The sequence below is a fragment of the Hypanus sabinus genome, chromosome 9 (assembly GCF_030144855.1).
Source record: "Hypanus sabinus isolate sHypSab1 chromosome 9, sHypSab1.hap1, whole genome shotgun sequence".
Lineage (NCBI taxonomy): Eukaryota > Metazoa > Chordata > Chondrichthyes > Myliobatiformes > Dasyatidae > Hypanus > Hypanus sabinus.
Genome location: NC_082714.1, coordinates 9,827,459 through 9,949,354, shown reverse-complemented (window position 1 = coordinate 9,949,354; position 121,896 = coordinate 9,827,459). Strand labels below are relative to the sequence as shown.

Here is a 121,896-nt window from a genome sequence, read left to right as displayed (position 1 = left end):
ACCCTCCCACATAGCCCTCCTTTATTTCATCCATGTGTCCATATGAGAATCTCAGCTGCTCCCAATGTACCTGACTCTACCACCACCCCCGGGAGCACTTTCCATGCACCCACCACTCTCCGTGTCAAAAAATATACCTGACATCCCCCCCCCCCCCCCGCCACTTTCCTCCAAACACCTTAAAATCATGCCTTCGTATTAGCTTGGAAAGACTGCCTGCCCACTCCATCTCTGCCTGTTATCATCTTGTACACTTCCTCATTGCTGTTCTATGCTCTAGAGCAGGCCGGGGACCCCTGCTCTAGTGTAAAGTGGATACCAGATAATCAGCATAAACTGGCCGCACTGTATGGCTCTACAATTCAGTTTACTGGATTTCTTTTTATGGCAGAAGACAGGATTTGTGTCCATCCTTATTTACATAGATGGATCCAGAAGTTCCAGCCTTGGTGTTCCTTGGAGACAATTATGCTACATTTCATTTGGAGTTTGAGCAGATCTGGTATGTTACCAAAAACTCTTGCAAATTTCTACAGATGGACCGTGGAGAGCGTTCTGACTTGGTTTCAACACCGTCTCATGCGGAAGGGCCACTGCACAGGATCTGAAAAAAACTTCAGAGAGTTGTAAACTCAGCCAGCCCCATCATGGGCACTCGCCTCCCCAGCATCCAGGACATCTTCAAAAGGCAATGCCTCAAGAGGGCTCCATCCACCATGAAGGACCCTTGCCAACCAGGACACAACCTCTTCTCATTACTACCATCAAGGTGGAGGTCCAGAGGCCTGAAGACCAACACCCAGTGATTCAGGAACAGCTTCTTTCCTTCTGCCGTCGGATTTCTGAATGGTGCACGGACATTAGCATGATCACATGATAATTTACAATGGCTGATAAGTCTACCGACCTGTAAGAATTTGGACTGTGCGAGGAAACCAGGATATCTGGAGGAAACCCATTTGGTCACGGGCGGAATGTACAAACTCCTTACAGACAGCAACAGAATTAAACTTTGAACTCTGGAATGCCCTGAGCTGTATTAGCATCCTGCTAGATGTGCTGTGGAGCGCATTCTGACCAGGAGCCAGCAGATTTCCAATCCGCCATTGAAAAGTATCTCAATATTTTTGCAAACACGATGAAATCTACAGATGCTGGAAATTCAAGTCCTGATGAAGGGTCTCGGCCCGAAACGTCAACAGTGCTTCTCCCTATAGATGCTGCCTGGCCTGCTGCATTCCACCAGCATTTTGTGTGTGTAACTTCAATATTTTTGCACTACTTATTTTATTTTACATACACACACACATATATCTTATTGTAATTTGGAGTATATTTTATATATTGCACTGATTGCTGCAGCAAAACAACAAACTTCACAACATGTTTGAGTGATAATGAACCTGGCCCTGATTCTGCATCACCATCTGGTATGGAGACACCAAAGGCACAGGGTTGGGGGAAAAAACCAGAGGGTTGCAAGCTCAGCCAGCTCCATCACGGGCGCTAGCCGCCCCACCATCAAGGGCATCTTCAACGAAAAGCGATGCTTCAAGAAGTTGGAGTCCACCATTAAGAACCCTCATCACCCAAGCCATGTCCTCTTCTCATTACTACTATCAGGGAGGAGGTTCAAGAGCTGATGTTTTAGAAACACTTCCTTCCCCTCTGCCGACAGATTTATTAACGGACAACGAACCAGCCCATGAATACCACCTCACATTTTTGCACAACTTATTTAATTTTTATATAGGTAATTTATAGTTTTTTATGTATTGCACTGCACTACAAATTTCATATGTCAGTGCTAATAAAGCTGATTCCGTTTCAGCTTGAAGCCCAATGTAACAGAAATCAACCCCTGACATTCATTTGTCATCTGGGTCTCACACTAAACCCCTTGTAGAGACTGATACAGATGTCTACAGGCGGGCTTCTCACATTGCTGCAATGCAGTGGCAGATGTGACATGGTTTCAGCCATTTTCAGTTGGCCAGAGAGAGAATCGAATTCAGATCATTCTTCAAATGTTGCATTCTGACCTGCTTCCTGGCACAGGAAACTGATGGATGCTGGATGCAACTGACCTCGCATGTTGCTTAGCAGTTTAAGTATTATAATAACTCCTGTATCATTCTTAACAAATTCCAGTGATGAAACTCCTCAAGGGATTTGGGGAAACAGATTTCTGCGCATTTTAATTCTCAACACTTTCAATGCAGATAAATAACTTCAGCATTGCCAATATGCTGCTGGGTGCGACCAACGGATCATTCCTCCCAGGAAAATTACAGTATAACTGTTGAAATTCTTGGTGACAGGTTCACATGGTGTTTTGGGCCAAATATCCAAATGGCACAAATCTCAGTGGCAAAGACTGAGCCAAAAGCGACTTAGAAAACACATATGGGGGCTGCAGAAAACAGCAAAGATAGGAGGAGGCAGAATTTCTCTTTGCTGTGTTTGCAAATACTTTAGTGGTTGCAGTCTACTTTTTGAAGATAATTTTATGCTGCTGTGGTTTCGGACTGAAGAAAATATGCATTTAAAATAAATTAATACAGGAAAAATGATTAATCTGCCCAATGTGGAAGCGAGAAGGGGGTAAAATAATCCGACTGAGAGTGTGTCCTTTGCACAATTATCCCCGTACCAGGCTCAATGTGCCGGTTATTGGCGCCACACCACGGAATTATGATATAACTTTTTTTATGCACACCTTGCAGAGGGAGCGTGTCTGTCGGGTTTCGTCCAGGAACTGATCGCGTTGCTCCGAGAGGTGCTCAAGACGCGCGGCCGGGTGACAGGCGGCAGCTCCGCGCGCCTCGCTCCCCGGGGCCCGCGCCCCGGCCGGCACGCGGAAACCCCGATCGGGCGGGCGGCTACGTCAGGAGGCCACGTGGGCGCGAGGTGGTCCTGATTGGGCAGAGCTGCCCCTCCGGCCTGGCGGCGGTTAGAGGAACGGGCGGCGAAAATCGCTCGTGGCAACGGGGGCGGGGAATGGAGAGGACGAGGAGGGTGTCTCCCTCCATCCCTCCTCATCTTATCATCCCTTCCATGCCTCATCCTCACAATCCCTCCTCTTTATTTCCTTCGCATCTCCTCATCCCCCTTCTTAACCAGACCACCTCACCCGTCCCGATCGCTTCACCCTCCCAATCCCCCTCTCTCCTCCCCATCCCTCCATATTCCCCCTCTTCTCCTCATCCCTCCCCATTCCCTCTCTCCACTCCCATCCCTCTCTCCACTCCCATCCCTCCCTCTTCACATTCCCCCCTCTCCCCTCCCCATTCCCCTTCTCTCCATCCCATTCACCCCTCTCCCCATTCCTCCTCTCTCCATCCCATTCTCCCCTCTCTCCACTCCCTTCCCCATCTCTCCCGTCCCCTCCCCATCCCACTCACCCCTCTCCCCATTCTCCCCTCTCTCCACTCCCTTCCCCATCTCTCCCGTCCCCTCCCCATCACACTCACTCCTCTCCCCATTCCCCTTCTCTCCATCCCATTCTCCCCTCTCTCCACTCCCCATCCCACTCACCCCTCTCCCCATTCCTCCTCTCTACTTCCCTTCCCATGCCCCTTCTCTCCATCCCATTCTCCCCTCTCTCCACTCCCTTCCCCATCTCTCCCGTCCCCTCCCCATTCCACTCACCCCTCTCCCCATTCCTCCTCTCTACTTCCCTTCCCATGCCGCCCCTCTTCACCCTTTTCCCATTCTCTCTCCCCAATCCCCTCCCTATTCCTTTCTCTCCACCTCCCTCCCAATTCCCATGTGTGTGGGCAAAGGGAGTCTAGGGTTAACGATAACACGTTAAAAACGACCCACTCATTCCCCAGAGCAATGGAACGAAATCAAGACACAACAATCTGCCCACCAGCAGGTTCCCCTAGGCGGACACCGTGTTCTCGATCCCTCTCCCTCCCTTTCTCTTTCTCGGGAGACGTGATGTGAAGCCCAATTTTGCAAGTCGTTTCACTTTGCAGCTTCGCGGGCTTGGGAAGCAAAAAAAACCCTAGACCACTCAATCAGTCTCTGTTCCTTTGTCAGACCACGGTGATCATGGGCTCTCAGCACCGTCTCAACCACCCCCCACCCTCTCCCTGTCTCTCTGTCCGCGCACAGAGGGATTATTCCTCCAACCGGGCCAATTCTGTGGGGTCCAAATGCAAATTACAAGAACCGACACCTCCAGCCGAAGAAAGCTGACATAGATGTACAAAAATAAAACGAAAACTGCAGAGGCAGACGCACATGCCACACCAAAAAAAAAGTTTTAGGGAGTTTAAACTGCATCTAGCAACGCACCCGTCCTTTCATTCGAGAAAAAAAAGGGATCTGAGTTCAGCTTTAGTCACAAGCCTCTTTCCCTTCCCATCCTTGTGAGCAGCACACAGGTGATGGGCGGTATCAAAGCGGTGCACTGTTGACTCATGGGTTTTTTTTCTCTCAGTGTGTTTGGTCTGATCAAAACAAATATGCAGATTTACCGGCTGGCGAGCTCCCGATGCCAGTGAGGGAGTGAGAGAGAGAGAGAGGGAGGGAGAGAGAGCAAGAAGAGAGAGAGAGCAGAGAGGGAGCTCGGCAAGGAAACTTACAAACCTAATGTAACAATAACTGCGCCCGCACTCGTTACTTTTCCCGAGGGATGGTGGAGGATTTGGCTCGTCCAGGGGCACTAACGGAGCTCCTAAAAGATCGGTTCTTTTTCCTGAAAGAAACTATATTCCAGCGAAATGAGACTCACGCTTTACTTTCTGCTTGGACTGTGTTACCTGCCTGGCGTGTACACTGAGGTAAGGGGGTCCTCTCTATATTTCCCCCCCTTTCAGTTCCTACACAGCACGCGTCAATGCATCGCTCGCAGCTGCTTCTGTGACTTTCTCTCTACGTTGTTTAATGGGCGATGATTCTGCATTTCGGTCAAAGAAAGTGACACGGTGCCCGGAGGCTGCTCTGTTTGCTGCCCTGTCGGCGCACACTGGATCGGCGCGCTACCCGCTCGGACATTTGCATGTACGGTCACTTTTCTTCCCCCCCTTCTTCAGCCCAGGCGTCGGAGTGTGTTTTATTGCCTTGGGAAAGGGATATTTTGGCGTTGCAATTTTGGTGCGTGACAGCATTTTTTTCTCTGTGGCAGGTTTCGACTTGCGCTGCCAAGCGCTTCGCTATTTACTTAACAGTTTAAAACTAAAACCACGCGAATGGACCGTGAGGGGAGAGTGGGGACAATCGTTGCTTGAAAAAGACACCGGCCACTCTGAGACTGAGCAGGGGAGGCACGGGGGAGAGGGACAACAAATTATAGTTACCGCTGGAAACCTTTGTGGGCGATCGTCAGTGTGTATGTGTGTGAGGGTCGGGGAGCTTTGTTACACGGGAGCTGTGTGGGTCCTTGTAGGTGTGTGAAGGAGGGGAGCGGCGCTCCCTCTCTCCTCTCCCTTCCTTTCCTAACACCAACACCCTCCCTCTCTCTTTCTCTCTCCCTCTCCCTCTCACTTTCTCTCTCTCCCCTCCCTCCCTGTCTCTCTTTCCTCTCTCTCTCTTCCTCTTTCTCTCTGTTACCCCCCCCCCCCATCCTCACTGCTGTGGGCCTGTCTGGTGGTGTGTGTTTGGGGTGATACATTTGTGTGTCTTGTCCGTCTGTGTCTCTCAATGTATGTTGAGGTGGTGTGTGTGTGTGTGTGTGTGTCTTTATTCAAGTCATTCTAAGTATGTGCTTGTGGGCTGTGTCTCAGTGTGTGTTTAAGCGTGAGTTGTGTGTGTCTATCTTTAGTCACTTAACTCTGAGTAAGCGTGTGAGGGTCTGTGTGTAGGGGCCGGGGTAGTCCTGTGTGGGGTTTTACTCCTTCGGGGGTGTGGAGAATAGGCTCTCCATGTCAGAATCTCTCCCTGAAGTTTGAGGGATCCCCGTTATTATCCGCTGAAAAGTTTGAAGGAAACAAAAGCGCCAAGTGCCGCACCACGAGCCGGGTAGCTTCTTGCTACACTCGTCTGTGGCACTTCGGCTCTTTATTGAACGCCTGGCTGGGAACCAGAGGGAACGAGTTCTGGCCTCTAGTACTGAATTGCAGGCGCGGTTTTCCGTGTCTGTCGGTAACATCAGAGCAGGCGGCAGTACGAAAGATACCAGTCCTGCAAAGAATCGTGCCCAACACCACCCCACTCCCTCGCCCCCCCCCCCCCGCATTCCCCTTTTAGTATCGTGAGTTCCACACTGTGTGATCAGGTCTTGATCTAATAAACCTGACATCTAATTATCTACACATCAAATAAAAAGAAACTTTACAAGTTTGGTAGAAACTGTCAAAACTTTTTCACCGTCAAGGAAAAGTCACGCGCTCTTTCGCAGTACTGCACGCTAATTTGTTATTTTGTTTAAAGGAAACCGAATTTCCCCCAGAACTGTTGGAGAAGTTGGCACACAGCGATATTACCAGTATCCGTGATCTTCAGCGCCTCCTGGAGATTGAATCCGTAGGTAAATTATGTTTAAGTGCATCATATTATATACATATGGATGTGTGAATTTTAATTCCTTCTCTCCGACGTATGGCCGTGTACAGTAGGACGCGCACTTCACAATGGCACTTTCTATTTGTTTCTGCTTGTCTCCAGCCCAGGGTCAGAATCCAGTCGTTAAATTAAGACAGGCAAACAGGCTATTAGCGACCCTGGGGCAAAATGCCGGGTAACTTTGCCGTCCTGGCACATCCAGGCGCAGAATACCCGGTTTTACCTCACAGAAAATATTAGAGCTTTGTAACTGCATTCTTGGGCGCAGTCCACAGTCAAAGACGCATTCCCCATCACACAGTGAGCCAACGCTTGCTGTTTGATAATCTGCGGTGTCTGCATTGCAAACACTGATTAGATTTTGCCTTTCCATAGACGTTTGGTGTGTGTCACAGAGTCAAACTGACAGCAACCCTTCACAACGCCCTCAGAATTAACACGTGGTAAAAATTAACCAGAGAGTGGCTCCATTCAAAATATCCCTTATTTGTACTTGTTAAACACAGAACTCTCATCTCCACCAGTGATTCTGGACAGATGGTATAAGCTGTTAGATAACTTAAAAAGTAACTTGCAGTTAAAGCATCTTATTTAGTTGGTAATAAGGGGCATAGCAGAGTGAAGAAACAATTGGGAAAACTGGAAGTTATTCATTTATTTATTGAGAAATAGCACAGAATGGGCCCTTCTGGCCCATTGAGCCATTCTGCCCAGTAGCCCACAATTTTAATCTAAGCCTAATCGCAGGACAATTTACAACGACCTATTAACCTACTGACCGGTACATTATTGGACTTTGGGAGGAAACCAGGGGACCCAGAGGAAACCCACGTGGTCACGGGGAGAATGTACCAACTCCTGACAGGCAGCAGTGGGTATTGAACCCTTGGTTGCCTGTACTGTGAACTGTGCTAACCACTATGCTACTGTGCCACTCCCAGTGGCAGAGCAGAACAGACTTGATGGACCAAATGGTCTAATTCTGCTCCTTTGTCTCATAGCCTCATTTATTGCACATCTATAGTAATTTATTAAAAGGGGCATTTATTAGAGGTAGTGTCGCAGTTAGCACAATTGATTTTTTCTATCAATTTTATTTATTTGCTTGTTTGTTTATTTGTCTTTTTATTTACTAAGATACAGCACGAAACAGGTCCTTCTGTTCCCTTGAGTCTCACCATCCAGCAACCTCCTCCCCCTGTTTTTACCGTAGCCTAATCACGGAACAATTTACTGTGACTAATTAACCCACCAGCCGGTACGTCTTTGCACCTGGAGGAAACCCACGTTATTACCGCGCCAGAGACCTGGGTTCAGTTTCCGCCTCCGTCTTTAAGAAGTTTGTACCTTCTCCTCGTGACCACCTGGGTTTCCTCCCACATCCCAAAAATGCACCGATTGCTAGGCTAATTGGGTGTAATTGGGTGGTACAGCCTCATTGGGCTGGTTGGGCCTGTTTGTTACTGTACTGTATCTCTAAATAAAATGTGAAAATGCTATAATGTTTTGTGAAATACAGTGCTTGAGTGCGGTGGGACAAGCGTGGGCAGATGGGAACACAGCTGGCATGGATGAGTTGGGCTGAAGGGCTTGGTTCCTAACTGTATAACTTTATGACACTCTTAACTGTGATGGTTCGCTGTGTCCCATACATACAGCTCTATCCATGGCTGGACACGCAGAGTTAAACTACCACAGAACAATTTATTTTATAACCTTAGTCTGTACATAAATGGAACTAACCTCAAAGCCGTACTTAAAGGGCAACTTTTAAATCCTCAGCACAACACATACACACAAAGCTGGAAGAACTCAGTAGGCTTGGTAGCATCCAATGACGTGACAAACAGTCTATGTTTTGGACTCGAAAAATGTTCCTCTCTATGGATGCTGCCTGGCCAGCTGAATTCCTCCAGCATTTCGTGTGTTGCTCTGCATTTCCAGCATCTGCGGAATCTCTGTTTTTAAAATGCTCTGTACAGGTGAAGGTTCTGGACCTGAAATGACGCCTGTCCATTTCCCTCCACAAATGCTGCCCGGCCTACTGAATACCTCCAGCCTTTAGCTCCACATTCCAGCATTTGCAGTCTCTCATGTGTCTACTTTAAACTACTATTGCAAGATGGAGAAAAATGCACCACTTTTTGACAGCATCTTTTGAATGCATTTTTGAGTTTTCAAAGATATTCAAAGTACTTCACAGAAATGAAGTGCTTTTGCCACAGATGTTTGGAAGTGCAGCAGTTCCCACAAACAATATTGAAATAAGCTATCAGTTGGTTTATTTGAATAGAGATTCTTACATAAACGTTGGCCAGCAACTTTATGAGCAGGAAAAATGCTTTCGATGTCATAGGGAAGGAGACTTATTGGGAATCTCTTGAATTGAGCCAGTCTGGAATTAATGGGCTGGCTGGTATTCTCTGTGATGTAGTGTTTCTGTGACTGTCTGATTCCACTGGGCTTCTTTATTGCCTTATTAATGTAATAATTAAAACAAAAGTTCAGGGCTAAATGTTCTTCTTACTCTGTTGTTGAACATTACTGACGATTTAGATCTCAGTATGTTGAGCTTATTTTTTAATAAAATTTAATTTAGAGATACGGCACAGAAACAGGCCCTTCCGGCCCATCAAAACTCTGCCACCCAATAACACATAATGCGACCAATTAATGTACTAACCCGTACGTTTTTGGAATGTGGGAGGAAATGCATGTGATCTCGGGGAGACTCCGTACAGACAGCAGCAGGAATTGAACCTGGGTTGCTGGGACAGTAAGGCATTGTGTTAACCGCTATGCTACCGTGGTGCCCCAACAGTTTTTATACCGTGCGATCGAAACAGAAGATTTACATTTAGATATAGGCTCCTTTAATTTCAGAGAATGTGTACTGTATGCTACCCGAAATTAGTACTCTTCACAGATACAAAACACAATAATTAAAAAACACAATAAATATAAATACCTATGGTAGATTGATTGTGTGTCTATTAAGTGGTGACACTAGGCACAGGCGTATCTATAGATATGATGTAACTAGTAGAGTGGATAGGGGAGAGCCAGTGGATGTGGTATATTTAGATTTTGAAAAGGCTTTTGACAAGGTCCCACACAGGAGATTAGTGTGCAAACTTAAGCACACGGTATTGGGATAGAGAATTGGTTGGCAGACAGGAAGCAAAGAGTGGGAGTAAACGGGACCTTTTCAGAATGGCAGGCAGTGACTAGTGGGGTACTGCAAGGCTCAGTGCTGGGACCCCAGTTGTTTACAATATATATTAATGATTTAGACAAGGGAATTAAATGCAGCATCTCCAAGTTTGCGGATGACACGAAGCTGGGTGGCAGTGTTAGCTGTGAGGAGGTTGCTAAGAGGATGCAGGGTGACTTGGATAGGTTAGGTGAGTGGGCAAATTCATGGCAGATGCAATTTAATGTGTTTAAATGTGAGGTTATCCACTTTGGTTGCAAGAACAGTAAAACAGATTATTATCTGAACAGTGGCCAATTAGGAAAAGGGGAGATGCAACGAGACCTGGGTGTCATTGTACACCAGTCATTGAAGGTGGGCATGCAGGTACAGTAGGCGGTGAAAAAGGCAAATGGTATGTTGGCATTCATAGCAAAAGGATTTGAGTACAAGAGCAGGGTGGTTCTACTGCAGTTGTACAAGGCCTTGGTGAGACCGCACCTAGAATATTGTGTGCAGTTTTGGTTCCCTAATCTGAGGAAAGACATTCTTGCCATAGAGGGAGTACAGAAAAGGTTCACCAGATTGATTCCTGGGATGGCAGGACTTTCATATGAAGAAAGACTGGATCGACTAGGCTTATACTCACTGGAATTTAGAAGATTGAGGGGGGATCTTACTGAAACGTATAAAATTCTAAAGGGATTGGAAAGGCTAGATGCAGGAAGATTGTTTCTGATGTTGGGGAAGAACAGAACGAGGGGTCACAGTTTAAGGATAAAGGGGAAGCCTTTTAGGACCAAGATGAGGAAAAACTTCTTCACACAGAGAGTGGTGAATCTGGAATTCTCTACCACAGGAAACACTTGAGGCTGGTTCATTGACTATATTTAAGAGGAAGTTAGATATGGCCCTTGTGGCTAAAGGGATCAAGGGGTATGGAGAGAAAGCAGATACAGGGTTCTGAGTTGGATGATCAGCCATGATCATACTGAATGGCGGTGCAGGCTCGAAGGACCAAATGCCCTACTCCTGCACCTATTTTCTATGTTTCTATGTCTATAAGGTGACTCTGACAGGAAATGATAAAGTAGTAGTGGTTGGGGGTGTGAAACGGTGAGTTAGTGGGTAGAGGTGTTAATCTCCCCTTACTGCTTGGGGACAAGTAAAGGTCAATTGTTTCGTTATAATTTTGTTCAGATCACTGCAAATGTTAGTAAATAACTTGACAAAGGTCTTGCTTCTATCTTTGTTTTCCCTTTGACATTTGCGCACCTTCAGCCTCAATACAAATAGACCAGACACATGACCAGGACAATAGTGAGCTGTACAGATGTTCAGTTTGGTCAGAGATGACTGTTGTTGAGAAGAGCTGCAACAACTTTTTTTTACAGCAACAAAGAAAATGTTGGAGGAATTCAGCAGGTCAGGCAGCATCTATGGTGAGAATGAGCAGTTGATGATTTGAGTTGAAATCCATCATCAGAGCTGGGAAGGTAGGGGGAAGAAGCCAGAATAAGAAGTGGGGGGGGGGGAAGGAAAGGAATACAAGCTGACAGGTGATAGGTGAGACCAGATGAGGGGGAAGGTGGTTGGGGTATAAAGTGAGAAGGTGGGACGTGATGGATGGAAGAGGTAAAGGGCTGAAGAAGAAGGAACGTGATAGATGAGAGTGGGCCATGGGAGGAAGGGAAGGAGGAGGGGCATTACAGGGAGATGATGGGCAGGTGAGGAGGGAAGGGGTGAGCAGGGAGAAAGAATGAAGATTGGAAAAAAGAGAGAAGGGGAAGGTGGTGGGGGGGGGGGGGGGGGCGCGGAATTACTGGAAGTTAAAACTATTGTTCGTACCATCAGGTTGGAGGTGACCCAGATGGAATATGAGGTGTTGCTCCTCCAACCTGAGAGTCACCTCATTATCGTGACAATAGGGGAGGCCATGGACTAAAAAGTTGGTATTGGAATGGGAAGTAGGATTAAAATGTGTCGCCACCAGGAAATCTCGACTGTTGTGGCAGACAGAGCGAAGGTGCTGGACTTAACGGATACGTGTATATATGCATATGTATACTGTATATTTACATATGTGTGTAATTCATTTCTTTGAAACACGCAATAGTGATGGCAAAAGGACAGTGTTGATGTGACTAAAACTTAATAAGCAGCAGTGAACTAGAACTGACCAGCTAGAAGGCTGGATTCAGTCTGGGGGAAGTAAAGTGAGATAGAAAACCACTTGGTGAAAAGTGATTTACACACCTTCAGGAAAGCATGTTCAAAGTTCAAAGGAAGTTTATTATCAAAATACATATATGTCACCATATACTACCCTGAGATTCATTTTCTTGCAGGCATTCACAGTAGAACAAAAAAATGTGATAGAATCAGTCAAAAACTACACACAGAGACTGACGACCAAAGTGCAAAACAAGACAAAACTGTGCAAATCTGATAAATTAATACATAGCTGTGTAAATACAAAAACAATTAACAAAAATAATAATAGACAGACAAGTAGATAAATAGTACTGAGAGCATGAGCTCTAGAGTCCTTGAAAGTGAGTCTATAGGTTGTTGGAATCAGTTCGGTGTTGAGGTGATGGGGGAAAAGGGATGGAAGAAGTGGGCCCAACGACAGCCTGTTTTCCTAAGTCCTGTGATTTCATATTTCACTGATTGCAGCCTATACTATACTAAGGCCACTGCACTAGTTATAAAGAAAGTAACTAACAGAAATTGCAATAGTAACTGTACTTTAGGGAGATTCATAAACAAAGAAATGAATATCATAGGGAAGTTATGGTAGCATAGTGGTTACTCCACACCAATGACTCCGGTTCAATTCCTGCCACTATCTATAAGGAGTTTGTACATTCTCCCTGTGACCCCCATGGGTTTCCTCCGGGTGCTTTGGTTTCCCACACTCCAAAGAAGTACGGGTTACTAGGTTAATTGGTCACATGGGTGTACTTGTGCAACACAGCCTCATTGGGCCAGAAGGGCCTGTTATACTGTGTTGTATCACTAAATAAAAATATAAAATAAATAGACTGAAATCTTGTATTTGAAAACAGATTTTAAAAAATTGTTGTTGACCTGAGAGTGGAGAAGCAGGTCATGCCACAACATGAATGGAAAGGCTTAGTCTCTGAGGTGGGTGGTGAGGTGGAGATACAGCACGTGTCAAACAAATGAGGTGTAAGGTGCTCCTTCCCTCTGCGAGCCTGCCGGTAATCCCTGGGCAAGGTGTAGCACCTGCTTAGCTCTCCGATCACAGTCACATGAAGCCATGGTAACAGGTGGTGGATGGTCATATTGACCATCACAATTCCTGGTTATGGGACCACTGGTGTCAGGCAGGCAGTCTGTGTTGATAATGGCTGAGGTCACGTGTCTTGTAAAGACACTGCCCAGAAGAAGGCACTGGCAAGCGGCTTCTGTAGAAAAATTTGCCCAGAACGATCATGGTCATGGAAAAACCATTATTGCCTACATGATACGACATAATGATGATGATGAATCTCTGAGGAGCGTTTAATGTCTCTGTGCCTGTACTTGATGGATAAAAGAAGGATGAGGGAATACCTTGTGGAAATGTTCTGGATGCAAGAAGTCTTGGATAGAGTGGGCATGAAAAGGATGTTTATTGTAGTAGGAGAGGTCTGGAATCTGAGGGCACTGCCTCAGAAAAAAGGGTTGGCTTTTGAAAATGGAGATGAGGAGGAATTTCTTCAACCGGTGGGCAGGGGTGGTAAATCTGTGGAATTTGTTGCCACATTCAGCTTTGGAGGCCAAGCCATTGGGTGTATTTAAGGCAGAGATGGTCAGGTTTTTTCATTGCTAATAGGGTTAAAAGTTACGGGAAGAATGGGTTTGAATCTTAACCAGCTGTGATTGAAAGGCAGAACAGACTCGATGGGCCAAATGGCTGAGATTTACTCCTGTATCTTAACAGTTGCTTAAAATAAAATGGGAAAATCCAGAGGAATTATCCATCAGGACAGCCAAAAAGGCATGGTACTGAGAGATATTCCCCCTTTTTTAATCTCAATTTATTGTACCAAAACTTTTCTTGCAGTTTTTTAAATGAGTACAATCCTACAGGATACCAGTCTTTGTTCTGCAGACACTTTAAATGAAGAAGGTGTTTAAAGATGGGGCTGGACAGAACTGAGACTGTTCAATGCAGAAGACAGACTCAACTTGTCCGTGTTTTTCACTGATAAGAGTTTCCTATAAACACTATGTTGAGTTTACTGCAGATTAAAACATAGATGAGTTTAATTTAACAAACTGGCACTCTGATAATGTGATATTTCCAAATATACACATAGTGGCCACTTTATTAGTTGCACCTGTGCATTTTTAATTCAAATATGTAATCAGTCAATCATGTGGCAGCAACTCAATGCATAAAAGCATGCAGATATGGTCAAGAGGTTCAGTTGTTGTTCAGACTAAACATCAGAATGGGGAAGAAATGTGATCTGAGTGATTTGGTGCCAGATTGGATGGTCTGAATGTCCCAGAAACGGTTGATTCTTGGGATTTTCCAACACAACAGTCTCTAGAGCTTACAGAGAAGGAAAAACAAAAAACATCCAGTGAGCAGCAGTACTGTGGGTGAAATGCCTTGTTATGAGAGGGCTCAGAGGAGAATGGCCAGACTGGCTCAAGCTGACATGTAGGGGACAGTAACTCAAGTAACCACACTTTAAAACAGTAGTGTACAGAAGAGCATCTCTGAATGCACAACCATGGTCTTTGGATATGGCAGCAGGAGGTCATGAACATTGGCTCAGTGACCACTTTATTGGGCAAAGGAGGTACGTAGTAAAGTGGCCGTGGAGTATATATGCTGCACAATGGCTCTGTCTTCTTATAATTTAATGTCCTTTAAGTTATATTCAACTGCTTCTAAACAGAAATTTTAACTATTCAACTTTTTAGTAGTGCTGCTTGGATGTGTTATGCACTTAAGGTGAAGCAATGGGCTTTCAGAAAAGCTGTGCTTAGTTTGGTAAATATGATGAGTATACTTCTTGATTATACTCCTCCTGACGTTATGGAGGACTACAGCACAGAAACAGGCCCTTTGGCCCACCTTGTCCTTGCTGAACAATTAATCTGCTGAGTCCCATTGACCTGCACCCAAATCATAGCCCTGCAAAGCCCTCCTATCCATATGTTGTTGTTGAGTGCTGTCGAGTTGCTGTCGACTCATGGTGACCCTGTGGATAGTGTAGTTGTCCGGAGGGTTTTCATGGCAAGATATGGAACTAGATTGCCAGGCCTTTCTTCTGCGCAGATACTGCTGCTGCCGAGGTTGGGACCCAGCTGGATTTGAACACAGGACCATCTGCCTTGAAGTGATGATGCCACTGCACCACCAGCCTGCCCTCCCATCCATATACCTATCCAAATTTCTCTTCAATGTTGAAATCGAACCTGCATCCACCACTTCTACTGGCAGCTGGTTCCATACTCTGTGAGCGAACAAGTTTCTCCTCGTGTCCTACTTAAACATTACAACTTTCACTGTTAACCATGACCTTTACTTCTAGTCTAACTTGCCCTCAGTGGAAAAAGCCTGAGATTACAGAAGTGTAAAAATTCCTCTATTGTTTGAATTCTTTAATGTTATTTTGGTGGCAAAAAAAAATCTATTCCAGACATCCCACCTTTCCCAGAAGTTCCGGGAGTCTCCCGCATATTGGTAGCAGCTCCTTGATGCTCGTAAATTCTATACAAAATCCCGGAAATCAATTTTTTTGAGAGGGAGAGGGAGCATCCTGATTGGTCTCTCTTTGTGCTAAGTGGACCTATCAGTTTTCTCTGTGGGCGGGCTTTACAGTCGACCTCAAAAATAATGACAGTGTTGCTCGCTGCTCTGTTTGCAACAGTGACTCTTCTATTGCCCATGTTGGGTTAAAATGTAAAAGATATGTTGAGGTGAGTTTAACAGGTGTCATTCATTCATTAGCATAGCTAACATTATTTAAACTAGCTGGCGAACTGCGAAGAAGCTACTCTATTGACGTCCTGCGAGATGAGGCCAGACTCCCTATAGACTTGCTTAAGTTGTAATAGAATAATAAACAACTCCATGATAATATAACTACATATTTTAATGTCACATTTTCTGCATATACCCAACTTGGTTTACAGATTAGATCAAATCACTAAACAAAGTATTACATACACCCTTGGAGGTCAACTGGGGGTGGGGCTGCTATCTCCCTGAAGTGAGTTTTTGCAGGGTGTGATGTCTGCTATTCCAAGTTAAATAAAAGGCTAAATTTCCTCTTGTTTCCTTTTGCAGAGTCCTTATTATTGAGATGGTCAAAATTAATGCTTTGTATCCATGACTAATGGTCATAATCCCAGAAGTAGTGGATTGACTTTGTCCATGTGGGGGGACCCCAGCCTCAGAAAAGAAGGACATGCTTTTAGAACAGAGATGAGGAGGAATTTCTTTGGCCAGAGGGTGGTGAATCTATGGAATTCATTGATACAGATGGCTGTGGAGGCCAAGTCATTGGGTTTATTTAAAGGTTGCTAGGTTCGTAATTCGTAAAGGCATCAAAAGTTGTATGAAGAAGGCAGGAAAATGGTGTTGAGAGGGGTAATAAATGACAGAATGGCAGAGCAAACTTGATGGACCAAATGGCCTCACTTTGCTCCTACGTCTTATGGTTTTATTGTATTTTGGGTTCTTGTTCTATATTGGGGTGGGGAGATTGTCAGACACAAGTTCTTTACACAGAAAGTGGCACCAGAACCTGTGTTAGTTGTGTTAGTTGTTAAGGCAAACAACATATTTCACTGTGTCTATTGATGTATGTGTGATATATAAACAAAACTAAATCTGAATATGAATGGCGGAAGGAAATGATAAAGGGTCTCGGCTCATAACATTGACTCTTTTTTCTTTTCCATGGATGCTGGCTGGCCTGCTGAGTTCCTCCAATGTTTTGTGTGTGAATTGGGTCAGACTTCAGAAGCCTAACTAAACAAGTGAACAGATTACTGATTAGTCAATTGGACCTTTAAAGCCCAAAGAAAATAAATTATGAAAATGAAGGTTAAGAAAGAGGGCACTAAGCGAGATTAGGAAAGTCCCTCCCCACCCCACTGTGCTCTGTATATATCAACCACCAGTCAAACCTTGCCCATGCATCTTACTTCTGACGTGACCTTTGACAGTAGTGTTGGCAGGTCACTTGACCATTGTGAAGGTGAATGAGTCTCAACAAAATCTGCTACAGCCTGTGAGTTGTCGCTTTGAAACGTGGAACATAGAACATTACAGCACAGTACAGGCCTTTCAGCCCACAATATTTTGCCAGCCTTTTAACCTACTCAATCTAACCCTTCCCTCCTACATAGTCCTCTATTTCTCTGTCATTCATGTGCCTATCTAGAATTTCTTAAATGTCCCTAATGTATCTGCCTCTACCACATCATTCCGCGCACCCACCACTCTCTGTGTAAAAGATGTCCTCCCATTACACTTTCCTCCAATCACCTTAAATTTACGCCTACTGGTACTATCCACTGCAACATGCACAAAATGCTGGAGGAACTCAGCAGGCCAGGCAGCATTTATGGAAAAGAGTAAACAGTTGATGTTCCAGGCCGAGGCCCTTCATCAAGACTAGGGAGAAAAAGATGAAGAGTCTCAGTCCAAAATGTCAACTGTTTACTCTTTTACATAGATGTTGCCTAGCTTGCTGAGTTCCTCTAGCATTTTTTGTGTGTGTTGCTTGGATTTCCAGCAACTGCAGATTTTCTTTTGTTTGTGATTATCCATTTCTGCCCTGGGAAAACTTCTCTGGCTGTCCACTTGTTCTATGCCTCTTAACATCTCTATCAAGCAACCGCTCACCCTCCTTTCCTATAAAGAGAAAAAAGCTCAGTTCATTCAATCTATCTTCATAAGACATTCTCTCTAATCCAGACAACATCCTGTTAAATCTCCTCTGCATCCCCTCTAAAGCTTCTGCATCCTTCGTAGAATGAAGAAACCAAAAATGAACAAATGTGGTCTGACTAGGGTTTTGTAGAGCAGCAACGTTACCTTGCATCTCCTGAACTCAAAAGTTCAGCGAGGTACTGTTGTCAAGGTTTTGCATTGAAACTCCAATGTTTAGTTTTTTAGCGATGTGTTACAGGGCATTCAGACTTTTTCTTTATACATGTACTTTTAGAAAGTTATTTTTCTTTGTACAAAATGTTTTGCACATTGAAGAATTTCAGTAGGCGTTATCGCAGGCGATAGAAATCGGATTTACTTCACGTTCTCCCTCCTGTGACACTTTATCTCATGTTCTCAACAGGGAAGACTATTTCTGGGAATTTTACACATGAGGATTTGTGGGAAAGAATATTCTGTATTATGTTACGTAGCATAGAGGGAAGTCCCTTTATTTATTTAATTAAATTATTTAGCAGTACATCATGAAGAAGACACACTGCTCCGGAAATCCCCAACAAACCAAATGAACCCAAACCTACTCTCTGGACAATTTACAATGACCATTTAACCTTCCTGCCACACCTTTTGATCATGGGAGGAAAAGGGACACCTAAAGACAGACAGACTCCCTACAGTCAGTGTCAGAATTGAATTCTGAACTCCGGAACGCCCCGAGCTGTAATAGGGTCGCACTAACTGCGACACTACCGTGGTAGGGTTTATCTTTAGAACAGAGATGAGGAGGAATTTCTTCAGCCGGAGGGTGGTGAATCTGTGGAATTCATTGCCACCGATGGCTGTGGAGACAAAGTCATTGGGTATATTTGAAGTGGAGGTTGAAAGGTTCTTGATTAATCAGAGTGTCAAAGGTTACGGGGAAAAGGCAGGAGAATGGGGTTGAGAGGGATAATAAATCAGCCATGATGGAATGACAGAATAGACTCAATGGGCTGAATGGCCTAATTCCATTCCTGTATGTTATAGTCTTAAAAATTTGTTATTGTATTAGTTATAATAGATTGCATTGTTTAATTTAACCTCAGTAAAAGCTGAAGTATTGTTTACCTCTGATGTAATCTTGTAGGTCGTTGTTAGTTCAGTATAACACCTGGTGAATAAGTCACATTGCAGCTGTTTTAAGTGCTGGTTAGGCCACATTAGGAATATTGTGTGTATTTGTGATCACCTCATATCAGGAAGGGTGCGGAGGCCTTGGAGAGAGTGCAAAAGAGGTTCTCTAGGACATGGCCTGGACTAGAGAGTATTTGCTGTAGGGAGGTTGGACAAACTAGGATTGTTTTTCCTCATTGAGGGATCAGAAGTGGAAAGGGTGAGCGGTTTCAAGTTCCTGGGTGTCAACATCTCTGATGATCGATCCTGGGCTCAACATGTTGATGCAATTACAAAATGGCTATACTTCATCAGGAGTTTGAGGAGATTTGGTATGTCACCAAAGACACTCGCATATTTTTACACATTTACCCTGGAGAGCAATCTAACAGACTACATCACCATATGGTATGGGCGGGGGGAGGGGGAGGTGTGAGTGGAGGCATTGCACAGGATCAAAATAAGCTGCAGAAATTTGTCAACTCAGTCAGCTCCATCACTAGCCTCTCTAGCATCCAGGATATTGTCAAGGAGCAGTGCTTCAAAAAGGAGGCATCCATCACCAAGGGCCCCTATCACCCAGGACATGCCCTCTTCTCATTGCTACCACCAGGGAGAAGGTATGAGAGCCTGAAGACACATACTCAATATTTTGGGTATGGCTTCTTCCCCTCTGCCATCAGATTTCTTGATGGACAATGATGCCATGAACACTACCTCACTACTTTTTTTTTCTCCCTTTGCACTAGTAATTTAACTTCCTACACGTACGTACACACACTACACAGTACTTGGCAATTTTTATTATTGTGTATTGCACTGTACGGCTGCCACAAAACAACAAATTTCACGACATGTGCCGATGATAGACAATTCGATTCTGGTTTCCTCTGGAGCGTTGGAGGCTGAGGGGAGAGCTGATAATATTATGAGAGGCACAGTCAGGATGGGCAGTCAGAATCTTTTTCGTAGACTGGAGGTATCATATTGTAGAGGGCATGACTTAACGTAAAAGAGGGAAAGTTTAAAGGAGGTGTGTGGTAGGCAGGTTTTTGACACAGTGTGGTAGGTGCCTGGGGAAATGGATGGAAGTAGAAGCAATAGCAACATTTAAGAGATATTTGGTCCGGTATATGGACAGGCAGGGAATGGAGGGACATAGGTCATGTGCAAGCAGATGGGATGATTCAGTGCAGACATTGTGGGCTGAAGGGTCTGCCCCTGTGCTGGACTGTTCTTGAGATGAGGAGACCGTGTTTGTTGAGTGAACCAATCTCATAGCAGTCTGGATCATCAGAAACTGACCATGATATTTGTATTACTTTTACTGACTACTTATGTCGGGGAACTAACAGTGAGTGTCTCCAGCTAGATGTATGGCGGCTGGTGTGGAAATTCATCCTGCCCAGGAAAAGAAGTCTGTTGTCCTCACCTGGTCTGTCCTCCACGTGACCTCTGGCATTGGCAATGTGGTCTCTTAATTATCCGATAAATATCACAGTCTCTGAGGCCCTCCGTTGGTTGGGATTGACCATGGGTTCTGCGTGCCAGCCAGGGCTGTCTGATGGAGAGCAAGGTGTCCAGGTAGCAGCCTCCCCCCTCTCCACACTGCCAGTGAATCTAAACGAACAGGAGAGACCTACTCAGTTTGGCTGGAGTTGCTGGTCAGCGTTGAACTGCCTTGGAGACTCCAGCTCCGAAAGCTTGCTCTGGGTTTGCTCGTGAAACCTTACCTGTGAGTGGGTAAAGCCGTAAGGTAGCGGGCGTTCGAGGTCAGGGTTTTCCTTCCAGATGAGCTGCCGAACGCCATCACACACATATGCAAAAATTGTGAGGTAGTGTTCATGGGTTCAAAAGAGTCCGAATCAGGTTTATCATCACTGACATATGCCACTAAGTTTGTTGTTTTGCAGCAGCAATGCAGTGCAATACATTAAAGAGTTTCTATTAATTACAACAAGAAATCTAAAAAATAATGCAAAAAGAGAGCAAGATAGTGAGCTGATGTTCATGGGTTCATGGACCGTTCTGAAATCTGATGGCAGAGGGGAAGAAGCTGTTCCTAAAATGTTGAGTGTGCATCTTCTGTCTCATGTACTTTTTCCCCGATGGTAGTCGAGAGAAGAGGGCACGTCCTGTGTGATGGGGTTCCTTAATGATGGACACTGCTGCTTGAGGTTTCGTCATGAAGATGTCCACGATGGTGGGGAGACTAGTGTCCTTGACGAAGCTGGCTGGGTCTACAACCCTCTGCAGCTTTTTCTGATCCTGTGCATTGATGCCACAATACCAAACAGTGATGAAGCCATGTTCATGACGTGTCACTGCTTCCAAAGTGTGTGACTTGAGTTTTGCAGGTGCACGTTACACGTGTGGGTATCCATAATGTGCACTCTGACACAGAGGCTGTGAACTCACCTGTGTGTGGGGAAGAGCCTTTCATGTCCACGTTTTGCTTTCTTTCAGACTGGTTCAGTCTCAAACTTGGACTTGGCCCATTTACTCAAGTGCAGCGGTGTGCAGAGCTCTTAGCAAGCAGGGCAGATTCATCTTTGATCACTAGCACTACATGCAGTGAAGTCAGTGAGACCGATCATGTTTAGGTCAGTTCTCTGTTTTTAGGATTAACAATCAAAGGCTTTATTTTCCACTGTTAGCAAAGCGGGTGAGAGCAAAGCAAGGTAGAGTGAAGCTATCACAGCTTGGGGGGATCAGAGTTCGGAGTTCAATTCTGGCATTCTCTTTAAGAACTTTGTTCGTTCTTCCTGCAAGTGCTTGGGTTTCCTCCCATAGTCCCAACAGTGTACTGGTTACTAGATTAATTGATCATTGTAAACTGTGCAGTGATTAGGCTAGGGTTAAATAGGTGGGTTGCAGGGTGTCATGGCTTGTTGGGTTGGAAGGGCCACTTCTGTGCTATATCTCTAAAAATTAAAAAAACACCGATTTTGAAAGGATTTAGGAGAAGGTAAGATGGCTTGATGTATGGTTGGATAAAAGGATGATAATATTTGGTTGAAAGCAAACTCTGGACTTTACTGAATCAGGACACTGTAAAATACAAAACTGTGATGTGGGCTCTCAATCCGAAATGTCGGCTGCACATTTCCCCTCCCAGATGTTGCCTGTCCCTCTGAATTCCTCCTTTAGTTTGCCCCTGTCTGCTCCAGACCCCAGCATCTGCACTCTCTTGTGTCTCCACTATAAAAATGCCTTTGAATCACTCCAGTTTCGTCTTCTTATATTAACAAAAATAGTTAGGTGCTCTCTTCGTGCTGCTGCCATCAGGAAGGTGGTACAGGAACCTTAGGTCCCACACCGCCAGGTTCGGGAAGAGTTATGGCCCTTCAACTGAACCAGCATAGACGACTTCACTTACCTCAACTCTGAACTGTTTCCACAACTGATGGACCCACTTTCAACAACTCTAATGTTCTCAATATTCTTTCTTTATGCATTTGTTTATTATTTTCTTATTTGCACAGTTTTTCTTTTTTGCTGATTGTTTTTTGTCCATCTGTTCTGTGCAGTTTTCCTATCTCTTTTCTATTGATTGTATTGCCTGTGTATTTACTGCGAATGCCCACGAGAAAATGAATCTTAGGGTAGGATATGGTGATATATATGTACTTTGATAATAAATTTGTTTGAACTGTGAACTTTGAACTTTAATCAACAATTCTCATGTCTGATCTTAAACAAACCACATTTTGTGCATATTCAAAAGAGGGGCCATGCATTTGCTGGTATTGCAAAGTTTTGATTTATTTTATCAGAATCAGATTCATTATCACTGAAATGTAGTTTGTAGCTTTACAGCAGCAATACAAAAAAGTATATTGCTGCACCTGTGTTAGCCCAGCTGTGCTTTTATTCTGAGGCTGTGCCCTCTGGTCCCTGACTCCTCCACTATAGGAAACATTCTGTCCACATCCAATCTCTCTAGGTCTTTCAAAATTTGACAGGTTTCAGTGACTTCCCTCCTCATTCTTCTAAACTCCAGTGAATACAGGCCCAGAGACATCAAAAGCTCCTCGTATGTTAACTCTTTCATTCCTGGGATCATTCCTGTGAACTTCCTCTGGACGTTCTTCAATGCAACTCATTCTTTCTTAGACAAGGGGTCCAAAACCACTTACAATACTCTGATCTGACCAATGCTTCAGCATTACGCAGGCCTGGGCAGGGTTGTATGGGAGACCAGCAGTTGCCCATGCTGCAAGTCTCCCCTCTCCACACCACCAATGTTGTCCAAGGGAAGGGCAAGGGCTGATACAACTTGTCACTGGTGCCGTCGCAGAGCAATGTGTGGATAAGCGCCTTGCTGCCTTAGCTGAGGCTCGAACTAGCGACCTTCAGCTCACTAGACCAATGCCTTAACCACTTGGCCACTATACTTTAGTCCTCTTGAAATGAATGCTAAAATTGCATTTGCCTTCCTTAGCACTGACTCAACATTGAAAACTCAATTGTCCTTGAATTGGAAACCACTACAAAAAGTAGTGGATGTGGCCCAGTCCATCATGAATAAAGCCCTCCCCACCTTTGAGCACATCTATACAGAGCGCTGTCCCAGGAAAGCAGCATCCATCATCAGGGACTCCCATTGCCCAGGTCATGCTCTCTTCTCGCTGCTGCCATCAGGAAGAAGGTACAGGACCCTCACGACCCACATCACCAGTTACTACTCTTCAACCATCTGGCTCTTAAACCAGAGGGGATAACTTGACTCAACTTCACTTGCCCCTTCACTGAATTGTTCCCACAACTCACTTTTGGGGGCTATTCATATCATGTTCTTGATATTTATTGCTTATTTTATTATTATTATTTCTTTTGTATTTGCACAGTTTGTTGTACTTTGCACATTGGCTGTTTGTCAGCCCTGTTGGGTATGGTCTTTCTTTGATTCTGTCATATCTGTTGGATGTACTGATTATGCCCCCAAGAAGACGAATCTCAGAGTTGTATATTGTAACATATATGTACTTTGATAATAAATTTACTTTGACCTTTGAAGTCTGAACCTGCAAATTAGTCTTTAAGGTATCCTGAACAATGACTTAGTAGCTAAGTACATTGCTTGGTGACAAATGGAGGTAAACAGAGCAGAGGGTCACTGCTCCTGTCTCTTCAAAGTTCAAAGTAAGATTTATTATCTGAGTCCATATATGTCACCACATACAACCCTGAAATTCTTTTTCCTGCAGGCATACTCACCAAATCTATAGAATAGTAACTGTAAACAGGATCAATGAAGGAGCAAGTAGAGCACAGAAGACAACAAAGTGTGCAAGTGCAAACATAAATAAATAGCAATAAATAGTGAAAACATGAAATAACAAGATGAAGAGACATTAGCATGAGATCATTGGTTGTGGGAACATCTTAATGGATGAATGTAGTTTTCTCCTTCTGTCCATGAGCCTGATGGTTAGGGGTAGTAACTGTTCTTGAACCTGGTGGTGCGAGTCCCAAGGCACCTGCGTCCTCTTCCCATTGGCAATGTTGAGTTCACTGATTTCATGCAGCACAAGAATACTAGAATTGTCTCCTGAATTCCTAGGCTCCTGATCAGAAACTTTGCATGTCTGAACATCAAATGCGGGTAGTTGCACCTTGAAGTTGAAAAACTGCACTGTCGTGTCTTGTTCGAGACTGAATTGCCCGTGAGATATAAAAAATGCTTTGTGGTTTCCCATTGAAGAAGTGATATATTGTAGATCAGCACCAAGTAATAAAATATCTGTGACCATAATTATCACAGCTATGCATCAAAAGGTACAGCTGTTCCAATATGTTCTGTTTTTCTCTTACTACAGGGGATGACGATCATTCGGACTCTAATTTAAGGTCCCACAGTATTAACACAATAAAGCATGAGTACACAAAGCGCTTAGCACCTATAAGGAGAAAACGAAGTGTCGGTAAGTTTAACTTCAAGGTTTTATTTGTGAAGAATCCCTCGAAGTATAAATTTATCTTTGGATCTGTATTGCTGCACTTGTGATTCTGTTACCACAGTGACTGACTAGAACAATCAACAATGTGAAAGTGATTTCTTTCAGTCAACTATTACTCATTATTGCTTTACACCAAGAAATTTCCTTATGACTCGTGGCTTTGAATGGGTTGTGGATAAGATTAATGCCATTTTATTTGAATGATTTCACTGTGACACAGAGACTTTTCTTCATTGTTAAAATAACTCAGAGTTTTAGCTCTCATCCCCTTCATTTAAGGTTTAAAGATGAGATTCTTCTACATTACATATTAGATATATTACTTCCATAAGAGCATAAGACATGGGAGCAGAATCAGGTCATTCAGCCCATTGAGCCTGTTCCATCATTATGCATCTATTTATCATGGGACAATTTACGATCAACCATCCGCATGATCATGGAGAGAATGTAGAGACTCCCAACAGGCAGCGGTGGGAATTGAATCCAGGTTGCCTGTACTGTGAAGCATTGTGCTAACCACTTCTGTGCTGCCTAATCATCGTGGCTGATTTGTATTTCCTTTGTATGTTGCTATGGTATAAAGGTGAGTTTCCCCTGTAGTTTAGATCATGTGATATAAAATTAGCTGCCTATCTATTCACACCACCACCCTAAACCACATGGAAAACGCACAAACTCCACCTGCCAATGTCATCTGGAACAGCTCCAGCTGTAATTTGGCTCAAAGACATAGCACACCTTGTGGTTGACTTAATATTGACAGAGTGTTCAATCTTCTCTTGTTGTTTATGCTGTTATCTGAACCGCTTGATGTTGCTGCTCTGTGATATACTGTATGTAACTTTAATGGGAACAAACCCAAGAAGAGCGCCATAACAAAGGAAGTACATGACATGGAGGTTCTCTTTGTACTTATCCCAATTCTTTTCTCCTCCTGCTTTGTTTCAGAGTCATAGTTACAGAGCACCATAGCACAGAAACAGGCTCTTTGGCTCTAGTCCTCACTGAACTATTAATCTGCTGAGTTCCATTGATCTGCACCTGGACTGTAGCCCTGCATATCCCTCCCATCCATGTACCTATCCAAATTTCTCTCAAGGGTTGGAATCGAACCTGCCTCCACCACTTCCACTGGCAGCTCATCTATGCTCTCTATGAATGAAGAAGTACCCTCTCATATTTTCCTTGAACATTTCACCCTTAACCCGTGACCTCTAGTTCTGGACTTGCCCGACCTCAGTGGAAAAGCCTGCTTGCATTTACCCTATCCATACCCGTCACAATTCCATAATTTTGTATCTACACTCCAGTAAATCTCTAGGTGTCCATTGCCCGTCATTGCTGCCGGTAGATTCAGCGTGGCTGGGCTGCACGAACCTGTTTCATAGCAGGCCCTTTGGAGAGCAAACGGGATCAGTGGGTTGGCAGGTCTTTCTTTCTCTCCTCTCACTCGTCCACACCAGGCAGAGGAGACATCAGAGAAACGGTTACAACCTTTTCAGTGTGCACCAAAGTGCTATTCAGATTTTCCTGCAGAACTGTGTCAGAATTCCAGCACTTCTGGGGAATTCTACACCTGAGTAGCTGTAGGATGGTGAATCTGTGGAGTTCATTGCCACAGGCAGCTGTGGAGGCCAAGTCATTGGGTGTATGTAAGGCAGAGGTTGATAGCTTCTGGCAACACACACAGAAAGCTGGAGGAACTCAGCAGGCCAGGCAGGATCTAGGAAAAGAATACAGTCGATGTTTCACAGCATTTTGTGTGTGTTGCTTGGATTTCCAGCATCTGTAGATCTTCTCTTGTTTGTTGTTGATAGGTTCTTGATTATTAACGGCATCAAAGGATCCAAGGAGAAGGCAGGAGAACGGGATTGAGAGAGATAATAAATCATTCATGATAGAATGGCAGAATAGACTCATTGGGCCGAATGGCCTAATCTTTCTCCTATGTCTTATGGACTGCGTTTTGAGAAGTTAGGCTAAGTGCATTTGTCAAGCACTTCTTTAAGAACTTCACCGGGACTGGGTCGTGTGTCAGGGACTGTAATGGTACAACACAATATATGTTCACAACCCATGATGCTCTTCACGTGAGTGCAACATCAGTGCATTCAATGCAGTGCCAGTTGTTCACCAGCAAAGATGGCTCGTCAACTTAAATTGTAACATTACACTCGGGCACTTTATTAGGTACACCTGCACACATGCTCATTAATGCAAATATCTAATCAGCCAATCATGTGGCAGCAACTCAGTGCATAAAAGCACGCAGATGTGGTCAAGAGGTTCAGTTGCTGTTCAGACCAAACATAAGCATGGGAAAAGAAACGTGATCTAAGTGACTTTGACCGTGGAGTGTTGTTGGTGCCAGACTGAGTGGTTTGGGTGTCTCAGAAACTGCCGATTTATTAGAGTTTTCAACACCACAGTCTCTATAGAGTTTACAGAGAATGGTGTGAGAAACAAAACATTCAGTGAGTGGCAGTTCTGTGGCTGAAAGCGCCTTATTAATGAGAGAGGTCTTAGGAGAATGGCCAGACTGGTTCAAGCCAACAGGGAGGCAACAGTAACTCAAATAGCCACATGTTACAACAGTGGTGCACAGACGAGCATCTCTGAATGCACAAAACTTTGAATATTGAAGTGGACGGGCTGCAGCAGCGCGACTGTACACTTAGTGGTATACACATGAGAGGTACCTCATGAGGTGGCCAGTGCAAATTATAGGATCACTATTGGATTAGTGTGAGGTTGTTACAGATTCGATGGACTGAAGAACCTGCTTCCTTGCTGTATCTCTCCGTGACTCCACACTAGGTTGGGCAGTTAAACACGTCCAGCAAAAGTGACTGCAGGACTCCACAAGACTGCATTGCAGATCTCCCCTTCCACATTCATGGCAAAACACTGGCTAAGCAGACAGAACACAGATAATAGCAGCAGCAGATAGAAACTTGCACTGAAGCCATATTGCAGTTTGCCAAGTTTTAGGTCATTCTATATTGTCACTGCACCCACAAGAAACATTGGAATTATTTATGGATTTTTTGGTGGTGATTCTGCAACCTTACTCCACCAGTGTTGACTTCTGTTTGTGGAGAATTTGGTGGCAAAGAAACAGGAATGTATCCATAAGACATAGGATCTGAATTAGGCCATTCAGCTCGCATAATTTGCTCTGCCATTTCACCACGGCAGATTTATTGTCCCTTTCAAACCCATTCCCCTGCCTTCTTTCCGCAACCTTTGACGTCCTGACTAATCAAAAACTTATCAACCTCTGCTTTAAATACACTCAACGACTTGGCCTGCACGGCCGTCTGTAGCAATGAATTCCACAGATTCACCACTGTCTGACTGGAGATATTCCTCATCATCCCTGTTCCAATGGGATGTCCTTCTATTCTGGGGCTATGCCTCTGGTCTCCGCTATAGAAAACATCCTCTTCATGTCCACTCTGTCTAAGTCTTTCAATATTTAATAGATTTCAATGAGACCCACCCCCCCACCTCATTCTCCTAAACTCTAGCGAGTACAGGCCCAGAGCCATTAAACAGTCCTTAACCCTTTCACTCCCAGGGTCATCCCTGTGATTCTCCTCCTAGCCCTCTCCAATGTGAGCACATCCTTTCCCAGATATGGGGTCCAAAACTGCTCACAATACTCTGAGCAAAAAAGTCTCAGCATTACATCCTTGCTTTCCTATTGCGGTCGTCTCAAAACGAATGCTAGCGGTGCTTTTGTCTTCCTTTCCACCAGCTCAGCTGGTATCTACAACCCTTGCGAGTTTCTCTCTTGGGTGTGTGGGATTGTTGAATCAGCATTTAATGATGGTCAGAAGCAGGATTATCATAATAAAAGTTAGGAAGTGCCAGGCTGTTTGGTATTATCTGCAAATCCTTGCATGATGAGTCACTTGTGTACTTTAAACCATTAGGCTGGGGTGGGGGTGGTTCGGCACTGTATGAGTTAGTCATTTCACCAAAGGAATATTCTCATTCTGCAAACTGCCTTCTTAATATGGAAGCATGCAGGGCACTGGGAATCAGGGAAAAATACTTTAAAAAGGGGGAAGGAGAAGAAAAGTAAAGACCGATTGTGAGGCTGTAACGTTCCTTTGGATTCAAGTGGTGCTGATAAGATGTTCAGCTTTTTTCTCACTGTCTCTGTGGTGGTGCTTCTGATTTGTAATGTGCATCTGGGTATCCATTAACCTGAACATAATTAATCATTTTGTCAGCAAACACTGCAGTTCAGCCTGAGGAAGGGATTGCTCAATTCTGTTCTCAATGGCCACTTTATTAGGTACACCTGCTCTTTAATGCAAATATCTAATCTGCCAATCATGTGGCAGCAATTTAATGTATAAAAGCATGCAGACATGGTCAAGAGGTTCAGTTGTTGTTCAGACCAAATATCAGAACAGGGAATAAATTCGACCTAAGTGACTTTGACTGAGCGACTGTTGGTGCCAGACAGGGTGGTTTGAGTATCTCAGAAATTTCATGCCCAACAGCCTCTAGAGCAGGGGTTCCAAACCCAGGGTCCATGGACCCCTTGGTTAATGGTTGGGGTTCATGGCATTAAAAAGATTGGGAACCCCTGCTCTAGAGTTTACAAAGAATGGTGTGAGAAACAAAAAAATCATCTAGTGAGTGATAGTTCTGTGGGTGAAAACACCTTGTTAGTGAGAGAGGTCAGAGGAGATCGGCCAGACTGGTTCAAGCTGACAGGAAGGTGACAGTAACTCAAATAACCACACGTTACAACATTGGTGTGGAGAAGAGCATCTTTGATATCTGACTGAATATTTACATTAGCACGCAGGTGTAGAAGTGTATCTAATAAAGTGGCCGCTAATAATACATTAATGCTGTTGAATATACAGATGGTTGGTTTAGAAATATACAGCTGCAAGGCAGCAGGTGTTTGAAATCAGAGTTTTTCACTTGTGGGGAAGACTTTGGGTGTAAACCCGGGGGAAAAGTTCGGAACTGGAGTCCCTAAGGCAATTAATGGAGTTCAATGCTAGCTGGCAACTCCTGCGATGCCACTGGTGTCAAACTGTATCGGTCTCTGCAGTTCTTTTGGCTCCATCAGCTGCGTGTAGAGGGGCCTGCATGAGCCTGGAGCCTGGTGTACTGCCCTGGTTTGTGTATACAACATAGACAGCTGAGATACAACATCCATGATCCTTAGCTTTGCAATTTGTAATATTGCAATTTTATTGACTTGTTTAAGAAAAACTGTCAAAACGCATACTCTTGGTCATTGTCTTGTAAATTAAATTAAATCCCATGACAGTTACGTAATCACAGGTTCCTAGCTCTCTGTTTAAATGTGTGGACTTACAGAAGAGAGTGTACTAAAAGTAATGAAATCTCAAACGAGAGAATCTGCAGATGCTGGAAATCCAAGCCACACACACAAAATGCTGAAGGAACTCTGCAGGCCAGGCCAGGCAGCATCTATGGAAAAAAGTACAGTCGATGTTTCAGGCCAGGACCCTTCAGCAGGATAGTGTGTTGAGTGTATTAAAAGTAATGTCTTGGATTTTTGTAGCCTGGTTAATTGCTGTCTTTGTAAACCCTCTGTAACTTTGACAAGAATAATGCACAAAACAGCAATATTCTACTTTCATTTTCACCCTGTAATGCAGTGCGAAATATGAAAAAATTTCTACAGTTAAATGACTTTTATTAATATTCCCCCCACGTCACTCTTTTTCTACAATGTGCTGTTGTTTCGTGCACTTGGAACGTGGTGTGGAAAATCCTCCCTCGACAAACCTGCCCCAATAAATTCCTTAAATTCAAATTCATGCCCCAGCGTGCGACAGAGTATCCGAAGACACATTGCAGTCCTGCAGAACTTGTTTATAACTGCGCCCATATATGCAGACGGTTGGATAGCTGGAGACTGTTTTAATGTCAGCTATAAAAATTTTCATTTGTTACGTTTGAGCAAGCAGTTACTGAACCGTAGCAGTCATCAAAACTGGGATGGATGCCCATCCTGGCTGGTGATGGATTGGAATATCAACTAACACTTCATGCATCCCTATATGCTGGAACGGCCCATAGTGGCATTCATTATTCTGCGGTAACACTTGACTTGTTTTGAAATCCTAAATAATTTTACAAAATTTAAGATGGAGTCATAGCTCAGAAACAGGCTCTTTGACGTCCATGCCAGTCTAGTATTCTCCCTAGTCCCATGATGTGCAGCTGGACCACAGCCCTCCATACCTCTCCCATCTAGGTACTTATCCAAATTCCTCTACTGTTGAACTCAAACCTGGATCCACCACTGCCATCTGAAGAAGCTCACGTTCCCTTAAACATTTCACTTTTCATCCTTAACCCATGACCTCTAGTTCTCCTTTCCCCCAACTTCAATGGAAAAAGCCTGCCTGCATTTACTGTATCTATACCCCTCATAACTTTGTATAACTCTCTCAAATCTCCCCCCCCCCCCCGAGTCTTCTACACTCCAGGGGATAAAATCCTAAACTATTCAACTTTTCTCAATAATCTGTGGTATTAGAACATGCAAATACCACAGATATGAAATAAAAATAGAAACTTCCAGAGATACTCAGCAGGCCAGTTACCATCTGTGGTGAGAGAACAGAATTAACCCTTTAAGATTGTGATCTTTTATCAGCACTAAAGAGAGTTCTAGAAACCCAAAAACAGAAGAGATTCTGCAAACACTAGAAAACCTGAACAACACGCACAAGATGCTGAAGGAACTCAGCAAGTCAGATGGATGGAAGAAAAATGGAAAATTGTGTGGAAAGGAAGGGTTAGATTGATCTTGGAGTATGTTAGAAGGTTGGCTCAACGTTGTGGGCTGAACAACCTATACTGCATTCTATGTCAGGAAACACCTTTACAGTCAACGTTTTGGGCTGAGACCACGTTATCAGGACTGGAAAGAAGGGGGCAGGAGCAAGATGGTTACATTGAATGAGAACTCCCTCAAGGGAACATGTTCAGACTTGAGTATTGATATCCTGTGCTTAGGTCTTAAATCCCATAAAAATGCTTTGATAGTGAATATCACCAATCTTAGCAGTCAGAAAATTAAAAATGCAATTTTTTAAACAACCCAAAAAAAGAGAGAAAAAAACGCTTCAAGCTTAGAAGTCAGAAGCAGTTGAATCAACAAATGCATTACCTGAAGTGATCCCCTTTCCCTGCCAGCCGTCACTTTCTGCTGAAATGAATGGAGTCACTGGACATGTTGCAGGTGTAATCTTGTACAGGTTCAGCAGGCATGCTTCCCAATGGGGAAAATTGCAGGAAATCAGCAGGATTTTCCCATATTCTCAAGCTGCAGTGAGCTTAACAGCATTGATCAGTCTTGCAGGTGCTTCGGGCTTCTGGGTTCGCGTGTGGCTGAAAGGAGAGCAAAGTGAGATTGGTTTTATTTGTCACATGTACATCGAGAACAGTGAAATGAATTGTTTGCATCGATGACCAACACTGTCTGAGGATCGTGTTCTGCGCAACCCGCTCAGGTCACCACGCTTCTGCCGCTGGCATAGCATGCATGATGCACGTGTCCCTGGATTCTGGTTACTCTTTTTGTTTGGCTCTTTCTGAGCGGTTTGATACAGACTGGGGCTCTTTGGGGAATAGTAGCCCTCTGGCCAGTATCGGCTAAATGCTGGTGGAACACAGCAGGCTAGACAGCTGAACTGAACTAAACCGAATACTACTGGTTTGATCAACACACACAAAATGCTGGCGGAACGCAGCAGGCCAGACAGCATCCATAGGGAGAAGCACTGTCGACGTTTCAGGCCGAGACCCTTCGTCAGGATTAACTGAAAGGAAAGATAGTAAGAGATTTGAAAGAACTGGTTTGATATTTGGTATTCTACATGTTGTTCACTTGCTTCTTGCTGTTTGCGCGATTTGATTTTTTCACACGTTGGGTGTTGGATGTTTTCTTGAACAAATTCAACGGTGTTTCTTTGTTTCATGGCTACCTGCGGGAGGATGAAACTCAGATTTGTATTCTGTATACAAACTTTGGTAATAAATATACTTTGAATCTTGAATTTATACGTCTTTGGACTGTGGGGGGAAACTGGAGCACCCGGAGGAACGCACACGGTCACTTGGAGAATGTACAAACTCCTTACAGACAGTGGCAGGTATTATCCTGATTGGTGATCGCTGGCATCATAGAGCGTTGTGTCAACCGCAAAGCTGTCTTGCTGCCCCTTTCATAAGTTGCTGAAACTGCTCATTGTTACAAAGGCACATAACTGCTGGCTGTCCTGCACTGTATTTTGAGCCATAATGGCTGATGTCCTGTGCCACAGGAACGGGATAATAATTTGAACGATATAGTTGGCATCCTCATGTCCCTAAAATAGGGAAATATTTAAGTCAGATGGCAGTGGTATGTACTCTACACATTTCATTGTTTATGCTAGTTTGGATCTTGATTACTTCGGGAGAAACAGAACAGTAAGCACAGGAACAGGCCCCTCGGTCCACAATGTTGTGCTGAACCCAATTAAATTTGCAGTCAAACTAATCTCTTCTGCCTACACAATGTCCATGTCCTTCCATTTTCCTCATATTCATGTGCTTATCTGATCATCTCTTAAAAGTCTGAATGTATCTGCCTCTACCACCACCCCAGGCAGCGCATTCCAGACATCCACAACTCTCTGCTTTGAACCATCCCTTCACACCTTAAATAGTTGCCCTCTGGTAAAACTGCTTCCGATTTAATTATTTCACATTAATGGAGAGAAGCAAGGAGAATGTGATTGAGAGGGATAACGTATCTCTCAATGGCCTATTTCTATGTCATACTTCTAATCCTATGTCTGAGTGTCTTGTATTTCCTTTACTCATACCGCCTACTTTTATTGGGGGTGTTTTCCTCTAACAGTGAGTGCCTTCATCTGGGCTGTGGTGACCATTGTGCATGTCCAGCCCATCCAAGAAAGGAAATCTGTTGCCTTTACCTGCTCTGTCCTCTTATGATCCCAGGCCGAGGCAACATGCTGAACGTTAATTACCCTCTGAAATAGGACAGTAGGCTGCTCAGTGTAGGGAATCACAATCAGAATCAGGCTTTTTATCATTGGCATATGTTATGTTTTGCGGCAGCATCGTAGTGCAAGACCATCTAAACGTATATATAGAATGTGTGTATGTGTGTGTATAATACATATTTGTGTATTACTTGTTCGTTATGTGCCACGCTGTATGATGTGGGTGATTATGGTCTTTCTGTGACCATGACTGTTCTTGGCAAGTTTTTTTCTACAGAAGTAGTTTGCCACTGCCTTCTTCTGGGCAGTGTCTTTACAAGACGGGCGACCCCAGCCATTATCAACAATCTTCAGAGATTGTCTGCCTGGTGTCAGTGGTCACATAACCAGGACTTGTGATCTGCACCGGCTGCTCATCCACCGCCTGCTCCCAAAGCTTCACGTGACCCTGATTGGGGGTGGAGTGGGGGCTAAGCACGCACTATACCTTGCCCAAGGGTGACCTGCAGGCTAATGGAGGATTTGCTGAGGCTTCCCACAAGGCAGTGGAGCTATATACCCATAGCCGGGGATTTGGTTCACGAGCACCAGGGTTGTCCACACACCGGTGGGTGGGCCTGTCTGCTATGTGTGTAGGGGCCAGAATTCCTCCCTGTCCTCTGTAGTCCTGAGTCCAAAAGCAGTTCAGTTTCTGTGTCCCCAGTGAGGAGGAACTACATGAGTCTTGCTGTTGGAGAGGCTGTGTACTGGCAGGGAGAGACTTACATATATGTAAAATAAATAGTGCAAAAAGAGAACAAAAATAGTGAGGTGGTGTTCATGGGGACATGGTCCATTCAGAAATCCGATGGCAGAGGGGAAGAAGCTGTTCCTAAAATGTTCAGTGTGGGTCTTTAGGCTCCTGTATCTCCTCTCTTATGATAGCAATGAGATGAGGGGATGCCCTGCATATTGGGGGTTCTTAATGATGGATGCCGCCTTCCCGGGGAATTGCCTTTTGAAGTTGTCTTTGATGCTGGCGAGGCTAGTGCCTGTGACGGAGCTGGCTGAGTGTGCAACCCTGCGCAGTTTTTTCCCCGATCCAGCGCAGAGGCCCATCCATACCAGATGGGGATGCATGAGCTAGTATGCTGTCAATCGCACATCTGCAGGTATATGTGAGTGGTTTTGCTGATATACCAAGCCTCTTCAGCCAGCAAGAGGAGAGTCTTCACCTGCAGTGCTCACAAACTGCGGGGGGATCGAATATCAAAAGATGTGCATGGGAGAAAGTGGCCCAGCAAGGTTGGAATTGTCCAGACTGAAACACCCTTGGCATCACGATATCTTTTTGTTTTTCCTTAGTTGGGACATGGAGGTAAATGATGGTCCTGTAAAATCACTTTGTTTATTTAGATAGGTGTCACTGAAAGTCAGGAACCTCCTTCAGAGCGAAATCTTCCTGATCATGCTGAATGGCCTGATTTTGCCCGTGTCTTATGGTTTTATGGTCTTAAGTCTTATCTAAACAAAGAGAGCTACATTTAACCAGTGTTAAACCACAGGAGACTGAAATTAAATCAGCTTTTAAGTGTTCAGGTATGCTTCCATAAGACATAGGATCAGAATGAGGCCATTCAGCCCACTGAGACTGCTCCACCATTCCATCATGGTTGACTTAATTTCCCTCTCAACTCCACTCTTCTGACTACTCCCAGTAACCTTCGAAGTCCCTTCGTGTAACACTTTCAGCACCACTGGCTGTAAGGAGTCCCGGTGACTGTGTGGATTCCATCTGGATGCTCTGATACCCCCTCGGGTGCTCTGATTTCCTCCCACAATCCAGAGACATATGGGTTAAGGCTAGTAAGTTGTGGGTTGCAATGTTGGAACACATGCGGGCTGCCTCCAGCGCATTCTCGATGCAAATAATGGATTTTACTGCATGTACACGTGAAAATAAAGCTAACATTTGTCTTTAATCTTCATCTCTGGCTGAAGGAATTCCTCCTCATCTCTGTTCTAAAAGGGCGTCCTTCTATTCTAAGGCTGTACCCTCTGGTCCCAGACTCTCCTGCTATTGAAAACACCCTCTCTACCTCAGCTCCATCTAGGCCATTCAATATTTGGTAGGTTTAAATGAGATCCCTCCCTCATTCCTCTTAATTCCAGCGAGTCATAGAAAAGTACAGCAAAGAAACAGGCTTTTTGGCCCGTCTAGTCCATGCCAAGCCATTTAAACTGCCTGCTCCCATCGACCTGCGCCCGGACCATAGCCATCCATATCCCTATATCCAAGCTTCTCTTAAACATTGAAATGAGTTTGCATGCATCACTTGTGCTGGCAGCTTGTCCCACACTCTCATGACCCTCTGAGTGAAGAAGTTGCCCCTCACGTTCCCTTTAAACTTTTCACCTTTCACTCTTAACCCATGAGCTCCAGTTGTAGTCCCACCTGACCTCAGAGGGGAAAAGCTTGTTTGCATTTATCCACTCTATTCCCCTCATAACTTTGTGTACAAAATGTTGAACCTATTCAGATTCATTTATTTATCATGTGTACATCAAAACATGGTGAAATGTGTCATTTGCATCAACAACCAACACGACCAAAAGATGTAGCCAGCAAGTGTCTCCTCATGACTTCTGATTGGCCTTCAGACTTTGATCTTCGATATCGACCCCAAATCCCACTGCTGATGGAACCCCGAATTCCAGCTCTCAAACTCCAGACTAGTTGATAATGGGATTCTGAACTCCAGGCCACGAACTCTGGACTCACCGATGACAGGACCTCATACTCCATGCCTTGAACTCTGGACTTGCTGATGACAAGACCCCAAACTATGGACTCGCTAAAGTTGAGACCCCAAGCTTTGAACTTCAAACTCACTGATAATGGGATCCTGAACTCCAGGTCTCGAACTCTGGGCTCGCCGTTGACAGGACCCTGAACACTAGGCCTTGAACTCTTGACTTTCTGGACCTTTTCCACTGGGTCTGCAGTTTCCGTAAGACACATGAGCAGAATAAGGCCATATGGCCCATCGAGTCTGCTCCACCATTCATTGAAATAAACCGTAGTCATTGAAGTGTGGCAATGGCATCTCTGAGTTCAGCTCATGTGCCTTTGCCTGAGTTTTGGGATGTGCACTGCTACTCTATACTGGTACAGTATCTCATAAAATCCCTACGCAAGATTTTGACGATTGTTTGGAAGTTCAGCTGCACTAATGCCAGGGTACTGGAGCAGGCCAATATGAACAGCATTTCCACCACGATAAAGGAACACCAACTGCATTGGATAGGTCATGTCATCAAGTCTCCCTCAACAAATCCTTTACTCCCAGTTGAATGAAGGTCCCCTGGTGGGCAAAGGAAACGTTTCAAAAGTAACATCAAAACCAGCCTGAAGAAATTCAACGTTACACCTAAAATCTGGGAAGACATTTCACTCAGTAGGTATACCTGGAGAAAATCTGTTCAGGAGTGAGTTGCTGTACGTGAGGGGGACTTTTGCTGTGCCACAGAGAACAAGCGGCAGCTGTGAATGAAAAGTCTGATAAAACAAAAGATCTAGCCACAGACATCACTTTCCAACCCCTTAGGAGAACATCATACTGGACTGGAGTGATTGTGTCACCACTGCACTGGTGGTGTAAGAGCTCAGTTTCCCAGCATTAGAGACCAGCTGAATTTTACACTGAGCAAAGTAGGTGTTTCCTAGAACCAAGCCTTTCTTGGAAGCTTCTCGTGAGGCTAAGAGCACATTCGGGCCACAACCTCCTTCCAGGCACACGTACAGTGCCAGAATTGCTATTAGACGTTATTGTTTTGGAAAGAATTACTCACACTCAGAGTCAGAATTGGAATCAGGTTTATTACCATAGACTTATGTCGTGAAACTTGTCACAGTCGTACAGTTCAATATATAAAATATACTATTAATTACAATAATTCATTCTTAATGTGCCATGTCGTATGATGTGGGCAATCATTGTCTATGACCATGGCAAATTTTTCTACAGAGTAGTTTGCCATTGCCTTCTTCTGGGCAGTGTCTTTAGAAGATGGGTGATCCCAGCCATTATCAATACTCTTCAGAGATTGTCTGCCTGGAGTCAGTGGTCGCATAACCAGGACGTGATATGTAGCTGCTGCTCATACGACCATCTACCACCATTCCCCATGACATCACGTGACCCTGATTGAGGTGGGGGGGGGGTGGTGGCTAAGCAGGTGCTACACCTTGCTCAGGGGTGACCTGCAGGCAGTGTTCATACACATCCATAGGTAGTGTGTTGTGTTTCCTCCCTCCTTTGGAGCTTCTGTATATGTGTCAGATATATCCACTGTTAGTCCAATACCTCTCTTCATGTACTGTTTTGCAGAAAAGTACTTTATCAAATTTGATTCAGGAGAGTGAAGGAGTTCTTTAGCCAGGGGGTGGTGAACCTGTGGAACTCATTGCCACAGACGGTGTGGAGCACACGTCATTGGGTATATTTAAAGCGGGGATTGATAGGTTCTTAATTAGTAAAGGTGTTGAAGGTTATGGTTCTTGATCAGGAAGAGCGTTTAAAGGCTAAGGGGAGAAGGTAGGAGAATGGCGTTGAGAGGGGTAATAGATCAGTCATGATGGAATAGTGGAGCAGACTCTATGGGACAATTCTGCTCCAATGCCTTATGGTATTAAAAGATACTTACTATGGTTTAGTGACATTGTTAAAACTGGACCTGTCTGTTTCATGGACGCTGCTGCTTACTGCATGAACAGTAATAGGCGGGTGACGTGGTCAAATAGTAGAGGTGGGGATTAATTCCTTTCAGAACACAGATGAGGAATTTCTAGATGGCGATGAACAGAAACATATTCTTTGGCCCATCTAATCTGTGCCGAACTATTAATCTGCTGAGTTCCATTGATCTGCACCTGGACTGTAGCCCTGCATATCCCTCCCATCCATGTACCTATCCAAATTTCTCTCAAGGGTTGGAATCGAACCTGCCTCCACCACTTCCACTGGCAGCTCATCTATGCTCTCTATGAATGAAGAAGTTCCCTCTCATGTTCTCCTTGAACATTTCACCCTTAACCCGTGACCTCTAGTTCTGGACTTGCCCCGACCTCAGTGGAAAAGCCTGCTTGCATTTACCCTATCCATACCCGTCACAATTCCATAATTTTGTATCTACACTCCAGTAAATCTCTAGGTGTCCATTGCCCGTCATTGCTGCCGGTAGATTCAGCGTGGCTGGGCTGCACGAACCTGTTTCATAGCAGGCCCTTTGGAGAGCAAATGGGATCAGTGGGTTGGCAGGTCTTTCTTTCTCTCCTCTCACTCGTCCACACCAGGCAGAGGAGACATCAGAGAAACGGTTACAACTTTTTCAGTGTGCACCAAAGTGCTATTCAGATTTTCATGCAGAACCTTGTCAGAATTCCAGGGAATTCTACTCCCGAGTAGCCAGAGGATGGTGAATCTGTGGAATTCATTGCCACAGGCAGCTGTGGAGGCCAAGTCATTGGGTGTATTTAAAGTGGAGGTTGATAGCTTCTTGATTAATAAGGGCATCAATGGTTACTGGGAGAAGGAATGGGGTTGAGAGGGAAAATAAATCAGCCATGATTGAATGGCAGAGCAGACTCAATGGGCTGAAATGGCCTAATTCTGCTCCTATACTTTATGGTCTCATGGCTTTTGTGATTTCTGGGCTGTCTGGGGGAAACAATTGTGGATTTTGGGTGTATTATCTCAGTGGTGCGGTTTCCCCTGTCACTTAGGCAAATGTCAAAGGAAAAGACCAGAGGCCACAAGATGTAGGAGCAGATTTAGGCCATTTGGCCCATTGAGTCTGCTCCCCCATTTCATTTTGGCTGATCCATTTTTCCTCTCAGCCCCAATACCCTGCCTTCTCCCTGTGTCCCTTTCGCTCTGACCAGTCAAGAATCTGTAAACCTTTACCTTAAATATACGTAAAGACGACCTCCACAGATACATCACTCCCTGGCTAAAGAAATTCCTAAAGAAAAGCTATAGATACTGATTTTAGAGACAGAAAGCTTCCTTTCCCAAGGATGGATCTGGAGGAGGTTTCTTGAGACTGTAATTTAAGTCTGGTCCAAAATCCTTGAACTGTAATTGGGGAGTTGTACATTGTCAAAAAAGAACAACAAAGTGACATTTAAATCCTTTCCACCATCTGCCTGAATGGCAAGAAGTTTGTGATGTTCTCATTTCTCGATGATTTCTATGCAGACATGTGGTTTTAGCTCCATTATACCATCTATCTTCTCTTTGTTGATGGTGTTTTGAAATTCCGTAGTTAAAAACTACGGGAGAAGACGTTTTGTTGGAGAACTCGTGGTATGGTGGCCAACGTATTCAGCCAGTGAGAGGTGCCAAAAGGCAAGCAGGAAGATTTGGAAGCATGGAGTAGCTTTCCAACTGATTGATGAATCCAGAGTGACTTTGAGTCATTAGAGTAAGGAGAAAGGGCTTGAATGTAAAATAAAACATATAAAGGACTTGACAAGAGTATGGCCATTAGGTGTATGTTTGTGGTCTTCGGCTGCTGTAGCCCATCCACTTCAAAGTTCAATGTGTTGTGCATTCAGAGATGCTCTTCTGCACACCACTGTTGTAATGTGTGGTTATTTGAGTGACCGTCACCTTCCTGTCAGCTTGAACCAGCCTGGCCATTCCCCTCTGTCCTCTCTCATTAACAAGGCATTTTTGCCAACAGAACTGCTGCTCACTGGATTTTTCTTTTGCTTTTTCACACCATTCTTTGCAAACTGTAGAGACTGTTGTGCATGAAAATCACCGGAGTTCTGTGTGTGCTGCTCTTCTGCACACCACTGTTGTAACTCGTGGTTATTTGAGTGACCTTCACCTTCCCGTCAGCTTGAACCAGTCTGGCAGTTCTCCTCGACCTCTCTCATTAACGAGGCGTTTTCGTACCATTCTCTGTAAAGTCCAGAGACTGTTGGCATGAAAATCCCGGAAGATGAACAGTTTCAGATGTTCTCAAACCACCCTGTCTGGCATCAGCAATCATTCCACAGTCAAAGTCACTTAGATCACATTTCTTCCCCGTTCTGAGGTTTGGTTTGAGCAACAACTGAACCTCTTGACCACGTCTGCATGCTTTTATGCACTGAGTTGCTGCCACGTGATTGAGACCATAAGACCATAAGATATAGGAGCAGAATAGGGCCATTTGGCCCATCGAGTCTGCTCCACTATTCAATCATGACTGATCCTTTTTTCCCTCCTCCTCACCATTTCCCGGCCTTCTCCCTATAACTCTGCCTTAAATACACCCAACAACCTGGCCTCCACAGCTGAACGTGGCAACAAATTCCACAAATTCACTGTCCTCTGGTTAAAGAAATTTCTCTGCATCTCTGTTTTGAATCGATGCTATCCTGAGGCTGTGCCTTCTGGTCCAAGACTCTCCCATCATGGGAAGCATCCTTTCACATCTACTCTGACCAGTCCTTGATTGGTTATCTATTTGCATTAACGAGCAGGTGTAAAGGTGTATGTAGTAAAGAGGCCACTGAGTGTACAACGGAACAAGTTGTGAGTTCATCCACTCTGGTCAACAAAAAGAGACTTGCTTAAGTGCCGACCGATTGTCATATGTTGATGTTTGAAGGAACCTAGGTATCTTGTACAGAGGTAACAGGACCTAACGGCATGGGAGTGGATTTCTTTTACAGTGTCAGTGACTCGGGTTGAGTTCCACTGCAGTCTGTAAGAAGTTTGTACATTCTCTCTATAACAGTGGTTCAGAGTTCAACTCTGGTGCCGTTTTGTAAAGAGTCTCTGTTCCCCCTCCCCATGGAATGCACAGGTGCTTTGGTTTCTTCTGACAGTCCAAAGATGTACCGACCGGGTAGATTAATTGGTCATTGCAAATTGTTCAGTGATTTGGTTAGGGTTCGATGGTTCAATTTAATATCAGAGAATATATAAAGTATACAAGCCGAAATCCTTTCTCTTCGCAGATATGCACAAATCAGCAAGAGGGGAGAAGTCCTGGATCAGAGTTGTGGGGTTGTTGTGTTCGAAGGGCTAGAAGACCCTGCTCCGTGCTGTATCACTAAGTAAATAAAGTGACCTACCATCAAGGGGCAAAAGTTTGCAGGTCTTGACAGTTCCAATCAAAATCCGGAAATATGAATTTAAAACATTAGCATTAGATGGGAAATTGTGTTAGGTACTCCGGTCGGTCTCTGTGGCTGCAGATTAGTAGCTCCAGTTGGGAGTATTCGATGATTCCTGTGGGAGCTACACACAAAAAAAATTGCCTCTCTCTGGATCCTTCATCTTTTTAGTGAAGGTGGCATAAGGACCCTCACCATCTGGGACTTGCTCTCTTACTACTGCCATTGGGGAGGAGCTTGGAACACAGTACTTGGTAGTAATTTTTATGTTATTTCATTGCACCACTGTGGCAAAAAATGCATTTCACGTCAAATGCAAAAGCCTCAGGCACATACCCATAGCTAGGGTGCTTAAGACTTTTGCACAGTACTGTATTAGTCAACATGGAGCAGACATTAGCCTGCAGGTCACCCTTGGGCAAGGTATAGCACGTACTTAGCCCCCACCCCACCCCCGGTCAGGGTCACGTGAAGCCTTGGGAGCAGACGGTGGACAAGCAGCTGGTGCAGATCACAAGTCCTGGTTGTGTGACCACGGCCTCCAGGCCCAGTGAGTTTGTAAATCTGGCGGGAGCAAAGGATGTTGGGAATAGTGAGGGTGGACCATCGTGGGAGGGGTGTGGGACAGGTGGCAGAGAAGTAGTGCCAGGGACAGGGATAGTGCTAGGTGCAGACACACCAAGCCCTGAGACACCAGGAGCCATTTGATTCCAAACAATTGGTTTATTGATCATTACAAGATGTCTCTCTAGTGCTTCCCACTCCCTCCCCTCTCCCTTCCCCTTTTTCAACCATGATTTCCCCTTTCCACTCTCAGTCCACAAGAGAGACCCATATCAGAATCAGGTTTATCATTACTCCCATATGTCATGAAATTTTTTTTGGCAGCAGTACAGTGCAGTACATAAAAGTACCGCACTGCTGTGCAAAAGTGTGTGTGTGTGTGTGTGCGCGCGCGCCTAAGACTTTTGCACAGTGCTGTATATGAGCAGAATTAGGTCATTAGGCCTATCAGGTCTTCTCCTCCTTTCCATCATGGCTGATTTATGATCCCTTGCAATCCCCATTCTCCTGTTTTCTCCCCATAATCTTTGACGTCCTGACGAATGAAGAACACTTAGGTTCACACACAACTGACTAGTTCGATATGTGATAGTCCCAAATCTGTATTCCCACTGTCTGTGGGAAGAAGAATGAATATAGAAAGGGAAACCAGAGGGAAAAAAATCTGTGAAAAAGTGTTTTCAGTACTTTTCCAAATACGCTTTGATGACAAATTTCTCCTCTGTGTGCTTGGAATTCATATTTTGTTGATGTTGAAGCAGGGTTAGAAGATCTGAATGCTTTCTCTGTGTATAAAAAATGTCTTGAGGGTTCAAAGGAAATTGTCTTTATAATTTGATTTGAGCCAAGCACTCAAAGCCACTTTGTTCGAACTTTTCAGAAGAAGCTGTGTCTGCAGTGTGCCGAACGAGGACGGTCATTTATGAAATACCTCGCAGTCAGATAGACCCAACATCTGCCAACTTCATGATATGGCCAGCCTGCGTGGAGGTCAGGCGGTGCACAGGTTGTTGCAACACTGGCAGCGTTAGGTGCCAGCCTTCTCGAATACATCACCGGAGTGTCAAGGTGAGAAACAAAAGATCTGTACAGACTGCATTGTAACTGAGCTGCAGATGCCCGTAACCTCATTCCGAGGGAGGGGGGGAGCGGGGAGAGAAAAATTGGACATGATCCACCTTGGCACGGGGCATGCGAAAAAATAGCTTGACTTCATCTTGTTCATCTTTTGGTGAAGTCTGAAAGCAATTTTAATTGGTTCTTTTAAAGACTGGAGGATACATTTCTGAAAAAAATAAACAAAGATATGGTCTGTCTGTTTCTGGCACAGGGAAAAGAAATGGAAAAAGGATCATTTATACCCCACAGAAGTTTAGCTGCTGAGGAGGGGTAGGGGGAACTCTAGAAATTTAACAGCATCATTGGATAATAAAATGAATTATTTTACTTTTTACCCCCAGCACTTTTCCCTGCAAGTGGCCAGAGCACTACGTTTGCCCATTCACCTCCTGCCTCGCCTCTGTTCAGGGCCCCAAACGGCCCCATTGGCGAATCTGCTGGGGTCGTCTGTTGTGTCTAGTGGCCCTACATTGGTGAGACCCGTTGCAACCTGGAAGACTGCTTTGTCAGGCACCATCTGCCAGAAGTGGAACTTCCCGTTGGCTAAACATATTAATTCCCTTTCCCATTCCCGTTCTGACATGGGGCCATAATGACCCCCTCTTGGGTGGAGGAGCAACAACTTGTATTCTGTCTGGGTAGCCTCCAACCTAATTGCATGAATATTGATTTCTCCTTCAGGTAAAAATAATTCCCCTCCACCCCCCCCTTCCCTTCCTCCTATGGTCCACTCCTCTTCCTCCCCCATCAGATTCCTTCCTCTCCAGCCATTTACCTTTACCTTTCTTATTCTCCTGGCTTCACGTCACCTTCTAGCTATTCTCCTTCCCCCATTCCCCACCTTTTTACTCTGGCGTCTTCCCCCTTCCTTTTCAGTCCTGAAGAAGGGCCTCGGCCCAAAGCATCGACCGTTTAGTCATTTCCATAGATACTTCCCGACCTGCTGAGTTCCTCCAGCATTGTGTGTGTGTGTGTGTGTGTGAGTGAGAGTGAGAGAGAGAGAGAGAGATTTGGACCCAACATTGGCAGAATTTCTCATGCCCATATTTTACTTTTTAGACAATTATTAACAAAATAAAGAATTTATTTGTTTTTTATGTATGATGTATTACTACATAGCCCTTGATGTAATGAATTGTGTTCAGATTTGAACAGAAGCATTTCTTTATTTTTGAAAATGTATCTTTTGATGAATGCTTCCATTTACGAAGTGCAGAGAGGGTTCATGGCCTATGAATCATCGACAGTTAGAAATGTGGGTCATTGCTCTATGTGAGATCAGTATTTTAGTGACCATGTTGAGCCAGCTGATTACAAATTTCAAAGTAAGTTTATTATCTGAGAGTGCATATATGTCACCATATGCAACTCCAAGATTCATTTTCTTGTGGCTAATCACAATAAGTACAAAGAAACATAGTAGAATCAATGAAAAACTGCATCCAAAGATGGACGAACAACCAATATGCAAAACACAACAAATTGCTTAAATATATAAGTGAATACTAAATACTGAGAACATGAGTTGTAGAGTCCTTGAAAGTGAGTCTGTGGGTTGTGGGATCAGCTCAGTGTTGGGGTGAGTGAAATTTCACTCGGCTAATGACAGTGGTGCTGCCAGCAAACCCAAATATAGCATTAGAGTTGTAGTTAGCCTCAGTGGTATAAAGTGAGGAGAGCAGGGGGCTGAAGGCATAGCCTTGTGCACCTGTGCTGATGGAGATTGTGGAGGAAGTATAAATGAATAAAATTAATAGCATTATTAAGAAACTCAACCGATTAAATAAGTTATTTCTTACTTATTATTGTTTAGTCAGTGGCTCAGGAAAAATCAGATCGCTTGCCAAAGACTAAAGCACATCAGCCAGTGAGTTTTGATACCAGCAGACATTGCTGGTTTTTGCCAAGTTGTGAATTTGATACGGGCAATAGTTTATAATCGCTGAATAAATTACCAAATAATTTCATCCAGGCATTGAACAAGCTGTTTAATTTTGGACACTATTTGTCTTTTAACTCTGTTCTGAGACGGAAGCAAAAAAAATTGCTTTTTGGTTACTCATTAAATATCTCACCGGCTTTGTCAAGCTGTTTTTATCAGTATTACAATAACTCCAGCTCTTTCTATTGTTTATACCATGTCATGGCAATCCCACGAAGGAAGTGTGATCGTATCTGGGTATATGCCAGCCGTGGGTAACTCAGTCACTAGCATACGACCTGCAGATGTGCAGTATCAAGCTGCATCAGACAGGAAGGGTCTACAACGGGTAGTCAAACTGTCCAACGCACCACTGGCAGCAGCCAACCCGCCATCGAGGGCATATAGTATGTACAGAAAGCCAGATAAAGGCCAGCAAAATCACGAAGGAACTCCCCCTCCACCCTCCCTCCCATCAGGGAGGGGGACTACACAACACCCACACCAGTTACTTCCCCCCAAGACGTCAGGCTGCTCAACATGTCCGTCCACTAATCCAGCCCACCGCACCAACACTGTCACTACCTAATGCATCACTAAAGGGTCACTTTGCAATCAGTCTATGTTGTACATTGTCCTTTATGGGATTGCTTTTATATTTATATTTATTGTTGGCTTTATGTTTTTTTATGCAACATCAGATCTGGAATAATAATCATTTTATTCCCCTTTACATTTGGGAACTGAAGAATGACAATAAACGACCTTGAATCTAGGTGCCCAGGAAGGTGTTTTGGAGTTGCAGGTTCAAATTCCTGGGAAATTTAATTTCAATGAAGTAAATGGGGAATTAAGACGAAAACTAGGCTAATGGTGGTCATGAAATAATTGGGTTGTTATAAAATAAACACAATAATTTTATGGAAAAGGTCTATAGAAAGTGGTGGATACAGCCCAGTCCGTCAAACGCAAAGCCCTCCCCACCATTGAGCACGTTTACAGGGAGCACTGTCCCAGGAAAGCAGCATCCATCATCATAGACCCCCATCATCCAGGCTGTGCTCCCTTCTCACTCCTACCATCGGGATGGAGGTCCAGGAGACTAAGGTCCCACACCACCAGGTTCAGGAACAGTTATTACCCTCCTGAGCCAGCATGGATAACTTCACTCACTTCAACACTGAACTGATTCCACAGCCTACAGACTCACTTTTAAGGACTCTACAAATGATGTTCTCAGTTTTATCTATTTGCACAATTTGTTTGTTTGTTTATATATATATTTATTTATTTATTGAGATGGAGCACGAAACAGACCCTTCAGGCCCAGTAAGTCATGCCAGCCAGCAACTCCCAATTTAACCCAAGCCTAATCATAGGACAATTTACAATGACCAATTACGTTTTTGGACTGTGGGAGGAAATCAGAGAACCCTGAGGAAACCCACACAGAAAACATATAAACTCCTTACAGTCAACAATGGGAGTTGAATTTGTCTTCTTTTCTCAATCCCTGGTTGTTTCTCCATCTTTGGTTTTGTGTAGTTTTTCATAAATTCTATTGTATTTCTTCACTTTCCTGTAAATGTCTGAAAAAGAAAAGAATCTCAAGGTAGTAAATGGTGACATACATTCTTTAATGATAATTTTGTCTTGGACTTTGACTTTAAAAAAGGCATCTTGTTCACAATTAATTAGGGAGATAATCTAATATACGTATCTCACAAAATGCTGGAGGAACTCAGCAAGCTAGGCAGTTTCTATGAAAAAGAGTATAGTTGATGTTTTGAGTCGAGACCCTTCATGAAAGGTCCTGACCGAAGTGTCGACTGTGCTCTTTTCCATAGATGCTGCCTGGCTTGCTGAGCTCCTCCAGCATTTTGTGTGTGTTGCTTGGATTTCCAGCATCTGCACATTTTGTTTGTAGTATACTGTACATATCTGATCACTTCTGTACATGCCTCCAATCCCAGAGCAAAGTGGTTAATTCTCAACTCACCACTCAGTTCAAAGGTAGTTGGAGTGGACAATCTATGCTGGTCATGCAAAAATAAGATTAAATAATTAAGTACTCAGTTCACCCTTAATGGTTAAGTGTTCCACATGAGTGTTCTATAAAAACATTTACTTAGTAATTCGATTTTCCCCCCATATCAGGTGCATTGAACAAGTCTGCTAATACAAAATTAGAAGTCATTCAGTCTGTTTGCTAAATTGGGATGTCATCGTCATTCTAATTATGTGCCGTGTCATATGACTTGGGCGATCATGGTCATGATTGTTCTTGGCAAATTTTTCTCCAGAAGTGGTTTGCCATTGACTTCTTTGGGACAAGGTCTTTACAAGATGGGTGACCCCAGCCATTATCAAAACTCTTAAGAGATTGTCTGCCTGGCGTCAATTGGGATAACCTTTCTTATAAACCTGAGTTGTAAGGAAAGGTTGAATGGGCTAGGATTTTATTCCCTCAAACAGAAGAATGAGGGAAGATTTGAAAAGGGTATACGCAATACTAAATGGTGTAGATATGGGAAATATAAGTAGGTGTTTTCTATTGAGGTTGGGTGAGACTAGAACTAGAGGTCATAGGCTCAGGGTGAAATGTGAAATATTTAAGGATAATCTGAGGGGGAACCTCTTCAATCAGAGGGGGGTGAGAATGTGGAACGGGCTGCCAGTAACTGCAGTGGATGTAGGTCTGATTTCAATGTTTGAGAGAAGTTTGGATATGTATAGTACATGGGTAGGAGGGCTGTAGCCCGGATTCAGGCTGAAAGGACTAGGCAGAGTAACAGTCTGGCATAGACTAGATGGGTCGAAAGGCTGCTTCTGTTCTTGTTGAGATACAGCGTGGAATGGACCCTTCCGGTCTTTCGAGCTGCGCAGCCCAACAATCCCCCGCATTTAATCCTAGTCTAAACACGGGACAATTTACAGTGACTGATTAATCTACCCAACCCATTTGTCTTTAAACTATGAGAGGAAACCCAAACTGTCATGGGGAGAACTCATGGGTATCGAACCCGCATCATGGGTACTGTAAAGTGTTGTGTTGACCACTATACAACCTAGCTGCTCTGCGGTGTGGTATGACTCCTTGGCTCTAAGAAATCATTAATATTGTTTTATTGCCATAAAAATAACTAGTCATTAAATAAGATTGCAAAATTAGGGTGTTCTTGCTTTATAAGGCATTGATCAGACTGCATTTGGAGTTTTGGGGTCAGCTTTCAACCGCTTAGCTAAGAAAGGATGTGCTGACATTGGAGAGAGTCCAAAGGAAATTCATGAGAATGATCCCAGGAATGAAAGGGTTAATGTGTTAGGAGTGTTTGATGGTACTCGGTGGAGTTTAGAAGAATGAGTAGAGATCTCATTGTAACATATCCAATGTTGAAAGGTCTGGATAGATTGGATGTGGAGAGGATGTTTCCTATATTAGAGGGGTCTAGGACTAGATGGTACAGCCTCAGAATTGGGCATCCCTTTAGAACAGAGATGAGGAGGAATTTCCTTAGCCAGAGGGTGGTGAATCTGTGGAATTCATTACCACAGATGGCTGTGGGGTCCAAGTCATTGGGCATATTTAAAGCAAAGGTTGATAGGTTCTTTATCGGTAAGGACATCAAAGGTTACAGGGAGAAAGCAGGAGAATGGGGTTGAGAGGGAAAATAAGTTGGCCATGAGGGAATGGTAGAGCAGACTTGAGGACATGAATGGCCTATTTCTGCTCCTATGCCTTGTGGTCTTAAAAATATTTACTATGGTCAGTAACATTATTAAATGTCAAAACCTGACCTGTTTCATGGATACCCAGTGTTTGCTTGGCAGAAGATAAAGCCATATGGTGTTTGACTCAAAATTTCTGCAACTTTTGTTGACTCAGGATCCTGGACTGGTTTTGTTTTGTGACAGTATTTTATTGATACCTTATATGTGCTTTGTGATGTGGGTGACTGTCGGTGTTTTGTTTTGTATCTTGGCTCCAGAGTAAAGCTGTTTCATTTGGCTGTATTCATGGCTATCCCTGTGTGGTTGAATTGACAATTAAACTTGAACTATTGTACAGGTGCGTAATGTGGTCAAATAACAGAGGTGGGATATAAAAAATAGGGAGGTAGGGAGGAAAATATTGTGGGTGGGGCAATAATACTGCATGTGTCTTCCCAGAGAGACTTCCTTGAGCAGAGAGTGGTCTGGTTCCAGTTAGTACCGAACCTCTTAAATCATCGCCTATGGTAGAGCCATGGACTTTACAACTCCTGTTCTCAATACTCAATATTATTTATTATTTATTTATCTGTTATTAATAATATTTTTTCTTTTTGCATTTGAAAACTAGTTGTCTTTTGCACATTGGTTGCTTGTCTATCTTTGTGTGTAGTTCTTCAATGATTCTGTTATATTTCTTTGTTTTGAATGCCGGCAAGAAAATTTGTCTCAGTGTCTATGGTGACATCCGGCACTGTGCAAAAGTCTCATGCACATGTAAAAAAATTCTTGAAGCGAAGATGCTTTCAAAACGAATGAAATGGAAAGTTCCTAAATATCCAAAAGATTTACTATAAAGAGCAGTAAACAGCAAAATAAATCAAATCAATATTTGGTGCGAGCACCCTTTAGCTTTAAAACTGCATCAGTTCTCTGTAACTGCACATTTTTGTGTAGTTTTTTAAGAAAATTGGCTGGTCGGTTGTTCCAAGCATCTTGGAGAGCTTGCCACAGTTCTTCAGCAGACTTCGGCTGTCTTGCTTGCTTCTGTCTCTCTGGGTAATCCCAGACAGCCTCGGTGATGTTAAGATCAGGGCTCTGTGGAGACCACACCATCTGAAACCATTAAAAAAAATCTAGGGTGACTAAAACTTTTGCACAGTATTGTATATGTACTTGGACAATGAATTTACTTTGAACTTTGAACTTGGATTGTGAGTGGAGGAATTTGTTATCAGTTTACCACAGCTGCCAGCAACACAATTACAGGAGAATACTTTTAATCCCATACTTTTCAGCACTCTCAGTATGAGTTATTCATTATTGTACTCATGAAGGTCAGACATTGGAACTTCCTGGTCCAGTTTCTCTCAGTATGTAATTAACAGGCAGAAAACACATTGGCAACATCATCACATAATGAGATGAAGTGGGAAAATTATGTCACTGTTGGCATGAACTGCAACAGGTAAAGCCTGATCCAACTTCCTTCAACACAAAATAAGCACAAGCATCTCAAAACATTTCCAAAGTCGATTCACACAAAAAATGTTGGCACATTTCAGGCTTTTCTCGTCCAAGTCTTGGGAAACAATATTTGGCCTTAGCACCAGTGACCTCAGGTGGGGTATATCCTAACCTGGTCATAAACTATTCAGCTCTTCCTGAATTGTCCTCAAATATTGTGTGGTGAGGAAGTCCACCCCTCCTACAAATGACCAGGTGCTATAAAGAACCCTGTGCAGGGTCAACCCACGGAAGGCTGCTGGACCAGACAACATCCCTGGTAGAGTGCTCAGAGGATGTGCAGAACAGCTGGCAGATGTTCTCACTGACATCTTCAACATCTCCCTGAGCAGCGCCACCGTTCCAACGTGCTTCAAGGCCGCCACCATCGTCCCCATGCCAAAGAAGTCTTCAGTGTCCTGCCTAAATGACTACCATCCCGTTGCACTCACATCCATCGTCATGAAGTGTTTCGAGGGGCTCGTCATGAGGCACATCAAGACCCTGCTGCCCCCCTCACTGGACCCCCTGCAGTTTGCGTACCGTCCCAACCATTCAACAGACAACGCCATTGCCATCACCCTCCACCTGGCCCTAACCAACCTGGACAAAAAAAGGCACATTCGTTCGAATGCTGTTCACAGACTTCAGTTCAGCATTCAACACAATCATCCCTCAAAAACTGATTGGAAAGCTGAGCCTACTGGGCCTGAACACCTCCCTCTGCAGCTGGATCCTAGACTTCCTGACTGGGAGATCTCAGTCAGTCTGGATTGGGAGCAGCATCTCCAACACCATCACATTGAGCACAGGGGCCCCCCAGGGCCGTGTGCTCAGTCCACTGCTGTTCACTCTGCTGACCCAGGACTGTGCTGCAACACACAGCTCGAACCATATCATCAAGTTCGCCGATGACACGACCGTGGTGGGTCTCATCAGCAAGAACGATGAGTCAGCTTACAGAGAGGGGGTGCAGCGGCTAACAGACTGGTGCAGAGCCAACAAACTGTCTCTGAATGTGAACAAAACAAAAGAGATGGTTGTTGACTTCAGGAGGGCACGGAGCGACCACTCCCCGCTGAACATCGACGGCTGCTGGGTAGAGATCGTTGAGAGCAACAAATTTCTTGGTGTTCACCTGGCGGAAAATCTCACCTGGTCCCTCAACACCAGCTCCATAACAAAGAAAGCCCAGCAGCGTCTCTACTTTCTGCGAAGGCTGAGGAAAGTCCATCCCCCCCCCCCCCCCCCCATCCTCATCACATTCTACAGGGGTTGTATTGAGAGCATCCTGAGCAGCTGCATCACTGCCTGGTTCGGAAATTACACCATCTCGGATTGCAAGACCCTGCAGCAGATAGTGAGGTCAGCTGAGAAGATCATTGGGGTCTCTCTTCCCGCCATCATAGACATTTACACTGCACGCTGCATCCACAAAGCAAAAAGCATTATGAAGGACCCAGTGCACCCCTCATACAAACTCTTCTCCCTTCTGCCGTCTGGGAAAAGGCACCGAAGCATTCGGGCTCTCACGACCAGACTATGTAACAGTTTCTTCCCCCAAGCTATCAGACTCCTCAATACCCGAAGCCTGGACTGACACCTTACCCTATTGTCCTGTTTATTGTAATACCTGCACTGTTTTGTGCACTTTATGCAGTCCTGGTAGGTCTGTAGTCTAGTGTAGTTGTTGTGTGTTTTTTTTTCTCTGTGTTGTTTTTTACGTAGTTCAGTCTAGTTTTTGTACTGTGTCATGTAACACCCTGGTCCTAAAAAACATCTCAGTTTTACTATGTACTGTACCAGCAGTTATGGTCGAAATGACAATAAAAGTGACTTGACTTGACTTGATGCCTTTTTGCCTTGGCTTACATTCGGAAGATAGCTCAGGGCTCACAACACAAATTGCTAAAACAAAATTGTTATGGAAACAGCAATGAAGAATCCTTCTACATCTGAGTGCGACGGTATTCCTGAGTCTCCACCAGGGACTTGCATGTCCAACAGCAGTGAAAACCGAGAGGAAGCTACTGACGCAATGAAGGAAGCCTTTCACACCACCAGAGATGGAGGAGCTTTATTGTTGCCCTAAACGCCAGCGATGTAATGAGGAGGGAGAGAGAGAGAAGTGATATTCAAAAAATGGCAACCAGGATGAAAACTTGCCAAGCAGCTCCTGGAAATCTATTCCAAAGTCATTTGGTACCTCTCCATCGGAGAGATAACCTTGAAAAAAATCCAACATTTTTTTCTATATATAAAACAATGAGTTACAATTCCCAGTATGAAATTTGTCCGGTTTTCTTAGTCACAACCTGTACAGTAAAGGAAGGATGGGAGGAACACCAGATGCTGCAGAGAGATAGTTTGTGGATTACTGTTACTGCAGCATAGTTTAGTGTACACGTCTTGTGTAATAATTTCTGTCCGAAACATTGACTAACCAGATGGAGTTCAAGCCGGGAAAGTGTGAAGTGATTCACTGTGAGAGGTCGAACTTGAAAGTTCAAAGTGAATTTATTATTGAAGTACGTGTATGTCACCATATACTACCATGCAATTCTTTTTTTTTTGCAAGCATACACAGTAGAACAGAGAATTACAGTAGATTCAATGAAAAACGACACTCATTACAAAATCAATGTTCCAAAGAATGAAAACTGTGTAAATAAATAAATAAGCAAGTAAACAAACAAACACATACATACTGAGAATTTGAGTTGCAGAGGCCTTGAAAATGAATCCATAGGTTATGGAATCAGTTTAGTGTTATGGTGAGTGAAATTACACAAGCTGGTTCAGGAGCCTGATGATTAAAGAATAATAACTTTTCCTGAACCTAGTGGTGTGGGACCGAAGCTCCTGTACCCCCTTCCCACTTGATGCAGAACACAGGGTTAATGGTGGCATTCTTAACACTGTGGACCAACAGGCGGATCTTGAGGTTCACGTTTCTAGAACCGTCAAAGTTGCAGCGCAAGTTGATAAGGCGTATATTGCGTTGGTCTTCATTAGTCAGGGATTGAGTAGAGGAGCCGCAAGGTAACGTTGCAGTTCTAGAAATCTTTGGTTGGACCACTCTTAGAGTATTGCATTAGATTCTGTTTGCCTCAATATAGGAAGGATGTGGTAGCTTTAGAGAGACTGCAGAGGAGATTTACCAGATGCTGCCTGGATTAGAGAACGTGTCTTATGAGGAAAGGTTGAGCGAGTTCGGGCTTTTCTCTTTGCAGCGAAGGAGGATGAGAGGTGACTTAATAGACATGTACAAGATTATAAGGGGCATAGATAGAGTGGATGGCCAGAGGCAATTTCCCAGGGCGGGAATGGCTAATGTGAGGGGCGATAATTTAAAGGTTTTTACAGGAAAGTATAGGGGTGGGACATGACAGAGGTAGGTTATTTTACAGAGTGGTGAGGTGTGTGGAATTCACTGCTAGGGGTGCTGGTAGAGGCAGATACATTAGGGACATTTAAGAGACTCTTAGACAGATGTGTGGATGACAGAAAAATGGAGGGCTGTGTGGGAGGGAAGGGTCAGATTGTTCTTAGAGTAGGTTAAGAGATAGCACAATATCATGGGCTGAAGGACCTGTAATTTGCTGTACTGTTCTAGATTCTTAACCATATTTGTAAGATTTCCTCCTTACTTAATGCCCGTTACACCCTGCACTTTGGGCAGCAGTGAAGGTCCTGCATCTTCATTGCTGTTTCTTTAACAATTTTGTTTGACCGGTCAGGGTTGTCAACCCTCAGCTGAACCCCTGAACCTAGAGGACCGGTGGATCGCTCTTAGACTGACCTCTACCCTTCGACCCTACCAAGAATCAAGGCACAAGACACAGGACTATAGCCAACTCAGCTCTCCGGATCATTGAGGCACGCAAGCCTCCAAACCCTACGACAAGATTGTGGTCCTCTTGGAGATTTCCCCCATTTGAGTGAAAAACACTGATGGATTTTGCTTAGTTTTCTGACATCTTTGTATCTATGATTAGATTCTATCGTCTGTTTCTCTGAAGGACTCATCACTGTGTGTATGATTAGACCAGGCATGGGCAAACTACAGCCCGGGGGCCATATGCGGCCCGTTAAGCTTTTTAATCCAGCCCGCAGAGCTTAATGAAATTATATCAATAAACCTTGTTAACGTTTTTTCCCCGCAATTCTGGCGTTTTCCCAATAGATGACGCACTCTATATACATTGACCTTTGTTGAGGTGCAGCGTATTACTCCACATTTGTGCTTTACTCTTTGTTCGGCTCGACCTATTTGTGTGAACAGGCGTTCAGCGTCATGAACATCAACAAAGCCAGCCACAGATCCAAGTTAACTGACCAACACCTCAGATCCATCCTGAGAATCGCCACAACAAAACTAAATCCAGACTTTGATGCGCTGGCTAAAAAGGGAGACTAACAACACTGTTCCCACTGAAATTAAAAATAAGTTTCTTCGTTGTGTTATTTAAAAAATGCATTTGAAAATATTTTTTTCATTAAGCCTTACATGTTACATGTCATTTCTGTTAAGTGATAGACATGAGTAGTGCGCAGGTGCACGTACGTTCTCAAAATAAAAAATGTGCTCCAGATCAAATAACGCGATCCGCATACTGGCGCGCTGTCACTGTTCTGTCCTTGTGCTGGTCGTTGTTGAGTTTTGGCATGGGGGACAATTGAATAAGAAGGAGCAGGACAAGTAGACCTGCATCTCCTACCGTTTTTGAAATAAAGACAGAGGAGGAGAGTGATGATGATAATATCTTGAAGGATAACAGAATTTTCAGAGCTTTAAAATAATAACTGTTACTATTAAAAAAAAGCTGTATTTTATTCATTTAATTTTCAGTGTTTTAAAAGTCATTTCAATAAATAGCTAAATACCATGGGACTTCAAAGACAGATATTTTGTTGTAATGCATTTGTTCATTTTCAATTGAAATTAAAGCACATGTTTTCTACATATCCCATGATATTTTATTTTCTCTTATGAGGTGTATTACCAAAACACTCCGTCCATCTGCTCCTGGTCCGGCCCCCCTGTCAAATTTTAGAACCCTTTGTGGCCCACATGTCAAAAAGTTTGCCCCGCCCCTGGATTAGACCCTTCTAACCAAAGATCTAAAAGCTGTGTTTTCTTATTGCTCGTAAATGTTTTGACCAATGACTTGACTTTGGTTGTTAATTATAGCCTCCGTAGCAGCAGCAGCTGTTTCAGGGCACATATTTCAGGAATTTTATTGTTTTGCTCTGCTTTGACTTGTAAAATGAACTGTCTGAAGTTCTGTATAAATCTTCCTCCTCAAAGCATCTTTGCCCAAAGGGAGTATAAGTGTCCCTCTGTTTGTAGTTTCTGAGGTAGCTGACATTTGTTTTTGGCTTGACAGGATTCTTGCATTTAAGATTGTACCTGATAAACCTGCACCAAACGATACGTCATTTAAACAAAGCACTATTTTTTTTCCAAAGCTGAAAATAGGCAGGTGATTGTAATGGTGGAGGTCTTAGCCCGTGCACGCTGGAATGTTTTGCACTTTGATACGCACACCAGGCAGTCTCGTCAACTTGGATGAAGTCTAAATGCAGGGTCAAGCCAAATCTCTCAGGGTCACTCAAAACACAGTCCTGATGAAGGGTCTTGACCTGAAACATCAAGTCTTTAAAGTTAAAAGTTCAAAATATTATCAGAGTACGTATATACTACCCTAAGATTCATTTTCTTGCAGGCATTCACAGTATTAACAAAGAAATACAGTAGAATTAATGAAAAACTACATATAAACACTGACAGGAAACCTATGTTCTAAAGAGGACAATCTGTGCAAATGCAAAAAAAAAGATTAATTTATTTTATTTATTGAGATTTAGTACAGAATAGGCCCTTCCGGCACTTCACGCGGTGCAGCCCAGCAACCCCCGATTTAATCCTAGCCTAATCACAGGACTACTTACAGTGATCAATTAACCTGCCAAACTGGAGCACCCGAAGGAAACCCACATGGTCGCGGGGAGAACGTACCATCTCCTCACGGGCAGTGGTGGGAGTTGAACCCGGGTTGCTGGTACTGTAAAGCGTTGTGCTAACCACTACTGCTGTATAATTATTATGATTAATATTAATAAATTAGTAAGTAAATAATAGAGAACTTAAGTTGTCGAGTCCTTCAAAGTGAGTCCATAGGCTGTGTTCAGTGATCAGTTCAGTGATGTCTGACCTGCTGATTTCCTCCAGCATTTTTTGAGTGTTACTCTGGATTTCCAGCATCTGCAGAATCTCTTGTGTTCAGTCAGTCTCTTATGTTGAATCATAGATACTTAGGATGCAGAAGAAGAATTTTCAACTCGGGTTGAACAAGGAAAGAAGTATTTGAACTAATCCAGCTTCCCAGCTCCTGTATATTAAGTGCACGTTCAGGTAGTTTTTCAGTGCGGTGAGAGTACCTGCCTCCACGGCTCTTTCAACCAGTGAGCTTCAGACATCTATCTCTCCTCAGATGAAGAAATCTTTCCTCAGCTTCCCTCTAATCCTTCCATCTTTTATCATAAATCTGTGCCCCTGGCCACAGACTTCCCCCAGTGACGGAAATGGGTCCTTTGTGTTTATCCTTTCGAGGCCCTTCACAATTTTATGCCCCTTGAATATATCTCCTTTCAGCTTCTTTTGTACCATCCGAAACAGACGCACTGTTGCCACTATTTGCTTATAATTACCTGCTCTGTCATCATACACTGGGAATGTGGGAATCTTGGGGAGAATGAAATAGGATTAGTGTAAGAAACTGGAGGTTGGAGGCCTGATGCTTGTGAGTTTGACAGTCTGGTGCCAGGGATTGGAGGGTCAGTGGCGGCCTGTCCTGTAATTGGAGGCCCAGTGGTTGTAAGATTGGCAGTCTGGTGCCAGGGATTGGGGGGCCAGTGGTGGCCTGTCCAGTGGTTGGAAGTACTTCACTGGATGTTTCAGTGTACATGTGATAAATAAATCTGATTCTGAATGTGTGGTTACTGGGTTGGCGCACTTGTGATGGAGTGAAAGATCTATTTTGTGCTGCATAATTATAGTGGAATATGGTTAACTGAGCCATTGGTTAATTGAGGCAGAGACTTATTTGGACCAACTCTTAAAGAACAAAAACTAATTGAGAAAATGGCCGGGATTCTCTTCCTGTATTTGGGACACTATGCACAATTGGAACAGGAGGCTGTTGCCGAACAGTTTTTAACTAGCATCAGTCATGTGAACTTGTATGGCCATTGGACACCACACTGTGCTTAGGGTTAATGTTTTAAATAGCATTACTTGTCTGTGTTTGTGTTCAAAAACCAGTGATTTTTGTCACTGATAGTTGGCGACGAATAAGCAGGAAGACAATTCAGAACTGTGTTGCTTACTACGGTTTCAAGCATGCAGGTTTGGAAATTCCAGAAATGGCCGGGGTGTCAACGATCACCTAGAATGTGACAATGAAAATGAAGATTTGGAGGATGCAATTATTGAAAGCTTGCATGAAGGCTGTCCATTGTCTGTACTAGGTGTCTGAGCTAATTTTCTTCATTTACAGTCAATAAAAGAATGTGGCAGAGTACACTGGGTGAATTCTTCTGTTGATAACTTATAGGAGCTAATACACCATTTTATAGTACTATAGTTCTGTTGGTAATTATCTAATTTGTTCAGTATTTCATTTAAATACAAAATTTGTTACTCATTTAACCAGTACTTTGTCTTTATTAATACCTTTTTAACTATTTCCATGAAACTTTGACTAATTGGGGCAGTCGCTTAATTGGGCCAAAACGTTCATGTGCCAATTAACTGGAATCCACTACATATGGCCCTAACTCTGCACCCTCTGGAGCTGTCGCAGCTGCCTTATAACTCTGAACATGAGACTGTTAGGCATAGGAACAGAATTAGGCCATCAAGTTTGCTCTGCCATTCCAGCATGGCTGATTTATTATCCCTCTCTACCCCATTCTCTTGCTGTCTCCCTGCGATGCCTTTACTAATCAGGAACCTATTAATTTATTAATTACCCCACTAAAGGAAACATCAGAATCAGGTTTATTATCACCAGCACGTGACATGAAATTTGTTAATTTAGCAGCAGCAATTCAATGCAGTACATAATCTAGCAAATTTTAAATAAATAAATAAATAAATAAACAGATAGGTCGCTTAGGGTATACATATATTGAATAGATTTTCTTAAACGTGCAAAACCAGAAATGCTTTTTTTTAAAAAGGGAGGTAGTCTCCAAAGCTTCAATGTCTATTTAGGAATCAGATGACAGAGGGGAAGAAGCTGTTCCTGAATCACTGAGTGTGTGTCTTCAGGCTTCTGTACCTCCTACATGATGGTAACAGTGAGAAAAGGGCATGCCTTGGCTGCTGTAGGTCTTTAACAATGGACACTGCCTTTCTGAGACACTGCTCCCTAAAGATGTCCTAGGTAGGCCAGTGCCCAAGATAGAGCTGACTAGATTTACAACCCTCTGCAGCTTCCTTCGGCCCTGTGCAGTAGCCCCTCCATACCAGACAGTGATGCAGCCTGTCAGAATGCTCTCCATGGTACAACTATAGAAGTTTTTGAGTATATTTGTTGACATGCCAAATCTCTTCAAACTCCTAATGAAGTATAGCCACTGTCTTGCCTTCTTTATAACTACATCGATATGTTGGGACCAGGTTAGATCCTCAGAGATCTTGACACCCAGGAACTTGAAGCTGCTCACTCTTTCCACTTCTGATCCCTCTATGAGGATTGGTATGTGTTCCTTCATCTCACCCTTCCTGAAGTCCACAATCAGCTCTTTCGTCTTACTGATGTTGAGTGCTAGGTTGTTGCTGCGGCACCACTCCACTAGTTGGCATATCTCACTCCAGTTCGCCCTCTTGTCCACACCCATTTTATCTAAGTCTTTCAATATTCAATAGGTCTAAATGAGCTCCCCCCGATTCTTCTAAACTTAGGCATGGAGCCATCAAACACCTTTCATTCCTGGTATCTTTCTCATGAACCTCCTCAACCCTCTCCAATATAAGCACATCCTTTCATAGATAAGGGGCCCAAATTGCTCTCAATGCTCCAAGTGCAGTCTGACCAATGCCTTATAAAGCCTCAGCATTCCATCCTTGCCATTATATTCTAATCCTCTTGAAATGAATGCTAACATAGTCCAGCTATAATGTGCTATGGAAAATTTGTCCTCCTCCTCAGCTCCCTAGATGAAATCCTTCCTCTCTTTCCCAGTTCTGATGAAGGCCTTTTTTTCAAACACTTTTTTTTCTGTCTCCACAGAAGCTGCCTGACTTGCTGAGTGTTTCCGCCATTTTAGGTCTTCTGTTTTTATTACTGATTTCTGGTATCTGCAGTATTTTTTTCTATTGCTTCTCATTTATGGTGAAAAACTTCTGCCCTTTCGACATCCAGCAATATCTTTCCAAGTCCCTTTGTGCAGGGCTTGGATTAGTTGGATTGGGTCCACTCACTTTCTTGGGAAACCAAGGGTTAACAGTCTCACCGCAGCAGACACTGGATGAAAGGAATTAAGGAGAAATCCAGATACATTCAGGAGAAGTGATTTGGTTTTAAAGGGCTTGAAGGTGAGAGGAATGGAAATGTATTAAAGAACAGAGGCATTCCTATAGTTTCAAAGTGGAGAAAGTTATGATTATGAGAAGATGTGAAACATCTAGTGAAAGTATTTTTAGGGCAATGTTTGCAACATAGTATGAGCAAATGAAAGGCAGTCAAAGCAGCAGCAAGCACAAAACATAAATAATATGATTGTCCTTGTGATTATTAATTTTTAAACAGCCATCTGCCTCACACCCTCTCTGAAACTGCTTGAGTGGTTTCATAAATTTGTTTGGAATGAATCTCAGCTTAGGGTCCGTTTGAAAGGAGACAGAATCTTTTGTAGATGGTAAAGAAAACTCCGAGCCAAATTCCATAATAATTAAAATTGAGACCCGCCAAGCCCACACGTTCATCAGCGCACATGTACATACCAAACTTCACATGCACACAGATAGCAAGAGCAGGACTGAGACACTGTGGACAAGTCAGTGCCTCTGTTTGCTCTGCTCCATCAGCAGCAGCAGGGTTCGGGTCTGAGAGGCTGAAGAAAGGGAGGAATTTGCAAAAAGACAAAGCTAATGCAAAAGCTGAAACCTGAAATACCTTGTATTTACACATCAGACAATTCCCTGAACCATTAGTAGCTTAAAGACTGCATTATAGCTCAAGGCTATCCCAGAGGCATATGAATGTGCCGTGTAGGCTTCAAGTGCTTAATACTTAAGGTTATTTTCTTCAAACACAAATTGTTTTATTTATACAGGACATCAGTTTATAAACATTGTGTGTGTGTTTGTACGTGTATTTGTAGTGTTCATATTAGTGTGGGTGTGTGTGAATAAAACCATAAGACATAGGAGCAGAATTAGGCCTTTCAGCCCATTCAAATCTGTTCTGCCATTTCCATCATGGCTGATGTAATATCCCTCCATTCTCCTGCATTTTCCCTGTAACCCTTCATGCCCTTACTAATCAAGAACCTATCAACCTTCACTTCAAATATACCCAATGACCCGGCCTCCAATGCCATCGGTAGCAGGGCATTCCACGGATTCACCACCCCCTGGCTGAAGAAATTCCTCTTCGTCTCTATTCTAAAGGGACGTCCTTCTATGCTGAGGCTCTGCCCCCTGGTTCTAGACTTCCCAAGTGTAGGAAACATCATCTCCACATCCACTCTGTCTGGGCCTTTCAATATTTGATAAGTTTCAATAACATCTCCCCCCCCCCCCCCCCCACCAATTCTGGACACCAGTGAGTTCAGGCCAAGAGCCATCAATTACTCTTCCTTTCCTAGCACGTCCTGTAAGAGATGAGGGGCCCAAACCTGCATGCAACACTCCACGTGCTGTCTGACCAATGCCTCCTTAATATGAGGGTGAGCGCATGTGTGTGTTTCCACATGGGTTTGTACCTCATGTTGTCCTCACAGTGAACCACAGGTTGTATCTATTTCTCAGAAATATTATCAGAAAAGTGTTAGATCAACTTCTAACGCAGACCACGTCCCTATTCATTCATCATCACTGTTTGATATCAGGTAGTAAACTTGTATAAATTTGATAGAATAATCCTGAGTTGTCACTTCGGTAAGCAAAAGCATTAAACAAAAGAGATTTTGCCACTGGTTCCTGACTGGAGTTAAATTCATAGAGAAAATAAATCAGCCATGATTGAATAGTGTAGCTGACCCTATGGGCCGAATTGCCTAATTTGGCTCCTATGTCTTATGATCTTCCAATTTACGTTGCATTCCAATTCTCAGCCTTCTCTTCAAATCCTTGGTAACACACAAAATGCTGGAGGAACTCAGCAGGTCAGCATCTATTGTGAGGAATAAACAGTCAATGTTTTGTTCAGAACCCTTCATCAACGACTCTTCAGATCCTTTTATGGTTTTGCCTTTCCCTCTTTTCATGGCCTCCTCTAGCCCTCAACCCTCCAAAATCTCAGTGCTGCTTTAGTGTCGGCCTCATTAATTACTCCTGCACTGTCAGCCATGTTGTTGGTCCTAAGCTCTCAAGCTCTCTAAGCACCTTTGCCCCTCTTTAAGGTTTTCTTTAAAATGTAATTTATTGTCTGAGTCTTTATTCCTTTTGCATAGTATCTCCTGGTGGCTCAGTGTCTACTTTGTTTAGTGATATTCCTGCAAAGTAACATGACATGTTTAGTGATGTTAAAGCTACTCTATAAATAAATAAGCACTGACTCAAGAAAATATTCACTCTGACTAAAAGCTTTCTGCATTATTAATTGAGAGAGCAAATTCATTTATACCTAAATGTGGGAGATACTGAATAACATTTTTATACATCTTTGGATGTTCCGTTTCATTGCTAGTTGTGGGATTCAATTCAGTTCAAGTTTAATTGTCATTCAACTATAATGAGTGCTTGTGAATGCAGCCAAACGAGACAGGGTTACTCCAGGGTCAAAGTGAAAAACGCTGTACCAACAGTCACTCACAGCACAAAGCACACACAAGATGTAAGCGCAAATTCAAACGCAGTCACACAATAAAAGAGTCCACAACTCACGCCATCAATCCACGATAGAGCCCGGCTCCCTCTGAACGAACACTGGGGGCAGCACCGACTCCAGGCTGGACACTGCGCCACAGCGCCCCCGATGATATTGGCCCCGATGACCTCCCCCCCCGCAGGCGATGCCACACTCATTTACGTATATGAAATGTGAGTAGAGGCCGATGTCCTCACATCTTTAGTGCTCACAATCAAAAGATTAATTTTTCCATCTAGTTGTCCTATGAGCACAAAGTCCTAATAGACGTATACCCAGCTTACATTGTTGTACATCTTGGTTCTCTGACTAGAGTCAAAGGTAGAGAAACTTTCCAATAGCAGAATGCTGCAAATTATTACCCTTGTAATATGTTTGTATGTGATTGGGTATAAAGTGCACTGTGTAGCATTGGTAACAAATAAATTAATATCTTCAATATAAATTCTTTCACCTATGAGATTAATTGAATGGAGTTTGTTGCTTACCAGTACATGTGCCATTACAAAGGCGCATGGCAACAACTCTACCTTCCTAAAATCTGTGCAGATTCAGCATGTCATCTAAAACTTTGAACTTGTGAAGATACACAGTGGAGAGTGGTTGTATCATGTCCTGGTATGAAAAGCACCACGGTGCAAGAACAGAAAAGCCCACAAAAATTAGTTTCTATCACAGGAAAAGCCCTCCCCACCATTAAGCACATCCACAAGGAATAATGCCACATTAAACCAACCTCATTCATCAAGGACCCCCACCACTCAGACCACGTTCTCTTCTTGCTGCTGTCCTTGGGAAGGAGATACAAGAGCCGTAGGTCCCACACCACCAGGTACAGGAACAGTTATTATTCTATTACCTCAACACTGATCTGATTCCACAACCTATGGGCTCACTTTCAAGGATTCTACAACCCATGTTCTCAATAGTATGTATGTATGTATGTATGTATGTATTTATTTATTAATTTATTGTTATTACTATTAGTTTTTTTGTATTTGCACAGTTTATCCACGTTTGCATGCTGATTGTCAGTCTTTGTAGCTTTTCATTGATTGTATTGTATTTTTGTCCTAATGTGAATGCCCACAAGAAAATAAATCTCAAGGTATTATACAGTGACATATAACCTCAGCATCCACTTTATTAGGTACACCTGTACACCTCATTAACACAAATATCTAATCAGCTAATCATATGGCAGCAATTCAATGCATAAAAGCATGCAGACATGGTCAAGAGGTTCGGTAGTTCAGACCAAACATCAGAATGGATAAGAAATGTGATCTAAATTACTTAGATCGTGGAGTGATTGTTGGTGCCAGACAGGGTGGTTTGAGTATCTCAGAAACTGCTGATCTCCTGGGATTTTCACACACAACCGTCTTTAGAGTGTATGGAGAATAGTGGGAAAAATGGAAAACAAAATCAGTGAGTGGCAGTTCTCTGAACAAAATTGCCTTGTGAATGAGAGAGATCAGAGGAGAATGGCCAGACTGATTCAAGCTGACAGGAAGCTGACAGTAACTCAGATGATCATGTATTACAACAGTGGTGTGCAGAAGAGCATCTCTGAACGCACAACATGTTGAACCTTGAAGTGGACGGGCTACAGCAGTGGAAGACCATGAACATACACCCAGTGGCCACTTTACTAGATACAGGAGATATGTAATAAAGTGGCCACTGAGTGTACATAATGTGATAATAGATTTTCTTTGAACTTTGAACTTTAGCTAACAGAAAATAGAGAATAAATAGGTTAATGACTTACATTAAAAAATAGATTTTTAATAAAACATCTGTTGGATGATACACTTAAGTAATGACTCAGTTCAGAACATATTAGGGTTTTGCATTCAGCTTGTGAGAAATTTCCTATAGGAAGTATTTCAGTAAAGCCCGGCTCCAGTTACTGGCATTGAGTTAACAGTCAGCCTTGAGCCACTTGTTAACCATATAAAATGCACAGCAAATGCAACTAAGATAATTGGAATTTAGTCTCTTAACACTGTCTGGAAAAAGGCTGGAGTGCACTTTTTTTTGATGTGGTTATGGGTAACAATTTGTCATGGGAAACTTGCAAAGACTTCACAGGGCAGTTTTAAGTAACATCAGAAAAATTGCAGGATTTGGTTGAAAGGCCAGCTCTGGTCCTTCTGTTTTGTAAACATCACATCCAAAGGAAGATTTAGTATTATTTCTACACCCTTTGCTTCTTAAGGTTACACATTAGTTGATCTGCTGGTTCAAAGCTTCACAGTGCACCTGCTCAGATCTCTAGCAGCTGTAACCAACAACAAATCCCGATTAAACTTCCTATGCCATCTAAAATGTTTTGACCATCTTGTGGTTTCCATAATCTTTGATTTATGGCTAACACTCCAGATTCCAGTGATGTGGAATCACAAAAGTACTGCACAGCAGAGGTACAGGCCATTCAGGCTAACAACTCCATGATCTATTGAGCCCCATCCTCCCTCTTCTCACCACGGCCCTCTGCTGTGGGGCAGCTTAGTAGCGCAGAGGTTAGCAGAACGCTTTACCGTACTGGTGACCCAGATTCCCAACGCTGTCTGTAAGGAGTTTGAACATGCTCTGCATGACCAAGTGGGTTTCCTCCCTCAGTCCAATAATGTACCTACCGGTGGGTTAATTGTCCCATGATTAGGCTAGGATTAAATTTGTTGATTGTTGGGTGACGTGACTTCCGTTCTGTATCTCAATAAATAAAAATATTTCCTTCGCCCAACCTCCCTGTACACCCTTCTCAGTTATTTGAGTTATAGTCATAGAGCAGCACAGCACAGAAATAGGTCTTTTTGGCCCATCTAGTCCATGCTGACCCAATTCCTGGCTAGTCCCATCTGCTCTTACATGACCATATTTCTCCACGCCCCTTTTCATCCATGCACCTATCCAAACTGTCTTTGAATGTTACAGCTGAACCCACTTCTACTTCAGCCATTTGGTTCAACTATCCCCTGAGAGAGTGAGTTCCATCTCACTTTTGGGTGACACAGCTCTCTCACACTTCAAAATAAATTTGTTATCAAAATACATGTAGGTCACCATACCCAACCCTGAGAGATTTACTTCTTTGTGGCCATTCACAGTAAATCCAAGAAATACAGTATTATCATTGAAAGACCACACTCAACAGGATGGACAACGAGCAATGAGCAAAAAAAAACAACGAAAAGAAAGAGAAAAACTGCAATAATAATAATAAATAAATAAGCAATAAATATTGAAAACATAAGATGAATAGTCCTTGAAAGTGAACCCATATGTTGTGGGAACAGTTCAGTGATGGGACGAGTGAAGTTTCTGAGCTTTCCCTTAGATACCTTGGTGACTTTTCGGCTCTGATGGCCTTTAGGTATGATCTTCTCTCCAGGCACAAACATTCCCTCACAATCAAAGCCTCCCATTATTTTAAAGACCATTATTAAGTCATCAGCTGGCCTTGATCTCCAAAGAGGAAAGAGGCACCTTTACAAGATTGGAGTCAGTGAGATGCTGGAAGAATTAACTTCCATCAGCAGGGCAAATGTACTGTAGTGCAGCCACAGTTCGGTCTCTCAGCCTCTACTGGGTGATTTCGGGGGTAGCATTTGCTGATGTGTAATAGGGCCTGTGCGATGGACCGATTGACAAGGAGCTGGAGGAACCCAGCAAGCCAGGCAGAATCACACAGCAAAATAAAATAACAGCATGGGCACAGACCCTTTGGCCCAACCTGTCCCTGTTGCCCTGCTGACTGCAGTATCCTCCCTGCTAGTCCAGCCAATCATCCTTCAAGCCCCTCACCTCCATGTACCTACACAAATGCCTCTTAACAGTTTATGGCTAATATGAGAGGACATAATTTTAAGGTAATTGGAGGAAAGTATAGGGGGTATGTCAGAGATTGGTTTTTTTACATGAAGGGCAGTAGGTGCATTGCCGGGGGAGTGGTTGGGGCAGATTCATTAGGGGCATTTAAGAGACTCTTAATCAGCCTCATAGATGAAATAAAATGAAAGACTGTGTGGGAGGGAAGGGTTAGATTGATCTTGGAGTAGGTTAACTTCCGAGGGGCCTGTACCAAGTGCTCTAAATCTCTCCTCTCTTAACTCGTGCCTTCTAGTTTTCAACTCCCCTACCATAGAGCAAAGACTATGACTGTCCACCTGATGACTTTATAAACTCCCGTGCAATCACTTGCGATTCTCCTCTCCTCCGGTGTGGCCAGCTTCCTCCTGTATCTCAGGATGTTGGCAGCATCCTTGTATAATATAAAGATGCCCACAAGAAAGTGAATCTCAGGGTAGGACATGGTGACACATACGTACTTTGATAATAAATTTACGTTGAACTTTGAGATGCATGCAAATGGCATTAATGCTGGTCTAAATTTGTGTGTGTGTTGAACACTGTATGTCTGCGTGCAAACTAAAGTGTGTGCACGTGTGAGTGTTGAACACTGTATGTCTGCGTGCAAACTAAAGTGTGTGTGCGCGCGAGTGTGTGTGTGTGCAAGCTCCCTGTTGATGGCAAGTGGGACCTGTCTCAGTTCCTTACTGATGGATCGAGCAGCAGTCACTGGTCATAAACAACTGAGACCAGTGAGAACCAGTCCAAAAGAAGTGGTATGCTTTTGAGTAACTTTACACCATTGTGTAATTCTTCATATTTTTTTCATATTGGAAACTGTTATGCATTCAAAAATATAATGTTACGTGTCTGGATTAAATATGAACAGCAGTGCGAAGGAGAGCTTTTTATAAGTGTATGGATTTGCACAACCAGATCCACGGGCTACTCGGCACAATCCTCGTTCATTTGATTTCACTGTATGTTTCGATGTGCACGTGACACATAAAGCTCATTATGTTCTTTAATGGGAATATATGTTGGAATTCTCCCATCCTTAAAATAACCCCTTTTCCTTTTTAGTTTGTATATGAATATATTTATTCAAGCTAAAGACCCTGAACTTAAATAATTTTCCAAGATAACATACATAAAGTACTTGGGGAACTCGGCAGGTCAGGTGAGGAATAAAGAGTCAATGATTTGGGTCAGGACCCTTAATCAGGAACTCCATTTTTCTATCATTCGGGTGTCTATCTAAGAGATTCTTAAGTGTTTCTGATGAATCTCCCTGTACCACCAGCTCTGGGAGTGTGTTCCACACATCCGCCACTCTCTGTGTAAAGAACCTACTTTTGACATCCCCTCTATACTTTCTTTCAATCACCGTAAAATTATGCCCCCTTGTATTAGCCATCTCTGCTCTGGAAAAAAGTCAATGGTTATCCACTTTATCTATGACTGTATGGTCTTGTACGTGTCTATGAAGTCACCTCTCATTCTTCTGCTGCAAAGAGAAAAACCCTGGTTCGCTCAATCTATCTTCATAAGATGTGCCCTCTCATCCAAGCATCATCCCGGAAATCTTCAGGGAGTTTACTGTTCCCCTAGACTTTTCCATTCCTGGGCATTGGAGTTTCCATACCCGGCCATGATACAACTAGTTAGGATACTCTCCACTGTGCCAAATAACCTAATCTGACAAGTTGGAGCTGATGGATAATTCATTAAATATAGAGGCTGGTGGTTTGCAAAATAAAGATTGTGGGATCCTTATCCTTGTTCTGCCCAGGAGGAGAGGGAGTGAGAGCAGAGGTGCAGGAAATAGATGAGATAAAGTCAAAGGCTCTGTCAAGTATGGTCAAGGGGAAGTCAGGGTTCGGGAAGGAGGCCCGTATGCTGGTGGTACCTGTATTGAAAATCATTAGAGTGGCCATAGCTGGAGAAAGTGAATGAAGTTGAAGAAGTTGTTGAATCTGAGAGAATTTGTTCCATGGAACAGAAAAGTTGTTGTAAGTTAATTAATCACAAGAAGGGTTCTCCAACTTCCCTGGTTGTTCCATGGTGAGATGTTGTGAATGGGTGAAATATGAGAGCGAGAGAGAGAGGGAGAGATCTCCCCCCTCTCTCTCCCCCTCCCTCTCTCTCTCTCTCCCCTCTCTCTCCCCTCTCCCTTTCCTCCCCCTCTCCCTCTCTCTTCTCTCTCCTGCTCCCTCCTTATTACTTTTTTGTGTATTTGCACTGTCTGTATTCTTTTGCACGTTAGTTGTGAATAGCTTTTCCTTGATTCTATTGTATTTTTTTGTTCTACTGTGAATGCCTGCAAGAAAATGAATCTCAGGGTAGTATACAGTGACATAAACGTACTTTGATAATAAGTTTACTTTGAGCTTTGAACTTGGAACTTCGAATTACACTGGAGTCACCCTTCAAATAGAGCTGCATTTAAGTTCCGTACTATTATTGTCGGAGTTGATTGTACGCCCTGGACAGAGAGAATAAGAAGCTCAAAAATTCAAGAGGTTTGTTAATATGTTTCCTTTATTATTCCACCTTTGAAAAGATGTTTTTAATTGATTGATCCCTAACTACTTCACGTCTAACCAAAGGGTTTAAAAGTCTCTAATCCGTTTGTTTAGGGTTATTTGACAAACCTGTTGAGGGTTGGATTCTCACATCATTGGTTTCGCATAAACAGTACTCAAAATGTTCAGGTAGTTCACTGCCAGACCTGGTTGGTGTCCCCAGTTGCTTTGAAATAGGTGTTATTTGCTGGAATCAGATTACCGTCAATTCATTTGATCCTACAGGGCTCAGATCCAGCTTTGTGTACGTCTCCTCATGAGATACTGAAGGGAAATGCAAGACTTTTGTTCTGTATGTGCAACGCATTGCCCAGAGGTCAAGTTGTATTAGTTCTACCAACACAAACGGCTGAAGGAATTCAACGGGTCGGGCAGGCTCTGTGGAAAGGAATAACGACTCTGTTTCTGGCCGAGACCCGTCTTCAGGACTGAAACGAAAGGGGGAAGATGCCAGAATTAAAAGGCTGGGGGGAGGGGGAGGAGTACAAGTTGTCGGGTAAGACCAGGGGTTGATGAATTAAGAAGCTGGGAGGTGAGCGGTGGAAGAGGTACAAGGCCAAAGAAGAAGGTTGGAGGGGCACCACCTCACATTCCATCTGGGTGGCCTCCAACCTGATGGCATGAACACCAATTTCTCCAACTTCCGGTAATTTCCCCCTCCTCCTTCACCATTTCCCATTCCTGTTTCCCTTGCTCACCTTATCTCCTTGTCTGCTTATCTGGTTCTGCTCCCTCTTCCCTTTCTTCCGTGGTCTTCTGTCCTCTCCTATCAGATTCCCCTTTTTCCGGCATTTTATCCTTTCACCGATCAACTTCCCTGCTCTTTACCGCCTCCCCCCACCCCTCTCCTGGTTTCACCTGCCACCTTCCACCTTGTACTCCTTTCTCCCTCCCCCCCCACCCTTCTTAACTCTGACTGCTTCTTATTCTTTCCGGTCCTGATGAAGGGTCTCGGCCAGAAACTTGACTGTTTCCATAGACTCCTTCTTCTCCAGAAACACAAGAACATCTGCAGATGCCAGAAATCTGGAGCAACGCACACAAAATGCTGGAGGAGCTCAGGGTAGAACATAGCAAGTCAGCAACAGGGTGAAAGATTGTTAACGACACTTGCGAGGAATAAGTTCAGTGTTTCGGGCCAAAACCCTTCATCAGGACCGGAAAAAAGAGAGAATGAAAAAGTAAGGGGGCGGGGTACAAGCTGGCAGGTGATAGGGGGGAGACCAGGTGAGGGGTGAGGAAGTGAGAAGTTAGGAGGTGATGGGTGGAAGATGCAAAGAGCTGAAGAAGAAGGAAGCCGATGAGAGTGGGCCATGGGCGGATAGAAAGAAAGAGAGTTACCAGTGGGAGGTGATGGACAGGTGAGAAAGAGGGAAGCAGTCAGGGGGGTGCCAGAATAGAAAAAGAAAGGTGGGTGGGGGAGTGAGGTGACCAGAAGTTAGAGAAACTGATGTTCATAGCATCAAGTTGGAGGAATATGAAGTGTTGCTCTTCCAACATGAAAGTGACCTCCTTGTGGCAGTAAAGGAAGTCATGGAATGACATGTCAGAATGGGAATGGGGGGGGGTCAAATTATTCATCGAGAAAACCTGCTTTTTGTGGCAAATGGATCATCACTAAATCGCAAATGCATAATAATGAATGATATGTAGTTTTTCGAACCCTGAATGACTTGAATGTTCTTTTTCTCTGTAAGTGCAGTAATTAATGCAGAATTAGACTATTAACCCACTATGTTGACTTGCAGGTGGCAAAAGTGGAATATATAAGACACAAACCAAGATTAAAGGAGGTTATAGTGAGGTTAGAAGAGCACCTGGAATGTACGTGCACAGCTCTACAGTCCAATTTCGAGTACAGAGGACATGAAGGTACTTTCTGAGTTGACTGTTCTGTTTGTTTGAAATATGTCATTCCATCCAAATGTTAAAATTTCTGTTCTTGTTAATCTGCATTAATTAAACAGTCACTTGCAGTCTCTTCAGCAGTTTATAAGGTTTCAAATTCAATTGTAGGGTTGCCACCGCTGGCTGAGTTTTAAGGGATTAATTCAGTCTGTGGAAATTCTCCTCAGAATCAGAATCAGGTTTAATATCATTGGCATATGTTGTAAAATTTTGTTTTTCAGCAGCTGTAAATTGCACTACATAATAATTTTTAAAACTATAAATTACAGTAAGAAATACATAAAAAATTAAATAAACTGCAAAAAGAGAGCAAAAAAATGCACATTTGCAGTGGTGTGTGCAGAAAATTAGTTCCCATTGAATGTAGGGAGCAAACACTTTGGGGCAGAATACTATTAAACCAGGCATTTCCAGCCCACAGTATACACTCAGTGGCCACTTTATTAGGTAGGACTGTACACCTGGTTAATGCAAATATTTAATTAGCCAATCATGTGGCAAAATTTCAAAGCATAAAAGGGTGCCAGGGTTAAGAGGTTCATTTATTGTTCAGACCAAATTTCAGAATGGGGATGAAATGTGATCTAAGTGACTTTGACTATGGAATGATTGTTGGTGCCAGACAGGGTGGTCTGAATATCTCCGAAAATGCTGATCTCCTGGGACCTTCATGCACGGCAGTCTCTGGAGTTTACAGAGAATGGTGCAAAAGTTTAAAAAAAGCATTCATCTAGTGAGCGGCAGTTCTGTGGGTGAAATTCCTTGTTAATGAGAGAGATCAGAGGAGAATGGCCAGACTGACAGGAAGACAACAGTGATTCAAGTAATTATGTGTTACAACAGTGGTGTGCAGAAGAACTTTGAACACAGAACATGTCGAACCTTGAAGTAAAAGACCACTCCTTACCTAATAAAGTGGACACTTTACAAGCTTAAGCAGAAAGTTGGGGTTGAAGTTCTGCCCCGTGATAGAAAAAGCAAGTACTCACTTGTTCTTAAACTCTTTCTCCTCAATCTACTTAATTTTGTTGAAGCCATTTCCTTTTATGAACATTGTTAATATTTGAAGTGTCAGGCTTCTTAGCTTCCACAATGCAGATGGGTGCGCAAGAGTAAGGACACTTGGCAAGCAGAGACCCCTGTTGGCTTCCATTATTTAATCCTGGTTTTCAGCTTTTCTGTTAATGTGTTGTTGCACGGAGTCAGTGAATTACACGTTCTCCAAGTTTACATTTTTATTTCTGAATTCACTTTAAGTTCAAGTTTTAACACTGTTTGGGTGGTGGGATGGAGATACGTCTCTACCAAAGGAGGTGTGAGGCACTCCTTCCCTCTGCTAGCCTGCAGGTTACCCTTGGGCAAGGTGTAGCACCTGCTTGCCCCACTCCTCCCCGATTAGGGTCACATGAAGCCCTGGGTGCAGATGGTAGATGGTCTTCTGAGCAGCTGGTGTGTATCACAAGTCCTGGTTATGCAACCACTGAGGCCAGACGGACAATCTCTGATGTATTGATAAGGGTTGGTGGGTGGGGATGGTCATCTGTATTGTAAAGAAGAAGGCAATGGCAAGCCACTTCTGTAGAAAAATTTACCAAGAACAATCATGGTCATGAGACCATGATCATCTACATCATATGACACGGCACATAATGATGATGATAACTTCTTAAAAGTCCAATAACTTCGCTTGAACTGCATAATTAAAGGAAATATTTGAAAACTGCACAATAACTTGCACTTTTTAATTAGGCAACTCAGTCTTACAGTGAGATTCCCTCATTCAACTTACTCTTAATGGAGGGAATCATCATTCCAATTAGACTTTGGACTGCAGCATGCTAAGTAGTTTGGTTTCAGAGGTGGTAACCCTGTTTATTGATTGTTAGAGAAGTGTTAACGAACTGCTGAACTGGTAAGATTGTGATCCGTATTTGGTTAGTGGCTGTTCCGGTACTTACTGAGGTCTTGTTAAATTCCAACACAAGTGCATTTCCTTAGGCCCTATCACCAAACCAAAGCGTGTTAGAGGAAGAAATAGTGAAAAAGTTAAAAAACGGAAGCGTAAAAAGTTAATACTCTCACCTGACAAGGATGTGTTACCAACATAAAAGCTCTGGGACCCATTCAGGTAGGACTCGTTAAGGTGGCGAACTGATTTCAGCCACTGTACTTCATGAGAAAAAAAATGATTAGATGCTATAATTTTAACACAATCACGTTCCAAATCTTAGCACGCCGTGGCTTGAGAGTGGGTAGAAATCATTATTTAATTGGCTCATCTGATTCTGCCCCTTGGGTCGATGCTGATCACTGCTGAATGTTTCGGACTTTCACTGCTTATTTCCTCCGCACTGATGTGAAAGGGCACATGTCTGCACATTTCTAACCTGGCTTCCTTTTCTTGCCCTGATGCTGATTGTTGTTCTTTGATTTATTGCAATGATGGGCGGGGAAATTGATTTTTCTTTTGTCAGATGTCTTTTAATGGTGTTAATTTGTAAAATAAAAGAGAGGCAGATAGCAATAGCCATCTTGACTCAATAGGAAAGGGTCCCACCACAGAAAATAAGATCGAAAGATTTGTTAACTCAATAATTTGAATCCATCTTCACAGACGAGCTAACTTCAAATAGAAGGGGAATAAAGTTTTAGAGAAAGTTGTGAGGTTAAAGACAGATAAGTCCCGGGAATGAAAGGGTTAATGTATGAGACACATTTGATGGCTCTGGGCCTGTACTTGCTGGTGTTTAGAAAAATGAAGTCCTGGTTACGCAACCATCGACACCAGTCAATCTCTGCAGAGTACTGAAAATGGCTGGGGTTACCTGTCTTGTAAAGACACTGCCCAGAAGAAGGCAATGGCAGACCATTTCTGTAGAAAAATTTGCCGAGAGCAATCTTGGCCACAGAAAGAGCATAATCACCTACGTCATATGACACGGCACATGAGGACGATGTTGAGAAGAGAGCAGATGTGGAGAGGGTATTTCCAGTAGATGGATAAATAATCTAAAGATCACTTACATGTGGAAACATCAAAACATTCAGTGAAATGCGTTGTTTGCGTCCAGGACCAACATAGTCCGAGGATTGTGCTGGGGGCAGCCCACAAGTGTGGCTGTGCTAATGATGCCAAATAATGATAACAAATAACAAGCCCTGACCGGTGCAACTTGGGAGTGTGGGAACAGGCTGAAGCACCCAGAGGAAATGCGTACGGTCACAGGGAAAACGTACAGACTCCTTACAGACAGCAGCAGGAATTGAATCAGTGTTGCTGGCACTGTAAAGCCCATTATGCTAACCACTACACTACCCCTATGTAAGATTATGTGAGGCGAGGGATAGGGGTAGAATGCAGTAAACTGTTGCCCATCCCAGAAGTGAATAAAACCCGAGGACAGAATTTTATTTGTTTATTTATTGAGTTAGAGCATGGAATAGGCCCTTCCAGTCCTTTGAGCCATGCCACCCAGCAACCCCCGGTTTAACCCTAGCTAATCACGGGACAATTTACAATGACAATCAACATGCTAACCTATATGTCTTTGGACTGTGGGAGGAAACTGGAGCACCCGGAGAAACGCATGCGGTCACGGGGAGAACGTACAAACTCCTTACGGGCAGTGGCGGTGGACTCTGGCCTGAGAGATGAGTTCGAATCCCACCAAAATGAATGCTAATGTGTAATCCAGAGTCCCTGATGTTAACCTGCAGCTGAATGTACTTCCCAACACTGAACTTACCCAGAGTGTCAGCAGGGCACGGCTGGAGATTGCTGCAACCCCTTCTGCGGCCCTCAGCAAAGGGAGAGCGGAAATTAGGCAGGATTCCATCCCTGATCACTCTGCCAAGACTCCTAGTGGAAAGTACGGTTGGCCGTTGGGCGTGAACTACATTGGATTCAGCTGAATAACGACCTCTTTGATGGGTTAACAAAGAGCTGCCAGTTCCTGTTGAAACGTACCCCATCATGAATCTCGCCTTTGGGAGAGTTATTTGGAGAGGCCGAAAGATTTAGATAGAGATCTAAGAAATCTCTCTGACTCAGCTACACAGAGGCATTGCTTGAATAGCTAGCTGCAATAAGTATTATTACGGACTAAAGCAGGTTTCAAATTATATATCCTTTCAACCAGTGTTTGAACAGTGGCTTACCAACTCATAAGAATACTGAGGAACTTAGCAGATCGGGCAGCATCTATGGAGGAGATAAATGATCGATGTTTCAGGAAGGAGTACAAGCTGGTAGATGATAGGTGAGACCAGGTGAGGGGGAAAGGTGGGTGGGTGGTGGAGGTGGATTGAAGTAAGAAGCTGGGAGGTGATAGGTGGAAGAAATAAAGGGCTGAAGAAAAAGAAATCTTAGGAGAGGAGAGTGGACCATGGGAGAATGGGAAGAAGGAAGGGAACTAGTGGCGGGGGGGGAGATGACAAGCAGGGGAAGAGAAGAGAAGGGATGAGAGAGGAACCAGAATGGGGAATGGAAGAGGATTATGAGGGAGGGGTGGGAAATTACCATGTTAGAGAAACTGATGTTTATGCCATTAGGTTGGAGGCTACCCAGACAGAAAATGAGGTGTTGCTCCTCCAACCTGGGAGTGGCCTCATCGTAGCAGTAAAGGTGGCCATACACCAACACGTTGGAATGGGAAGTTGAATTGGAATGAGTGGCCGCTGGAAAATCATGCCTCTTGCAATAGATGGAGTGAAGGTGCTCGACAAAACGGTCCCCCAGTCTGGGTCTTGGCCCAGAATGGTGACTGCTTATTTTTCTCCATAGATGCCGTCCAGTTTGTTGAGCTCCCCCAGCATTTGGTATGTGGTGTTCAATATTTCCAGCATCTGCGGAATCTTTAGTGTCTGATCCGTTGTTAACACGTTGTTGTGTCTGCAATCACAGTTTTCCTTGACTATAAAGTTTGCACATGTGTGCTTGCAGGAGCACGATATTAAAAAATACACCAGCATCACAGACACTTAACACAGCCACGTCCCTTTGCTTGCAATACACCACCATGCATGCTAAGTTGGAAGTTCATTTAATGGAAGAACTTGTCATTTGATTGAATTCCATTTAATCCTTTTTGTTTCTTCTCTTGCAGATGTGAGGTGAAATTAAGCTAATCGAGGACTTGTAATGGAGGGCAAAGGACAAACACCCTTTCGTTACATTCCAAAGCCTGTACCCCAAAGGTGCTTTTATTTAGACTGTTTCCCTTCTGCCCTCAACAAAATTCTCTCCCCGGCAAACTGAAAATGGATAACTTTTTTTAAAAAAAACTGACTTAACTCTTGAGATGACGAAGAGGATGAACGCAGACTGGGTTTGCGCGTGGTAAACTGATGCAACTCGGCATCTTGCCTCTGTCTTTTTTTTTAAATACATTTAAAAAGAAACAAACGGAATAAAAAGGCATTCATACGAGTGCAAAGATTATTGGAAAATGCTGCTGAAAGGTTACGGTTTCAAGTGAACGGTGGATATATAATGAAGAACTTCTATAATGGTGCTGTTAATTGAAAGGCTGTTAATTTGATGCCTCAGAGGAACAGATGAACGAGAGGCACAACGCAGATAAGAACTATCCAAACGCAACTTCCCTATCAGAGCCATCCACGGGACTGTGGAGCAACCTTGCACAGTGTTCTAATTCTTTTGAACTACGCGGTTCCTTCTGAGGGTGGGGTGGCAGCCTTGAAGACGGATGTTAAGAGTTCATGAACACACCATTAGGTGTATATTAAGCTTGCTTCTACTGTACTCTCTTTATTGTTTTATTATTCAGTGGACTACTTGTATATTTTATTGCATTTATGAGACTGCAGGCTACAACTTTGCAGTATATTGTTGATTTGTTTTACTGGAAGAATATGATCTTTAACCTAAGACGTTCAGAAAATTTGTAAAAAAAAAATTTCCAAAAGCTCTCTTTGGTTCAATATTTCCTTTTATCTCCATTCTTCCTACTTTCTAATTTAAATCATTTCAAGTAAAATTATTTTGCATTAATAAATGATACAAAAAAACAAGTTATCTCTGGTCCTGTATAGTGCAAAATGTTATTTTGGTATTATTTTGTCATTCAGTAGAATTATTTTATGATTTTCATTTTTGAAAGGAGAAGTATTTTCTAGTGTTTATTTCACACATGTACCTGCACTCAGTGGCCACGTTATTTGCTGCAGGAGTGGAACTTGGTGTGGTTCTCTGCTGCTGTAGCCTATTCACTTCAAAATTTGACATGTTGGGTTTTCAGAGATTCTCTTCTGCACATCTCTGGTATAAAGTGTGGTTATTTGAGTGACAGTTGCCTTCCTGTCAGATTGAACCCGACTGGCCCATTCCCCTCTGACTTCTCCCATTAACAAGAAATTTTCACCGATAGAACTGCCGCTCACTGGATGCTTTTTGTTTCTCCATAAACTCTAGAGATTGTTGTGCATGAAAATCCCAGGAGATCAGCAGTTTCTGAGATACTCAAGCCACCCTGTTTGGCACCAACAATCATTCCACAGCCAAAGTCATTTAGATCACATTTCTTCCCTATCCTGATGTTTGGTCTGAACAGCAAATGAACCTCTTGACCATGTCTGCATGTTTTTATGCACTGAGTTACTATAGCATGATTAGCTGATTAGACATTTGCATTACCAAGCAGGAAGTGGCCACTGAATGCACGTGAAGTAGTTAAGAGAATCTGTTGCATTGATCACTCTAACTTTAGGAATCTCTACAAGAAGCCTGATTTTTAAAAAAAATATGTGGTCACAACAATAATTAAAACTCCTGAATATACTCAAGAAAGTGATGTCTACGAATTGGTGATGTGATTTAAAAAAATACTGTTCTCATTGTAAGGGCTTGTATTTTTTTAAAAGCAAAGCAAAGTCAAAGTGCCTACTGAAAGAAATCGTCTTTTATGATCAACCTCTATGCCAGTCCAAGGAATACACCATGTGCCTATCTAAGGGTCACTTAAGTGTCTGTAATGAATCTCCCTCTACCACCACCCCTGGCTCCACGTTCCCTATACCCACTACTCTCTGTGGGGGAAAAAAAACCTACCTCTGACATCTCCACTGTACTTTACTCCAACCACTGTAACGTTATGTGGCCGGCCGGTGATGTAGTGACATCCGCACCGGACTTTGAGGCGAGTGGTCCTGGGTTCAAATTCGGCCGGTCCGCTGCACGCTTTCCATCCACATCGGGTTGATGAGCATCAAGCAAGCAACTCGGCTGCAATACACAGACAAATACCGAAAGAAACGGCAAAGTTGCCGCCCGATGCACCACAGGGCACAGAAAGGAACAACAAACTTTAAAATTACGTCCCCAGTATTAGCCATTTCTGCCCTGGGAAAAGGTCTCTGGCTGTCCACTCTATCTATGCTTATCATCTCATATACCTCTGTCAGGTCACCTCTCATCCTCCTTCTGCAAAAAGAAAAGCCCGAGCTCACTCAACCCATCTGTTATGAAGTTTGTTGTTTTGTGCCAGCAATATCAGACCCCATGTGTCAGCCATTTCTGCTCTGGGAAAAAAATCGTGGTTGGCTATCTAATGGAATCTTAAAAAAATTCAAACCCAGTCTTCAAAAATTGAGCAGAAGTTACAATAATTGACTTGGTAATAGTCTAGGTAAACCCCAGTACGTGAAATCGTTTCTTTCTTTCCATAGATGCTGTCTGCTTTGGTTTGTGTGTGTGTGTGTGTGTGTGTGTGTGTGTGTGTGTGTGTGTGTGTGTGTGTGTGTGTGTGTGTGTGATCCTTGGCAAACTTTTCTGTAGATGTTCAGAGTATTGTGTGTTTATAATTAACATGGTATTCAGATTTACTTTGCATAGAGCATTAGTCCACCAGCATGTGTTTTTTTTTTAGAGTAATGAGGACTCCGGAGCAAATGGCTGCAATTATTTTAAATTCAAGCGTGTTTAGTTAACTGGTTTCTCGGGATACTTCATTCACTGCCTTGTGGTTAATAATTACACCGTATTTTAACACCTGTTCCTGAGCATTGAACTATGGTTGAGCTCTGCCAGGTCTAAGGTCAAATATCAGTTTCTATTTGGGAAGCGTATCTATTAACCTCAGTGCTATGCCAGAAGGCTGCATGTTAATGTCGCACAGTGATAGCCAGATGGGGATACCTGAGCTGGCTGCGTGAATTGCTTGCCCTCCTGGGGTAAGCAGTTCAGGAGGCAGGGACCTGCATTGTTGCTCACTGACTACACCTCACCACACGCAGTTCGGCAACTTTTGAGATTGCATTTGTTCCATAGAAAGGCACATTCTGTCATACACTGCTCAATCCTCCTCAATATTTACACAGAATGGAAAAAAACAGGAAGGTTATTGACCGCATTTTAGTTGAACACCTGTTGTAGATTCTATACCATGAGCATTCCCATTCTCCCAATCAATAAACTTAAACACCCAATTGTATATCTCAGTTCAATCTAATGGTGATAAATCCCTACATTCTCTGACTTCTGGTGTGTGTAAGCAAATGAATGAGCAACGATTTCCTAAAACTAAATGAAGATAAAACTGAAATACATTTGGTTGGTCCCAAACCCAAAAGAGTCAAAGCTTCTTGGTAACCTTGGGAGTTTGGCTCCCCTTGTAAAATCACAATTAACTAGCCTGGATGTTATTCTTGATTCAGATTTGAATTTCAAATCCCACGTGAAGTAAGTGGCCAGATTAGCAGTTCTACTCTTGAGAAATATTGCCAAGGTCCGTTCGTTTTGTCACATAATGACGCTGAAAAGTTGTTTCTCGTCTTTATAGCAAATAGACTACATTTCTGTTATGCAACTTTTATTGGCCTTCTATTGACAAACTTCAACTCATTCAGAATGCCACTACTAGACTTTTAACTAAAACCAGAATGAGGGAGCATATCACTCCCGCCCTAGCTACTCTGCATCGGCTTCCTGTATCTTTTAGGATTGATTTCAAAGTTCTCTTACTCATTTTTAAAGTTCGCAATGGTCTGGGACCAGAGTACATCGCAGAATTATTTTCGTTTTATAATCCTACTCGAGGTCTGGTGTCTCCTTCCGCTGGTCTCATAAATTTAAACAATCTCCCTCAAACGATTGCTGGCAGGTCAGCTTTTTTTTGAACTAGGCCCCTAAACTGTGGAATTCAATAAATAAGATTATAAAGAATGCAGACTCAGCTGATACTTTTAAACACCAGCTCCAAGCCTATTTATTTAACCTTGTTTTTAACTAACATCTTCTTGTCTTTTATTTTCATGTTTATTTCTTATTCTATTTTAATGTTTGTACTTATATCCCATTGTAAATCCTTTGAAGTACATCACCTGTATGAAACGTGCTCTGTAAATAAAGTTATTATTATTATTCTGTTCAATGAAATCTGGCAAGAGTGTCTGTCCAGAATGCTTTCCTGACTAAAGCCTGCTTCGTGATATCTTCACCCAGCCACCGCTGTCAGCGGCCAGCTCTATTCGGACAATCAAATTAGCAGCCTAGTGGCTTGTGTAACGCTATTACAGTATCGGTGACACGAGCTCCATTCTGCTGTCGTCTGTAAGGAGTTTTTATATTCTCCCTGTGACCCTGTGTGTTTCAGCTAGTGCTCCAGCCTCCTCTCACATTCCAAAGACACAGTAGGTTGTGCGCATGAAGCGTGGCAACACTTGGCTGTCCCAAGAACGTCCTTGAAATTTATAACAAAGTGTTTTTTTAATTGAGAAACAGCATGGAATAAGCCATTCCAGCTCTTTCAGCTGCGCCACCCAGCAATCCCCCTATTTAGTTCTACCCTAATCACAGGACAACTTACAAAGATCAATTAACCCACCAACGAGTCTTTGGACTGTGGGAGGAAACCCACGCGGACACGGGAGAAAATAAAGTCTCCTTACAGGCAACAGCCGGAATTGAACCCTGGTTGCCAGTACTGTTAAGCATTGTGCCAACCGCTACGCTACCGTGTATTGGCCTTTGATGCAAATTACACTGTTTTTTGATGTAATGTGACAAATGAAATTCAGAAGAGTGGGCTCATCATTGTGTCTTCTGCCCCATCACCCAGAACATGCTCTCTTCTTACTGTTACCATCAGGGAGGAGGTACCGGAGCCTGAGACACACACTCAACATTTCAGGAACAGCTTCTTCCCCTCTGCCATCAGATTTCTGAATGGACAATGAACACATGAATGCTACCTCACGATTTTTGCTCCATTTTGGCACTATTATATTTTCATTTATTTCTTACTGTAATTTATAGTACCTTTGCATGAGCTTTGCCGCAGCCGCAAAACAACAAATAATAAACATGATACTGAAATCTACCTCCGATTGTAAAGACTGGCAACAACAGAGGTGTGGACTTTACTGCCCCACTCGTGGCACCATTAACAAGAAAGACAGCTTTGTACCAAGTGGAAGCAGGTTGACTGTGGGACGGGTGAGCCACAATGCTCTCCTCTCAGAATGCTTCACCACTTCACTTCACTTTTTATCCAAGCCATCCCTTTCTTACCTGTGAAGTGTGTGGTTTCAACTTAGAAACTGATCCTGAATGACTCATTAAAGGTTCAGATTCAAATTCAGATTTATTTATTGTATATAAGACATGGGAGCAGACTTGGGTCATTAGCACCATCAATCTGCCTTTCATTTCATCATGGCTGATTTATTATCCCTCTCAACCCCATTCAGTTGTATGTACAGTACATCAAAACATACAGTGAAATGGCTCGTTTGCGTTAACAACCAACACACCCAAGCTGGGGCAATCCACAAGTGTTGCCACACATTCCGGCGCCAACACACACCATACAAACAGTGCTCACCAGAACAACTCAAGTAACAGCAAATCTGGCCCCTTTCCCACCCCTCCCATTGACACACGTAGACAGGCCTTCAACCCCAGGACAGGCCGCCCGTTCTTGTTCCCAGACTCTCAGGTCTCCAAACCTTGGACTTCACTCTGAAAGCGGCATACTTAGCAATTTATTGGGCCGTGGGTTATTAGGGCAGAAAAAGAAGACGGCCCTCTCGTCACCTTGGAAGCAGCCACGCTCAGAATGTGGAAATCATTTTAGGCATCAGGCTGCCATCAGTTTCCCCACGATGTGCAAATCTCATTGAACATATCATTAGACCAGTGAACCAACCTTACTCTTGTTACGACCACAAAGCAACAGTAACTTAAATGAAACGTGATATTTATACACTTCAGAGCTAAAGCATACTATTTCTGTTAACTGCATCTCTGGCCTACGTCTGCTCTTGGTTATGCTAAGCTGCAGAAAATGATTTATCACGATAGTACACTTACAGAAACAAAGGTTTTGTTTTCCATGGGATTTAATCCAATATATATTTTTTTTCCCAAATATGCCAAGAGCTCTATGAATTTATTTCTACTCTGCCTGCTCTGTGCGGTTGATGTGAGTGATGGTTGAGTGCAGGGGCGTGTTTGATACCCTTGTCAGGTAGACTCCCTATCTGGCTTTGGGCTGCGGCGTGTAACAGAGTGAAGACAGCACAGCCTACACCTGGCTTCTTATTCCAGCGTTTGTCACTGGCTGGTAATTGCAATGTTAGAACTCAGTTTTAAATTTAAATTTAATTTAATTTTATTGAGATACAGTGGGGAATAGGCCCTTTTGGCCCTTTGAGGCTCTCCGCACAGTGATCCTTGATTTAACCCTAGCCTAATCAAGGGACAATTTACAAAGACCAATTAACCTACCAACCGGTACATTTTTGGATTCTGGAGAACGTACAAACTCCTTACAGGCAGCAGTGGGAATTGAAACCAGGGTCACCTGTGTGTACTTACATACTTGCAATTCTGTTCCAGTCCTCTCCAGCGCAGTGGTTAGCATTGTGCTAACCACTAAACCCAAGAGGACTAGGGTATGAAAGCAAGGATGTGATGCTGAGGCTTTATAAGGCATTGGTCAGACGGAGTATTGAGAGCAGTTTTGGGCCACCTATTTAAGAAAAGATCTGCTGGCATTGGAGAGGGTCCAGAAGAGGTTCACAAGAATGAATCTGGGAATAAAAGGGTTAATGTATGAAGAGCATCTGATAGTTCTAGGCCTGTATTCACTGGAGTTTAGAACACTGAGGGAGCATCTTAATGAAACCTGTTGAATATTGAAAGGTCTAGATTGAGTGGGTGAGGAGAGGATGGTTCATATAGTTAGGGAGTCTAGAACCAGAGGGCACAGCCTTAGAGTAGAAAGATGTCCCTTTAGAACAGAGATGAGATGAAATTTCTTTACCCAGAGGGTAGTGAATCTAAAGAATTCACTGCCTCAAAAGGCTGTGGAGGCCAAGCCATTGGGTAAAGCAACACGTACATCACGCTGGAGGAACTCAGCAGGTCGGGCAGCATCCACGGAAACAAGCAGTCAACGTTTCGGGCCGAGACCCTTCATCAGGACTGAAGCGGGAGGGGGCAAGGGCCCCATAAAGAAGGTGGGGGGAGGGTGGAAAGGAGAAGGCTGGTAGGTGCCGGGTTAAAAATCAATCAGGAAATATCAAGCAAAGGGTGGGGGAGGGGAAGCAGGGAGGGGATAGGCCAGAGAGGTGAAGAAGGAATCTAAGGGGAAAGCACTATGGGTAGTAGAAGGAGGTAGAATCATGAGAGAGGTGATAGGCAGCTAGAGGAGGAGGCAGAGTGTAAGTAGGATGGAGGAAGGGAGAGGGAGGGAATTACCGGAAGTTGGAGAATTCAATGTTCTCCAGCCCCTTGGCACGAACTTTGAATTCTCTAACTTCAGGTAATTCCCCCTCTCTCCCTTCCTCCATCCCACTTACACTCTGCCTCCTCCTCCAGCGGCCTATCACCTCTCCCATGATTCTGCCTCCTTCTACTACACAGTGCTTTCCCCTTAGATTCCTTCTTCACCTTTCCTGCCTATCCCCTCCCCCACCCCCTTGATCTTTCCTCTGATTGGTTTTTCACCCTCCCCCCACCTTCTTTATAGGGCCCCTGCCCCCTCCCTCTTCAGTCCTGACGAAGGGTCTCGGCCCGAAACGTTGACTGCTCGTTTCCACGGATGCTGCCCGACCTGTTGAGTTCCTCCAGCGTGTTGTACGTGTTGCTTTGACCCCAGCATCTGCAGTTTACAGTTGTTTACAAGTCATTGGGTATATTTGAAATGGAGGTTGATCATTTCTTGGTTAGTCATGGCATTAAAGATTACAAGGAGAAGGCAGGGATTAAAAATCGCCCATAATGAAATGGAGTGGACTCGATGGGTCGATTGGCTTAATATTGCTCCTGTGTCTTATGGAAAGGCTGACTTCATCAGTAACTTCCCAGCCCCTATCCTCTAACAAATGCTGACAGTGCATCATTATCTGCTGTCCCGGCTGAAATCAGCTAAATTAATCCAGATCGGGAATTGGATCCTTGTCTTTATGGACTGCAAGATTCTGCTACTCATTGGACTGCGTCCCAGGAATATTAGGTAGATGGGATGTCTTTGCAGTTTTAATCTAACAGAACTATGAAATAAACAAAAGTCTCGCATTTCCATAGCACCTTTCACAACATCAGGATATCCAATCAGTAGGGATCAAGTGGACCAACTGGCCTTTTCCAGCTTGCTTTTGCCATGGCCTGACAGGGTGGAGTATTTTAAGTTTAGAGACGTTGGCTCCACTCTATATCTTCTTAAATACGCCCTTGTCATTTTCACAGGCACTCCCACTGCATGATCTTCTGTGTACTGTGAAGAATATGAATTTCTATTGGCTCCTGGACAATGCAATGTATGTTGGCCATTAATTGCTGAGGGTGGAGGGGGTCAAAGTTAAAGTCAACGCAAAAGTCAATTTGTTAATAGATTTGTATATGGCACCACGTACTGCCCTGAGATTCATGTCCTTGCAGACGTTCACAGGAAAATAAAGAAATGCAACAGAATTTATGAAAAAAAACTATACATAAACAAAAACACAAGGAATTCTGCAGGTGCCGGAAATCCACAGCAACGCACACAGAACGCCAGAGGAACTCAGCAGGTCAGGCAGCATCTATGGAGAAGAATGAGCAGTCGGCGTTTCAGGCTGAGACCCTCTTCAGGACTGAGAAGGAAGGGGGTAGATACCAGGATAAAAACATAAAGACAGACAAACTATTAATGTCCAAAATGAGACAAACTGTGTGAATGAATGAATAAATAAATAAATAAATAAATAAATAACAGAGTTAATTAACGGTTTTCTTTTTCATATATCTATATTTATATACCTATCTAATTAATTGATTAATTAGATAGCTATATAAATAAATAGATATACAAATAAATAAATAATTCTGAGGACATGAGCTGCAGAGTCATTGAAAGTGAGTCCATAGTTTGTGGAATCAGTTCAGAGTTGAGGTGAGTGAAGTTATCCACCCTGGATGAAGATGAATTGTTCCAGAACCTGGTGGTGCTTGATCTAAAGTTAAGTTGCATCACTGACTTGGGACTTTTACTGAATTATTTTGCTCAGATCGACATGATCATTGCATTTAGGACACCTTAGGGTCGCCAAAACTTCAGGATTACTTCAGAGTCTTTTTGGAACTGTGCAAGTGTGCAAGGGGGGGATCTTATTGAAACGTATAAAATTCTAAAGGGATTGGACAGGCTAGGTGCAGGAAGATTCTTTCCGATGTTGGGGAAGTCCAGAACGAGGGGTCACAGTTTAAGGATAAAGGGGAAGCCTTTTAGGATCGAGATGAGGAAAAACTTCTTCACACAGAGAGTGGTGAATCTGTGGAATTCTCTGCCACAGGAAACAGTTGAGGCCAGTTCATTGGCTATATTTAAGAGGAAGTTAGATATGGCCCTTGTGGCTAAAGAGATCAGGGGCTATGGAGAGAAAGCAGGTACAGGGTTTTGAGTTGGATGATCAGCCATGATCATACTGAATGGCGGTGCAGGCTCAAGGGGCCGAATGGCCTACTCCTGCACCTATTTTCTATGTTTCTATGTGATGTAATGCGGAAGGAGAAAGTACCCAGTTAATGATAGGCTCCTTAACTGAAGTTCAGAGGGATGCTGAGGTCCCATTCCGTAGCTCACTAAAAGTGGCAAAACAAGAGGATCAGGTGCTAAAGAAGGCATAGGTTATGCTTGCTTTCATTGCTAATGTTACGAATGTGCCACAACTCTGAGGGGCCGAAGGGTACAAAGTAGCCCCCTCCTTTTTGAGAATCACACGATCACTATTAAGTCAGTTCAGGAGACCCAGGAAATGAGAGAAAGTCGCACCAGAAGAAACGCTAGAACTCCTGTAACAGCGTAATAGTGAAGCCGGTGGAAACAGCCCACGTGCGTCCTTTTCCATTTGTCTCGGAATTGGTGGGTCTGGCCACGGAAGAACGGTTTTAGCTAAAAACAAAGGGGAAATCAGCCCCCAACGACTCTCGAAGGATTGACCTCATCAAAGGAATGGGCAAGTTTAACTCTGTCTCTTGACTCCAACCAAAGGCTGCAGCCTACAGCTTGAATGAACTAAAGTGACTTTTATATTTCCATTGGACAGTGCATTAGTCCCTAGACAACGATAGAGCTATTTCTTATTGATTATTATTATACCCGCGCTTTTAGATTTAGTATTGACGACGTATATTATCTGTATATTTGCATTGATATTATTTTTATGTATGTTATCAATAAATACTGTTAAAAATAGTACCATCAGACTTCAACAGACCTCTCTATCTTTGCTGGTAAGTGACCCAGTTATGGAGTATGTAACAGTAGGATTTTGAATGCTCAAGTTAGTCTTGCTGCAGCTATATAAAATTTTAGTCACTCTGTGCTTGTAACGTTGTGTACAGATGATTGGTGGGACCAGGTGAGGGGGAAGTGGCTAGGTGGTGGAGGGAGTGTGAAGTAAGAACCTGGAGAAATGACAGGTGGAAGAGCTAAAGGGCTGATGGAGAAGGAATCTGATCAGAGAGAAGAACAGACCATGGGAGAAAAGGAAGGAGGAGGGGAACCAAAGGGAAATGGTAGGCAGATGAGGAGACAAGAAAGGGTGAGAGGGTAACCAGCACGGGAAATGGGAAAAAGAGAGAAAGAGGGAGTGGGGGGAGAAATGATTGGAATTTGCATAAATTATGCCATGAGGTTGGAGGTTACTCAGAAGTGTTGTTCCTCCACCCTGAGTGTGACATCCTCATGACAGCAGAGAGGGCCATGGAGCAACATGTCGGAATGGGAATGGGAAGCTGAACTGAAATGGGCGGCCACCAGGAGATCCTGCTCTCTGCGACAGACACTCGACAAAATGTACCCCCGATCAACCAGGTCTCCAATCCCATCAGAGAGGCTTGTCTTCAGGTACCGCAAGGCACTTTTGGACAAAGCTAGCCTCCCTGCTGAAGACGTGCAGTAGGTTCACAGTGGCGGAGTCTGACATGCAGAGACGTGCTTCGTCAGATTGCTGCATAGCCCCGGATTACTAACAGCTGCTAAAGTTGATTCTGAACAAAATTCTTGGCTCTCCTGCATCTTGTTATATAACACTCCCACTCTAACGCATGGCAGATTTTATTTTATTTTTTATTTAGAGAAACAGTATGCACCAGGCCCTTTGGACTCTTCGAGCTGCAACCCCCCAGCAACCCCTGGTTTAATCCTGGCCTAATCACGGGGCAATTCACAATGACCAGTTAACCTACTAACTGGCATGGCTTTGGACTGAAGGGGCAAACCGAAGCACCCTGGGGAAACACATGCATTCCATGGCGAGGGTGTACAAGTTCCTTATAGAGAATGCTGGAATTGAACTCTCAACTCCAAAGCCACGAGTTGTAATGACATTGCACTAACCACGATGCTAGTCTGGTGCCCATCTACAATAGGACGGTATGAATTCCTCAGGGCTTAATGTGGTGTTGCTATCGCACCCAGTGGCCACTTGATCAGATACCTCCTGTACCTAATAAAGTGGCCTCGGAGTGTATGTTCATGGTCTTCTGCTGCTGTGGCCCGTCCACTTCAATGTTTACATGTTGTGTGTTCAGAGATGCTCTTCTGCACACCACTGTTGTAACGTGTGGCTACTTGAGTTACTGTCACCTTCCTGTCAGCTTGAACCAGTCTGGGCTATCTCCTCTGACCTCCCTCATTAACAAGGCATTTTCTCCCACAGAACTGCCACTCACTGAATGCTTTTTATTTTTCACACCATTCTCTGTAAACTTTAGAGGCTGTTGTGTGTGAAAATCCCAGCACATCAGCAGTTTCTGAGATACTCAAACCACCCCATCTGGCACCACAATCTTTCCAGTCAAAGTCACTTAGATCACATTTCTTGCCTGTTCTGATGTTTGGTCTGAGCAACAACTGACCATGTCCGCATGCTTTTATGCATTGAGTTGCTGCCACACAATTGTCTAATTGTATATTTGCATTTGAAAGCGGGTGTACAGGTCTACCTGATTAAGCTCCCACTGTGTGTACTTTACTGGACTAGTAATGCAGAGGCCTGGGCAAGTGAGTTCAAATCCTGGCACTGCAGCTGTGGAATTTAATTAAATTCACTAAATACATCACGGACAAGGAAGCCCACCCATGCCTCTACTTCCTCAGGAGGCTAAAGATGTGGACCCTTACTGATTATTATTGGTGCACCACAGAAAACAATCTATCCAGACACACAATGGCTTGGTTTGACCACCACTCTGTGAGGAACCGCAGGGAGCTGTATACTCAATAAACACATCCCAGGAACAAGCCCCCCCCCCCCCCCCCCACCATGCACTCTGTCTATACTCCTCGCTGCCTCAGTAAGCCAGCCAGCCTAATCAAAGACCTCCTTCCACACTTGGATATTTTCTCTTCTTCCACCTGGGCCTATTGCCTTGTTGTACAGCACTGTGCAAAGTGTTAGGCACATACATAGTTAAAGTGCCCAAGACTTTTGCACAGCGCTGTATCTGTCAATGTGGAGCGGAGAGCGAGTTTGTAAGTCTGGCGGGAGCGAAGGATGTTGGGAATGGCAAGGTGGGAACGGTGTGGGACAGGTGGCAGAGAAAGAGTGCCAGGGGTGGAGGGTGGTGTGGGTGCAGACACACCCAGCCCTGAGACACCAGGCAAGGTCATTTGATTCCAAACAGAATGTCTCTCTGGTGCTTCTCGCTTCTTCCCCCTTTCCTAACAATGATTCCCCTCTCCCTTCCCCCTTCCCACTCTCAGCCCACAATAGAGACCCATATCAGAATCAGGTTTATCATCACTCACATATGTCATGAAATATGTTTTTTTTGTGGCAGCAGTACAGTGCAGTACATAAAATTACTACAGTACTGTGCAAAAATCTGAGCTCCCTCGCTATGTGTGCCTGGGAACTTTCATGGTACCGTGTCTCTAAACAAAGTAAGAAGAGCTTGGCGCATGTGTGTTCTCAACATTATTTGGGGGATTGAGTTTAAGAGCCACAAGGTAACACTATAAAACTCTAATTTAACCACACTTCTGGAGAATTGTGTTCTGTTGTGGTTGCCTCAATATTGGAAGGATGTGGAAGCTTTAGAGAGGGTGCAGAGAAGATTTACCAGGATTCTGCCTGCATTTGAGAGCACGTCTTATGACGACAGGTTGAGTGAGCTTGGACTTTTCTCTGTGGAGCGAAGGAGGATGAGAGGTGACTTGATAGAGATTTATAAGGTGATAAGAGGCACAGATCAAGTGACTGGAGGAAAGTACAGGGGCATGTCGGAGGTATGTTCTTTTTACACAGAGAGTGGTGAGTGCGTGGAACATTCCGCGGGGGGTGGTGGTAGAAGCAGAAACACTAGTGACAAAAACAGCATCGTAGATAGGCACATGGATGATAGAAAGGTGGAGGGCTCTGTAGGAGGGAAGGGTCAGATTGATTTTGGAATAGATTAAACTGTCGGCATAATCTTGCTTACCAAAGGGCCTGTACTGTGTTCTATGATCTGTGTCCTATGTTAATTCACTGACGACACAGACCTCTGCATTGGAGAGGATTCAGAGGAGTACAATCCTAGGAATGAAAGGGTTAATGTTCGAGGTGGCTCTGGTCCTGCACTTGCTAGAGTTTAGGAGAAATGGGGGATCTCACTGAAACCTAATGAATATTGAAAGATGGATTGGACAAGGACAGGATGTTTCCTATAGAGGGGTGTCTAAGACCAGAGAGCACTGGAACCCTGTCCTCAATAAGACATGTTCTTTAATCCAGGTAACATCTTATTAAATATTCTCTGCGCCTTGTCTAAAGCTTCTATATCCTTCCTGTAATGAGGTGACCAGAACTGAAGACAAGGTCTCTGATGATAGCCAGACGTGACTTGAGGTCACAAGACCGCTCCAGGTCAGCGGCAAAGAATGGGCCACAAAGGGGGCCATCTTGTCAGCTCATGAAGAACTGCGGCCTGTTTGCCATGTGACAGCATTTACATTACCTGATGGAGTCCCCTGGCTGATAGTTGAGGAAGGCGACTGGCTGTAAGTTTAAGCAAGCTAAGCTAGGTAGTAACCATCATTCAGGATATCGTTTGACTTGCTGTTTACACACCAGTCCAGTCAACACTCAGACCCAGGCTATTGTCTGCTCTTAACAAATGTCACCTCAATAAAGTCCAGGCAGGGCACGGAAATGCAACCTCATTTCTCTTGGACATTCTTCTTCTCCCTTGTTTACATCTCACCCAGCCCCCGCACCCCTCAGTGTCCGCTCTCTTTGTGTGATCTTCCTATTGAGGGGTATTCATCATCCCCCAAGTAGCAGGGTAGGGCCAAGAGGTCACAGACTCTGTTTGACGGCTAATCCCCAATCAGCCTTTGCTCTTCCTCGGCGTTTGACCTCTGGTGATAGGCGCACTTCTAGCTTTTGTTTGTCTGAATATAGATGCCATTCTTTCTTGTCCTCTGATCTTAACTGCTGTGAATCGCAACACAGATCAAGCTGTTGTCCTCTGCGTTTGTGCGGCTGTGTTTTCAGACTGAACAGACAGAGAACCACAGAGACATGGGAATAAGGAGCAGGAATACCCCATTCAAATCTTTGGCCTGCTTCATCCATCCGTCACAGGCTCGTTACTCCCTTCCATGCAGTACCTGCCCCTCCACCTATCTCCATATTGTCCACAAACTTGGGCACAAAGACATCAATTCCTTCAGCCAAATCATTGACATATAACGCGAAAAGAAGCAGTCCCAACACCGAGCCCTGCGGAACAGCACCAGTCAACGGCAGCCAACCTTGTACACTGGTCCTGATGAAGGGTCTCGGCCCGAAACGTCGACAGTGCTTCTCCTTATAGATGCTGCCTGGCCTGCTGTGTTCCACCAGCATTCTGTGCGTGTTGTTTGAATTTCCAGCATCTGCAGATTTCTTCGTGTTTGAACCTTGTACACTGTTTGCTCTTTGAGCTTCATTGGGACAAGGAATTCGAGATGTATATGACAATAGACCCTCCGTGGCCACTTCATTAGGTACACCTGGACACCTGCTCGTTAATGCAAGTGCCTAATCAGCCAACCATGTGGCAACAATTCAATCTATAAAAGCACGCAAACATGGTCAAGAGGTTCAGTTATTGTTCAGACCAAACATCAGAATGGGGAAGAAATGTGTTTGTATGTAATGACTGTGGAATGATAGCTGGTGCCAAACGGTAGCTCAGAAATTGCTGATCTCCTGGGATTTTCACGCACAACTATCTCTAGAGTTTACAGAGAATGGTGTGAAAAGCAAAACAAAACATCCAGTGAGCGGCAATTCTATGGACAAAAATATCTTGTCAATGAGAGAGTTCAGAGGAGAATGGCCAGGCTGGTTCAGGCTGACAGGAAGGTGACAGTAACTCAGACAGCCACGCCTTAAAACAGTGGTGTGCAGAGGAATATCTCTGAATGCACAACACATTGAACCTTGAAGTGGACGGGCTACAGCAGCCAAAGTCAGCAAGCATACACTCAGAGGCCATTTTGTTAGGTACAGGAAGCCTCCGAATGTAGAAATCTCATCTAGTACACTACTCAATATTATCATTCAACGTTCAAAGTAAATTTATTATTGAAGTAAATACACGTCACCATCTAGTACCCTGAGATTTATTTTCTTGCAGGCATTCGCAGTAAATACAAAGAAACACAATGAAAATGCAGACATTACATTTGGACAAACAACCAATGTTGAAAAGACAATCAACTGCAAATACAAAAAGATTAAAAAATGTAATAATAATAATAAATAAATAAGCAACGAGTATTGACGGTGTGAGTTTAAAAGTGAGTCCATAGGTTGTTCATAGGTTTTGGAATCAGTTGGGGTGGATGAAGTTATCTATTCTGGTTCAGGAGCATGATGGTTCAGGGGTCATAACTGTTCCTGACCTGGTAGTGTGGGTCCTGAAGCTCCTGTATCTTCTTCCTGACGGCAGCAGAGAGAAGGCAACATGGACTGGATGGTGGAGGTCCTTGATGATGGATGCTGCTTTTCTGCAACAGCGTTCTGTGTAGACGTGCTCAGTGGTGGGGAGGGCTTTACCTATGATGGACTTGGCTGTGTCCACTACATGACTGATCATCCATTTCCGTAACCTGTTCCCGTCTATTCCCCCTGTCCCTTGATCCCTGTCTCTCTGGAACTATCACCATTTTATTGACCTCTACGGAATTCTTTTGCCTCCTTGCTCCGAGGACAGTCTAAAACCTGAGGGGTTCTCCCTATGATTGTAATAATTATTTGCAGGGCTTGTTTATTTTTCTACACATTGGGTCATCTTTCTTTAAAATGTTTTTTTTTTGTGTTTCTTTGTCTTGTGGCTGCCTGTGAGGAGATGAATCTCAAGGTTGTATAATGTAAAGCCACTGTGTACGTACATCTACTGATGCCTCTGGACACATCATCAGTGATGTTCCTTGAATCATCGGGTGTTTCGGGTCTTTCAGCATCAAACACCATCCTCCAGGTGACCCAGCCGGGGCTGATCAGACCCCAGCTTGTGTCCAGATGGCTAGCTACACATGACCCCATGGCTCCCCTCTCTTGAGCCACAGCCACCCTGAGGCCCTCTCTTCCGCATCGGTGGTACTGCGGATGGCTCTCCTCTTCCTCTCTCCCTCGATGTCCAAATTGCTGACGGCTCTGGCTAAGGAATGGGCTGTGAATCCCCAACAACTAACCTCCACTGGGAGACACCTCGCTCTCCATCCAGACTGCTGGCAGTGGCTGATCAGTCCTGTGTACTTGAAGAGCTTCCTTTCAAAGGCCTCTTCCAAGCGATCTTCCCATGGGACTGTCATTTCCGGTAGCACCATTTGCTTCGTAGACTCAGACACAAGGACAATGTCTGGTCGCAGGGTGGAGGCTGCAATATGGTCGGGGAACTTCAGCTGCCTTTCGAGGTCCACCAACAGCTGCCGGTCCCTTGCAGAGGTCAGGATGCCTGCCGATGTTCTTTTGGCAGGTATTGGCTGCTCCCCAGCTCTGACAAAGGCAATGGTCTGCTTAGAGGGTCAAGACCGCTTCGCCCACTCAACTCCTGTGCTGATGGCTTCAGCGATGGTCTTCAGGACCTGATCATGCCTCCATCGGTACCGTCCCTCACCAAGGGCCCTTGTGCAGCTGCTGAGGATGTGCTCCAGGGTTCCTCGCTTGGAGTACAGTGGGCACACTGATGACTCTGCTTTGCCCCATGTGTGCAGATTTGATGGGCTTGGAAGCACATCGTACACTGCCTGGATGAGAAATTGGATGCGGTGTGGCTCGGCTTTCCAAAGCTCAGCCCAGCTCACTGTCCTCTCCACCGCATTCTCCCATCTTGTCCAAGCTCCCTGTTGCTTCATTCCCACCGCTTTGCAGGTTCTCGTCTCCTCCACTGCTGCTCTCACCTCCTCCTGAACTAGGCGGCACCTTTCCTTCCCTCTGATGGTGTCCATTTGGGGAGGTGGAATGGAACCTAGCCCAGCTCAGCCTCGTGTGACCGGTCCCACCAGCCTTGCCTCTGTTTCCTGAACAGCTTCCTCCTCCCTCCACTGTATTCAGACTTACTAACTATCTGTACGCCATTGGCATATAGGGCAACAATGAATGTTTTCTATCTCTGTCTCTGCATACCATTGCACACAGATAAAGAAGGGTTCTTCGCTGCTGTTTCTGCAGCAATTTTTTTGACCAGTTAGGGTTGTTAGCCCTGAGCTGAGCCCCCAGGCTTGCAGGACCAGTGGATCACTCTTAGTCTGGTCTCTACTCTTTGACTTGTGAACCTACCAAGAGCCAAAGCACAACGGCCTGACTCCAGCCAACATTGCTCTCCGGGTCATTGAAGCACACAGGCTTCCAAACCCTACAACAAGGCTGCGGTCCTCTTGGGGGAATGTGTATGTACTTTGGTAATGAATGTAATTTGAACTCTGAGTACGAAGGAGAGTACAAAGGTAAAGGTAACGTTTCTCCCTGTGCTAATTTGATGAATCGGGCGGCAACATTGCCAGTTCTTTAGCGCCTGTCTGTTTTACGTGGCCGAGTTGCCTGCTCGGCACTCAACCCAACACGAGTAGAACTCGTGCAAGGAGCCGGCAGGAACTGAACCCAGGACCTCCCGCTCCGAATTCTGTTGTGAATGCCACTACACCACCGGAATAGACACCTCTGTGGATATGACTACAATGACCGGATGCCAATACCAGAGAGAGCGTTCAGTCTCTGTGCAGACTGCAGCCCGAGGTTCAGCATCAAACCCGGGTTGTCAGAGCTTGCGGCAGCAGCTCCACTAATATCACTAATTCCAACTCGAGTGATTATCCCTTGTGATCACTTGGCCAAATAGCAGAGGTCCCACTGACATGCTCATCCATAATCCACCGAGCTCTCCTGTCGGCACAGTTATTACCATTCAGGACTGGCCTGTTGACTTGCTGATTATCCCAAAACAGTAATTTCATTATAACTAGCGAAACAAACAGAAATTTGTTCAACACACGCTAGGAGAGCTTCTGTAGATGTGGCATTAAATTACCTCCTGATTACACCAGCTATTACAGCACATCAGAAGAGAAAGGCATTGTAGCCAAACCATAATTGATCCCTGTGCTCTGCCAAGAGAATTTAGAGACTCAGCACTGTCAGTAACGGGCCCCACCATCGTTTCCTGCCTGTTGTGTTGTGGCTACAGACCCATTGATTAAAGCCATCGGAACATCTATCTGACTTGTCAAGTGAATTTTTCTAAAACTGCGCTTTAAAATCCACTGTTCAGCGCCACGGTGGCGTAACGGTTAGTGTGTCGCCATTGCGTCAGAGTTCAGAGTTCGATTGCGGCGGTGTCTGTAAGCAAGTTTGTGTGTTCCTTCCCGTGTATGTTGAGTTTCCTCTGGGTGCTCCAGTTTCCTCCCACAGTCTGAAGACGTACCGGCTGGTAGGCGAGTTGTTCATTGCAAATTGCCCTGTGATCAGAGCTAAGTCAGTGGGCTGTTGGGTGGTGCAGCTCGTTGGACCAGGAAGGCCTGTTCCGTGCAGTAACTCTAAATAATTAGAAATAAAAAATAAAAATTTAAGATTGCACTTTAAAATGCATTGTTCAATGCGACTCCAACAGTGCAAAGAAAGTTATCAAGTCATGTCGTCATTCACCATGAAAACTGGTCTTACAGCCCAGCTTGTTCACGTCAGCCGAGATGCCCATCTAGACTAGGCCCATTTGCCTGTATTTGGCCCAGGTCTCTCTTAGCCAGGGGTCCCCAACCGTTTTTATGCCATGGACCCCTACCATTAACCGAAGGGTCTGTGAAACCCTGGCTGTGAACCCCTGCTCTAGACCTTGCCTTCCTACACGTGAACCCATCTTTTAAACATGATTATAAATTTACTTTGACTCTGACCTACAGAATCACTGTCAAGGACTCTTTACAACTTAGTAATTTCTATTTGCATTTTATCTTCTTTTGCACGTTAGTTGTTTGTCAGTCTATGTCCGTTTATGGAGAGTTTTTTGTAAGTTCCCCATTGTATTAATTCTTTGCCCTATAAGTGCCTGCAAGAAAAGTGACCTCAAGGGAGAGTCTTAGCCTGAAATGTCGACTGTACTCTTTTCTATCGATGCTGCCCGATGCTGAGCTCCTCCAGCATTTTGTGAGCATTGCTCAAGGTAGTTTATGGTTATATACATATAGTACTTTGAAAATAAAATTACTTTTGAAGGTTGAACTTTAAATGTAGTCACTCTCTGCCTAAAAAGTTGCCCCTCAGGTTCTTATTAAATCTCTCTCTTCTCACCTTAAACCTGTGCCTTTTGGTTCCTGATCCCCCAGTCTTGTGGAAAATTCACCTTAGTTATGTCCCTCATGGATTTATACACCTCTATAGGGTGGCATGGCGGTGCAGTTGTTAGCACAATGCTTTAAGGTACACGCGACCCGGGGTTCGATTCCCACCGCTGTCTGTAAGCAGTTTGTACGTTCTCCTTGTGACCCTGTGGGTTTCTTCTGGGAACTCCGGTTTCCTCCCACAGTTCAAAGATGTACTGGTTAGTAGGTTAATTGGTCATTGTAAATTGTACTGCAATTAGACAAGGGTTAAATCGAGAGGGTGTGCAGATGGAGCTGCTGAGCAGTGTGGGTGGAAGGACTCAATCCATTCTGTTTCTCAATAAGTAAAAAAAATAAAAAGATCACCTACACTTCAAGAATAAAGTCCTAGCCTTGGATAAAGTACAGTGCTAGTTCTTTCTTACTTAACCAATCCTTGGCCCACTCGTCCATGGTCTTTATATGCATTTATGTAATAACTATTGACAGAAATAGTCAGTGGGTCAGGCAGTGCCTGTGGAGAGATTCCCTTTGCCTGCTCTCTCTGTTTGTGTTTCTCTGCAGAAGTCTGGTGGAACAATCTCTTCTTGGATTCCGATCCAAAATCAACCTTGTACAATAAAGGATGTTTGCTGGCAAAATATTGCAATTGGTCATTTTGGTAACGCAGGAAAGAGATAAAGGTAAGGATTAGCTTTATAGGTCACACGTACATCGAAACATTGAAGCAAAGGCGTTGTTTGCGTCTATGACCAACATAGGTCAAGGATGTGCTGAGAGCAGCCCCCAAGCGTCACCATGCTTCTGGAGCCAACATACCAAAGATTCAAAGGTTCAAAGTACACTTACTATAGAAAAATGTATGCTGTAGACAACCCTGAGATTCGACTTCCCACAGACAGCCATGAAACAAAGAAACATCATGGAACCCTTTCAAAGAAAAACGTCAAACTCCCAACGCACAAAGAATAAATTGCATAAAATAGCACAAAAGTGTGCCTATTATTTATTACATGAGTATACTATTTATTACAAATTACTGTAAATTGCACATTGCACATTTAGACAGAGGTGTAATGTAATAAAGTCAATTCAATTCAAAATGTATGTCCTCATGTATGTGTATAGTGTAAGTAATAAAGTCAAATCAATTAAAAAAAACTCAGAATATAAAACATCAAATGCCCACAACTTATTAACCCTTACTAATCTGTATGTCGTTGGAATGTGGGAGGAAACTGGAGTACTTGGAGGAAACCCGTGCAGTCATGGTGAGAACATACAAACTCTGGGTTGGGGAATTGAACCCCAACCTGATCTTACAGCCAACACTGTTATCATGTTACACTAACTGCTATGCTACCATGCATCCCCCTCCCCCACCCCCCGGTATGCCCAGTATGCAATAGTCAATTAGCACATGGTAAGGTTCCACAGACTACAATGTTTTCATGATCACAGCACGTTCTGCAGATGCTGGAAATCTTGAGCAACACACACAAAATGCTGGAGAAGCTCAGCGGGTCAGGCAGCATCTCTGGAGAGGAATAAATGGTCGACATTTCGGGCCGAGACCCTTCGTCAGGACTGGAAAGGAAAGGGGCAGAAACCAGAGTATGAAGGTGGGGTGAGGAGAAGGAGTATAAGCTGGCAAGTGACAGGTGAGACCAGGTGAGGGGGAAGGTGGGTGGGGGGTGGAATGGGGTTAAAGTATGAAACTGGCAGGTGACAGGTGAGACCAGGTGAGGGGGAAGGTGGGTGGGGGGGTGGAATGGGGTTAAAGTATGAAACTGGCAGGTGACAGGTGAGACCAGGTGAGGGGGAAGGTGGGTGGGGGGGTGGAATGGGGTTAAAGTATGAAACTGGCAGGTGACAGGTGAGACCAGGTGAGGGGGAAGGTGGGTGGGGGGTGGAATGGGGTTAAAGTATGAAGCTGGCAGGTGACAGGTGAGACCAGGTGAGGGGGAAGGTGGGTGGGGGGTGGAATGGGGTTAAAGTATGAAGCTGGCAGGGGACAGGTGAGACCAGGCGAGGGGGAAGGTGGGTGGGTGGTGGAATGGGGTTAAAGTATGAAGCTGGCAGGTGACAGGTGAGACCAGGTGAGGGGGAAGGTGGGTGGGGGGTGGAATGGGGTTAAAGTATGAAGCTGGCAGGGGACAAGTGAGACCAGGTGAGGGGGAAGGTGGGTGGGGGGTGGAATGGGGTTAAAGTATGAGGCTGGCAGGTGACAGGTGAGACCAGGTGAAGGGGAAGGTGGGCAGGTAGGGGAGAAGATTTTTATGCTTTTATGATGTTTATTGAGGTAAAAGTATTGGACGGGATATTGGAGGTAACACCCCTGCTTTTTTTCAGATAGAATCCAAATCATTATTAAGTTTATTATCACTGACATACATCGTGAAATTTGATATGTGGCAGCAGTACAGTGCAAGACTTTAAAAATTACTGTAAGTTACAATATTTAAAAAAACTAAATAGTGTGAAAGGGGAGTATTGAGGCAGTGATTATGGGTTCATTTTGGAGGGGAAAAGGGGCCATGCTATGCAATTCCTCATACCCAGTGAACTGAGTGGACTGGATTTGCTCTATTGTTGAGAAGTTTGAACGTGGTTGGGCACCCTTCCCACTATACCACACTAGACAACCAGTCCATTGAGACGGGAATTTACATGTTGCTGACTCAATGTGATGCCTAGAGCACAGCATGGTACTGGGTAGCACAGCGAGTAGCGTAACTCTGCTACATCGCCAGCGACCCGGCTTCAGTTTCTGTCGCTGTCTATAAAGACTTTGTACGCTCCTCCCCGTGACTGTGTGGGTTTTCTCCGGGTGCTCCAGTTTCCTCCCGTATTCCAATGACGCACGGATTCGAGTTAGTGAGTTGCGGGCATGCTATGTTGGTGCCAGATGCGAGGCAACACTTGTGGGCTGCCCTCAGTACTTCCTTGGCACAAATGATGGATTTCACTGTATTTCAAAGCTTTAGTGTACATGTGCCAAATTTTATCTCATACTGACCCATGCCTATGACCGATCATACATATTTATAATAAATCCCTGCATTTTAACTTTTAAACCGTGGCAGCTTCTGTTGAGGCATGAGATAACACCATCCAAATAACATTTACAGCTCTAATTCCGTTCCTTAAAAGGACTGCGATGATTGTTGCAAACAGGAGGAAATCTGCAGATGCTGGAAATCCAAACAACACGCACAAAATGCTGGTGGAACACAGCAGCCCAGGCGGCATCTATAGGGAGAAGCGCTGTCGACATTTCGGGCCGAGACCCTGAGGGTCCTATAGACGCTGCCTGGCCTGCTGCGTTCCACCAGCATTTTTGGTGTGTGTTGCGATGGTTGTTGTCTGTGTCTCTTCTGAAGAAAACCCTGCGTGTAGTTTTGTGAAGATGTCCTCGGTACGGCATCACAACTCAATAGAAAGGTGAAACCCATTCACTGCTGGACGGTCCAACACAAAAACTAATCTGTCCTCCCTCTGCACTTCTCACTACCGTGGTAAGGCAGCCAAACGCCCCAATATTCTTCTCTCCTCTCTTGTCCATGTAAGACACAACCGAGTTGAAAGCATTTACCACCGGGCTTAACGACAGCTTCTATCCCACGGATTAAATACCTATCAAACTCGGCTTTAAATATCCTCAATGACTAACGACCCCCCCTGATTTTTTTTTACAGCTGCATGGACCAACCACCGTTCTGAGCAGGAAATGTTTACATGGCCTGAAAACTCCGCGGCACTTTAAATGCTCAAACGTTAAGGAAGTTCCAGCCGTGTGGAAACAAAGGCTTTGTGTGTGGGAGCATTTCAGTTACCGTGCAGCCGCTTACTTGCAAAGCTTAGAGTGGACAGTGTCAATGCTTGGCCTCTGCAGCTGCCTGTGGCAACAATTCCCGCAGATTCACCACCCTCTGGCTAGAGAAATACCTCCTCATCGCTGTTTTAAAGCGACACCCTATTACTCCGACGCTGTACTGTCTTCTCCTAGACTCTCCCACTATTGGAAACATCCTCTCCACATCCACTCTGATCAGACCTTTCACCTCAGGTACACGTCACGTACCCACAAGGGCAGGAATCAGAATCCACCTAGAAATTTCAGAGAATTACTTAAATTCCCAACAACATTTCCACTTGCTTAAAAAATTCTCCCTGTCAGTCTGTTTTCTCTCCCCTAGTCAAGTGCCTGGTTTATTTTGGATTGTGTTTGATTGTTGCATCTTTTATGAATGGCATCTTCAAAAGACAAATCTTAAAAAGGTGACATCCATCATTAGGGATACCCACTACCCAGGAGATACCCTCTTCTCATGGCAGGAGCCTGAAGACACACACCCATCATTTTAGGAACAACTTTTATTCCCTCTGCCATCAGATTTCTGATCGGACAATAAACCCACCTATGGACATTATCTCAGTATTTTTGTTCTCCTGTAATTTAATATACAGTACTGTGCAAAAGTTTCCACAGTACTGTATTTTGTCAACGTGGAGCAGAGAGTGAGTTGTAAATCTGGCAGAAGTAAAGGATGTTGGGAATGGCGAAGGTGGGAGGGGTGTGGGAGAGGTGGCAGAGAAGGAGTGTCAGAGGCCGGGGTGATGGGTTGCGTAGGTGCTGACCTGAGAGACCAGTCAAGGTAATTTGATTCCAAACAATTGGTTTACTGATCGTTAAGGAATGTCTCCCTGGTGCGCCCTGCTCTCTCTCCCCTCTCCCTTCCCCTTTTCCAAATATGATTTCCCTCTCCCTGCCCACACTCAGTCCACAAGAGGGATCCATAGGGTGGCATGGTAGCGTAGTGGTTAGCACGACGCTTTACAGTTCCAGCGGCCAGGGTTCAATTCCCTCAGCTGCCTGTAAGGAGAATATATGTTCTCCCTGTGACTGTGCGGGCACCCTCCAGGTGCTCCGGTTTTGCCCCACGGTTGAAAGATGTTTGGGTTAGTAGTTTAAGTAATCACTGTAAACTCTCCTGTGATTAGGCTATGATTAAATTGGGGGTTATGATTAAGCTGGGCGGTGTGGCTCAGGCGTCTGGATGGGCCTGTTCTGCACTGTATCTCATTAAATAAATAAAAATCAGAATCAGGTTTTCTTTGTGGCAGCAGTACAGTGCAATACATAAAATTACTACAGTACCGTGCAAAAGTCTCAGGCATCCTAGCTATACACACAGTATGTGTGTCTAAGACTTTTGCACAATACTGTATACTCCTTGTTGTAAGTGTCGGCATATTTTATGTCTTGCTGTCTTAAAACAGCAAATTTCATGATATATGTCAGTGATAGTAAACCTGATTCTGGTCCTGAATGTTCTGGACCTGCCCTTTCTCACAATGAATTGATGACGCGTTATGCTCTGTGTATGACTTTCAGTGCGGGAAAATGAGCTAATTACTCACGTCTGTGGATTGCAAATAATGGCCAGAAGTGTGGACGGAGACAATTATTCTCAGAAGTCAAATTTGTTTCATTTCTATGGGGAAAATTATCTCTCACCACTTGGGGCATTAAGGTGAACGGGAGGAGGAGAGCTGATTGACAGACAAAAAGGAAAAGGCTATCCTTGTTTTTCTTGGAGGCAATAGTAGAAATTCCTTTTAGAATGGTTCATTGAACTTTCGTCTACGGCTTAACAAAGATTTCATTGCATGCCATTCTCACAAGACGTTTCAATGATAAAGCCCTTTTGGGAGGAAGTCATTTCAAGGTTAGGAATTTCTGAGCGTCTGTTGTCCAGGGCTGTGAGGTGGCTGGTGTCACTGAATACACAGATCAGAGGTAAATCACATCAGCGGCACATGAACTGGGTCTGTGGAGAGTAGAGGATGAGGCACCACCCTCATTCAAATCCGGCAGATTACACAAAGGAATGTTAGTTTTATTTGTCATATGTACATTGAAACATTCAGAGAAATGCATGTTTTCCATCAGCGACCAGCACAGTCTGAGGATACGCTGGGGAGAGCCCACAAGGGTGCCTTGTTAACCCTAACCCATTTGTCTTTGGAGTGTGGGAGCAAACCGGAGCACCAGGAGGAAATCCACGCGGTCGCGTGGAGGACGTATAAAATCCTTACAGTGGTGGGAATTGAAGCTGGGTCACTGACATAGCGTGGTGTTGTTGTTGTTGATCTTGATGTTCTGTTGTATATTGTGGGTGTCCATGTTGGTGTCAGAATGTGTGGCGACACTTGTGGGGCGGCTCCTTAGTGTAGTGGCTACTTGAGGAACAGAGCAAAACCACAGAGGGACTGAGTAAGGGAATTGACACTATGTAATGCGTTTCCAAATAGCCGAGTTCCAAGTCAAAATGTTCCATTCTTTCTTACGAAACCAGCATAGACAAGTGATCAAAATTAGCGATATTAAAATTAGCGTAATAAGTGAAAAGCCTCTCAAAGTCCAACCCACGCCCTTATCGTGAGAGGTGGAAACACGTAAGGCTGGCCAACAGGGCTCTGCTGAAGCTGTGAAAGTCAATCCCCTGTACAGCGGATACAATGGATTACAGAAATATTGATAACCCCAATCATATTGGACGATGGAGACAGGGGTTCATCAATGGTCTGTGATCCACTAGGAGCCAAGGGTCAAGAAGACAAGAAGAATAAAACAAACGACAAAATAAGCAAACTTATCTGAATTAGTGGTCAACAAAAAAATATCGCTTCCCTGGCTCACCGCCTCTCTAATAGACTAAACTAACGGCACAAAGGGTGAATACAAAGAGTGTTTTCTTTCATTGCACATTGGGTGTTCGATGGTCTTTTTTATGGGTTATTTTGTTCCTTTTTTATGGGCATGATGTGGTTTTTATTCTCTGCACATTGGATGTTAGACAGTCTTCTTTTTATATATATCTGGTTTTCTTTGTTTCGTGGCTGCCAGTAAGGAGACAAATCTCAAGGGAGTATGATGTATACATACTTTGATAATAAATGTACTGTGAACTCATTTGCTTCTACCACATCCTAACCCACGTGACAAATTACTGTAATCCAGACTGAACACGAAACACACAATACAACAATTGATACATGGCTCCTCCTCTTAAGGTTGTGTTGGTTTTGAACACAAATGATGCTTCCCATTGTACATTTTGATGTACCTGTGATAAATAAATAACTTGAAAAGGTAAATGGAAATCCTATCTGAACTTTCAGATGGACGGAAATGCTTGAAACAGTATCTTGGAGAATACCTTGTGACTTCTCTCCCCCTAGCCCTGGCCAATATTTATCCCTTAAAAACAAATTACTGGGTATGGTAAAAGTACAGAGGTATGGATAGGGTAAATACTAGAAAGCTCTTCCACTGAGATTGAGTGAGACTAGAACTAGAGGTCATAGGTTAAGGGTTAAAAGTGAAATCTTTAAGTGGAACCTGAGTAAAGTAAATTTATTATCAAAGTACATATATGTCACCATATATAAAACTTAGATTCATTTTTTTTGTGTGGGTATTCACAATGGTAAGTATAACAGGATCAATGGAAGATTAACTAGAGTGTAGAAAGGTGGCACTTTGTCACACAGAGGTTGACGAGAATGCAGAATGAGCTGCCAGGGGTAGTGGTGGACGTGGGTTTGATTTCAACATTTAAGAGAAGTCTGGGTAGGTACGTGGATGGGAGGGGTATGGAGGGTTATGGTCCAAGTGCGGGTTGATGGGACTAGGCAGAATAAAAGATTGGCATAGACCACATGGGTCGAAGTGCTGTAAGTGCTCCATATCTCTCTGACTCTTTGACCTTTACACTTTCACTTGTGGGAGCTTTGCTGTTCACAGATTTGCTTTCACACATTATAAGATAACTTGCTGACTAAAAGGCCCTTTGGGATGTCCTGAGGTTATGAAAACAAGAGACCTCCATTTTTATCTTCAGCTAATGAGAGCCCTTCCTATCATCTCCACAGCGAGGACGTCACAGTTGGGTCCAATCTTGCCTGATGTTTTCGTGAGCAACACCATCCGGGGGAACAATTGGACAAGGCCTGACCTTGTGTGAACATGTGCCTCTCCCACACGTGGTCCCTGGGATACGTGAAACGGAGTGTTTAACCCGGCCAAAAGTCGACCGTCTACAAATTGTAATTTCAAGCCAGTAAGATTTACCTATCAATTTATTTATTTATTGAGGTACAGCGTGGAATAGGCCCTCCTGGCTCTTCGAGCCAAGCCGCCCAGCAGTCCCCCGATTTAATGCCAGCCTAATCGTGGGTCAATTTACAACGACTAATTAAACTACCAGCTGGTACCCCATTGGACTGTGGGAGGAAACCGGAGCACCCGGAAGAAACCCACAAAGTTGCAGGTAGAACATATAAACTCCTTACAGGCAGTGTCGGAAATTGAACCTGGGTTGCTACCCACTACGCTACCATGGCACCGGTGGGATTATTGATTTCATTCAGGCAGAACTGTTACATTTCATAATTTTCTGATGGTCATTATAGTTTTCATGTCCTTTTACAGTATTGCCCAGTTCCTTCCCTATGACTGTAATATTTTAAAATGTATTTTATTTAGAAACAGCATGGTAACAAGACCTTCTGGCACAACAAGCCTGTACCCAGTTATACCCATCTGATTAATTAACCTACCAACCCATACATCTTTGGAATGAGGGAGGAAACTCACACGGTCACGGATATTTAGATTTAGCTTTGATTCGACTGGCCTTACTTGGTCACATGAACATTGTAATATCAAAATGTAGAGAGGAATTTCTTAACAACCACGACAGTCCGAGTATTGCGCAGCCCACAAGTGCCAGAATGCTTCCACACCAATATAGCATGCCCACAACTTACTAACCCTAACCAGACATCTTTGGACTGTGGGAGGAAGCCAGAGCACCTGGGTTATATGGGAGGCAGGGTTTGAGGGTCGGCACAACATTGTGGGCCGAAGGGCCTGTACTGTGCTGTACTATTTTATGTTCTACGTTCTATCTATGAAACCCACGTAGTCATGGGGAGAATGCTCAGACTCCTTACAGATGGCGGCAGGAATTTAACTCACGTCACTGCCACTGTAATAGTGCTATGCTAATTGTTTTCCCAGTTCTGAAATCACCTGGGATCTATTAGTTTCTGCAATCCTCTGAATTTATTGATTACATTATTGGCAGCCCTGATTGACTCTTTGCATCACAGGCTGGTGTGGCAACACCAATGGCCTTGATCAGAAAATCCTACAAAAAGTAGTGGAGACAGGCCTGTCTATCATGGGTAAGTCCCGCCCCACCACTAAGCACATCGACACGGAGCACTGTCACAAGGAAGCAGCATCCGTCGTCAAGGACCCACAACCGTCCTGGTCATTCTCTCTTCTCACTGCTGCCGTCGGGAAAAAGGCTCAGGAGTCCCAGGACCAGCACCAGCAGGTTCAGGAGCAGTTACTGCCCCTCATCAGGATCTTGCACCATAAGAGGCTCCTGAGGGGATAACCTCACTCAATCTCACATATCCCACAACATGTAGACTCACTCTCAATGACCCTTCATCTCATGTTCTTGAAGTTTCTGCTTGTTTGTTTGTTTATTATTTTTCAATGTTTGTATTTGCACAATTTGTTGCCTTTTTCACATTGGTCGCTTGTCCATTTTTGTTGTGTGCATTGATTCCATTGTGTTTCTTTGTATTTACTGCGAATGCCTGCAAGAGAATGGATCTCAAAGTAGTACAGTACTGTGCAAAAGTCGTAGACACACATATATATAGCTAGCGTGCCTAAGACTTTTACACAGTACTGTAGTAATTTTATGTATTCCACTGCCACAAATGAAACAACACATTTCATGACATATGTGAGTGATGATAAACCTGATTCTGATATGGGTCTCTGTTGTGGTCTTAGAGGGAAGGGGGCAGGGAGAGGGGAATCATGGCTGGAAAAATGGGAAGGGAGAGGGGATGGAGTGGGAAGCACCAGAGAGACATCCCGTAATGATCAATTAAGCAATTGTTTGGAATCAAATGATCTTGCCTTGTGTCTCAGGGCTGAGTGTGTCTGCACCTGCACCACCCCCCTGACCCTGGAACTCCATCTCTGCCACCTGTCCCCCACCCCTCCCACGCCACTCCACCCTCACCATTCCCAACATCGTTTGCTCCCGCCAGATTTACAAACTCGCTCTCCACTCCACATGGACAAATACAGTAATGTACAAAAGTCTTAGACTCCCTAATGAAGTATACAGTATGTGCCTAAGACTCTTGCCCAGTCCTGTGTATGGTGACATGTAAGTACTTTGATAATAACTTTACCGTCTTCAACTGACTACACTTGTCTGCACTACGCTCTTTGAATGAGCTTTCGCTCACTCGTCCCGGAATCCTTTGGAGGTTGGTGCTAGATATTGTTTGGTGGGCGCTGTTCTTTTCAAGCAGCATGGGTGCACGGCTGTGCAGTAACTGAGATGTACCCGCACACACAGCCTTTGTTGCCTCACAACTGGAATTTTCTTGGATATAATGTTAATATAATAATAACCGTATCACAACCTTACTTTGAAACAGGTTAGAACTTCAACTTATTTACATCGTCAGTCTTTCAATTTTGATCCCATATAGTCAGAGCATGCATATTACCACGGAGTTTTCAGGCTGTGTGTGTACTTCCTGCTCAGAGCAGTGGCTGGTTTGCGCAGTTGTAAAAAAAGTTAGAGGAAACGTTGTTGGTAGCTCAAGTCTTCTGTTTGGTAGCACTCTGATGAATGCTTTGCCCCATAAAAGATGTTGGAATATTCAACCAGGGCGATGCCATGACATTAGACTTTTACAAAAAAAAACAACAGAAAAGTTTGAATGAGGATTTTATTTAGCGGAGGGCAAAGAACATCTCCCTCTGTGTAAACAGTAGCACTGAACCTTGTTGCAATTGCATTCAAACATACCCCCCTGAAGCATTAAGTGAAATAGCCAGCAAGTATTGGATTGCAGTGGGCCTGGAGATGTGTTTGATCCCTCTTTGCTTGTGTGTGAAAGTGTTACTATTGCCTAAACTGTAAGGCGATCTTCCCATTTCGACGTGTGTGTTCTCCTGGCCTGTGTTACCATGCAACCGCGCTTGATGACTGAGGTGTTTTTCTTTGCAAATGCGTCTCTTAAGCCTTTAGGTGCCTCTTCCGAAAGTCCAAAGGAAAGGTCGCACTCTGAGCACTTTACTGCACCACAAGGCTACATTCTGTATCTGAAATAACCACTTGCTTCTTCTCAAAGTTCAAAGTAAATTTATTATCAAAATACTTATATGTCGCCATAAACAACCCCAAGATGCATTTTCTTTGGGGCATACTCAAAAAATCCATAATAGAATAATAACCATAATAGAATCAATGAAAGACCGCACCAACTTGGGTGTCAAGCTAGTGTGCAAAAGTCAACAAACTGTAAAAATACAGAAAGAAAGAAATAATAATAAAATAATAAATAAACAATGAATATCAAGAACATATGATAAAGAGTCCCTGAAAATGAGTCTATAGGTAGTAGGAACATCTCAATGACGGGGCAAGTGAAGTTGAGTGAAGTTAGCCCCTCTGGTTCACGAGCCTGATAATTGAGGGGTAATAACTGTTCCTGAACCTGGGTATGTGAGTCCTGAGGCTCCTGTACCTTCTTCCTGATGGCAGCAGTGAGAAGAGAGTTAACTTGCAGTTTGATTCTGTGGTGAGGAAGGCAAATGCAATGTTAGCATTCATTTCAAGAGGACTATAATATAGGTAAAGATGTAATTTTGAGGCTCTATTAAACACTAGTGAGGCCTCAATTGGAGTATTAAGAGCAGTTTTGGGCCCCTTATCTTAGAAAGGATGTGCTGAGAGGGTTCAAAGGGGATTCACTAAAATGATTCCAGGATTAAATGGATTGTCATATGATGAGTGTTTAATGGAATTCAGAAGAATGAGGGGTGAACTAATTGAAACTTATCAAATGGTGAAAGGCCTTGATAGAGTGGATGTGGAGAGGATGTCTCCTATGGTGGGAGTGCCTAAGACTGGAGAACACAGCCTCAAAGTAGAGGGCCAACCCTTTTAGAATGGAGATAAGGGGAATTTCTTTAGTCAGAGGGTGGTGCTTCTGTGGAATTCTTTGCCACAGGCAGCTGCAAAGGCCAAGTCTGTGTGTATATTTAAAGTAGAGGCTGATAAATTCTTGATTGGTCAGGGCATGAAGGGATCTGGGAGGAAGGCAGGAGACTGGGGCTGAGAGGAAATTTGGATCAGCCATGATGGAATGGTGGAGCAGACTTGATGGCCCAAATGGTCTAATTCTGCTCCTATATCTTATGATCTTAATATAACATTGGAGTTGTGCATAGCCACTCAATCATTATCGGGTAGAGCAGGGGGCTAAGTGCACAGCCTTGTGGTGCACCTGTGATGATGGAGATTATCTATCTGAACTGACTGGGAGGAAATCGAGGATCCCATTGCACGAGGAGATATTGAGGCCAAGGTTCTGAAACTTAATGATCAGTTTTGAGGGGATGATGAATCAGAATCAGGATCAGGTTTATTATCACCGGCATGTGACGTGAAATTTGTTAACTTATCAGTAGCAGTTCAATGTAATACATAATATAGAAGAATCCATAAATAAGTAAATCAAGTACAGTGTAAGTATATTGAACAGATTAAAAATTGTGCAAAAACTGAAATAATATTTATTAAAGAAGTGAGGTTGTGTACATGGGTTCAATGTACATTTAGGAATTGGATGACGGAGGGGAAGAAGCTGTTCCTGAATCACTGAGTGCACAGGACCGAGAAAAGCTGCAGAGGTTTGTGAATTTAGTCAGCTCCATCTTAGGTACAGAAGCCTGAAGGCACACACTCGGCAATCCCTCTATGATGATTGGTATGTGTTCCTTTGTCTTACCCTTCCTGAGATCCACAATCAGCTCTTTCGTCTCACTGACGTTGAGTGCGACTTCGCTCCACTAGTTAGCATATCGAGCTCCTGCACGCCCTCTCGTCACCACCTGAGATTCTACCAACAACGGCTGTATCATCAGCAAATTTTTAGATAGCATTTGAGCTATGCCTAGCCACACATTCATGGGTACAGAGAGAGTAGAGCAGTGGGCTAAGCACACACCCCTGAGGTGCAACAGTGTTGATCGTCTGCGAGGAGATATCATCTCCAATCCGCACACACTGTGGACTTCTGGTTAGGAAGTTGAGGAACCAGTTGCAGAGGGAGGTACAGAGGCTCAGGTTCTGCAACTTCACAATCAGGGTTGTGGGAATGATGATATTAGATGCTGAGCTATAGTCGATGAACAACATTCTGATGTAGGTGCTTGTGTTGTCCAGGTGGTCTAAAGCAGCCCGAAGAGCCATTGAGATTGCGTCTGCTTTTGACCTGTTGTGGCGATAGACAAATTGCAATGGGTCCAGGTCCTTGCTGAGGCAGGAGTTCAGTCTAGTCATGACCAACCTCTCAAAGCATTTTATCACTGTAGATGTGAGTACTACTGGGCGATAGTCATTAAGGCAGCTCACATTATCCTTCTTAGGCTCTGGTATAACTGTTTCCTTTTTGAAACAAGTGTGAACTTCTGCCCGTAGCAGTGAGAGGTTGAAAATGTCCTTGAACACTCCCACCAGCTAGTTGGCACAAATTTTCAGAGCCTTACCAGGTACTCCATCAGGACCTTCTGCCTTGCGAGGGTTCACTCTCTTTAAAGACAACTTAACATTGACCTCTGAGATAGAAATCACAGGGTCATCAGATGCAACAGAGATCTTCACCACTGTAGTTGTGTTCTCCCTTTCAAAGCGGGCATAGAAGGCGTTGAGTTCATCTGGTAGAGAAGCATTGCTGCCGTTCATGCTATTGGGTTTTGCTTTGCAGAAAATAATGTTTTGCAAACCCTGCCAGAGTTGCCGTGCATCCAATGTTGCCTCCAAGCTCGTTCAAAATTGTCTCTTCACCCTTGAAGCAGCCCTCTATAAATCATACCTGGTTTTCTGGTGCAGACCTGGGTTGCCAGCCTTGAATGTTACAAATCTAGCCTTCAGGAGATGACGTACCTCCTGGTTCATCCACGGCTTTTGGTTTGGGAATGTACAGCAAGCCTTTGTAGGCACAATCCATCCACACAGGTTTAATGGTATTGAATGCAGAGCTGTAGTTGATAAGAAACACCCTGATGTATGTATCTTTGCTGTCCAGGGTTCCAGGGTTGGGTGAAGAGCCAATGAGATGGCATCTTCTGTGGACCTGTCGCTCCAGTAGGCAAATTAGAACAGATCCAAGTCACTTCTCAGGCAGGAGTTGAGATGTTTCATCACAAAACTCTCAGAACACTTCATCACTGTGGATGTAAGTGCTGCTGAGCGAGAGTTATTCAGGAGTCATTGAGTCATTAGGAGAGAAGCTTGTAGTGCAATCGCTTCACTGTGCCAGAGATCAAAGATCAGGGTACAATTCCTGCCACGGCCTGTAAAGAGTTTGCATGTTCTTCCTGTGACCACATGGCTTTCTTCTGCGTACTCCAGTTTCCGTCCACATTCCAAAGATGTATGGGTGCCACAGACGGCTGTAGAGGGTATACTGTAGTTAAAACAGAGGTTGACAGGCTCTTGATTAGTGAGGGCATCAAAGGTGACAGGGAGAAGGCAGGAGAGGTTTCATACATTCTCCCTGTGACCATGTGTGTTTCCTCGGTGTGCTCCAGTTTCCTCCCCATTCTAAAGAGGTACAGGTGTCACAGACAGCTGTGGAGGCCAAGTTGCTGGGTGTAGTTAAAGCGGAGGTTGATAGGTTCTTGATTAGTAAGGGGAGAAGGCAGGAAAATGGTGTTGAGAGTGTTAACAAATCATCCATGAAGGAACAGTGGACCACATGCCCTAATTTTGCTCTTATGTCTTATGGTTTTGTGGTCTAATGCAGTGGTTCCCAACCTTTTTTATGCCATGGACCGATAGTATTATGTAAAGGGACGGGGTTGGGAGCTCCTGGTCAGGTGGGTCAGGGTTAGGGAGTTGTGGGCTATGCTGCAGTCAGAAGCCTGGCGGATGAGCCCGGCGCATCCTCAGGCTGTGCTGCTATTTGATGCAAGCCATGCATTTCACTGTTTGCTTTGGTGATTTGATTTGATGTAATGATGCATTTCACTGTTTTGATGTACAGCTGACAAATAAAGCTTATCTTTTATCTTTGTAATCGTCAGGATTTCTGCAAGGCCTCTGGACGTGAAAGGCACCAGCACCTCAGTGTCACACTGAGTTGATAATGGTTGTGTAAAATCTCCAATTTACTTAACAGGGGAATTTCCCCTGGCAGTGTGTCCAGAAAATTAATGAAACAAATCTTCCGACTTCTCTGGGTGTTCTGTTAGACTTTAACCAGAGTTTTCTTTCGAGCTATCTGTGGGTGAACATAGGACCATAGCACTTCTTCAACAGAAAGGAGATTCTGCAGATGCTGGAAATCCAGAGCAGCACACACACACGACATTCTGGAGGAGAATAAACAGTCAGCGTTTCAGGCCTTGGCCTTGGCCATTCATCAGGACAGGAAAAGAATAAGAAGGGGGAGAGGAAGGCGTACAAGCTGGCAGGTGATGGGTAAGACAAGGTGAGGGGGAAGATGGGTGGTTGGCAGGGGGTGGGGAATGAAGTAAGAAACTGGGAGATGATTGGTGGAAGAGGTACATCACTGAAGAAGAAGGAATCTGATAAGAGAAGAAAGTGGACCAGGGGAGAAAGGAACTCATCTGGTATTGGGTAGAACACAGAAAGTCAGCAATTGGGTGGGATGCCGTTAGCAGCACTTGAACTCCCTCATTCCCTCTTCTCATTGCTACCATCAGGGAAGAGGTACAGGACCTTGAAGACCCATACTCAACGATTCAGTAAAAGCCATCAGTTTCTTATCGATCCATAAACCCATCTTTCTTTATTTCTTTATGTTTGCACAATTTATTTATTGTAACTTACAGCAATCGTTATGTATTGCTGCCACAAAAAACCCCAAAATTACATGACAGACTGGTGGAGCAATCTAGGGCTTTTCTCTTTGGAGCGAAGGAGGATGAGAGGTGACTTGATAGAGGTGTAGAAGAAGATCAGAGGCAAGATTAAGTGGACAGTCAGAGATTTTTTCCCAGGGGGCGTAATTTGAAGGTGACAGGAGGAAAGTATAGGGAGAGGTCAGAGCTAGGTTACTTAAACAGAGCATGGTAGGTGTGTGGAACGCACTGCCAGGGGTGGTGGTAGAAGCAGATACATCAGGCTCATTGAAGAATTGGGGTCTGGGAGGAATTACATTGGAACCTACAGAATATTGAAAGGCCTAGATAGAGTGGGTGTGGAGATGATGTTTCCTATAGTTGGACAGTCGAGGACTGGAGGGCATGGACAATAGAAAAAATGGGGGGCTACATAGAAAGGAAGTGTAAGATTGATCTAAGAATACGTAAAGACATTGGCACAACATTATAGGCCAAAGGGTCTGTACTGTGTTGTACTGTTCTATGTTCTATATGTCAATGATAACAAGCATGATTCTGATTCTGTTCAAGCTCCTTTGTCTGTGTGATGCGTTGCTTATGTTGTGAAGTCTGTGTAATGGTGCTATTGTTCAAAATTCAAAGTGCATTTATTATCGAAGTTCATCTTTGATAACAAATAATCAACATGAGTTGTAAAGAGTCCTTGAAGGTGAGTCCGCAGGTTATGGAATCAGTTCAGAGTTGAGGTGAGTGAAATTACTCTTGTTGGTTGGGTGAAGGGTAATAATTGTCCCTGAATTGTCAACATATACTACCGTGAGATTCATTTTCTCGCAGGCATTCCCAGTAGAAACAAAGAAACCCAATAGAACCAATGAGGAACTACAAAGACGGACAGACAGTGTGCAAAAGAAGATAAATTGTGCAAATACAAAAAAAACCCAAAAATAATTTAAATAAATATTAAGATTGAGAACATGAGTTGTAGTGTCCTTGAAAGTGAGTCGGTCGATAGGTTGTGGATTCAGCCCAGTATTGAGGTGAGTGAAGTTATCCACACTGGTTCAGGAGTCTGATGGTAGTAACTGTTCCTGAACCTGGTGGTGTGGAACCTTAGGCTCCTGTACCTGGGGAAGAGATCATGCCTGGGTGATGGCGGACTTTAATGATGGAGGCTGCTTTCTCGCGGCAGCGCTCCTTGTAGGTGTTCTCAGTGGAGGGTGTATCATGCCTATGAAGTCAAGCTATACAGATGAAAATTAAAGGAACCGCAGGTAAAGAATGGACATCCCCGATGTAAACAGGAATCAAAACAGTTGAGCTCTTTATAACTGGATCATCCAACACTGTGCAGATTTCTGGAGCAGGTCCAGCAAACTACAAGGTGATCTTTCTCAGTCTGACATGGGCTTCAATGTAACAGCCACCAGCTGAGGGGTCTGAGGAGAAGTGCTTTGTGTTAACTCTCCTTCCAACTTCATACTGTTATGGGCCACAGTTGATGCGATAAAACCATAAGACATAGAAGCGGAATTAGGCCATTTGGCCTATTGAGTCTGTTCTGCCATTCCATCATGGCTGATTTATTATCCCTCTCCACCCAATTCCCCTGCCTTCTCCCTGTAATCTTTGACACCTTGGCTATTCAAGTACCTATAAGCCCAATGACTTGGCCTCCACAGTCATCTGTGGCAATGAATTCCACCGATTCACTATCCTCTTGTGAAAAAAATTCCTCCTCATAGCTGTTCTAAATGGACATCCCTCTATTTTGAAGCTGTGCTCGCTGGTCCTAGACTCCCCCACTATAAGAAGCATTCTTTTCACATCCACTCTAACTTGGCCTTTCCATATTCGGTAGGTTTCAATAAGATCTTCCCTCATACTTCTGAACATCAGCAAGTACAGGCCTAGAGCCATCAAATGCTCCTCATACTTTACCCCTTAAATTCCCAGAATCATTAGACCGTCTCCAATGCCAGCACATTTTCTTAGATAAGGTGCCCAAAACTGCTCACAATACTCCAAGTAAGGTCTGGCCAATGCCTTATAAAGCCTCAGCATTACGGCCTTCATTTTATATCCTTGTCCTCTCAAGATAAATGCTAACATTGCATTTGCCTTCCTCACCACCAACTCAACCTGCAAGTTAACCATTAAGCAATCCTGCACAAAGACTCCCAAGTCCCTTTGCACCTCTGAATTTTGAAATAACTCCCTGTTAAGAAAATAGTCTATGCTTTTGTTCCTTCCATCAACGTGCATGATCATACACTTCTCTACACTATTTTCCATCAGCCACTTCTTTGCCCATTCTCCTAATCTAAGTCCTTCTGCAGCCTCCCTACTCCTCAACACTACCTGCCCCTCCATCAATCTTCATATTGTCCGCAAACTTGGCTGTAATGGCAAAGCCAAATTAAACCCTTCTCTGTTTCAAAGGAACCAACCATATTTTCTTAAAAAGAAGACGCTTGTTTTATCATCTATCATCCCACAAAATAAATACATTTTTGGCTTGGTATTCAATGATCTAACACCGTAATGAGGCCTCATATCTCTACTTGAAGAATTAATTCTGTATAATATTTTTTGCAGGTGCAAGGTTTTTTATAAATAAAGTCAGTATTGACTGGAACATCTGCAAAGGGATTTAAATTAACAACAGTATATTAATGTGTTGATTTTTCAACATTATCACCCGTAAGGAAACGCATTGAATGACTCGGTGGTATCCCATGTCACTACACTTTTGTCTAGACAATGATTTTAATAAAGAAGTTTAATATTGAGAGGAGTTTGATGATTCCTAACGTGGAGGAAGAAATTTTAATTTTTATGAGCAGATGGTGGTGGGGGTGAAAGGGTGGTGATAAAGTTATGGGCTCACAAGGAGATACAGGACAGGAACTGGCCATTGAGTGCAGCCCTAAACATACCTCAAGCATTTTATTCTCTCCTGATCCAACCACAATGGACAAGAAAGCTCCTCAATGCCTCTATTTCTTCAGGCTAAGTGAAACATTGTTCCTGGGGAGCCAAGGTGCAAGGTACAGTATGCACATTTACACACAACATATATAGTTACTAAAATAATATTAGCATATCTCTCTGAGTGGTATGACCTGAAAATTGATGGTGCATGGGATGTTGTCCTGGAGCCACTTTTCTCTAAGAACAAGGCACACAGCAGTTCCTCATTTCATGCTGGGTCTGGATCTAAGCAATTATCCAGGTTGGCACCATAAATAAGAGCCAATATAGATGCAAGATTAGACAGAATAATACAACGTTTGTAGTTCAGCATGGACTAGATAGGTGGAAGGGCCTGTTTCTGTGCTGCAGAAACAGAAATTATGACTCATTATGACTATGAGGTTATAGAAATTCGGCACATCCCTGTTGACCCTTACTGATATTTATCAACGTACCATGGAAAGTGATCTATTTATGGTTTGGTGTGGGAATTGCTCTACCCATTCCTACAAGAAATTGCAGAGAGCAGTGGATGCAGCTGAGTACATCACAGAAACCAGCCTCCCCTCTATGGGCTCTGATTACACCTCGCTGTCTCGGTTAGCATAATCGAAGAACCAAGCCGCTGAGAACATTCGCTCTTTCCCCCTTTCCCTCTTTCCCTATCGGGCCAAAAATGTAAAAGCCTGAAACCACATAGCACTAGGCTCAAGGACAGCTTCTATCTCACTATCTCACACCGTCACACACTGCCCATCTCAGACACACCGTCACACACTGCCCATCTCAGACACACCGTTGCACACAGCCCATCTCAGACACACCGTCGCACACAGCCCATCTCAGACACATCATCACAAACAACCCTTTGCAGACACACCATCACACACTGCCCATCTCAGACATACCAAAACACCCCATCACACACAACCCGTCTCAGACACATCATCGCAGACACACCATCACAAACTGCCCATCGCAGACACACCGTCGCACACAGCCCATCTCAGACACACCATCACACACAGCCCATCTCAGACACACCATCACACACTGCCCATCTCAGTTCTCAAGTATAAACACAAAAGATTCTGTTGGAAATCCAAAGCAACACATACAAAACATCTGAGAAACTCAACAGGTCAGACAACAGCAATGGAAATGAATAAACAGTTGACATTTTGAGCTGAGAATCTTCATCAGGGCTGGAAAGGAGGGGAGAAGATGCCGGAATAAAAAGGTGGCGGCTGGGGAAGGAGGATAGCTGGAAGGTGATAGGTGAAGCCAGATGGACATGAAAGGTAAAGGGCTGGAGGAGAAAGTATCTAATAGGGGAGCTGAGTGGATCATAGGAGAAAGGGAAGAAGGAGGGGACCGAGGGGGAGGTGATAGTCAGGTGAGAAGAGGTAAGAGGCCAGAGTGGGGGGAATAGAAGAAGAGGGGAGGGGAGAGAAAAACTCTTTTACTGGAAGGGGAAGTCGATATTCATGCCATCAGGTATTTTAAGTTGGACTCTTGATCTCATAATCTACCTTGTTAAGAACTTGTACCTTATTATCTACCTACCTGCTTTTATTTTGCATTGTTATTGTTTTATCTTGTTCTATCTCTATACGCTGTTGTAATGAATTGATCTGTATGAACAGTATGCAAGACAGGTTTTTCATGTACTTCGGGACATGTTCAAAGTTCAAAGTAAATTTATTATCAAATTACTTATGTCAACTCCAGGTTCATTTTCTTGCTGGCATCCACAGTAAGTATAAAGAAACAAGACAAGCAAAATAATAATAATAAATAAACCAGCCAGAAATATCATGGCTGTGAGATGAAGAATCCTTGAAAGTGAGTTTGTTGGTTGTGGAAACAGTTCAGTGATGGGGTGAGTGCCGTTGGGAAGTTATCCCCTTTCTTGGGTTCTGCTCAATGGTGGGGAGGGCTTTACCCATGATGGGCCATTACCTTTTGTAGGATTTTCTGTTCAAGGGCAGAGGTGTTTCCATATGTCTCCCTCCTATATGGTGATTCTTCAACACCTTTGATTCAGCCAGTGAAAGTGGTGTCGTCAGCAAATGTGGCTTTGGAGCTGTGCTAATCCTCACAATCATAGGTGTAAAGCGAGCAGAGCAGGGGGGCTAAGCACACAGCCTTGTGGTGCACCTGTGCTGACGGAGGTGGCGGAGGAGATGTGGTTGTTAATCCGAACTGACTGGGGTCTGCAAGTGAGTTTCGTGTAATACATGTGACAATAACAAACCAATTCCAATTCCAACATCTTATCCCTCGCTATCACATCAATGAGAGCAGATGAATAAACTCGCTGCTTTACCCGGTGCTGTAGGGTACAGAAGACTAATTGTGTTCAGTGAACTGGTATTCAAGGGAGTACATTGACTCAGCTAGTAGAGGCATGTCCTTGCAGCACCAGAGTCCCAAGTGCAATCCTGACCTTGGGCTCTGTCTGTGTTGAGTTCGCAAGTCCTACCTGTGACCGCATGGGTTTTCCCCAGATCCTCCTGCTCCCACCCAGATCACATAAGACATAAATTAAGCCATTTGACACACACTGAGTCAGTTCTGCTGTTGAACCATGGCTGATTTATTAACCCTCTCAACTCCATTCTCCTGCCTTCTCGCCGTAACCTTTCATGCCTTTAGCTTATCAAGAACCTGTCAACCTCTATTTTAAATAAGCAATGGGTTCCAATTAATTGGGCCATCCATTAGTCAGGGCAGCTTATTTGGGACAATTCTTAAATAACAAAATCTAATCAAGAAAATAGCTGGGATTTCCTTTGTTTATTTGGGATACTATGCCACTTAATTGGGACAGGAGACTGTCACCAAACAGTTTCTAATGAGCGTCAGTTGTATGCACTTGTTTGGTCGTCTAAAGCATTATCTGAAAGCAGTCCATTATCTGCACCAGGTGTTGATGCTGATTTTGTTCATTTACAGTCAATCAAAAAACATGGCAGTGTAAACTGGATTAATTCCTCCGTCAATAAATATTAGGAAGTAATACACAGTTTTATATACTGTAGTAGTATTGGTAATGTTCTAATTTGTTCTGTATTTCATTTAAATACATAATTTTTGTCACTCGTGTACAATGTACTGTGTATGTTAATCAAAATGGCTCTTTGGTTTGCTAGAGTAGGAATACTTTTATGTCTGATAAGTGTTTTCTCTCGCAGTTGTTTAGCTTTGGACTTGCTGATATGGGGATTGTATTCATTTGTTAACCAATGGGGAATGTTACTTTGTCTTGTGGGGCTGGGAGTTTGGGGGTTTCGGGGTCTTTTGAGGGGAGTCGGGAAGGAGACGCCGAGGAAGGTGGACGTGCGCTGCACTGCTCGGTCGACCACCAGGGTGGTCCCAGGTGTGAGGACGTGGAGGTCGGAGGAAAGTGACGAGGGGTCGAATGGTTCGTTGATTGAGCTCCAACAATGTGCACTAAACTGACTGAACTTTGATAAGTTGGCGTCTTTTACTTTATTTTCTTTTCCTTCATATATACTATATTGCATAGTACTCTTATAGTCTTAGTAAAACCTTTAAAGTGTATTTCATAACGGTATCTGGTGTGAGTTTGATATTGTGTGTGTACGCGCGGCATAAACTTGATTCTCACAGCACCTGCGTGTACGGGAGGTGGGGTTGGTGAGTGGCTGGATCTCCTTTTCCCCAGACATATATCAGCATGTTGGGTAAGTGTTACACTTGGTTTGTCTTTTTTATATCATAATGTTCAAAGTTTTAAGTAAACTTATTATCAAAATACATAGCTATATGTTACCATATACAACCTTGAGATTAGTTTTCTCATGGGCATACACAGTAAGATTTTCAGAGATATTGACACCCAGGAACTTGAAACTGCTTACTCTTTTGAGCATGATGGTGTCTGGGGTGGGTGTGGGATGTAGTTCCTCCAGCATCTCATTGGTTGATCCAGATTCCAGCTCTTCCTTGTGTCTCTGCAGTTAATATCTGTAGACACAGATGACTCCTGGGCCCAACTTATTATTATTAAAAGAGGAAACTGAAAGATTCTGGAACATGAGCAGTGTACACATTGTCCCAATAGTAATATCTACAAGTGGTATCATCTCAAAGTCACAACACTATAGCATTAAACAACCAGGCCTGCATAGCAATATCTATCTATTTGAAAAGAGGATGCTGTCCAAGTTGCATGCCATCTTAGACAATGACTCCCATCCACTCCATAACGTACTGGTTAGGCACAGGAGTACATTCAGCCAGAGACTCATTCCACTGAGATGTAACACTGAGCGTCATAGGAAGTCATTCCTGCCTGTGGCCGTCAAACTTTACAACTCCTCCCTAGGAGTATCAGACACCCTGAGCCAATAGGCTGGTCCTGGACTTATTTCCACTTGGCATAATTTACTTATTATCATTTAATTATTTATGGTTTTATATTGCTATATTTCTTCACTATTCTTGGTTGGTGCAGCTGTAACGAAACCCAATTTTCCTCGGGATCAATAATGTCTGTTTGTCTGTCTATGTAAATCTTCAGAAAGCCACAATGCTAAACACCACTAGAATAGTCTAAAAGTTCCTAGCAATTGAGAAATGAGTGTGCTTGGCTATGCCTGGACCCCAGGTTGTACCATTTTGAACTGAGAAAAAAATAATAATAGAGAAATTTTCATACGATGATGTAGTTTGATGTGCTTTACCATGGAAAAAAGTGCAAACATTAAAACAAATCGAAAAATAAAAAATAAACATGAAAATAAAAGACAAAAGATTAGTTAAAAGCAAGTTTAAATAAATATGCTTTGAGATGATATTTAAAAGTGTCAACTGAGTGGGCATCTCTTCTAGTTTTAGATATTGAATTCCACAGTTTGGGACCTCAGTTCAAAAAGCTGACTTGCCAATGATCTTTTGAGGGAGATTGTTTAAATGTAAGGGACAGGCAGAAGAACACCTGAGATGCTTGAGCAGGATTATAAAAAAAGTTTATCTGTGATGTTCTCCACTCCCAGACCATTAAGAGCTTTAAAGATAAGTAAGAGAACTTTAAAATCAATTCTAAAAGATACAGGAAGCAAATGCAGAGTAGCTAGGTTGGGAGTGATACGCTCCCTCATTCTGGTTTTAATTAAAAGTCTAGCAGGGGCTTTCTGAATAAGTCGAAGTTTGTCAATAGATTGTTTAGGAAGGCCAGTAAAAAGTATATTGCAGTAATTTAGTTGATTCAACTTAAGGTATGAATTAATTTTTTTCAGCATCATAAGCCTTTATGAGTTGTCATCTATCCCACATTGTATGTAGAATACTCCGGACCAATATTTTACTCCATAGCTTCACAAACTAAAGCTGATACACTTGCATCAAGAGTCGAGCATGCACTTGTTCTGGGCTTGTATCATAGACAGGTTTCTGGGCTCTCGGAGTACACTCAGCAACCAATTTATTACACACCCTACACCTGCAAGTATCTAACCAGCCAGTCACGTGCCAGCAACTCAGTGCATAAAACAGCTGTAACATCTGTTTATTTGAGTTAGTCAAGACGTGGTCAAGAGGTTCAGTTGTTGTTCAGACTGAACGTCAGAATGGGGAAGAAACATGATTTAAGTGACTTTGGCCACAAAACGATTGTTGGTGCCAGTCAGGGATGTCTCAGAGACTGCCGATCTCCTGTAATTTTTCACACACAACAGTGTGAAATGAAAAACCTGCAGTGAATGGCAGTTCTGTGGCTGAAAACAACTTGAGAGAGGTCAGAAGAGAATGGCCAGACTAGTTCAAGCTGACAGGAAGGCGGCAGTAACGTATATAATGGCAATTTGCTACAGTGGTGTGCAGAAGAGCATCTCTGAATGCACAACATGTCGAACCTTGAAGTGGATGGGCTGCAGCAGCAGAAGACCATGAGCATACACTCAGTGGCCACTTCATTACAGGAGGCAGGTAATAAAGTGGCCACTGAGTGTAGATTAAGTTTTGCTCAACTTTCTTTCTCTGGTTTATTCATTTCTATAATCACCACTTGAAATAAACATTCATTCCAGCAACTGGAAACAGCTGACTGCTGTGCTCTGTCCGCGAGGCAAATTGGAGAAAATAGTTTCCACACTTTGTAACGGCAGGGGGATAGCACGAGATATGTCCCACGGATCAGTCTCTGTGATCCACTTAATGCTTTAATTAGCAATTTACAGAGGGATAATCAGACAATTAAATGTATGTAGGGATCAGTTCTGTACTGAATTATCAACCCAGGGCAACCTCAGCTTCATGCTAATTTTACAGCAATAGGGAGAGAAATATTTGGGATAAGCCACAGTTTTATCTTGGGAGGTTGAGTCTCTTGTGGAGTCTTATTGGGGTATTTTATTTTTCTATTTAGAGCCCAACAAGCCACACCGC

The 121,896-nt window shown here is 43.7% G+C and overlaps 1 protein-coding gene across 4 annotated transcripts; it reads left to right on the top strand.

Annotated features, from left to right (window-relative positions):
* Nucleotides 1-4,456: 4,456 nt before the first annotated feature.
* LOC132399079 (platelet-derived growth factor subunit A-like) lies at nucleotides 4,457-77,251 on the top strand. 4 transcript variants are annotated; one of them, XM_059979028.1, is made up of 7 exons: nucleotides 4,457-4,793; nucleotides 6,382-6,478; nucleotides 24,614-24,718; nucleotides 43,383-43,570; nucleotides 71,055-71,178; nucleotides 73,213-73,342; nucleotides 76,320-77,251. In XM_059979028.1, the coding sequence occupies exons 1-6, from the start codon at nucleotides 4,734-4,736 to the stop codon at nucleotides 73,320-73,322; spliced, it is 684 nt and encodes a 227-aa protein (XP_059835011.1). In that variant the 5' UTR covers nucleotides 4,457-4,733; the 3' UTR covers nucleotides 73,323-73,342; nucleotides 76,320-77,251. The 4 variants fall into 4 exon arrangements, with proteins under 4 accessions (XP_059835011.1, XP_059835009.1, XP_059835008.1 ...); XM_059979026.1 differs by lacking the exon at nucleotides 4,457-4,793 and adding an exon at nucleotides 4,870-5,013; XM_059979025.1 differs by lacking the exon at nucleotides 4,457-4,793 and adding an exon at nucleotides 4,882-5,106.
* The last annotated feature ends 44,645 nt before the right edge of the window (nucleotides 77,252-121,896 follow it).

Bases quoted from the DNA above. Each gene is read 5' to 3' on its own strand.
- LOC132399079 (XM_059979025.1), top strand. From the start codon at position 4,897: ATGGGCGATGATTCTGCATTTCGGTCAAAGAAAGTGACACGGTGCCCG. The intron at 5,107-6,381 runs GTGCGTGACAGC...TTTTGTTTAAAG, and splicing joins ATTTTGGCGTTGCAATTTTG to GAAACCGAATTTCCCCCAGA. The intron at 24,719-43,382 runs GTAAGTTTAACT...CGAACTTTTCAG, and splicing joins AAGGAGAAAACGAAGTGTCG to AAGAAGCTGTGTCTGCAGTG.